The sequence below is a fragment of the Pan paniscus genome, chromosome 20 (genome assembly GCF_029289425.2).
Source record: "Pan paniscus chromosome 20, NHGRI_mPanPan1-v2.0_pri, whole genome shotgun sequence".
NCBI lineage: Eukaryota > Metazoa > Chordata > Mammalia > Primates > Hominidae > Pan > Pan paniscus.
Genome location: NC_073269.2, coordinates 57,491,666 through 57,634,161, shown reverse-complemented (window position 1 = coordinate 57,634,161; position 142,496 = coordinate 57,491,666). Strand labels below are relative to the sequence as shown.

General features: G+C 45.7%; 6 protein-coding genes across 9 annotated transcripts in view; 4 read left to right on the top strand and 2 right to left on the bottom strand.

Annotated features, from left to right (window-relative positions):
* Nucleotides 1–18,874, bottom strand: part of ZNF175 (zinc finger protein 175) — an 18,908-nt gene extending 34 nt beyond the window's left edge. The window contains exons 1-6 of one of the 3 annotated variants that reach the window (XM_055104453.2): nt 18,316–18,874; nt 16,966–17,030; nt 16,315–16,566; nt 8,188–8,314; nt 7,823–7,918; nt 1–3,079 (exon numbers count right to left, since the gene is read on the bottom strand). The exon at nt 1–3,079 is cut by the window's left edge and continues 34 nt beyond it. In XM_055104453.2, coding sequence (XP_054960428.1) covers nt 1,239–3,079; nt 7,823–7,918; nt 8,188–8,314; nt 16,315–16,386 — 2,136 coding nt within the window. In that variant the 5' untranslated portion in view covers nt 16,387–16,566; nt 16,966–17,030; nt 18,316–18,874 and the 3' untranslated portion in view covers nt 1–1,238. Of the gene's footprint in view, nt 3,080–7,822; nt 7,919–8,187; nt 8,315–16,314; nt 16,567–16,965; nt 17,031–18,241 lie in introns of all 3 variants that reach the window. The other 2 variants (XM_063600552.1, XM_034946808.3) reach the window with 2 other exon arrangements.
* Nucleotides 18,875–43,332: 24,458 nt separating this feature from the next.
* LOC106634123 (myeloid cell surface antigen CD33-like) lies at nt 43,333–46,465 on the top strand. The gene is made up of 3 exons (XM_034945402.3): nt 43,333–44,813; nt 45,043–45,091; nt 46,261–46,465. Exons 1-3 carry the CDS (start codon nt 44,654–44,656, stop codon nt 46,355–46,357), a joined length of 306 nt encoding a protein of 101 aa, XP_034801293.1. The 5' UTR covers nt 43,333–44,653; the 3' UTR covers nt 46,358–46,465.
* Nucleotides 46,466–57,478: 11,013 nt separating this feature from the next.
* SIGLEC6 (sialic acid binding Ig like lectin 6) lies at nt 57,479–69,785 on the top strand. The gene is made up of 7 exons (XM_008966212.5): nt 57,479–58,163; nt 58,226–58,585; nt 58,786–59,064; nt 59,764–60,021; nt 61,492–61,585; nt 61,917–61,998; nt 69,495–69,785. The coding sequence occupies exons 1-7, from the start codon at nt 58,097–58,099 to the stop codon at nt 69,666–69,668; spliced, it is 1,314 nt and encodes a 437-aa protein (XP_008964460.1). The 5' UTR covers nt 57,479–58,096; the 3' UTR covers nt 69,669–69,785.
* Nucleotides 69,786–87,928: 18,143 nt separating this feature from the next.
* Nucleotides 87,929–98,935, top strand: SIGLEC12 (sialic acid binding Ig like lectin 12). Its single transcript, XM_003813662.6, has 8 exons — nt 87,929–88,428; nt 89,439–89,819; nt 90,023–90,301; nt 90,522–90,569; nt 91,474–91,743; nt 92,316–92,412; nt 92,785–92,881; nt 97,820–98,935. The coding sequence occupies exons 1-8, from the start codon at nt 87,996–87,998 to the stop codon at nt 98,006–98,008; spliced, it is 1,794 nt and encodes a 597-aa protein (XP_003813710.3). The 5' UTR covers nt 87,929–87,995; the 3' UTR covers nt 98,009–98,935.
* Nucleotides 98,936–98,995: 60 nt separating this feature from the next.
* Nucleotides 98,996–130,824, bottom strand: CEACAM18 (CEA cell adhesion molecule 18). The gene is given in 10 exon segments (XM_063599705.1): nt 98,996–99,061; nt 104,502–104,637; nt 106,384–106,663; nt 108,014–108,286; nt 108,998–109,345; nt 110,975–111,041; nt 114,874–114,998; nt 125,442–125,720; nt 128,768–128,881; nt 130,806–130,824. Coding segments are annotated over 10 exon segments (1,707 nt in total).
* Nucleotides 130,825–131,170: 346 nt separating this feature from the next.
* LOC103785254 (sialic acid-binding Ig-like lectin 8) lies at nt 131,171–138,648 on the top strand. Of its 2 annotated transcripts, XM_008966208.4 has the most exons (7): nt 131,175–131,705; nt 131,900–132,178; nt 132,408–132,455; nt 133,962–134,231; nt 134,869–134,965; nt 135,334–135,430; nt 137,011–138,648. In XM_008966208.4, exons 1-7 carry the CDS (start codon nt 131,252–131,254, stop codon nt 137,263–137,265), a joined length of 1,500 nt encoding a protein of 499 aa, XP_008964456.1. In that variant the 5' UTR covers nt 131,175–131,251; the 3' UTR covers nt 137,266–138,648. The 2 variants fall into 2 exon arrangements, with proteins under 2 accessions (XP_034800996.1, XP_008964456.1); XM_034945105.3 differs by lacking the exon at nt 131,900–132,178 and having other exon boundaries at nt 131,171–131,705.
* The last annotated feature ends 3,848 nt before the right edge of the window (nt 138,649–142,496 follow it).

Genomic DNA, 142,496 nt, shown 5'->3' with positions numbered 1-142,496 from the left:
TTGGGAGGCCATATTTGGCCAATGGCCACAGTTCGTTGACTCCTGGTGTGTATGTTTAGGGGCCTGTGTAAAAATATGAACGAGACTAATGGTTGGCACTAATTATGGAGAGGCTCACTATAGATGGTGGAGATGGAAAGGGGGGGCAAGCTGAGCTAATCCTAAAAGAAGAGAAAATCTGTAATATAAAGATCAGTAAACATTATAGAATCTCATTTATGCATTTACCAAAAATGCACATTCATGTGTATGTATAATAAAGGAGTTAATCATTGTTGATACAACCTCATTATATAAATATTCAATAGGGAATAATTTTTATAAAAACAATTAGTTTAGATTCTCTTAAAAAATAACTCATCTACTTACATCTCCTGCTATGCAGTGAATTCTGCAGCAAACCCCACTGCACTGAGGGCATACATACATACATACGCATACATACACATATGCTGACCAGACCATATACGTATGTCTGCATATGCATATATATACAAACATAGATACAGAAATATACGTACATACAGGTTGGGTATTCCTAATCTGAAAACCCAAAATCTGAAACTTTTTTGAACTCTAACATGACGCTCAAAGGAAATGCTAATTGGAGCATTTAATCTTGGATTTTCAGATTAGGGATGCTCAACCAATAAATATAATGCAAATATTCCAAAATCTGTAAGTATCTGAAATCCAAAACACTTCTGATCCCAGGCATTTTGGAGAAGGGATACTCAACCTGTATATAATAATATGCTTATATATTATATATATGCTTATATACATAAGGCACACACACACAGATAAAATATTGTCCTATCATGACTGTGTTGGCACTTTAAAAATATTGATATCCCACAATAAACAGGGTTATCATTGATATAATTTCCCACACATTTTACTATAAATAATCGAGTAACAACCTGTCTTGTACCATTCTTTACAGAAAGGCTTTTCTCAATGCATTAGTCAGGGTTTCTTCCCGGGGAGAAAATTTATAATCCTTAATGAGGCCAGTACTCAGAAGGACATTTCTGCTTACTCTTTTCTCTGTAATTGCCCTCACTAAAATAAAGCATGACTTTTTTGTCATGTGTTCACACATGCAGTGCATCCCTAGAGTTTTTCTGAAGCATGAATTCAATAACCTATAATTAGACCTGACTCTGAGAAGATTTTCTCTTCTTCAAGAAACTCGGAGTATATTTCATTTATGAATATGCTGATGCACTAGGAATTCATTGCTTGGTAAAGCCTTTCACAGAATAACTGCATTTGTAAGATTTGTCTCTGGTATGAGTTGTTTGGTGTTTATTGAAGTTTGACCTGTTGTTGAAGGCCTTTCCACATGCAGAACACACATAAGGTCTTTCTCCTGTGTGAATTCGCTGATGCACCTTGAGTTGTGGTTTCTTACTGAACGATTTCCCACAGTCAAGGCATTCATAGGGTTTCTCTCCCATGTGAGTTCTTTGATGGGTAATCAACTCTGATTTCTGGACAAAAGCCTTCCCACATTTGTAACAGACAAAAGGCCTCTCTCTAGTGTGAGTTATTTGATGTTTATGGAAATTTGACCTGCCGTTGAAGGCCTTCCCACATTCAGTGCACACATAGGGTTTCTCACCCGTGTGAATTCGCTGATGCTCTTTGAATTGAGACTTAGAAGTGAAGGCTTTCCCACATTCACTGCATTTGTAAGGCTTCTCTCCGGTGTGAATTCTCTGATGCATGCTGAGTATTGACTTCTGGTTGAAGGCTTTCCCACATTCACTGCATACATGGTGTCTTTCTCCAGTATGAATTTTCTGGTGTATATTCAGGTGTGACTTTTGGGTGAAGGTTTTTCCACAGTCACTGCATTCATAAGGTTTCTCCCCTGTATGAATTCGATGATGTATATCAAGCTGTGACTTGGAAATGAAGGATTTCCCACAGTTGTGGCACTGATAAGGTTTTTCTCCTGTGTGGCTTCTTTGATGGACAATCAGGTGTGCCTTCTGGATGAAGGCCTGCCCGCATTCAATACACACATAGGACTTCTGCCCTGAGTGGATTCTCTGGTGCAAGCTGAGTGTTGACTTCTGGGTAAAGGCTTTCCCACATTCACTGCATGCATACTGTCTCTCACCAGTATGAATTTTCTGATGTATAATGAGGGTTGAGTTTTGGGAGAAGCCTTTGCCACATTCACTGCATTCATAGAGTTTTTCTCTACTGTGAGTTCGCTGATGTCTGAAGAGAGATAACATCTGGAAAAAGGCTTTTCCACAGTCATGGCATTTATAGGGCTTCTTTCTAGTGTGTGTTTTCTGGTGCGTAACCAATTCTGATCTCCGAATAAAGACCTTCCCACATTCCTTGCATATACAGGGTATATCACCTGTATGATCTGTCAGATATACACTGAGTTTTAGTTGTGGCATGAAGGCTTTTCCACATTTGCCACATTCATGGAGGTTTCCTACACTATGAATTCTCTGTTGGGCAAAGAGGTGTGACTTCTGGGTGAAGTTCCCCCCACATTCAGAACATCCATCTGGTTTCTTCTGAGTATGAATTTGATGTTGCGTGAGTGACTGTTTATGGCCACAGACTTTTCTACACTGGTTACTTTTGCAAAATGTCTCTCCTGTATGAATATTCTTGCTGCAGGCATCGGAAGAGCTATGGCTGAATAGCTGACCAGACCCAACAACGTCATCAAGCTGTTCTGTGTCATTGCTTTCATTCTGACCGTTCACTTCTAGGTTCAGCTTCAAACTTTTTGTAAATAAGCAACATTTCTGAGGTTGTTTCTGTGAAGAAGCAAAGTGGGGCCTCCTGTGAATCATTTCCCCAGGGTCCTTATATTCACAATTGCTTTCTGTGTTCAATGTTTTCTTGTTGAAGAAAGCACTGTGACTCATGGGTTGAATTTGATTTTGCTCATCTTTCTTTGTGCGGTCAGCATCCAGCCTCAGTTCTTCTAAAATGGAACACCACGAACCATCTCTTGTGAACTCACCTACCATATCCTTTTGAAATGAAGCTTTCTTAGAAATCTCCTTTTGTGGGATTTCAAGCCCAAACTCCCTTTCTAAAAGGAGAAAGAGAAGATGAAATAGACACAATGAACAGGAAAGAGGAGAAACTGTATGAAGCTGATTGACACTGAACACAAGGAAATTGCTGAGTCATGTAATAATGGTGCTAATGATGCTGACAATGAGCAGAAACACAGAGCCCCTATCATATGATGAGCACTTATCTACATAGCACTTAGCACGTGCCAGGCAGTGGCCTACATGGTGCACACATACTCTAATCTGCATAATAACCTCAGGAGGTAGCGATGATGGGTGTTCCTGTTTTACAAAGAAAAGGAAGCACATAATGGTTATGTAATTGGCCAAGATCACTTTGCTAATCTGTGGGGATTAGATTTCAACAACCTGAGGACACTTATGCAAGTGGTCTAGACACCCAGATCTAGTAGGATGAGTAGGGGATAAAACAGACAAGTGTTGCAGGACAACATCTGTGGGCAGTCAAGGCTTGAAGGAGGGGGCTCAGTGTGTAGGTCTTCATTAACTTTCAGAGATGAATCCTCACCAATCTGCCTGCTTTATCTTACTTGTTAGAAACAATGCCAAGTCCATCAGCCCTGTATATCCTTCTGAAAACTATTAAAGCTTCACCTATCTTGACATGGCCAACCAGTGAAAGAATGACTATGCCTCAACTCTTCTATGCCTCAACTCTCCATGAAGCTACAATTTTTTTTTCTTGAACTTAGGAATATACCCATATCCCCAGAAATATATTCTAAAAGACTGGACAAGCAAGCTGTTCCCCAGAATTTGTTTCACCCTTGTTCCATTGAAATTAATTGTTCTTTGTTAGAACTTTTGGCTTTATGCTATCAAATATGCCTTTTTTAGTTTAGATTTTTGTTTTATTTTGTTTTTTTGCCAAGAATAAGAGTCCCTGATCATCTTGTGCACTTTACTAGTATACTGCACAAAACACAGCAGGTTCTCAATAAAAATAATAGTTACTAAATTTTACTATTACTTTTTCTACCAGATTTTAATACTGAGTATGAACATCACATGTAGTTTCTTTTTGCTTTCAGTCACTTAAACTGTATCCCAGACTCTTGTCCTATCAAAAAAACTCAATCATCTTTCATTCTTTTTTTTAAAAAAGGACACTTTTAATCTTTATTGTTAACTTTTTCTTATTGTAGCAAAAGTGCATAATATTACATTTACCATCTTGCCCATTTTGTATTGTACAGTTCAGTCGTGCTACCTGTATTCACCCTGTTGTGCAGTGGATCTCCAAAACTTTTACATCTTGCAAAACTGAAATGCTGTGTCCATTAAACAATTTCCCTTTTCCCCCGTCCCTCATTCTCTGGCAGCCACAATCTTATTCTGTCTCTATGAATTGACTACTTAAAGTACCTCATATAGGTAGAATGATACATTTGGATTTTTTGTGTCTGGCTTATTCACTTAGCATCATGATAAGATTCATCCGCACTGCAACATGTTTCATAATTCCTCTTCCTTTTTAAGGCTGAATAATATTTCATTGTATGTATAGACCACATTTTGTTTACCAATTCATTGGTCAATGGACAATTCCACTTTTTGGATATTGTGAATAGTGCTGCTATGAACAAGAGTGTACAAACAGCTGTTTGGGTCCTTGCTTTCAATTCTTGTGGGTATCTACCCAGAAGTGGAGTTGCTGGATCATATGGTAATTTTATGTTTAATTTTTGAGAAATCATCATCCTGTTTTCCACAGGACTACACCATTTTACATTCCCACTAGTAATACACAAGGATTCCAGTTTCTCTATATCCTTGCCAACACTTGTTATTCTGTTTTTTTAATCGTAGCCATTCTAATGGATGTAAAGGGATATCACCCAGTGGTTTTGATTTGCATTTCCCACATAATTAGTGAAGTTGAGCATTTTTTCCTATTATTGGCCACTTGTATATCATCTTTGAAGACATGTCTATTCACATCCTTTTCCCACTTATTAAAACAGGTTGTTTTCTATTTCATTTTTCACTCTTAAATAGCAATTTTACCCATATACAGGTGGTCATTTATTCTGGCAATCTTCCACTGTGTCCCCAGGCAGCGATCTGAAACATTTTTAACTTCTCACTTTATTCAGGTCATAAAAATCTTGCTGAACCTGGTAACACTTAAATTACTGCCCAAAATGTTCAATGTAAACTGTCAGAACTGTACTGAAAAGCTTTTCCACAACTCTCCAACACAGCCTAACAATGTCGATTGCAAAAAAGAAGTCCAATTTATTCTCAAATCCAAGCACACTCTCATGTCCTCTATTCCCATTAAGCTTGCTTCATCTGCTTCTTTGTTTCAATTCAAAATGGCTTCTTGAACCAGTTATAGGTACTGTGCCCTTAAAATTAATTCCCAATGTCACTCCACCTCTAGGCTGACATCATTTTTTCTGAACTTCACCAGCATTTGCTATCCATGCTTCCCATGTTGATACACTTACTTTTTGAGTAGCCTTCCATGAAATAGACATGATTGATGCACAAAGGCTAATACTTTTAACATTTAATGCCATTGTCCTCTCCATCCAAATACAATCTCCGTTCTTTTGAATTTATCTCAGCAAATATTTAAAGCATCCTTTTAAAATACTGTAAAATATTCTTTTCTGCCCATTTTCAGAAAATCAGTAATTTCTGTATCCTAAATACAAAAATCCTAATCCTATATCTTAAATACAATGGTTTCCTCATGCTAAACATTGATATAATGAAGATTAAGAAAGTACAAAGTAATCAGCAGACTGTATGCAAAGTGAATCATTCTATGGAGTAGACATTAAACAACATACAAAAACAATGGAGCAGAGCATGAGTGATGAAAACTATTCAGGTATATTTTTAAATTGGAAATATGTGGCCATGAGGACAATGTCACTGAAAAGAATTTGTTAATCCTACACAGTAGGAAATAACTGCCTGTTTTTATCATATCTACTGAGGAAAAAAGAAACAAAATAGCCATGTTTGGGGCCATAAAATCTGTCAGTATCTTGACTAAACTCAAAAACCTGAAATCAACATATCTCACTGGGAACAAAATTGTCTAAATATGAGAAATGGGGATCTAGTTTGTTGTAATACCACTGGGATTAAGAAAAAGGGTCACCTTTTTCTTAATTAAAAAAAAGAAAAACTGGTAAGAATTCCAAAGTAATAAATTAAATTAGAGGACTGTGTTTCTGAGCCCAGAAACAGAAAAATCTCACAAAATTTATCAGGTGAGAATTCCTTATTTGGATGATGATGATTCCAATTTCTGATCTCCCAAAATTAAGGAAGTGAGTCATCTCATGGGAACTGTCCTCCATGGAGCTAAGTAAGGTAGCAGAACACAGTTTAAGCACAGGGACTAGAGGTATTGATATATAAATCGTTAGAATAAAAATATGAGGACTAAGAGTTCAGAATGGATGGGTCCTTTAAGTCAATTCCTATGTGAAAAGATGCCCATAGCCGGGCACGGTGGCTCACGCCTGTAATCTCAGCACTTTGGGAGGCCAAGCCAGGCAGAACACCTGAGGTCGGGAGTTCGAGACCAGCCTGACCAACAAGGAGAAACCCCGTCTCTACTAGAAATACAAAATTAGCCGGGCATGGTGGTGCATGCCTGTAATCCCAGCTACTTGGGAGGCTGAGGCAGGAGAATCGCTCAAACCCGGGAAGCGGAGGTTGCGGTGAGCCAAGATCGTGCCATTGCACTCCAGCCTGGGCAACAAGAGTGAAACTCTGCCTCAAAAAAAAGAAAAGATGCCCATATGGAAGAACAGGGCCCCAAGCTAGAGGTGCCACAACTGGGAGGAAAAGAAGACAGCAGATCCAGCAAAGAAAAGAAAATAAATAAAATTAGGGGCAAAAAAACAGGAAAAAAAAGGCAGAAAACTCCATGGACGTAAAAAGATAAGCGATAAGAAAATGCAACAGACAAATGAAAAAGCCAATCAGATAAAAGATAAGATGAGAGGCTCTCACCATTCAGTTATTAGAAAAATAACACTTAAGCAATGAAACAGGCCGGGCGCGGTGGCTCACGTCTATAATTCCAGCACTTTGGGAGGCCGAGGTGGGCAGATCACAAGGTCAGGAGATCGAGACCATCCTGGCTAACACGGTGAAACCCTGTCTCTACTAAAAATACAAAAAATTAGTCGAGTGTGGTGGCGGGTGCCTGTAGTCCCAGCTACTCGGGAGGCTGAGGCAGGAGAATCACTTGAACCCAGGAGGCAGAGGTTGCAGTGAGCCAAGATCGTGCCACTGCACCCCAGCCTAGGTGACAGAGTGAGACTCTGTCTCAAAAAAACCAAAACCAAAAATAAAAAAAAATGAAACAGCCCTTTCACCCATCAGTAGGGCTATAAATTCACCAATTTTGTTAATGCCAAGTGTTAGCAAGCAAGATGTGCAAATGCAAATCCTTGTGCACTGCACATGGGGAGTGTGAACTGGTGCAGCCCATCAGAAGAGCAATATGGTTGATTTAGTCAAGTATACTTATCCCCAGGACCAGGCAATCCCATTCCTGAGGATTCACCAATGGAAAATTCTTAAGGCAGTCCCTATAGGACATTTGGAATTTATAGCACATTTACAGTGTTTGATGTAGAAACTGGGAGTAGGAGGCAATCTATGGGCCATCACTGGGGGAATGGAGGGAATAGAAAAGTATGGTAGACTGGTAATGGTTCCCTGCAAAGATATCTACATTTGCCCGGGTACAACTTACTCACCTTGACACCTCTGATATGAGACTTCAGCCTCCTCCACACGTGGCTCCTTTTCTTTTAGCATTCTGAAGATGACCTCTGGGTTGGGAATGTGATACCCTGTTAATTAGAAAGGATACTGGATTTGGGTGTAGCTTCTTCAGTTTTAGAGGCCATTCAATGAAGCTTTACACTGGCTCATTAGAAAAGTCAACATTTTCCACTGGGCACAAAATAATACTAGAAGGTGCCCAAAAGAAACAAACAATCCAGGACAAACCGATAAAAGAGTCATGACATACTTTGATATCCCAGTGCGTTCTGCAATGAGGAGGAAGGAAATCTCCTCAATAGGATCCAGCCAAGATTCCCAGGTCAGTTGTGCTCACCCACTGAGAAGAGGTGGCTATAGAGCTCCAGCATCACATCCCGGTACAGGCATCTCTGGGCAGGGTCCAGTTGCTGCCACTCCTCCCTGCTGAAGTCCACGGTCACGTCCTCAAATGACACTGATGCCTGTAACAGTGTACCCCAGCTCACTGTGAATTAGGTCATCATTGGCGAGTGGGGATGGCACATATAGGAGGAACACGCTTTTAATGATTTTCACCACGATCCATCACAGAGGCTTCCCACCAAACACCTATTTCACATTTTTAGGGATTTAAAAAAAATTAAGAGAAATATCCTCCATCCACTGTACACCTACATTCATTCATTCATTTTTTTTTTTCAAAAATAAGGCCAGAAATGGGTTCCCTCTAAGTCCTCTAGCTAATTTAGGAATAACCAGCATGATGTTGACGAAGCAACTACATGTGAGGCTGTAGTTGAGCTGGGTTCTGGTGCTCAACACAGAATTACATAAGCTTCTACTCTTGCAGCAACTCAGAGACTTGGAAGACATGTAAATACAAAAGCTCAACTACAGGGTTAAAAAGGGAACACGGTAGAAATATATGCAGAGGACACTGTTGGGGAAGGGCAAATTAGGGAAAGGCAAATTCTACCTATGAGTAGAAGGTAATGCTACTTAGAGTTGGTGAAGCTTACACTGGAAGTAAGAACTTTGATGCAGGATGTGTGAAGGAAATCATTTTCCAGAAAAGAGCATGAATAAAACTAGAGAGGTAGGAAAACACTGTGAATTCAGGGAGAAGCAGACAGCTCTGTGTAAGATAAGAGGCGACTATGTCATGTTTGGAAGGTGGTTACCATCCAAGCTCCAAAGAAGTGGGCTGGTGCCTGAATATATAATGGGTATGGATTATTTATTTTAATGAACAGACTGCCATTTCAGGATTTTAAGTGCAGGGAAGAGATATGATCATATAATATTTCAACAAGATGATCTCTCCTGTAAGAACCAATATTAGGTTAATGAAAGGACTGATGATGGAAAGATCTTCCTTACAGAAGTACTGCAGATGATAAATGCAGCCTGAAGGACAAAACAAAAATGTCACTGTTACTGATCACCAACGACTGCTAAAACCATATGAAAGACTGAGGGGGTCTTTATAATGGAGGAGTAGGCTGACAATATCTGAACCCAATCATCAATTTTATCACAAGGAGAGAGATAACCAGATATTAAAGTGCACCTAATATGATGCAAAATAAAAAAATAAAAGTAGAGAGGTAGGAAAATACGTGGTGTGCAAACTATTAAGTATCATTTCCAAAAACAAAGAAATCCAAGTGGACTCTGATCAAGCCTCTAGAGGAGAGCCATGCAATGGAAATAAAACATGAACCGTGAATGTGAGCCACACATATAACTTAAAATTGTCTAGTAGCCATGTTTAAAAGACAGATAAAATCAATTTAATGATATTTTTACTTAATCCATTATATTCAAAACATTATCATTTCTATATGTAATATTTTAATATTACATATATTAAAATATTCTATATTCTATATATTGAATAGTCTATATTCAATATTTTAAAAATCATCGAGATGAGATGCTTTACATTCTGTTTTCATACTAAGTTTTCAGAAGTCAGCATATATTTTATACTTCAAGCACATCTCAGGGTGAACCAGCCGCATTCAAGTGCTCAATAGCTACATGTGGTGAGTGGCCACCATACTGGACAGCACAGGTCTACATTTAAATACCAGTTCAGAACAGATGTTGGGCATATACCCAGGGGTGGAATTCTGGGTCATGGGAAAAACATGCTCGCCTTTAGTAGAAAATTAGAAATCATTTTCCAAATTGGTTGTACCAATTTATATGCTCACCAGCAGCACACAAAATCCTTCTGGTTGCTCTGTATCCTCACCTACATTTGGTATTATCAGTGTTGGTAACTGTATGCATTTTGGTACAGGCATGGGAGTTACACTGGCAATTCCCAGATGACTAATGAAGCTGAGCATCTTCCCATGTTTACCAGCCTATTCAAGCAAGTCTCTTCTTCAGTTTTCTACTGGGTTAAAAAACACTTTTCCTCAAAAAAAAATTTTTTTTTTGGGGAGATAGAATCTCACTCTGTTGCCCAAGCTGGATTGCAGTGGCATGAGCATGGCTCACTGCAGCCTCTGCCTCTCAGACTCAAGCGATCCTCCTGCCTCAGCTTCCCAAGTAGCTGGGACCACAGGCGTGCACTACCATGTCCAGCTATTTTTTTTTTTTTTTTTGAGATGGAGTCTACTCTGTCACTAAGGCTGGAGTGCACTGGCACGCTCTCGGCTCACTGCAGCCTCTGACTCCTGGGTTCAAGCGATTCTCCTGCCTCAGCCTCCCAAGTAGCTGGGATTACAGGTGCCTGCCAACACGCCTGGCTAATTTTTGTATTTTCAGTAGACACGGGGTTTCATTATATTGGCCAGGCTGGTCTTAAACTCCTGGCCTCAAGTGATCGGCCCATCTCTGCCTCCCAAAGTTCTGAGATTACAGGTGTGAGTCACCACACCCAGCCTTAATTTTTGTATTTTTTGTAGAGATGGGGTTTCACCATGTTGCCCATGCTGGTCTCAAACTCATGAGCTCACACGATCCACCCACCTTGGCCTCCCAAAGTTTTGGGATTACAGGTGTTAGCCACTGCACGTGGCCATTTCTGTGTTTCTGAAGGAGTATCTCATTGTCCTGTAAACCTCTCAGGTCTTTTGTTTTTGTTTTTGTTTTTTGAGACAGGATGTCACTCTGTCACCCAGGATGGAATGCAGTGGTGCAATCACAGCTCACTGCAGCCTCGACCTCCGGGCTCAAGTGATTCTCCCATGTCAGCCTCCTGAGTAGCTGGGATCACAGGCACACACCACCACACCTAGCTAATTTTTCTATTTTTTGTAAAGATGGGGTCTCCCTATGATGCTCAGGATCGTCTCAAACTCCTGGGCTCAAGCAATCCTCCCATCTTGGCCTCCCAATGTGCTGGGGTTATAGGCATAAGCCACCACGCCCAGCCGTCCTCAACGTTTTATAGGAACCTTTTGTCAGCTGTATGTGTAACAAGAATCTTTTCCCATTCTGGGGCTTGCTTCTCTTTTTTTTTGAGATGGAGTTTCACTCTTGTTGCCCAGGCTGGAATGCAATGGCATGATCTTGGATCACTGCAACCTCCACCTCCCGGGTTCAGGCGATTCTCCTGCCTCAGCCTCCCAAGTAGCTGGAATTACAGGCACCCGCCACCATGCCTGGCTAATTTTTTGTATTTTTTTAGTAGAGATGGGGTTGCACCATGTTGGCCAGGCTGGTCTCAAACTCCTGACCTCGTGATCAGCCCGCCTCGGCCTCCCAAAGTGCTGGGATTACAGGCGTGAGCCACTGCATCCGGCCTCGTTTTTTAAAATGAAGTAATTAACTTAAAAGTGACGAAAGTAGTTAACTTTGGAAGAAAGTGGTAGTGTTTGGGAGGTAAAGGCAGATGACTAACTATAATTACCTATGTGGAAGAAACCTGGACAAATCAGGGACGAAAGAGAGAGGGGTATGCCAGGTGCGGTGGCTCACGCCTGTAATCCCAGCACTTTGGGAGGCCAAGGCGGGCGGATCACGAGGTCGGGAGATTGAGACCATCCTGGCTAACACGGTGAAACCCCATCTCTACTAAAAATACAAAAAATTAGCTTGGTGTGGTGGCGGGCGCCTGTAGTCCCAGCTACTCGGGAGGCTGAAGCAGGAGAATGGCGTGAACCCAGGAGGCGGAGCTTGCAGTGAGCCGAGATCGCGCCACTGCACTCCAGCCTGGGCGACAGAGCGAGACTCCGTCTCAAAAAAAAAAAAAAAAAAAAAAAAAAGAGAGAGAGAAAGGAGTATTTTGTAAAAAAATTACTTTTCATGATGTTTTAATTTGTGAATGCTGTGTATTATCTATTCATAAAATTACATTTTAAAATATCTCAAATATCCTTAGGTAAGATAGTTCAATCATTAAAAACATCATGTCATTAAAAGGAGTATTCATATCTAAAAGCTCTTAAAAATTTTTTAAGGCAGTAATGATTATTGGAGGGTTAGAAAATAAAGTTGAGAAATTCTTCCAGAAAGAAGGTCCAAAACCAAAGAAATAGAAAATGACAGAGCAGAAAAACCCTTTTAAATGGAGACTAACAGCTTAAAAATAAGAGTTTCAGGATTTGAGAGCTCAGAGACTATATGTGTGTGGTAAGGAAGTAGTATATGGGGTGTTTTAGGAAGAACAAAATGATTTCCAACCTATGAACCCAGGCAAAGATCAACTTAGTGTGAGAGTAAATCAAGTCATTTTCCGTGACATCTTTCTATTAAATATGCAAATATATGATCTTTGCTTTTTGGCATGACATTTTCATATCATTCATTTTCATATCATTTCACTTTCATGTCACACTCATATATGTAAACCTCTCAGGTCTTTTGTTTTCGTTTTTGTTTTTTGAGACAGGATGTCACTCTGTCACCCAGGATGGAGTGCAGTGGTGCCATCACAGCTCACTGCAGCCTCAACCTCCTGGGTCAAGTGATTCTCCTATTCTTAAGGTTAGTCTCCATTATCTGAACAGACATATTCAGATAAGTTCTCACAGGATTTACTGCCGTGTACCGTCTCCAAGAACTCCTAGGGGATGCACTTTCACGAAATGAGAGTAATGGTAAACCGTGGAAGAGAAAGCCAAAGGATTCAAGACACAAGGAACTGGACACTTGACAGAGAAAAACAGAATTCCCAGGTGACGGTGAACACAGCCACCATGAGAAGACAGCGTGAGGCACCAGGAGAACAGCCAGGTCCAATCGCATCAAGACAAAAAAGCAATAGGAAAGGTTTCCTCAAGGAGATGGCATTGACAGCCCCAACCCTCAAGCAAACTGCCTGCCTTCAATCCCAGGCTGGCTGCTTGCTGACTATGTAAACTTGAGCCACTTATTTCATTCTGTGCCTCAGTCTTCTTGTCTGTAAAGTGGGGATAATGGCAGCAGTACCTCACAAAGTTATGAGGATTAAAACTGTTCCTGAAGGCCGGGTGTGGTGGCTCATGCCTGTAATCCCAGCACTTTGGGAGGCCGAGGCTGGCGGATCACCTGAAGTCAGGAGTTTGAGACCAGCCTGCCCAACATGGTGAAACCCTGTTTCTACTAAAAATATAAAAATTAGCCAGGCGTGGTGGCAAGTGCCTGTAATCCCAGCTACTCAGGAGAGTGAGGCAGGAGAATCGCTTGAACCCAGGAGGCGGAGGTTGCAGTGAGCCAAGATCGCACCATTGCACTCCAGCCTGGGAGACAAGAGCGAAACTCTGTCTCAAAAAAAAAAAAAAAAAAAAAAAAAAAAACTGTCCCTGAAATAGCGAGGGTCTGCAATTACCTAGTAACAAATTCAATTTATGAAGACAGTGTGTACACACTTGGAGAAAATGGTATAATACATTAACATGTATATAGGCAAGTAAATAATCCATAAAATTGTGTGCTCCAGGGAAAAACCATAAGTTATGCAGGCAAAGAGTTATCACGGTGTCTATACAGGCAGCTCTGAATATAGTTTACATAGTCATAATCACAAACAAGGAAGATTGACCTGATCAGAATCTGAACCAGTTCTAGAAAAGGATGGGCAAGGAAAGCAGGTTTTGGGGGTGAAAGTATGAGGAAGCGGGTAAAAGCAAACCTTTTAATGACATGTTTCTTAATTAATTAACGTGTTAATCAGCAATCCAAGAGGCAGCAATATAAGCATGTCACTAAAAGATTAGGAGGTAAATGCCAAAATAATTAGCTAAAAATGTAAAATGTGATTGCCTGGGAGGAGCTGGAACTTTGGTAAAAATATAGCAAGTGACAGCCCTTTTAAAAGGTTACAGGCTTCACAAAACCATCTGATCCTCTTTCCTATGTTCAAATAAAACTAAAACCTACTTTCAAAGGAAAAAGTAACAAAAAGTATTTACAAACATATGCAAAAAGTACCTTAGGTTATTACTGTGTAAGAACTCTCTTGGGACACTGAGGCGGGCGGATCACGAGGTCAGGAGATCAAGACCATCTTGGCTAACATGGTGAAACCTCATCTCTACTAAAAATACAAAAAAATTAGCCAGCGGTGCTGTCGGGTGCCTGTAGTCCCAGCTATTCAGGAGGCTAAGGCAGGAGAACGGCGTTAACCCAGGAGGTGCAGCTTGCAGTGAGCAGAGATTGCGCCACTGCACTCCAGCCTGCGCTTCAGAGAGAGACTCTGTCTCAAAAAAAAAAAAAAAAAAAAAACAAAAAACTCTAAAAATCCAGAGGCTAAACCAAACCAAAATATAAATCAAAAGGTAAGAAAAAGTAACTCACTAAAGACAAGTAATTGACCAATAAAATTATGAAAAAAAATCCTGTTTGTAAACAAAGTAATGCAAATTAAAACACTATACTATCTTACATTAGAAAAGATAAAAATAACAAAATAAAAATAGTACTGTCCAGAGCAGAGGGAAATACACACCACAAAGAGAAGATAATGTGCATGGTACTGGGATATACTCTGACATGAATTCAGACACTGATGGAAAATCTGAATTAGTGACAGCAGTATTGATTCAAATGATAAACTGGAAATCAGGTCAAGCAGAAAAAAAATTTCATTGTTAAAAAAGGAAAAAAGCTTATATTGAACATGTGTCCCAAAACGCTAAACTTGAAGATGTTCTGAACACGCAAGTTGACCAACATCAATGCAAATGAGAGAAACGTTTGTGCATCTGCACTGCTGTCACAAAGACTTAGACAATTTCATGTTTTAAACTTGTTTTGTTTTGAGACAGGGTCTCACTCTATTGCCCAGGCTGGAGTGTAGTGTCATGATTGCAGCTCACTGCAACCTTGACCTCCTCAAGCTCAGGTGATCCTCCCACGTCAACGTACTCAGTAGCTGGGACTACAGGTGCAAGCCACCACACCTGGCTAATTTTTGTATTTTTGTAGAGTCTCGCCATGTTGCCCAGGCTGGTCTCCAACTCCTGGGCTCAAGTGATCCGCCTGCCTCGGCCTCCCAAAGTGCTTGGATTATAGGCATGAGCCACTGTACCCCACCTAAACTTGTATGTTTCAATTTTTCTTTTAAGAACGACTTTTAAATATTTGGGGTATTTACAATTTTGAAAATGATTTATATGTGCAATTTATTTTGTGTTAATGTTCCCTTCTTTTAATACTTTCTATTATCAAATGTTTCTAGCAGGTTGAGATGATTTTAACAGGTTACTGAAATATATAATCTTCTCACAATATATTGGTTCAGGATAGTAACACACATATTTATTATACTTTTTTTTAAAAAACAGAACATCTCTGTAAATTTGATTATAAACCCATCACAGAACAATAGTGCACTGTTTACTATTATAGTCACATACTATTTAAAGACTTGTAAATAAAGCATCAAGAGATACACAGAATAATTTAGGATTTCAGGAAATCTTGACTATACCAAGAATTCTGATTTCTTGTTACCAAATCCTGACTATTTCTATCTGTGGGCAATCTGGAAACACTGTTTTCCAGCATTTTTTATTCACCTTTTTAAACAGGAAAAAGTGTTTAAAAGCCTCTTCACATGGTCCTTAAAAGCCTCTTCTCACTCTACCTCTCTGTGACTATTTAAATTACAAAGGAAGGAGATTTTGCCGCACCTTATGAGAACAGAGGAAAAACGGGCCAATCCCCATGGACCAAGCAAGGAATTTGGTGGGGGGGACCACTTGAAATTCTTCAAAGACCCAATGGTGGATGAAGGAGCAGAACCAGTGCTTAGCAGGAAAGAGTCAGCTTTTCCATCCTATGACTGGGGCTTCTGATCAGACCAGGGACTACAGTTTCTTCTTTCTTGACCCAAGGCCAACCCTCTACTATCCTCTTTTATCAGCCAGTTCATGGTTTCCTCTAGAACACAGATAGCCTATGAATGTGGAAACATCAGCCTCTGTGGTCCTTGCTTGACAGGAGGCTCAAGACTGACTCAGGAGCAGGGAGCCCAGACCTGCTGCATCCTGTGTCTGCCCTCACGTTCTGGAGAACTGTCCCCAGGGCTGCCCCTGCTTACCTCGCAAGATCCATCCTGCTTCTCTGGACCCAGGACCTGAGGCTTCTGGGATAAATTCACATCAGCAGGCATCTCCACTGCGGGCTTCTACTCTTGGTCTCTCTTGCTGACAACTCCACTTTTCCCAGGAGCCAGAAGCTGGATAGGTGTTTGGATTTTCCAACCAGGGACACTGCGGAGAGTCGTGCTGGGCTATGAAGAGAGATCCTGCAGCCTCAATGATGTGGCCTGACCTGGGGGTTCTGCAGAAGCCTTGGAAAAGCAATGAGTACATGGTCACTCATTCAACATTCACTCCACAAATATTTCCTGAGGGCACTGAGGTGAAGTCACTGTGTCAGACATTGGAGTAGACAAAGTTCAGAAAGCCCAATTATAGTTATTAGTCAGGGTTAAAAATAAAGACTGAGTCTGGACTAAATGATGAATTCATTGCAGCTTTGCCACCTTTTCACTGTGAGAATATGAAAATATTACTTTAGTTGTAGTTTCCAAAATGAAAATGCAGGTATTTATCACAAGTGTTGGGAAACTTAACCAAGATGAAGCTTGTCAAGTCCTCAGTGCCTGCCTGGCACGTGATAAATATGAATTAAAAAAAAGAAAGTTGTCAATTTAATTGTCAGCTAAATATCATGGGCATTATCATACCCATTTTGAGGATGAGGATAATGAGGCTGTGTGCTGTTACATAATTTGCCTGAAGGTTACTCAGTCTGTAAATGGAAAAACAGGGAATCAGCCCCACATCTGCCTTGTTCTAAACTGTACACTGTCTCCACTATCTCATGTACCCATACGTGGCCAGCTTCCAGAAACACCATTTCCTCTTCCTGTTGCCTTCATAGAACTCAGGCCGGGAGGTGGCTCTGTCTGGTGTACCTATTCTGAGCTTCTGGACTTTTCAGTCCCCATCCATAATACACCACACACAGACCAGCCTCTTCTGACTAGCGCTAAAACTTAAAATCACTGTCCCAATCCCCACCTTGACACAGAAAATTTGCAGACATGCATCAGGGCCTCCAGTTACCATTTCTTGCCTGTCCACAATAAGTTGCCCCCACCGCACCTGAATGCAATCACTGACAGGACTGACTTTCAGAAATCCCCAATGAGTGGACTACAGGGCTGCCAGAAAGTTCCAAAATGCCTCCCAGCCACTGACATGGCACAGGCTTCTGAAATCATTACTGCCCTGATAGCCAAGAAATGTTTCCCAGCGAGCACAATTTTCTGGTTTCCATAAAACGACAAATAATCCCCAACATAGGGGTCCAAATGAAATGCCCCAATAGGAAACCATCATCGATGTGCTCAACTGTCAATTACTGATCCTTACCATGTCCAAGGGACCCAAGAAGAGGCCGACACTGACCCACCCACCAATCCCTGAAGGACCCCAACACTCACTGCCTAGAAAGCAATGCAGTCACCCTCACAAATCCCCATCATTGACCCCCTACGCCTCCAGTCAACTGGCTGCCATAGGCTACCTCTGGCAACCCCACTCTACTGATTCCTATAGGTTGCCCATCACTGGGCCCCTGAGAGTGTTACAGTGTGATCCTCAAAGTCCTCCAACCTCTGAAGCTCTTGGCTGCCAATCAATCACTGACTCCCCTAGTCCCACGGACAGTGAATCCCTTCCCTGAAGGTCCTCCAGCACCATCCGCAAAGGCGCTCTTAAGATGCACGTTCACTGTCCTCAAGTTAGCAAGTTTCGTGGACCAATATAAAATCCGATATTAAAGTACACTTGGAATTTAAGTCACAAAAATACTACAAGCAGAAAATAAGCAAGAAAAGAGGGAAAATTAACCGGCTAATTATCCAACTAAAATTAGCAAACGCCACTTACCCTACAGCACCCATCACCCACCCCAGAAACCCCCCATCGCTCAGCCAAAACAAGCCCGTCACTCACCCCACAGCCTCGTCTTCAGCCGAGAAATCCCTTTATCACGCACCCCCACCCCCAACAAGCCCCTCATCACTCACCCAAAGCCAGCCGCCCCTTCCTGACCCTACAGAACCCCCACTGCTAATATTCCCAATCACTTCAGCGTCCAGTAAGCGACATAGGCTTAGATCCACTTAACAACAGAAGCTAAATGGCCGCTCTAGGCCACTTCCGGTTTGGGTTACATTCCCGTTAGGATTTCTGTAGGCGCTGTTGAACCGCGCGCATGCCCACTAACACTTTTGAAGCTACACTCCGCCAACAGTTATCATGGCGTATAACGGCGTACCTTTATTCCGTGGTTCATTCAACTTCAGAAACTTGGTCGGGAGGACGGCATGGCCGCACCCATACGGATTATGATATCGGAGGCCGCCATCGTCAAAGGGCTTTTATTCCGTACAGCCAAGGACAAATGGAATGTCACAGAGTAAAAGTCTTGGGTCCTACATTAGCAGGGGACCTATTCAATACTTGTGTATATATATTTCTAGGAGAAACTGACATGTATTCTGAAAAATACTTTTTCTCTATATTTTCCCCTCTGATTTAAAGACTTTTTTTCCCTGAATTGCTGAACAACTCACTGTCTTTAACAGCACTTTTGAAAATGTTATCTTTCTGAGAAATTGTATCTTTGTTATCCTTACACCATTGCTCTCTATACCTGGATGAACCTATTGATGAAGTAACCTACCAAGCGGCCACCTGAAGAGAGAATTTAGGGCTCTTGGGACACTTCGTTTAAAGAGAGGCGAATGAAAAAAATATAATCAAGTTAAAGGAAAAAAACACAATTACTGAGATCAATGTCAGCCAGCCCAACTGGGCAGAATTTTCAGGAAGAGGTTGTTCAATCAAATAAACAAAAATATATTCTAGAAGGTGAGTAATAGCAATCATAAAATTAAAAAAATGGCTGATTATGGGAAATAGGAGGCAGGGCTGAGTGAGGATCTGAAGGTGAAGATCTGAAATGATCCTTCTTTTTTAAAAAATAGTAATTTAAATATATTGCTTTTGTAGTTTGTGCCATTTTGTAGTTATCGATTTTACATTCTGTGTTCACAGCTTCTGCCACCCCATCTCTGCACTTAAAGCCACCATATTACTTTTAGTTACTTTATACCTCATTTTTAGTCAATTTGAATAATAAACTAAGACTGCTTAGCCAATGAAGCATTTTTTTGAACATGGTTTCCCAGGAATAATTGAGTTTTCACATTAGTATCTGAACCTAACTTTGTTACATGAAGCATGAAACCTGCTTTTATTTTAAAACATCAATTATATATTTACTGTAAGCAAATAGTGTAAAATCAATGAAAACACTTCTCTTTACTATATGAGAAAGTGTGACATTTTGTTTGAGTTACTAAGAAATTCCCCGGACTTAGAACTTTTGAATTTTCTCCACTTATAAATCTGAGACTATTCTTTACTGTGTCATAGGTTTTACCCTACGGCTTTGGTACATTTTATTTAAAAAAAGGAAAACGCAGAGAGTGAAAATTGAGATAGAAGTAGGAGACTTCAAGTACAACAGCGCCGCATGTGTATGTTCAGGGCAAGTGAAGGCATCCCTCCACTGGGACATCTGTATATCTGTAGGATGAGGGGTAACTGCACCCTCATACTCTTAGTGGGGCAGGCATACCCTAAGGTGACACCTACTGAGTCACACCTTGTACAAATCCATCCCTTTGAGTGCAAACGGAACCTGAGATTTGCTTCTTACCAACAGAATATGGCAAAAGTTATGGGACTTATCTCTATTATTAGATTATGATATTAAAATCCATGGGAACTTGAACATCATCTGCAAATACTGGAAATATTTCTCAGTTTCTAATTTTTACATTTCTTGCTTATTTTTCTGGTTTTACCTTGTTGGCTATAACCTCTTTAATAATGTCAAGTAACAGTGGTGACAGTGGGCGTCCTTGTCTTGTTCCTGATTCAAATGAGAATGCTCCTGAATTTTCCTTATTTAGGGTGAGAGTTGGTGTTTTAATAGTTATCTTTTATCATATGCATGGTAAGTCTAGTTGCTCCACTGCCTTATCAATACTTAGTATTGTTAGTCTTTTTAATTTAATATGTTTTAGTGAGTATCTCATAGTGGTATCTCATAGTAATTTTAATTTGCATTTCCCAGATCAAGCATTTTTTCAAGTGCTGAATGGCCACTCATTTATCCTCTTTGCTGAAGCAACTCTTCAAATCTTCCACCCATTTTTCATTGTGTTTTAAAATTATTGTGTTTTGAAAATTTTTTATATATTCTAAAAATAAGTCTTTTAGAGATATACATATCACAAACATTTTTCTTCCAGTCTGTGGTTGCTTTTTTATTTCATCTATTCTAATCTTTAGAAGTTTAAAAATTTGATTATGACATTCTAGAAGAGTTTTTTAAGATTGGAGTTGGCTATTCCTCAAGAAGACAGACAAAACTTTCTGACTATGAATCTTCATATATCTTGTGTAGATGAAAGTCAAAAAAGAAAAATAAAAAGAAAGAGAATTCTGGCTCTTGAAACTTAAATAAAGAGCTTCAAAATTAAAAGCCTTCAAAAAATAAAGACACTAAGTCTTGTGCAGATGAAAGTCAAAAAAGGAAAAGAAAAACAATTCTGGTTCTTGAAACTTAAATAAAAGTGCTTCAAAATTAAAGTGCTTCAAAAAATAAAGACAACTGTTTGCAACTTATGAGGACTTCAGAATTTCAAATGCTTTGCTTTAAACTATGCCAAGAACTCTCATCCTGGCCAACTTCAAACCAGTCTACTGCCTTCATGACTCAACGCCTTATTAAATAATGATCTCAACAAGATGCCTGCCCTCAAAATATCTGATAGCAATTGTGCCTGTTTTTTTTTTCCCTGGAAATCAAAGAAAGTAAACAACCAAGAGCATTAAAAGAAACTTTACCCAAAAAATTTAGTACTGAACAGACCATTCTATATACAGAAATGAAACTGTTTATCACCTTTATTTATAGCTAAGGACAAACGCTCGCCCACTGACTAAAATGACCCTTTTCTTTCATATATCTCATTTTAAGCAAACCTATTCTAAGACCTGTGGTAAAAAGAGACTTCATCACTCTGAGATATAGGATTCGAAAACAAAATACAAATTAACAGTTGTGATTCGCATCACAAGAAATTGTATGCTAAGGAAGTGTGCTGAAGTTTTCCCAAAGTTCAATTACTGATCTGTTCAAATGGATCCAATATTAAGATTCTAAGAACATCATTCTGATTCATTCATATTCTGATATTGCACCTTCCACAGAAGTAAAGGAAGAGGAGCCCTTGGAAATTGCATGTGGCCTGAAGACAAACTTTGGGCAAGCCTATGAAAATGAGATTCTTAGTCTGCTTAGGGTTTATGTGGGAAAATGGCTGAGGGCTTTGGCTGGAGGAATGAAGGTCGCTGACAGGTTTTAATCAGGAGTGTGATCTCCTTTATTCTTGGTCTAGAATGACTATCCAAACTGCCAATTAACAAAACTGGAAAAATTAATAATTCCTGAAATGAGAGAGGCAATGGTTACTCTCATTCACGGTTGGGGAAAAGGACACTGTTTCAGCCGTTTTCTCAAACTCCTGGCCTCAAGCAATCCTTCCATCTTGGCCTCCCAAAGTGCTAGGATTACAGGTGTGAGCCACTGTGCATGGCCTGTTACAGCCATTTTTGAAAGCAGTTTGTAAATACTCATCATTGTCTTGCAAACATATTACTTTCCCTTGAAAAGGTGATCCAGTTTCTGCTAAAAATCTCTTCTAAGGAAATAATCAGAAATTATATTTTTACACGAGTCACATTTGTAGCTTGAAGTCAGTCATGACAGAAGTGTTTACACTGCAGAAATTGGCAAATACTATCCATCAAGTCTTGATTTATCATTTTATTGATTGTCTACACTTGATATAGTGATGAATAAAATGTTAATAATGCAACTTAAAAGATGTTAATATCTGCAGTCATTACACTGTAAATAGCACAAAAATTCAGAAAATATTCTTCTAGTGTAGATATTCCAAAACTTACCTGATTCAGCAAAGAGTTTACTCCTGTCATTGACAGAAGAATAAAATCCCACCATACATCTCATTATTTCTGTTTCATCTTACTCCTTAAAGTAAATGAAAATATCAACCAACATTCATAACTACACAGTGTACTGTTCATCAATTGCCATTATAAGTTAGCTAAAGTTGCAAAAGTTCAGAAAAATCAGTGAAAACATTCTGTGAGAATCAGTTGATTATGTAGAATTTACAATAAAAAGTATAGTACATTTTATTATTATTTAAAAGTTACGTGCTGCAGGGAGATGAAGGCCCGTGGGACGTGACCAACTCAGCATTCCACTGGAGGCTATATGATCAAACAGCAAACTGTTTATCATGAATGCAGGATGTGGGCAAACTCACAATTACTCCCACTGCCAGAAGGTTTGCTGAGGGCCATTGCTTCCTGGCGCCGAGCTCCTTGAAGTTATCTACTGGGACATCTAGAGAATGCAGTCCTGCAAGCCTACTCTGGACCAAGCAGCTGACCTCTTCTTCCACCCCACTTCTCGCTATCTCTTTTGCCTAATGAATACAGAGGGCTGTGTAAAGCTCAGGGCCCTTGTCCACTAGAGGCAAGGTGCCCCCTGACCCCTTCTTCCAAACATGCTCTTTTGTCTCTTGTCTTTTATGCCTACGTTCACCCCCCTTTGTTCAGTTCCCCTAGGTCCATGGGGTTACATAGTGGCACCCCGAACAGCGACAAATTGGGTGCTCAACAGTGTGCTACAAATACTTTATATCAGTAAAATTTATTATGAGTATGTATTTTTTGGAAATCCAGTTGTTAAATATTTCTCAGCACACTTCTGCCCCAATTTCATGTCTCTCTTGAATAAAGAATAGTCTTCATGGGTGGAGGAAGGAGTGGGGAGGAGAAAGGCTATTCTACTGGGATCTTTCTCACTCACCCCCACACCAGGTATTATCCACCAGCATAGGCTGAGGGGTGCTCCTGGGAACATCAGCTCCATGGGACTCCTAGTCTGCCCCTATGCTGGTTGAGTGTGGAATGCCAAGTTGCATATGTTCACAGCGAAGAGTTAATTTGCACATATGGGAATAGTACATACCAATTATATTATGAGTGGGGAATTAATATTTTCTATGGTTTTTAACTTCCTGAGCCCCAAATATCAGAAGTGCCAGTCAGACTCCTCAGGGGTTGAGGGAGGAATCTGCACCTGCACCCCTTAGGGCCAGCCCCTTTACTGGATCCTGTTATAGCAGCCGGGAAACCCCTTCATCTACTCTCGTCCTGGAAACCATAGCTCCACTATCAGTAGCAGAATTGGTTCTCTGTCATCCCGTGTCTTCTTGTGTAGGAGGGTCTTGATGTGGTCATTTTTCTTTGTCCTTGATGCCATTTCTGAGACAGGTCAATGTGATGCCTGCCACTTCTGGGGCAGGTCAAAGGTGCTCAATACCTGTCAAACGGATGGGTAGCTGACATCCAGACTCAGATAGGAGAGGCCAGATGAGGGTGTTAGATTGAAACTCATTTAGGATCAAGCTAAACACACATTATCTGGCCCAGGACGATCGTGTGCTCATAACCACAAGTGGACTCTAGCTTCATGTAACCACAAGCCAGGTAGTTTTCAGGAAGGCAGCCCATAGGCCAGATGTCTGCTGGGAGGAGACAGGATGAGGAAGGGAGATGCTGCGGTCTTAGTGGATGTGGGGACAGATGAAGTACTGGGTAAAGCATGAAGGAGGGGCATCAGGACCTGCTGCAAGAGCCTGCAAAGAGAAAGAAATCCAAGGGGTAGGCAGAGCAGGGGTTCAGGGCAGGCGTTCAGGGCAGTGAGAGCAGTAAATGGCAATGCTTCCTGGGTTCTTTCTGGAAGAAAAAAAGCCCCACAGCAAAGGCAGAGCTCACACAGAAACCCAAGAAAGGTCTGTGAGGCAAGTCCAGGCTCCTCCCTGAACCCAAACAAGCATCAGAAAGCAACAAATATCCCACATAAGTCAGGGGCTCCATTCATGGCCCCCAGGCTTCAACCCTAGCACCACGGGTTTCCCTGCTCAGAGAACTTCGAGAGCTCAGCCAGGGCTTCCCAAGGCTCCCGACGTGCCCAGATCTGAAGAGGAGCATGGAATAGGAGGATTCAGTCCCAGGTGGGACCCAGCTTCCAGCATCTCCTTCCCTGCATGGTGGGAGAATGACCCCAAATCCACAGCTCTCCTGAGGGAAGGTGAAGAATTGGCTTCAGGGGGCATAATCTGAAGTCTGAGTGGGGAAGCGAAAGGAACAAAGTTCCCTGCTAGGGAGTCCTTGGCCCTGCGGTGAATTGGGCTAAGCCTTCACTTCCCCAAAAGTGGTTTGGGTGTTTCTGTTGGAGGGAAGAGTTTGAGGCAAAAACTCAAAATAGATACCAGGTGTCTGCTGGGAAGGGCTCCTCAGATGGTCTGAAAGGGGCTCTAAACAGCCCTTCCAGTCTCAGAGATGCCATCTCTGCTGCCACTGCTGTCACTGCTGTGGGGAGGTGAGGGGGCTGGGCAGAGGCGGGAGGGTTGGCGGAAGCTCAATGTCACAAGCCTAAATGCTGGGCTCTCCGTAGTGTCCCTGGAGTACCACGCGGGGTATGAGCTGCAGATTCCAGAGCTGGTGATGGTGCAGGAGGGCCTGTATGTCCTGGTGCCCTGCTCCTTCTCCTTCCCCATGACGGATGGAGTCACTCAGACCCACCGTACGTCTTCTGGTTCCGGAAAGGGGACAATGAACACTGGGATCCTCCCATGGCCACAAACAAACCCAGCTAGAAGCTGCAAAAGAGAAGCCAGGACCATTTCCAATTTCCTTGGGGACCCCCAGACTGACATCTGTTCCCTGAGCATCAGAGACACCAGGAGGAAAGATGGCAGAGCGTATTTATTTCGGTTGGAGAGGGGTCCTGTCGTGAAATTCAGCTTCAAGCAAAAGACACTGTCTTTGAACGTGACAGGTAGGAGTGCTGTGTCCAGCAGCCTAGGGCTCAGATGGGGGAGCCATTCCTGGGGCTGGGACAGAGGCCGCTTCTGAGTTCACACCCTGGAAGTCCCCTCTCTGTGTCCCAGGTCTTTGCCTCTCTCCTTCCCAGCCCTCACCCAGACACCTGACATCCAAGTCCCAGCAACTCTGGAATCTGGCCATCCTGCGAACCTGCTACGTGTCAGCAGCCTGGAAAAGCAGAAAGTCACTCATCTTTTCTTGGACATGGGGAACTGTCATCTCCCTGGGCCCTGGGACCCCTCACTTCTCAGAGATCACCATCATCCCACTTCCCTGGAGCCACAGCTCCAATATCACCTGCCAAGTGACTTTCCCAAGGTTTCATGTGACCACAGAGATGACCATCCAACTCAATGTCTCCTGTGAGTCTGAGTTATTTTGGGCAGTGACTGTGGGAAGAGAGCCAGGGTATGGGATACTTGGAGTGGGGTCCTGGATTCTGGGCAGGGGAAGGGACCAAAAGGATGCTCCCCTAACCCTCAAAACTGAAGAGGGATGTGTCATCTTTTGAATTCAGATGCTCCACAGAACCTGACCATCAGTGTCTTCCATGGAAATAAAACAGGTAGGAGGCAAGCCCTCCTTTCCAAGGTTGTGATTAGGGTGGGAGGGCACCTTTGAGAGAATCTAAGAACACCTCACAATAGAGTCTAAGTCTCAGAGCTTGCACAATAGGAGGGTTGAGATCAGGAATTCCAGCACAGGTGCCAGAAGACTTCCTAAATCTAAATGCTCTGTCCCCTATTTCAGCCCCAGGGAACACTCCCTAATCTCACCACCATGACAAAGACTTTCTTATTGTCAAATCTTTTTTTTTTTTTTTTTTTAGATGGAGTCTCGCTCTGTCACCAGGCTGGAGTGCAGTGGTGCCATCTCAGCTCACTGCAACCTTCGCCTCCAGGGTTCAAGCAATTCTGCCTAAGCCTCCCAAGTAGCTGGGACTACAGGCATGCACCACCATGCCCAACTAATTTTTGTATTTTTTGTAGAGACGGGGTTTCACCATGTTGGCCAGGATGGTCTCAATCTCTTGACCCCGTGTTCTGCCTGCCTTGACCTCCCAAAGTGCTGGGATTACAGGTGTAAGCCACCAGGCCTGGCCTCTTATTGTCAAATCTTATAGACACTTTCCTGGACCTCACTTACCTAGACCTCTCTGGGGGATTTGTTTTGTTTTGTTTTGTCCGATGACTTTTTTTTTTTTTTTTGAGTCAGTGTCTCACTCTGTCTCCCAGGCTGGAGTGCAGTGGCACCATCTCGGCTCACTGCAGCCTCTGCTTCTCAAGCTCAAGCAATTCTCCTACCTCAGCCTCCTGAGTAGCTGGGACTACTGGTGCGAGCCACCAACGCTTGGCTAATTTTTGTATTTTTTTGTAGAGACAGGGAATCACCATGTTGCCCGGGCTGGTCTCAAACTCCTGAGCTCAAAGCGATCTGCTGGCCTCAGCCTCCCAAAGTGATGGGATTAGAAATGTGAGTCACTGTGCCTGGCCTGGCAGCTTTCTGGAACTTCTCAGCTCTTTCCCCAACACTAACAGAACCAAATCTGAGAATCAGATGTTGCCTTCCTGCCTCTTCATTCAGCCTCTCCTCTCTACTTTTCAACAATTTTAATTTAAGATTTTTTCCCAGGCATTTTATTCACATGATCTCATAAAGAAAAGATATAAGTGGGCATGTATAGAATGCACCTGTCTCACCTCTGTCCTCCAGATTCCTAGTTTGCTTCCTCTGAGGCCTCCATTGTAAACTGTTTTGGATACATTCATCCAGAGATGCCTTATGCATGTGTATCTTCATCTACAAGTAAATATAAAAATTTCATGTGAGCATGCTTTTTTACACGCAAAACATCCTTGATACACTGTTCTGCACCCTATTTTTTTTTTTTTGAGATGGAGTCTCACTGTGACACCCAGGCTGGAGTGCAATGGCACTGTCTCAGCTCACTGCAACCTCCGCCTCCCGGGTTCAAGTGATTCTCCTGCCTCAGCCTCCCAAGCAGCTGGGATTACAGGCACCCGCGACTACACCTGGATAATTTCTGTATTTTTAGTAGAGATGGGGTTTCATCATATTGGCCAGGCTCGTCTTGAACTCCTGACCTCAGGTGATACACCCGACTCGGCCTCCCAAAGTGCTAGGATTACAGGCATGAGCCACCGTGCCTGGCCTATTTTTTTTAAATTTAATAATTTTTGGAGATCTTTTTATGCCAGTAAATAAAGAACTTCATTCTTTTTCACAGCTACAAAATATTCCATTGCATATATGTCATTTGCTACTTATAAACACTGCTACAATAAATAATACTTACATATATTTTGCAAGGAAGCTAATATGTCTGTATAAATTTGAATTATTTGATCAAAGGGCACATGCATTACCAATTCTGAGAGGTGTGGCCACGTGGCTTTTCCCGTGGTTGTACCATTTTGCAATCCCCACGTCCTCCCCAGCCCATGCAATGTGTTAGTTTTTGCCTCACTCCGACCTCGACAACCAAATACGTTAGCAATGATTTTGATTTTTCCATGACTACTGATAAAAAATGTACCCCACCATAGCTTTAATTGCATTTCTCTAGCTGGGCATGAAGGTAAGGTTTAATTGACATTAACATTGTCCGTTCTGTTGTGTTCTGCCATGCTATGAACTGTCTGTTCATACAATTTCCTATTGTCATTAGCTTGTGCTTATTTTCTTCATGATTTGGATGTTATTTTTATATTAGGAAATGCAACCACTAATCCATAATATAATTGCAAATGTCTTTTCCAGTATTTTTGTCATTGGTCAGAAAAGTTTGTCAATTTCATCATTCTCCCCTGATTTCATTTAGCTTGGATGTGCCATGGAAGTTTTGCTTTATGTAGTTGAGTTTGTAAGTCTTTGCTTGTAAATCTTTGTTTATCATTCTGGCACTCCCGCCTCTGAGATTATATATAATGTACATAGTATACATAATGTATATGTATGTATACACAAACACATATTTATATTTATGTTTATATTTAATTTACATTTATATTTATATATAATCTTGCCAAAGGTTCCTCTTTTCACCCTGTTTTCCACATGATTATGCACATTTCTATCCTCTTCCCTTACAGGATTAATTTCCATTCCCTGAAACTCCAAGGCCATTTCTATTCACAGTTGTCTTTGCACTGCTCTTCCTTTCTCCCAGCATGGTCTTCTGCTCCAATATTGTCCACTGTCTGTTTCCACTTGTCCATCTCACTCTTCTTAAGCCCCTCCTCCTCCAGGGAGACCTCCCTGACTTTCTGTCTTATTGTGTTGCTCACCCTCCTTCACCTGAGTCACTCCATCACATCACCTGTCATATTGCAGAGTGAAGATCTAGTCCTGGGCCTCTTATAACCATTAGACTGTGACACCCTCAGGAGCTGATACCCTCTCGGTAGTACCTCATTTAAACAAGGATCAGTAAAGGGCTGCAGATTGAATAAATAAATGATTAGACTTTAGGGTAACTGGAGATGTTGGTAAATATAGCAGGAAAGAGGGTGTGGGAACTAGGGGGTGGCCAGGAGATCTTGACTGGGATTCTCATCAAGGACAAAATCCTTTCCTCTATTCCTGTACCTCACGGGGTCTGCATCTAAACTAACAGAATAACTGAGAAGGGGAAGAGACCAAACTGCATCATGAAGGGGAAGGGGGACCCCTCTGTACATCTGAACCCAAGGCCTGCATGTGCCTCTCTTGGTATCTCTCTTGCTGAGTTTCTCTTCTCCCCTCTATTCCCAGCACCTGTAGCCTTGGAGAATGCCACCTCCCTGTCAGTCCTGAAGAACCAATCCCTGCGTTTTGTTTATGTGACTGACAGCAACCCACCTGCCAGGCTGAGCTGGACCTGGGAAGGCCAAGCCCTGAATCTCTCCCAGTCCTCAGAATCAGCCATCCTGGAGCTGCCCCCAGTGGAGTCTGGTGATGGAGGGGAATTTGTCTGCCAAGCTCAGCACCCTTTGGGCTCCCAGCATGTCTCCATTAGCCTCTCTGTGCAGAGTGAGTCATTGGTGGGAAGAACAGACAGGGCACCTGGATTCTAGGATGGGACTGTGAGTGGGATGAGGTCTAGGAGAAACACTTTATTCCTCTCCTCCCCTTCAGGTGACTCCGTTATCTCCATAGAAGAAGGTGTTTTACAGACCCTGGGTTTCACACTGGTTAGGGGAATCCTCATGGGGACCAGCTGGTCCCCATGAACATTCATCTGTGGATTCACCTGGATCTGCTGCACTAGATGAGCAGTGCCTTGCACAGATGACCCAGTCTCTGAGCCCCCAGATTCCAAGGAAAAGTGGCCTGGTCTGTCTTCCCCAGGGTGAGCTCTCTGCAGCCCTAACTGCTAACCTCCTCTTACATTTTCTCACAGGATCAGAGGGTCCCAGAGGAGCATGGCTGGGAGAGTGGACTGAACTGATCTCTCTCCTCTGGACATGGTGAGAAGATGGACATTGAAGTCCAGCGGAACAGAGCCCCTGTATCTCTTACTAAAGCCCACCTCTCTGCATCTTGAATCACTTGCTGACTTGGTTCATCCAGAAATAATCTCTGTCCAGTTTCATATCCTATCTCCTGAACTGCACTGCTGGGCGAGATGGATGGATGGATGGATGGATGGATAGATGGATGGATGAATGAATGAATGGTTGGATGGATGGATGAGTGGCTGGCTGGCTGGCTGGCTGGCTGGATAGATGATGGTTGGATGGACCGTCCATGACTGCTCTGCTCTCAGACCCTTTCCTTGCACCTCCTCTACATTGCTATGTACTCCAGATACTTCCTCTGCCAGACCACATTTATCAGGCATCTTTATTAGCCAGCTTCCATCTAGGTTCAGATAATGAGAGGCTAATGTTGGAGATTAAAATACAGGAAGAAAATGGAGAAGTAGCAGCATTTATTTTTTCCCTTCTCTCTGAATTGTGCAACCTCTTTGGTAGTGGCAGCATCCTCTCTGAGCCTCCAGCACTCAGACTCAGAGGGAGTCCTCAGCACTCAGCCTCTGGGTGCCCCTGATTACTGGGCTCTGGTGCACTGCCCTTTCCCTCTGTCCTCTAGCCTAGAAGTGGTGGTGGTTTCCTGCTGTTGTTCATTTCTAGGTTGCCTGATTGTCCTCTGTTTAATTTTTCATCCCTAACATCAACTGCGTAATCAATTTCTGCCATTAAACGTCCTCTGTTTTAAATATTTATGTGATTTCTTTTTTAGTAATTGGACTTTAACTGATACATATGGACACATGAATGGATGGATAAATGGAAACATGGACACACGGATGGATGGATGGATGGATGGGTTAATAAATAGGTGGGTGGGAATTCTGCTCAATGAATGTAACCCTCTTACCAGCCTTGGGATTTTACCCCAGACTTTTTCATTCCTGGTCCATTTCCTAAGCATCATCATTCTCTCTTAGTCTTAAACATGTTTACTTGTGCAATCAGGAATTTGTAGGTCAAACTTATTTCAGTGTTATTTTGTGGGATATTCCTGCTCCTTCCAATTCCAATCTAACTCTTGTCCTTCCTATGAGCATTAAAAGCTTTTATTTTATCATGAAGAAGGAGTTCGTCTCAGATCCACACTTTTGTGTTCCCACCTTTCTATTTCCCCATAACCAGCCCAATTGTTTACTTTATGGCCACCATTGCCCACAATCTTAGATATACTTCTGCCTATTTGATGACTGAAAAATCTCATCCTGAAAATTCTGTCCCTTTAGGCTGGCTGGGTGTAGTCCTGAGTAATTGTGTTTTCTCCATTAACTTGACTGCATTTTCTTTATTCACCTCCCTTTAAATAAAATATTGCAGGATCCCTAAATTATCTCACAGTTTGTCTCTTAATGGATAATTTCATCAATGGGTTCATCCAGGTATACAGAGAAACTGTGCAAGGATACCAAAGATAAAATTTTTTTAGAACACTATGGGAGAGGATGAATTATTTAAAAATATAATTTGGAAGAGAGATTTTCTTCTTGACAGTCACTTTTCAGTTTTGCCAATTCTATTTTATTTTTTAAAGATAATGTACAATTCTATATGGAAAATTCCAAAATAATGTAAAAACAAATTATAACAGAAACTTTAGCAAATGAATGAATACAGATATATTTAATAATTGTATCATTATATACCAGTAACTGTTGATAGAAAATGTAATAAAAAGATACCACTTGAAGTATTAACAAAAATAAGGAACTATAAGAGATGTGTTACATCTAAATGTAGCACTTTATAAAACTGTGTTGGAAGATATCAAACACCTAAATAAATTGATCCATATGCTGTATTAATGAATAGAATGTCCCAGTTACATAAAGATGCCAATCATTTATGAATCAATAATTTCAATACCCTTTCATTCAAAATCCCATTTAGGGTAGAGAGGAATGGAACATGTGAAAGTGCAGACTAAGAATAAGACACTTTGAAGGAGAAGATTAAAATGGTGAGGCTTGTCCTAGTATATATCAAAGGTTATTATAAAGCAATATAAATAATAAAATACCAGTGGGTGTGAACAGCCAATGGAAGCCAAAAGGCTGATATAGTATAGAATTCTAACATGTGTGAGGGCAAGTAGAAGATCACTGGGGAAAAGGTGAACCTAGCCAGCGCAACAGGTCTGTGGGAAAGGATAAATTACTTAATCAATGGTGCTGGAACTTTGGTTTAAATTTTATTTTTTAAGTTTCTTTTCTCCCCCACCTCCTCTCTTTTTTAACGTTTATTTTAGGTTCGGAGGTACATGTTCAGGTTTGTTACATAGGTAAACTTATGTCACGAGGTGGTTGTACAGATCATTTCATCACTCAGGTACTAAGCCTAGTACCCAATAGTTATTTTTTCTGCTCCTTTCCCTCCTCTCACCTTCCATCCTCAACTAGATCCTCATATCTGTTCCCCTCTTCGTGTGCATGAGTTCTCATCATTTAGATCTTACTTATAAGTGAGAACATGCAGTATTTGGTTTTCATTTATTTTTCTTTATTTTAATTTTTAAAATTTATTTTCATTGTCTATATTTAATATGTACAACGTGATATTCAGATAGACATGTACACAGTGAAATGATTAATACAGTCAAGCAAATTAACATATCCATCACCGTCCATACTTACTTATTTCTGTGGTAAGAGCACCTAAAAGCTACTCACTTAGCAAAATTTGAGTATACAATATTATTAACTTTATTCTCCATACTGTACATTTTATCTCTAGACTTCTTTATCCTTCATAACTGTAAGTTTGTACCCTCTAACATTCTCCCCATCTCCTCCCACTCCCTGCCCCATTCTACTCTGTTTCTATGTATTCACCTTTCCTTGTTATTCTACATGTAAGTGAGATCGTGCAGAATTTTTCTTTCTGTGTCTGGTTTATTTCACTTAGCAAAATGTCCTTCAGTTTTATCTGTGCTGTGGTTAATGGCAGCATCTCCTTATTTTTAAGGCTAGTAGCATTTCATTGTGTGTGTGTGTGTGCACACGTACACACACAGTGATTTGTTTCTCCATTCATCTGTTGATAGGAGTTTAGGTGGTTCCATATCTTAGCTATTGTGAATCATGCTGCAATGAACATGGGGGTGCAGGTATCTCTATGAGATGCTGATTTCATTTCCTTAAGGTATATACCCAACAGAGAGATTTTTGGGTCATATTGAGTTCCCTTTAACTCTTTGAGGAGTCTCCAAACTCTTGTCCATAACAATTGTATCAATGTACATTTCCACCAACAGGGCACAAGCATTCCATTTTCTCCCCACCCTGCACAACACACTTGTTGTCTTTTATCTTTTTGTGAACAGCCATTCTAATAAGTGTGAGGCAGTATCTCATTGTAGTTTTGTCCATTCATATTGAGCAGCTTTTCATATACCTGTTGGTCATTTTCATGTCTCTACAGAAAAGTGTCAATTCAAGTCCCTTGCCCAATTTGAAGTTGGGTTTTTGTTTGTTTGTTTGTTTGTTTGCTATTAGGTTGTATACATTCTTCATATATTTTGGATATCAACTTTTTATCAGATATTTGGTTTGCAAATATTTCCTCCCAACCTATCAGCTGCATGTTCATTTTGTTGATTGTCTCCTTTGATGTGCAGAAGCTGTTTAGTTTCAGGCAATCTCACTTGTTTAGTTTTGCTCTTGCTACCTGAACTTTTGGTGTAATATCCAAAAAATTATCATCAATGTCAATATCAGGTAGATTTGCCCCCATGTTTTCTTGTAGGAGTCTTACTATTTCTGGTCTCATGTTTAGATCTTTACTCCATTTTCAGTTGATATTTGCGTAGGATGTAAGATGAGAGAGTCCAGTTTCATTTTTTTGCTTGTGGATATCCACTTTTTCCAACACCATTTATTGAAGAGATTACCCTTTTGACATTGTGTCTTAAAATCCTAACAACCCCACAAAACTATTAGAATGAATAAATGAATTCCATAAAGTAATAGGATGCAAAATCAACATACAAAAACCAGTTGCATTTCTTTACACCAAGAATAATCCATCCAAAAAGGAAATCAAGAAAGTAATCCCACTTGTAATAGCACCAAAAAGAATAAAATACTTAGGAATAAATTTTAACCAAAGAAGTGAAAGATCTGTACAGTGAAAAACTACAAAATATTAATGGAAGAAATTGAAGAAGACACAAATAAATGAAAAATATCCACATTTGTGGATTAGAAGAATTAATATTGTTAAAATATCCATACTACCCAAAGTGATATATGGATTTAGTGTAATCTCTATCAAAATTCCAATGGCATTGTTCACAGAAAAAAATAATTGCCAAATTCTTATGGAATTGCAAAAGACTCTGAATAGCCAAACAATTTTAAGCAAGAAAAACAAAGTTGGAGGAATCACATTCCTGATTTCAAATTACATTACAAAGCTACAGTAATCAAAGCCGTATGGTGCTAGCTATATTCCAAAAGACATATGGACCAGTTAGACCAATGGAACAGACTAGAGAGCCCAGAAGTAAACCTAAGCACATGCAGTTTGTTAATTTTCAAGAAGACATTGAATTCTTTAGTAGAAGGGGGAAAAAAACCCTTCAAATAAGTGTAAAAATATAAAAGAGTTATTTTTCAGAATATGTAATGTCAGTCATACACGTATCTGCGTAGATATATACACAACAGGGTCCCTGCCAGTATGGCACAGCTCCAAGACCTTGCTGTGTGAGACCCCAAGGCCTTCCCTGGCTGTATGGAATGGCCATCTTTTGAAGATGGCGTCCTCCAATGACCAACTCTATCTGGGCACGACCATGTTGTTCTCCTGACAAAGCCACTGAAGAAAAGTTTACAATGGAAATAACGGACACGCCCTCCACCGTGTTACACCATGATAACTATCTGCAGAGCATAGCTCCAAAAGTGATATTGAACATGCGCGTCAATGAGCATGCTGAAGAAATCACGCCTGGACGCCAATGTGAACTGGAAGTTGCCCAGAGAGGCCTTCACTGATGTCGCCACCAGTTCCTATGTAAAGCCTGAGGGAAGCTGAGGTGATTTGGGGTAATTGGGATAGGGGTGTTAAAGCTCGAAAATTCTGAGTTTAACCAACCAGAAAAAAAAAAAGACCAATTTGTAGGACACATTTGGTTGCATCCAAACTCTGGTTTTCCATCAAATCAAGGACAAATCAGACTACTTTCATTGAGAAATGACAGAATGAGCGAAATCATTTGTTTCACCTAAAGCTCACAAGGACTTTTGAACTAGAATGTGTAAGAAACTCCCACAAACCAATGAGAAAAAGGAAAACAAGCCAAAGTAAAAGTATGCAAAGCACATGAATATTAATCTACTAGTATGGAAGCATGAGTGGAAAACAAGTCCACGTTGAGATGCGCAGCCTCACTGGTAGTTGAAAAAAAAATCAAATTAAACAGAAATGAGATACTTCTTTACACTCATTCAGAAAATCAAGAAGGCAAATAACAGCGAGTGTGGCAAAGATATGAGTAAATCGGGACCTTTGTGTTCTGATGGTGGGAGTGCAGTTTGTTGAGGCATTTTCAGAGCTGGCAATACCTATTTTGTGAGCTGAATGTGCTCGCTGTGTGATAAATCATTAAGCTGTACACTTAATGATTTGCATCCCTTCTGCATGACAGTAAAAAATTCTTAAGCTATTATTGTGTGAAGTAGCTAGGAAAAATGCATACAATATGATGCAATTTACATAAATGCCAAAAACAGTAAAACCTAAACTTTGATATTTAGGGATGCATATTTTGTTGGTTAAAAAAATTGTATTATTCTCCAAGGTAAATAATAGGAGAAGACTAATATCTTCACAAAAAGCTTAGACACATTGTTAAGGAAAACCCCAAAGCCCCTCTGCATAAACTCTTTAAATAAATAATTCACAGAGATTAATTTAAAAATTGGATCAACAAGGCTGTTTATAATCACATCTTTGAAAAGTAAGGAAGGGAGATTATATTATTTATCTAATCTTGAATTACCAAAAGTGAAAAAAAGTCTGTCATATTGGGCACTATCATGCATGGTCAGGAGATTTAAAGGAGTATGGCACTTTTGGAAAATATCCTGTTGGCTTCAAATGGAATTGGGGTAATCTTCACCCCTCCGTATTGTATCAACGAGAAATGCACTTTACTGTGAGTCTGTTGATTTTCAGGGGCTTTAACAAATAAGATTTTTTTTTCATGCAACAAGAGGTCTACAGATGGGCTGCTGCTGGCTTTGACCCAAAACATTCCCGGGGTAAAGAAGGAGCCGGGAGGGGCACAGAGGGAAGTCCAGCCCATACAGACCCACAGTCGGCCCCTCCTTAACTTCCTCCCTCTTGGGCGGCCCAATCCTGTGACTCAGCTGTTTTGCCGGCTGGAGACCCCGATCTGGATCCTATCTAGTCAGACTCCTCTGCATAGCCCAGTCATTCCTAAACCAGGGACACAGTCCTGCTTCAGCACCAGGGACAGCGCCACTCTCCCTGATGCCTGTGGCTCGCCAGGACCAAAACGTGTCTGGATGTGCAGCGAGAGCCACCCGCCTCTTTGGGCGGGCCCTGATGGTAGACATGGGAGAGGACGGCGCAGGATAGGAAAACCTCCCAGTCTGTGTCTGCCCTTCTCGGGCTCTCGGTCACGCCCAGGAGATGGGCCCTTAGATCACTCAGAGAGGGAATCTGCACATATCCCTGGTTTCTTGCCTCTCAGGACAGACTCCACCCCCGGGGCCTTCAGGAATCCCTGTCTAATTGTGATAAACTCCCTTCGCCTCCCCCTCTCCCTCCTCCTCCTTCTCTTCCCCCTCCTCTTCCTCCCCTCCCCCTCCTCCTCCTTCTCCTCCCCCTCCTCCTCTTCCTCCTGCTCATCTTTCTCTGTCTCTCTCCCTCTCTCCTACCCCTTTCTCTCTCTCTTCCCTGCTTCTTCGTCTATCTCAGTCTATGTCTCTTTTCACCTTCTTCCCCTTTCCCCTCTTCTGTCTCTCTCTCCCTGTCTCCCTTTTTCCTGCCTCTCTCCCTTTCTTTCTGTCTCAGTCTGTTTCTAGTCTCTTTCTTTCCCCCTTTGCCTTGTCTGAGGGCAAAGGGAATGTTCCTGTTGAAGGAAAACTTTCTCTCTCTCTGTCTGTCTGTCTGTCTCTCTCTTTCTCTATCTCTTTCCCCTCTCCCTCTCTTCCTCTTCTCTCTTTTTCTCTCTCCCTCTCTCTCTCTCTGTCTCAATCTGTGTCTCTTCCCCTCTCCCTCTTCTTCCCTACTCCTCTCACCTCTGTACTACCTCCAACTGGTACTCGTACCCAATTGGAGCTCTGGAGGACAAAGAACAAGACTCATGGTCCTTTTCAGTCTTTAGCTTTGTGCCCAATCCTAAAAGATTACATATATATATATGTCATATATCATATATATAATATATATATTATGTATATATGCTTCAGGATCTGTAGGCTAAATGGAGGAACAGAATATCAGGCAGCTGATGGAAGCATGGTCTTTGGAAGTGATGGAAGACATTCAAAGTGTTTAGGCACACAAGGGATCTTACTTAGATTGAAAAAAGCGTCCCGTGAGCTCAGAGATGGGGAGCTGTCCATGGGAGACCTAGCAGGCTATTCATTTCAAGAGAGAGAGAGGCCAGGAGAGGAAGATTTGCTGGTCACTCCACAGAGGGGAGGAGTTGTAGAGGCTGGAAAACTGTGGAAAAGCCAAAGTGAAGAGACTGTGTATGTGTATGTGCAGGCAGGGCCCACAGGAAGTGAGAGTAGGAGGAGAGACACAGGACAAGCTCTGTCTGCCTCACCCTGAACCCAAAGAGCTCACCTAAGTCTGGAGCCAGAGCTGGAGCCACGGCTGGAGCTGAGGACAGAGAGGGTTCCATTTTAGGAGAGTCTCAGTCTCACTCTCCTATGACCCTATGCAAGGGGCTCCAAGAAAAGCAACTGGGGAAACAGACCCAGAAACTCCACATCTCTCTTGAGGGAAGTGGGGGTTGGTCTTCAGGTGGTGAGGAAGAGGAGGAAGGAAGGTCCCACCCTGCTGTGGTCAGGGGAGAGGAGAGCTCAGCTTTCATTTCCCCTGTAGTGGTCTGAGGGCAAAGGTAGCGTTCCTGCTGAAGGCAGAAATTTGGGAGAGGAACCATACATTCAATCCAGGAAGAGAATCTATCACTCCAAGGTTGTGCCCACTTCCAAGTGGGAGAGGCTAATCAGTGTAGACAGCCTAGTTCTCTCACTGTTTGGGGTGCTACTTGTAGACTGCCCAATCCTGTCACTGTTCGGGGCACCGCTTGTAACCTGCACGGACCTTGGGGGACTGAACAAAGGGGGACGAACGCGGGAACAAAGACAAGAGAACAAAAGAATGTGTTTGGAAGAAGGGGTCAGGGGGCACCTTGCCTCTAGTGGACAAGGGCCCTGAACTTTACACAGCCCTCCGTATTTATTAGGCAAAAGAGATAGCGAGAAGGAGGGGTGGAAGAAGAGGTCAGCTGCTCAGTCTAGAGTAGGCTTGCAAGACTGTATTCCTTGAACAGTAGGCCCTAGATGTCCCAGAAGATAACTTCAAGGAGCCGGCGCCAGGGAGTGACCGCCCTCAGCAAACCTTCTGGTGGCAGGTGCAGTCGTGAGTTTGCTCACATCCTGTATTCATGATAAACAGTTTGCTGTTCGATCATATAGCCTCCAGTGGAATGCTGAGTTGGTCACGATCTCTTTGGCCTTTTCGGCTCCCAACAAATCAGATGGTGTCAGCGGAATGTAGAACATCCTTTTCCGCTGCTGCCATTGCCCCAGCTGTGAGGGCAGCAGAGGCCTGAGGAAGAGGTTGCTCAGTCGGGCTGCAGCCACAGCTTGCTTCCCGGCAGCAGTCCCATGAGAATCAGCCGGCTGTGCTCTCACCTTTCAGTCAGTGACGGTGAAGAGGGAACCTTTGCATTCTGTGCCCAGCTTCATTCTCCAGTCCAATCCGTGGGTTTTCTGGACTGACTTTAATCCAGTTCACACCCACCTTTGGATCCCAGAGGGGGCCCACGACACCATAATCCCCCTGTGGCCACAAACAAGCCCTGTCAAAACTTGGAAGAAGGCTGGGCGCAGTGGCTCATGCCTGTAATCCTAGCACTTTGGGAGGCCGAGGTGGGTGGATCACCTGAGGTCAGCAGTTCTAGACCAGCCTGGCCAACATGGTGAAACTCCATCTCTACTAAAAATACAAAAATTAGCCAGGTGTAGAGGCAGGTGCCTGTAATCCCAGCTACTAGGGAGGCCAAGGCAGGAGAATCGCTTGAACCTGGGAGGTGGAAGTTGCAGTGAGCCAAGATTGTGCCACTGCACCCCAGCCTGGGTGACAGAGCGAGACTCCATCTCAAAAAAAAAAAAAGAAAGAAAAGAAAAGAAAAGAAAAACCTGGAAGAGAGGACCTGGGGCAAAGCTAACCTCCTCAGAGACCCAAGGACCCACAGTTGCTCTCAGAGCATCAGATGTTCCAGATGCAGGAAAGTAGGAACACATCTCTAGGTCAGAGATATCACATGAAATATAGCTCCCAATGAATGACACTGCCTCTGACTGTGACCAGTAGAGAAGGGTCCCCAGGAGAGAGCCCCAGAGGCAGGAACATACCTGTTTCTTATCTGGAGAGTAAGGGAGAGGTGCAGGATCCTAGGGCTGAGGGCAGGGGAGGCCAACCCCAGGCTGACACTCTGGGGTCTCCCCTCTGAGTTTCTCCTCCTCTCTAGCTTGTATCAGATACCCATAATTTATATCATTTTAAGCTTAAAGCCAGCCATCTTGGAGTCTAAACAGCACCATGCCAGGGGCTTGTGAAGGAAGATGCACCTCTCTTCCTGGGGTTCTGAAGCCCCCCCGCTCAAGTCCTCAGTGTACCCCTGTATCCTAGGGTCCAAGATCGTGGCATCAGGCCTCCATGCCAGGTGACCTTCCTAGGAAGCGGTAGATCCATGGGTAGAACTATCTGAGGAGTCCAGCACATGGTTAAAAACCTAGGTGTGGCTTTTCAGGTTCGATCACAGGCAGTTGCAAAGGCTTTTCCTGGCAGCCCTCACTGGGAGACTCCACCCTCTTCACACTTGGTTGTGGTCAAGGACCCCACCTTTCTGGCCAGTCATGCGCTATGCATATTTGCATTTCTATCCCAGTTACATTTATTTCTAGGCCTCGTTTTCTGAGGCCTTGGACAGAGGTCTTCCACAGATGCCTCTGCTGAGACCACCTTGCGGGGGGCAGGAGGAGGAACCTTGAAGACATGTTTCCCCACTCTGACTCAGTACTCAGTTCTTTTCCACTCCTAGCCCTTCTCATGCCCCCACCATTCCCAGGGTCTGTGGAACTGCCTGAGCCTTTTGTTCAGGGCTCCCTCCTCAGTGAGAGGACCCCGACCCCTATGTCTGTGTTGATCCATGAGCCACCTGACCCTCCAGCAGTGTGCACTGTTCCAGAGGGGAGGCAGGAAATGAAACAAGAAGAATTGGTGCATTCTCTGGTTTAGACTCTTGCCTCTATCACTGCTGTCTGTGATTAAAGGCTTGATTCATTCTTTCAGTTTGGTCTATCGTTGCTTTAATCGGTGATCCTGCCACCTTGAAGCTCAGATCTCTCTCACAGCCCAGCTGAGCTCCTCATACCACCAGGCTCAGCATCCCCCTTGGATGTTGGCCAGGACACCTGGGTGGCTGAGGGCTGCCAGGATGGACAGGAAGGGTTCAGGGCCTGAGAGATTCAACGCCTGGTCAGGAGCTCGACTGGAGAAGGGAGGAGAAATCACAGCAGTCCCCACCTCAGCAGCTTTCCATGGATTTAGCCAAAGAGGCAGAGCAGCCATACTCCTCCGCATGGTGGTAGAAAATGGTGCCTTTCTCCATTCCAGATGCCAGACGCCAGATTCTCCACAGAATCTGGCTATTGGCCCCACCCAAGGAAATGGTACAGGTAGGAAAAAAACCTTCCCTCTGGGGTCGTGATGAAGGTGGGCTTCCTGCTTGCTCAGGACAGAAGTGGAGGCCCAGAGCTCCGACAGGAGAGGACTGAAGACATCCCAATGAGTCCCACTCCCCCTCACCCCGCTGCCCCCTGCAGTCTGCCCCTTCCACCCATCCCTGATAAAATTCTCACCACTGCTGTCACCAATGTGCAGCTCCTTCTCCTCCTACCTCCCTGGCCAGGCCATCTCAGCCATTCCCCAGCCCACAATTAAGCTTAAGATTGTGTGTTCCCCACCCCTCCCACTGGGGCCTTCTGTTTCCCCTTGGTGAACACATCCACCTCCCCTGAGTACAACTCCAACAGGCTTTGTGAAACTCCCTACCCCTCCCTCTCCAGCCCAGACCTGCCCCCAAGCCCTGATGGTTCATCTCACCAGCTCTCTGCCATGACACCCCCAAGCCCCTGCTGCTTGAGTCAGGGCTCTGGGAGCCACTGCAGATGCTCCCCTCTCTCACGCATTATAAGAATTTAAGAAAGAAGAAGGAAACACAAAAAACAGCTTAACAGTTAAAGATAGGTTTATTTTGGAGACTAAACCTGAGAGGGGCTTCTGGCTGAGTTAGGTCAGAGGCACTTTCTTTTACAGACTAAGAGTTTTTAAGGATTCAGGGTGTGACAGCTTATCACAGGCTCAGAATGTTTCTGTGTCTCTTTGTCTTGCTTACTTGGGAGGGAGAATTTTGTGTCTAATCCCATACATCTTCCTGCAGCTGCAGGCATACCCCCTGAGTCTGCTTTTAGCTTCCCTATCTTAGTGTACCTAAAGGGGAAGGAATGTGTTTATTAGGGCCCACTGTTTTACTGGGGCCCATTGTATGAGTGTGAAGTTTGGTGGTTACCCAGGAGACTTTTCCCCCTCAGACATCCCTTTATGCCTGAGCTGTCTTATCTGTGTTTCACTGTCTGCTCTTTCCGGCTGCTTGTTGTTAGAAGAGAAGTGATTTCCTTGAAATGCACGAGGCTAGAAAGGGAGCTGGAACTTAAAGTGGCAGTGTTAGTCTGAGATGATGGTGCTCCTGCTCTGTCATGCACCACCACCAACCCTGCAAAGTCCACTTTCTGAAAATGTCTCAAATTGCTTCTTTCTTCAATCACCAAGGTGACTTGTTTTGAGAGTCCCCAGCTAAACTGGGGCTTCAGTGCCAGAGTGGCTGATGACCCTGCCCTAATGGGAAATGAAGGAGAGCTGGACGTGGTGTCTACAGCGTACATTTCACAGGATCTTTCTCTTACGTGGAGGATAATCTAATGCCTGGTTGTCTGACCCATGACCATGGGTGCCTCACATGGGCAACTTGTTTAAGCTACAGATGCCCTTGTGGTTCTTTTCTGACCCGTGTTCACTTTATGCCTGCCTGATCATTTCCCTGGCACTGGAAGTCCACCCTTGTACCCTCCCAGGTGTCCTGGGGGGAAACCCAGCCTAGAGTAGCCACAGTTCTTCAGGTGGAGGGTGCAAGTTCAATGCACCATCAAGCTAGGAAATATGTTTAAAGATTTTTACTTATAAACTCCAGGCAATGAGGGTGTAATGAGTGGAGGGGGGGCAGTAATTAGTGGGGGGACCCAGTCCATCCCTGGGTCACCCGAGTCAGGAATGAGGAGTCAGGCAGAGAGAGAAAGAAAAGCACATGGCAACTGGCAGTACCTCTCAGGGAATCGGGTGTGGTTACTTTAAGTTCATGGGCAAATATCTGGATGGTTCCCTTAAAGGTAGCAGCAGAAAAAGCAGGAAGGCCAGTCTGCTTTTACAGGAGAGATGCCGCTGGTTCTTTTATTTACCTATTGTTTTTTGTAGAGATGAGGTCCCTCTATATTACCCAGGCTGTCTTGAACTCCACTCAAGGGATCGACCCGCTCAGCCTCCCAAAGTGCTGGGGTTGGTTGAAGGGCATGAGTCACTGTGCCTGTCTAAGTTCTTATCTCTGGCCACCAGCTTGAGCCATTTGAGTGTGGTTTAAAACTGGGAGTTGTTAAGGATGACTGAGCCCCGCTTCTGGTATTTCAAAAGGACACTGAGGTCGCATGCAATTCTAAGAATTCACTACATTACTCTCTCCTTGAAGGCATGGTTCTTCCTTACTGAACAATCGCAACAGCTTTCTCTCTAGGCCCTTAGCCTGCAGTCTGGCCTTGGAGGGATCTCTCTGACATGTATATATTATGGTGACCCTTTCCTACACGAGAACCTTCCATGACTCCCTATTGTCCTTGGAGAAAGCTCAAGCCCATCATTGTTTCTGTCTTCCAGGACTACTTGAGTTAGTTGAGCGTCAGGAATGATGCAAATCTGTCTCTTTTACTTTTGTTTGAGAATGAATGCACACATGGAATGAATGAAGTGTTGCTGCTCTTACCTCACCTGGACCCTTTCACGCCTCTGGTGCTGATCCCTAGGAGACTGACCTCTGTGGGGGTCCCACGCCTGTGATTCATGGGGAACTGGCCAGGTGGCACCTGTTTCTCCAGTCACTTGTGCACAAGTCCAGGAGGCAGGACTTGGGGACTCCGGTCCTTCATTGCTGCCTTACTTAGGGCAAGCCTCTTGCCTTGTCTGAGCAACATGCAGAAATGGAACTCAGTTTTCTTAAAGAGTTAATTACAATGGACTCATTGTGTGTCTGAAGTTCCCTTTACTGGGCTGGTCACCTCTTGTTCTCACCACAAGCTTCCTCAGCTGTCCCACACCTGTAGCTTTCCCTTCCCTTCCAGAGAGGTCTGCCCCTGGGTATGAGGCAGAGATGCCACTGCTGCTGACCCTGCATAGGCTGCGGGGACAGCAGCCCCCACTCAGGAGGCTCCAGAGCCCAACGCTTAGTCTTTTCCTCTCTCTAGGGCTCCTGGCTTAGGTTCTGGGATTCCAGCTGCAGTTCCAGGAACCTGTGATGGTGCAGAAGGGCCTGTGTGTCCTCGGGCTGCACAAATTTCCCTACTCCTGGCCTTACTATGGAACCCTCTACCTGTGCTGGTTCCAGAAAGGGGTGGATGTAGACCACAATCCTCCAGTGACCAGGACAAATGCTTCATGGCAGGACCCAGGACCAATTCCTCCTGCCCAGGGACCTCAAGACCAGCAACTTCTCCCTGAGCATCAGAGGCACACACAGGGACTCTTTTTTTTTTTTTTTCTTCTTTTCTTTTTTTTGAGATGGAGTCTCACTTTATCACCAGGCTGGAGTGCAGTTGCGCAATCTTGGCTCACTGCAACCTCCGTCTCCCGGGTTCAAGAGATTCTCCTGCCTCAGCCTCCCAAGCAGCTGGGATTATAGGCACCCGCCACCATGCCCTGCTAATTTTTGTATTTTTAGTAGCGACAGGGTTTCACCATGTTGGCCAGGACAGTCTCAATCTCTTGACCTCATGATCTGCCCGCCTCGGCCTCCCAAAGTGCTGGGATTGCAGGGATAAGCCACTGCGTCCAGCCCACAGGGACTCTTCAGAAAGGAGAAACCATTCAGGAAACATTCATATCTTGTAGGATGCTCTCTTGGAATATGACAAGTATGTTAAAAGCCCAGACACCAGAAATAAAGCAATGAAGGTTCTGCTCCTTCTAGAGGTGGTGGCATGCCGACAGCGTGAAAGGACCCTGGGGTGGGCTGATAACACTCAGAGGGTCCCCAAGCTCCTCTCTCTCCTCACCAGCCCTGACCCACAAGCCCAACATTTTCATCCCAGGGATTCTGGGGTACCAGTCACACCAGGAACCTTACCTGCTATGTGTTCTGGGCCTGTGAATGGGAGGAGCCCCCTCCACATTCTTCTGAATGGAGGTCTCCCTGTTGCATCTGGGCTCCAGGACCTTCGGCTCCTCAGTGCTCACGATCACCCCACGGCCCCAGGACCACAGCACCAACCTCACCTGGCAGGTGAAGTTCCCTGGAGCTGGTGTGACTACAGAGAGAACCATCCAGCTCAGTGTCTCCTGTGAGTGCTGGGGCCAGGATGCCTGGGTTCCTGAGGGTGTAGGGGGCAGAGGAGGGTCAGGGCAGGGGACACTTTGTGGCTATGTCCTGGAGGCCTGGCTGAGCAGGGGAACTAGAAGGACACAAGCTCTGCCTTTTGACCTTCCTGTGGCTTCTGGGGTAGGGGGGGAGTACCTACTTTTACCTCATTTCCACCCCAACGAAAGGGAAATTCTCTCTTCCTGTTCTAGATGCTCTAAGGAACCCAAGGATTGGTGTCTCTCTAGGAGACGGCACAGGTAGGACAGAGCCACCTCCCTGGGGCTGGGGGAGCAGGGCCTGCAGCTTGGGGCAGGGCTGGGCTACTGCTTCTTCCTGGACTCACCTTGGTAACCTGAGACCCTCTTGTAAGTGAAACAGAGGTCTTCCCCATCGTTAGTCTCCAAGGCCACCTGAGCACCTGTCCCCATCCTCCCCTCACTCCCCTTGGCCTCTTCCACACACAACTCCCACTGGCCCCATAACAAGGGCAGGGTGCCATTCACATAGCAGATCCAGGCTTTGAGTCCCCACCTGCTGAATACTCCTCTTCCCTCATCTTCTTATTCTCCCCAGTAGTCCTGATCTAAGTTCTTCTGAACAGATGATATAGTCACATGGGTGAGAATTCAGAATGCACAGTAGAATCTACCCTCAGACACCCGTTCCCTTCCCCAGAATCCACCAGTGTCTGTCCTGGCTGCGCTGAGCCTTGATTTGCTTGCCAGAAGGATCTCAGTGATGGTTTAACATCAGTAGTGACATCAGAGTGACATTACTCTCCTCCAGTACTGTGGGTGATTCCACTGTGTAGATGGACTCCAATTTCGTGGCATCAAAAATGTGGACTCTGATTTTGTGCCTAATGGAATATCATGGCACTAATTTTATCTTACCAACAGTAACACTGCAATAAATAATCTTGTATCTACTGCCACAAGTGTACATCTATGCCTGTGAAATCAGTTCTTAAATGCAAAATAGTTGGGTCATATGTTCTTTCTAATTTTGAAAAAATATGGCCATGGAGAACCCATGAAGGTGAACAAGGTTACACGCTCAACAGGGAGGGGTAAAAGTGTATGTATTCACCTACCCAGTGTGGGGTAAAACTTTTTTTTTTATTTTTTGAGATACAGTCTCACTCTGTTGCCCAGGCTGGAGTGCAGTGGTGTGATCTTGGCTCACTGCAACCTCTGCCTCCCAGGTTCAAGCAATTCTTGTGCCTCAGCCTCCCTAGCAGCTGGGATTACAGGCATGTGCCACCACACCCAGGTAATTTCTTTTGTATTTTTAGTAGAGACAGGGTTTTGCTATGTTGGCCAAGCTGGTCTTGAACTCCTGGCCTCAAGTGATCTGCCCACCTCAGCATCCCAAAGTGCCGGGATTACAGGTGTGAGCCACTGCTCCCAGCCGGGGCAATACTTTTTGAAATCAGGGCCCGTGGTGGAGGTGGTCTTGGTGGCTGTCGGGGAGGCGGCTGTGAAGATCCTGCCTATCTGCCTCTGCTTCCTCTTCCTCAGCTGAGCGCTGCCCCAGGGACCAAGGAGAGATGTGGGGAGTACAGGGGACATGGTGCTGAATCCCAGGTCCCAGTGCTGGAGGAATCTGAAGGCTCAAGAGGGCCAGGCAGTAGGCTGCATTGTGGTGAGAATTCCACATGGACCAATTGTTGTCTGTCCTCGGCTTTCACTGAATGTCCAGGCTGGGGAGGTTCCTGCTCTCATTAGGGAGGTTCTGGGGGCTACGCCTGCTCTCTCTGCCCCAGTCCCCTCCTGCCCCTTAGCAGGGCACGGGGAGATGAGTCTGCTGCCCTCTGCACCCCGATCCGGCCACACTGGCAGGCCTTTGTCTTTTCACTTAGTGTCAGTTTCTGCAAGAAGGAAGGGCAGCAGCAGGCGTGGAGGCTGCAGACCCTGTCACGGGCTAATCTCTCAGGGATTGTGGGCATCTCATCCTCAACATCCCGCTGGACACCTCCCCCTCAATGGCCTCCAGGATTGCTCTGCTCAGTATGGCTTAAGTTGAGCTGCCCATCTTCTTCCCCCAACCCACTTCTCCTGGGATCCCCATCCTACTGATGACATAGTGGCTCCCATTTCTAAAGTCAGAACCAGGATATGGGTCTTCACCTTCACCTCCCTCCCTCCTCCAGATCCCACAAATCACTAATTCTTGTCCCTCCTTCTAAGCAGGGTTCATCCTGGGGCCCTTTTCTCCATCTTGGCCCTGGTCATGCCTGGGGCCTCGCCTCCTCCCTGAACACTGAGCCCTCCTCACCTCCTGCCTCCATCTCTCCCAACACAGACTCCAGACTCGGTTTCCAGATGCCTCCTCATCCGGTTCCTCCACAGTCTGAGCAGCCGTGTTTCCTCTCTGGTGCTGGAGAACAAGGGGAAAATGCCACAGCCTGGAATGGAGGCCACACAGTCTGTTCCTGGCCAGACTCTCCTCCTGATCCCTCCTCTCCCTGCATCACCCAAAGTCTCTGCAGGCCAAGCCCTCTGTGGCTCTGAGACTTTGCGTGTGTAATTCCTTCTCCTGAAATGCCCTTCCCTCCCATTCCTGCCAATCTAGGTCCCAATTGTCCTTCAGGCTCAGTCTTAATGTCACTCAGAGGTGTGTGTGTGCTGTGTGCGTGTGTGTGTGTATGTGTGTGTGTGTAATTCTTATTTGGTTCTGAGTGGAGCAGAGGCATTATTGGTGATAGACACGAAGCGACTAACTTCAATGACTCTACTGAGCAACCATTATGTGTCAGCATTATTATTGGCACCAGGGGTTCATCAGTAGACACAGCATGAAAAAAATCTCTGTCTTCAAGAAGCTATCATTCTAGAGACAGGAAAAGTACAAATGAAAAGAAATAATAAATAAAATAAGAGCATGTGGGGTGGAGATCTGTGTTTGGAGAAAAAGCACGCAGGGAAAGAAACATAAGATAGACTGGGGAACCGTTTCTTATCTGATAATGAGGGGAGGTGGTGTGTGAGCAAAGGCATGAAGGTGCTGAGCAGGGAGGCTCTGTGTCTGAATAAGAGACAAGCATCCCAGCAAGAGGGAAGGGGAGCAGTGAGTGCATTGCTCAGAGGCAGCAGCAGGCCTGGGCATTGCAGACACAGCCAGAGCCCCGAGTCTGAGAGCAGAAGGAGGCAGAGGAGGGAGCAGCGGGGATGACGGGGCAGCCCGCGTGGGGCCCTGAGGCTACGCAGGAACCTGGAGCCTTTGGAGAGAGCAGAGGCTTGACTGAACTCTCACTCTAACAGGACCCTCAGCTGCTCTGGTCAGAGCAGACCCGCGTGGGTCACGGCAGCCAAGGAGGCTGGGAAGGCGCTGCTGGGTCATCCAGGAGGAGGGATGGGGCTGAGCCAGGGAGGCAGGATGGGGTGAGGATGTGTTTTTGGATGTGAGTGGAAGGTCAGGCTCACAGAATTTTCTAATGAGTGTTGTCAGGGAGGGGAAGGGAAGAGCAAGGATGGGGCCAGAATGTTCCTCTGAGCAGCTGGAAGGAAGGAGCTGTGTCCATTGGAGGACTGCAGACGGGTGGCTTTCAGGGGTGATGATAATTCTGAGAATCCCCCTGACATCTGAATGGGGACAGGAGGGAGACAGCTGGATGCAAATGTCTGGAGCTCAGGAGAGGGGTCCAGGATGGAGATGTTTCAATGCACAGCTGGAGTAAAGTGATGACCACAGATGAGGAGAGACAGGGGTGAGGACAGACGGAGAAGTGGCCACCTTTGTCATTCATGATCTTTGCAACAGCAGGTTTTTTTGTTTATTAATTCCAAAAATTTATTTGGATTCCATCCGGAGTTCTAAAATTTTATTTGTTTATTATATTTTTTAGAAGGTTCTCACTTTGTTGCCCAGGTGGGAGTGTGGTGGCTTTTCATAGGTATGATTGTCATAGCCCACTGTAGCCTGGAATTCCTGGGCTCAAGCTATCCTCCTTCACAGCCGCCTCTTGAATAGTGGGAACAGCAGGTACCCGCCATCGTGCCTGGTGCCTTTGGATTTTTCAAACCAATATTTCCAGCCTTATTGAGGTGTAATTAAAAATAAATATTGTATTTATTTACAGCATACAATGTGATGTTTTGTGGACATTTCCTTTGTGTTTTATCATTATTCTATTTTAATAGACAAATAAAATTGTGTATATTTATGATATGTAACATAATGCTTTAAAATATGTGTACATTGTGTAATGAAGAAATAAGCTAATATATGCATTGCCATCTCACACTTATCAACCCCTTTGCACTTTAAAGTAACACCTTATACTCATCAAAAGGATTGCTTTGTATCCAGCAATATTTGTTTTGTTTTGTGATGAGAACATTGGAAATTTACTATCTTAGCAGTATTGAAATATATGATACAGTATTATTAGCTATAGTCACCATGCAGTACAGGAGATTTCCAGATTCCTCTTGTCTACCTGAAACTTTGTACCCTCTGACTAACATCTCTTCGTTGTCTCCAACCCCCACCCCTGATCACCAGGGTTCTAGCCTCTGCTTTTATGAAATTGACTTCTACAGATTCCTCATATAAGCAGAATCGAAGTATTTGCCTTTCCGTGCCTGGCTTATTTCACTTGGCATATTGTCCTCCAGGTTCATCCATGTTGTTGCAAGTGACAAAATTTTCTTTCTTTTCAAAGCTGAATAATATTCTCTTGCCTATACATGCCACATTTTCTTTATCCATTCACCCATTGATGGACACTTAGGTTGATTCCATATCTTGACTATCGTGGATAGTACTTTGGTAAACATGGGAGTACAAATGTCTCTTTTGTTTTCTTTCAATAGATACCCATAAATGGGATTTCTGGATCATATGGTAGTTCTATTTTTAATTTTGGGAGGACAAACCTCCTGCTTTCCATAATGGCTGTGCTAACGTACAGTCCCATTAATAGTGTACAAAGTGACCCAAAGTGTTTTTAATGAAATTATGAGATTTACTAGCCTGCTGGCACAAGAACCTGTTTTTCTGTTAACAATGCACACTTTTCCTTAAATAAGAGAATAAATGGAAAGTCTGAGCACATGAAATGACTTTTGTATATTGTTGAAATCTCAGTAATTCAGTTTCTGAGTATATGCAGCCTATCTTTGTATGTTGGACAAACACTGGTTGGCAAACTGGCATAGGTCAGAAAAAGTGCCCAGATGCAACATTAAATATTCACGTAGGGTCTGTCTCCTGCTCTAAACTAAAACCCAGTTGAAGGCAGTGTCTTAACCCATTAAATTATTTTTATTAAACTGAGCAATTTAGATAAAGATATAAATTAGAAATTAAAATTAAGCTGATAGATCTAATAATAATAATATGTATACCTGCCTTTCCTTTTATTGATAGTTATTGGAAGGAATAAGGAAATATCTTTAGGTATATTAAAAATATGTGTTGCTAATTTTAAAAATTCACATCTCTAGTACAGAGATAATGCACACAAAACTTTGTTGAGGAGATTGAACATGGATCAAAGTTATGACTAAGAGTTTTGTTTGTTTTCCTCATGAAAACGACCTAATTTATTCTTGATGAGAAATCTCTAGTAGAAATGATGCTTCTTACAGGCTGGGCAAGCTTATGATACAAACATCCAAAAATTTTAATTTTAAGGTATGAGGATTTTGTTTTCACCGTTATGTCAAAATGTTTCTCTCACTGGAACTCTTTTAGGCAAAATAAATTCCAAATTAAACTATAAAATTATACCTAATAAAGTTCATTAAAGAAACATAATGAGAAATCACAACTTCATATTTAACCTTCCAGTCTACGAGCATGATATAACTTTATTTACTATTAAAACAAATTTCGTTGAATTTTCTATTATGTGCCACATTTTTACTTAAAAGATAATCTAGGACAGGTATTATACTTATTGGTGGCTCAATTACTTATATATCAAATAAAGGTAAAACTAGCTCTCTTATTTTAGTAAGGATGAATGAACATTTATCTAGATACTACTGTGTTTAAAAATTGTTCAAACAAGGGTAGTGTAGTTCAAGACGACTAACTAGAAGCATTTCATGCCTGCCTCCTCCACTTAGAAGAACCAGAGTAACATATAGACAGTCACAGTCGAATTACATTATCCAAGGGAAAATCCTGGAATCCACCAGAGAAGTGGCAGAGGACACCAAAAACAGGGAAGGAGAAGGAAAATAGGCAGCCTCCCTGGCTGGGATTGGCTGGGAGCTGGGAGTGACTTCCCATGCACAAAGGACTGAGTTAGGGACTTCCAGTCGTCCACATCTCCATGGCAGAATTCAGCAATCCTGGCCAAGGGAGAAGCCCTCAACCCTATGAAACTAACATAGAGAGTCAGGACACCATTGGACAGAACTACTCCAGGAAGGGAACTCCTGCTGGGTTCCACACCTTTCTGACACTTAAGCATTTTCAAGCTTGTCCTCTGGAAATTGTATGCTGTTCAAGGACCCAGAGACACTGAAACTGGGGCATTACAGAAACTCAAGCTATTGGTGCTGGGACAGGAGATTGAACCAGGAGTGCTCCTGCAGGTGGGGCTAGAAAGTGAGCAAGGTTTGGTCAGCTGTGGCTGTGAAGCAAGCACTGCCAGGATCTAAGACAAGGATGCAAGAGGGGCACAAATTGCCATTGGAACTTGTTTGCAAGCCAGATGGGAGCTCCAGCAACCAGGGTGAGGGGGGGTGTCGAGCCCCTCCAGGACTGGAGTGTGAAAGGGACATATGTTCTTTCGCCACCTTCAACTGACCCAGGCTGTGACCACTCAAGATGGCCCTACCCTCTTCAGTAATCCTCTGCCTGGGACCCGATGATTGCTCTGACCCTGCCCACAATGGCGAGTGCCTGCTCTCAACATTGAGGACCTGAGCACAAACCCATCTAGCTCAGCTTCACCTCACCTCTCCCGCTCTGAGACAGAGCACATAGCCCAGGGTCCTGCGGATTGCTCGACCCAATTCACTACCTTGGGCACCTGAACACTTCTTCTGGGGGCTTGAGGTTGGATCTAAACTTCTGGCTGCTACCACCTTGCCTGGCGCCTACCTGCAAGTGCCACCTGTGGGTCCAAAGGCTGTCTTGTCCAGCCCATTGCAGCCAGCACCAACATTAATGCACATCACTTGGGACTCATAGAATCATCTTGCCCATGCTATTGCTATTGTCAATGCCATGCTGGCTGCCCAGGGGCCTGAAAACCCACACAATTGCTTGATCCATTGGTGCTACTATGAGCATCCAAATGAGCAACCTGAAGGCCCAAGAATCAACCCACTGGTAACTGCCAACAGAGAAGCCAGCATATACCACCCTGGGGCAAAAAGATAGATGCTCAGCCCACTGATGCCAAAGCTGGGGACCTGAAGACTCCCCCACTCAGCATCCCTGTCCCTAGCACAACTTTACCATATTCTCCGCTAATAACCATGCTACAACTAGCCAAAGAAATCACACATATCACTAACGCTGCTTACAGTCAAAGAAATATACAGAAAGTACACTACTACACATACACAGAATCAAAGCCAAAGCACCCCACCAAACAAGCAACGTAGATACATTTTCAAGAAATGTCTTCTATTCGGGACTGGCTCATACCTTTTTATCTAACTAGATGTCAGATCTTGAAATCCGTATTCTCGAAGCAATTCTGCCACTTGATCGTATTCTCAAGGGCCCTGATAGGCTCCTTTATAAGGACCAATTCTGTTCCTAGAGCTTAACTAGAATTAATTGTTCACTGAAAAAAAAAGTTAATTAAGAAAGCATTTCTTTCCTAATCTCACTCAAATCTGCAGAATTATTTGTAATTAATAATACAAAAGCTGGCCAAAAGGAGACTTGTAAATAGTGTAAAGTGGTGTCTTATACTAAATGGTGGAATGTTTAGGCAGAGAAGCTCTTTGAAATTGTCAGATGGGCTGGGCTCACAAGCCTGATTCAAACAGGCTGTCAGTCTCCTCTCTCCCCTTAATACTGTGCAGCCCAAACCCCTGGGATCCTTGAACATCTGAGCAGTTTTGTGCTTTGAGCCACTTTTTGACAAAAAAAAGTCTCAATTTTTCCACATCGTGATTTTCTTAAAGTAGTTCAATGTTTTATAGTCTCATAGTAGTAGTGTTGCTTTCTAAGCTATAACAGTTGATTTTATTCTTCTACTCTGAAAAATCTTGACTTCTTTGAGTGTATATTATATATAAAGGGAGCCTTAATGGATTGGTTTTCATAATTTAATATTTTTTGTATTTGCTGTTGTATAATTGTTTTTAACAGAAAGCATTAAAGAATTGAGAGTGGAATTCTTAGAACCAAAGTTATTCTTAATAAAAATCACCAGATACTTGGACCATGAAAAAAAAAGAAATGTCCTCTATGAAAGTAAATTAAAAAATAGGAAGAAGCTACTGTTATACTAGATGCACAGATTTTAACATAAGGACACAGGAAACATGAAACAGCAAGGAAAGGAACACAAGAATTCTGCAGAAATAGATCTTAATCACAAAGAAATTTTTGAAATTCCAGACAAAGAATTCAAAATATTGATGTTAAAGAAGCTCAGTGAGACACAACAGAATTCTGAAAATCAATACTATGGAAACCAGAAAAACAATTCAGGGTATAAACGAGAAATTGATCAAAGAGATATATATTTTTTAAAATAACCAAATATAAATTCTGGAACTGAATAGTTAATTGAAGGAAATGCAAAACACATTTGAAAAGTTCAATAATAGACTAAATCTGGCAGAAGAATCTCGGAACTTGAAGACAGGTTTTTTGAAATACTCTAGTCAGACAAAAATAAAGGGAAAAGTACAAAAAATAATGAGCATAGCCTTAATAACATTTAGGACAACATAAAGCAATGGAATTTATAAATTACTGGTATCTCTAAGGGTGAAAAAACAAAGAAATATTGGAAAACCTACTCAGCAAAATAATACATGAAAACATCCCAAGTCTAACAAAAGATTTAGGTATAGAGATGCAGAAGGCCCAATGATCCCCAGGCAGATCCCCAATGCAAAAGGTCTTCTCCTTGGCACATTATAGTCAGACTGTGTGAAGTCAAAGTTAAAGAGCAAATTCTACAAATAGCAAGAGAAAAGCATCTAGCTACCTCTAAAGGAAATTCCATTTGACTAAGAGCAGATTTCTCAGTAGAAACCTTACACGCCAGAAAAGAAGGAACTGATATATTCTAAGTGCTAAAAGAAAAAATAACTGCCACCACAGAACATGCAAAGAAACTATTCTTCATAAATAAAATAGAAATAGATTCATCCCAAGACAAACAAATGCTGATGGAATTTATTACCACTAGACCAGCCCTGGAAAAAATACTCAAAGGAGTCCTAAACCTGGAAGCAAAAGGATGATTTTATCATCACGAAAACATATGAAAGTAAAAAATTCACTGGTAAAGCAATCATGCAAATGAGAACTAGAAAGGACTCAAATGGTACCACTATAGAAATCCACCACATCACAAGGACAAACAATAAGATAAAAGGAAAGAAACAACGAATGTTTAAAACAAGAAAATGTTTAATAACCTGACAGAAAGAAAGCCTCACAAATCAATAATAACCATGTATGTAAATGGATTAAAGTATCCTCTTAAAAGGTATAGAATGGCTGAATGGATTTTAAAAATGACTCAACAGTGTGCAGCTTAAAGAAACACACCTTAAGGAAAGACACATATAGACCAAAAGTAAAAGGATGGAGAAAGATATTCCACACAAATGGAAACCAATAGTAAGCAGCAGTAACTATACTTAGATAAAACAGAACTTAGGTCAAGAGCAGTAGAAAAAGACAAAGAAGGTCATTATATAATGATGAAGGGATCAACCCAGCAAGAGGATATAACAATTCTAAATATATATGCACCCAGCAATGGAGCAGCCATATCTATAAAGCAAATATTACTAGATCTAAAGACAGAGATAGAATGCAATACAATAATGGTGGGAAGGTTCACCACCCTATTCTCAGTAAGACAGATCATCTAGACAGAAAATCAACAAACAAACATCACATTTAAACTAGACTATAGACCAAATGGAACTAACAGACTTTTACAGAACTTCTACCCAACAACTGCAGAATACATATTCTTTTCATCAGTACATGAAACATTCTCCAGGATACACCATATATTCGGCTACGAAATAAGTCTCTATAAATTAAAAAAAATCAATATTATACTCAATGTATACTCAGACCACAATGGAACAAAACAACAAGTCAGCATCAAGAGGAACTCTGGAAACAAGACAAATGTATGGAAATTAAACAATATGCTCTTAATGACCTACCAGGTGAAAATCTATAGAGGAAAAACTAAAAAACACTGATGAAAGAAATTGAAGATGACACAAACAAATGGAAAAACATCCCATACTCATGACTGGAAGAATTAAGATAGTTAAGAAGACCACACCGGTCTATAGCAATCTAAAGATTTAATGTAATCCATATGAAAATACCAATGTCAGTCTTCACAGAATTGTAAAAAACAATTATAAAATTCATATGGATCCAAAAAGAACCTGAATAGCCAAAGCTATCCTGAGCAAAAAGAACAAAGCTGGTGGCATCACATTACCTGACTTCAAAGTATATTACAAGGCTATAATAACCAAAACAGCATGATATTGGTATAGAAATAGATACATAGACCAATGGAATATAACCCAGAAATAAGGCCACATGTATACAGCCAATTGATTGTCAACAAAACTGACAAGAACTTATATTGAGGAAAGGACACCTTCTTCAATAAATGGTGCTGGGAAAATTGTATACCCACACACAAAAGAATGAAACTGGATTCTTCTCTCTCACCATATTAAAAAAAACTCAAAATGAATCATACACTTAAATGTAAGACCCAAAACTATATTAAAAAAAAAAAACAGCTACAAGAAAACCTAGGGAAAACTCTTTTGAACATTGGTCAGAAGAGTCAGAAATTATGACTAAGTTCTGAAAAGCACAGGCAACAAAAACAAAAATAAACAAATGGGACTTAATAAACAAAAAGCTTCTGCCAGCAAAAGAAATAGAGTGAAGAAACAACCTGTTGAATCGGAGAAAATATTCGCAAACTATTCTTCTGACAGGAGACTAATATCCAGACTATACAAGGAACTCAAACAACTCAACAGGAAAAAGCAAATAATCCAAGTAAAAAGTGGGCAAAGGACAGGAATAGACAGTTCTCAAAGAATACATGAGAACAGCCAATATGACAAAATGGTCAGCATCACTAATCATCAGAGAAGTGCACATCTAAACCAAAATGAGATACTGTCTTACCCAGTCAGAATGACTATTACTAAAAAAACAAAAAATAACAGATTTTGGCAAGGATGAGGAGAAAGATAACTCTTCTGTACCGTTGGTGGGAATTTAAACTAGTACAGCCACTTTGGAAAACACTATGGACATTTCTCAGGAACTAAAAATAGAATTACTATTCGATCACACAAGCAATCCCACTACTGGGTATCTACCCGAAGGGAAAGAAAGAAATACATCAAAGAGATACCTGCATTCACCTGATTTTTGCTGCACTATTCACAATATCAGAGATATGGAACCAACCTAAGTGTCAATTAACAGATGAATGGATAAAGAAAATATAGTATACATGCTATTTGGCCATAAAAAAGAATGAAATCGTGTCATTTGCAGCAACATGGATGGGACTAGAATTCATTATCTAAATTGAAATAAGTCAGACACAAAAAGACAAATGTTGCATGTTCTCACTTACATGTGGGAGCTAAAAAAATATTATCACATGGAGGTGGACAGTAGAAAGATAGACAACAGGGACTGGAAAGGGTCAGATAGGGGGAGGACAGAAGATGAAGAGAAGTGAGTGGAGTGCTACAAACATACAGTTAAAAGGAATAAATTCAGCGTTAGAGAGCAGAATAGTGTGATTTTAGTTAACGAGAATGTATTGCACTCACGTGACGGACACTCTAAATATCCTGACATAATCATTACGCATTATATACATGCAAAAAAATTTTACATCTACTCCTTAAGTTTGTAGAAATAAAAAATTTTACAAATATATGGTGGCAAATTCTAATACCTCATAGGTATTAGAGATTTGCCAGATGCATACTGCACAGAGGAAAATGGAAAACCATGTGAGCTGGACCTAAAATTTTTAATTTTGTCAGGATATTCTGCTCATGTTGTCCAGAAATATGTCTTTTGTGCCACATTTAACTGTGAGAAGCAGATTTTTCACAGGAAAGAAATTGCTAATCTCTATCATGAGGACCTAAAAAAAAATCTCTCCAGTCCACACTGCACTGAGTGGCAACATTAATTCAAAAGAAGTTTCTTCTGCACTGCAGTTCATAAAATATGTGTCCTTTTTGATTTACATGAAGATGTTGCATGGTTCTTATTTTGGAGAGGTCGTTGAAATTTTGTAAATCAGTGTACTAGCTGTCAAGGAAAAAGCTCCATACTCATGGTTTAAAAAATATCTGGCATTCTACTGTGTCACTTGGCAAACTCACCAGTGTCCACAGCTCTAAAGCTAGATAGAGTGGGTGTGTGCTGAGGATGGGAAGCTATGGATGGGGATCATCTCAAGGGTAGGGACAGGTCCCTGGCATCTCTTCTCCAGCCCGACCTACATACAGATGCTCACTACGTGTTTGGTGAATGAATGAATGAATGAATGAGTGAATGAATGAGTGGCTATCACCCACACTGCACCTGGGACCCTTCTTCCTTTCACTGTCCCAGACACTCCCACAGACCCTACAGAATCCTATATCCTGCAGGACTGACTTTCTCATGGCGTGGGATGAGGCTGTGACTCGCTGGGGCCAGGAGTGACCAGCTCCCAGGTGTAAACAGTGGTGCACAGAAAAGCACCTCAGGTGGGCAGGGCCTTGGACACAGGTGTCGCATTCCTCAGATGCCCCGGGAGGCCCTGGTCCGGGCTCTGTTGCTCACAGGAAGCCCCGAGGTGGGAGGCGGGACACAGTCTCTTCTCCTCTGCTCTTCTTTGGGCAGGTCTCTGGGTCGCAAAGTTTCCGTCTGCTCTGTGCAGAGGGAGTGGAGCTCCGAGGGCTTGTGGCTTCGCAGTTCCTCTTCTGTGAACAGCCGAGATCACGCGCTCCTCCCCAGCCACCCGTTCCTCCCCGCAGTCCTTCCCCTCCACTCCCTTCCCCTCCACTCCCTTCCCCTTCTCTGCTCATGCAGGAAGCCCAGGAAGCCTCCGCCTCAGAGATGCTACCGCTGCTGCTGCCCCTGCTGTGGGCAGGTGAGTGGGCCAGGGGAGAGGTGCCGTGGGGCTGGGCCGAGCTGACCCTCATGTCTCCATAGGGGCCCTGGCTCAGGAGCGGAGATTCCAGCTGGAGGGGCCAGAGTCACTGACGGTGCAGGAGGGTCTGTGCGTCCTCGTACCCTGCAGATTGCCCACTACCCTTCCAGCCTCGTACTATGGTTATGGCTACTGGTTCCTGGAAGGGGCTGATGTTCCAGTGGCCACAAACGACCCAGACGAAGAAGTGCAGGAGGAGACCCGGGGCCGATTCCACCTCCTCTGGGATCCCAGAAGGAAGAACTGCTCCCTGAGCATCAGAGATGCCCGGAGGAGGGACAATGCTGCATACTTCTTTCGGTTGAAGTACAAACGGATGAAATACGGTTATACATCTTCCAAGCTCTCTGTGCGTGTGATGGGTAAGGAACCAGCTCCAGGACTAGCCACAGGGGAAGGTCATGGGGGCCGTAGGGCAGGGCTGGGACGGGAGCCCCGTCTTGGGAGGCGGGTACAATTAAGCATGTTGGGCTCAGAGAAGGAGCTGGACCAGAGACTGGGCTTCCCCCTGGGTGAAACCTCAGACCTCCATCCTGATCCCGCCTCCCCATCTCCCCACCAGCCCTGACCCACAGGCCCAACATCTCCATCCCAGGGACCCTGGAGTCTGGCCATCCCAGCAATCTGACCTGCTCTGTGCCCTGGGTCTGTGAGCAGGGGACACCCCCCATCTTCTCCTGGATGTCAGCTGCCCCCACCTCCCTGGGCCCCAGGACCACCCAGTCCTCAGTGCTCACGATCACCCCACGGCCCCAGGACCACAGCACCAACCTCACCTGTCAGGTGACGTTCCCTGGAGCCGGTGTGACCGTGGAGAGAACCATCCAGCTCAATGTCTCCTGTGAGTGCTGGGCCAGGATGCCCGGGTCCCTGAGGGTGTGGGGGGACAGGGCAGGGCTGAGCCAGAGCTTAAAGTTGGGGACCTGGTTGCCAAAGAGGAGAGCCCCCTTCCCTGTTTTCATGGCTCCTGAGGGGAAGGCCCCATGCCTACCATCCCTCCTCAGGGATGTTGAGGCGGCCACCTCTTTCCACCCCAGATGCTCCACAGAAAGTGGCCATCAGCATCTTCCAAGGAAACAGCGCAGGTAGGAACCAGCCAGTCCTGTTCTCTCCAGGGCCAGATGGAAGCAGAGTGGGGACTAACGGGGATCAATATGAGAAGCCAGGACTAAGGCCTCCATAGACTTCAAAGACCTGAACTGAGTCTTTGCTCACCCCCAGCCTTTGTCGCCTCATCGGCAGGAGCTGCCACACCCCTCGCACTCCCTCTTCTCTCTTGCTTGTTTTCCTACTGCCTCAGGCGTCTCCATGGTCCAGGAATGGCACTTGTCTGCCACGACGCTGTCCGCAGCCCTTGCTCCACTCTCTGCAGGACAGCCTGGGCAGCTCCAGGGAAATGGTCTGGGCTTTTCTGAAGACCTGAGGCCCCCACTTTACTAGTCTCCTCCTCAGAGCTAGTGTGGACCCCACAGGAGGAGAGGGACACCAGTGCCTTGCCCCTACACCCCATCTCTAACTCTCTACACCTCTCTCCCCAAAGCCTTCAAAATCCTGCAAAACACCTCGTCCCTCCCTGTCCTGGAGGGCCAGGCTCTGCGGCTGCTCTGTGATGCTGACGGCAACCCCCCTGCACACCTGAGCTGGTTCCAGGGCTTCCCTGCCCTGAACGCCACCCCCATCTCCAATACTGGGGTCCTGGAGCTGCCTCAAGTAGGGTCTGCAGAAGAAGGAGATTTCACCTGCCATGCTCAGCATCCTCTGGGCTCCCTGCAAATCTCTCTGAGTCTCTTTGTGCATTGTGAGTGTAGGGGGAGGTGCGCGAGAGTGTGGGCAGCTGGGCGAGAGCTCCATAGTATTCAGAGAAGAGGCCCCTGCTAAGTCCTGTCCTCCCTCCCCAGACCCCTCACAACTGCTGGGACCCTCCTACCTCTGGGAGGCTTAGAGTCCACACTGCAGTGGCTCCTCCCTGCACTGGCAGCTTGGGGAGGGGATGCTGGAGGGATGGGAACAGCAGCCATGGCTCCTTCACAGTCACCCCCAGCCAGCCAGACCCTTGGTCAACAGCTCCCTGAGCCCCTGCCAGGGATTCAGCTCAAGTCTCAGGCTCAGCTTTGTGGCCCAGAACATCCCAGAGCAGCTCTGTCCCAGCTGCTGCCAGGTCAGGAGTCTGCTAAGAGGTGACAACTGGGGGAAGAGAAGCCTGGGTCCTTGTATGAGTTTGCTAGGGCTGCCATAACAAAGTACTTCAAAGTGCATGACTTAAACAATAGGGATTTATTGTCTCACGGTTCTCAAGGTCAGAAGTCCAAGATCATGTATGGTGTTAGAGTTGGTTCCTTTTGAGGCTGTGAGGGAGAATCTCTTCCATGCTCCTTCCCTGGCTTCTGGTGGTTTCCTGGGAGTCTTTGGCGTTCCTAGGCTTGAAGAAGCATTGCCTTGACCTCTGACTTAATCTTCACATGGTGGTGTCTGTGTCCACATGTGCGTCTGTGTCCACATTTTCCCTTTTTTTTTTTTTTTTGAGAGAGGGTCTCACTATGTTGCCAGGCTGGAATGCAATGGTGCGATCTTGGCTCACTGCAACATGGTAATCTGACATATGCAACCTCCACCTCCCGGGTTCAAGATATTCTCCTGCCTCAGCCTCCCGAGTAGCTGGCACTACAGGCGCCACCACCATGCCCAGCTAATTTTTATATTTTGAGTAGAGACGGGGTTTCACCATGTTGGCCAGGATGGTCTCGATCTCCTGACCTCGTGATCTGCTAGCCTTGGCCTCCCAAAATGATGGGATTACAGGTGTGAACCACCGCACCCGACCCACATTTTCCCCTTTTTATAAGGACAACAGTCATATTGGATTAGGGCTCACCCTGATCCAGGAACACCTCATTATAACTAATTACATCAGCTATGACCCTTCTCCAAATCAGGTCATGCTCTGAGGTGCTGGGGGTTAGGACTTCAAAATAGGAATTGTGGGGAGACATAATCCAACCCCTAACTGCTCCAGAGAAATGAAGCTTGGAGAAGATGTTTCCAAGGCCCAGACAAGAGTGGCTGGGGGCACAACGTCCTCAGTCTTGCAGTTGGGGGAAGGGGGAGTCATGGAGAGAGAAGAGGCTGGTTCCGGGTTCACAGGGCAGTGAAATGGTGAGTGACTGAGTCCTGGATGGGGGTGGTCACATTAGTGGAAGGTGGAGAGGAATGGCTGTTGGGAGGATGTCCTGGAATTGGAACTGGAGTTCACTCAAAATTCAAATTATAGGGAAACCAGAAGGCAGGGCTGGTGGTGTCCTGGGAGCAGTCTGGGGAGCTAGCATCACAGCCCTGGTTTTCCTCTGTGTTTGCTTCATCTTCAGGTGAGAGTGGGCTCCAGGGAGGCACAGAAAGACTTCATGTGGGAAGGGCACGCAGGTGGCAGAATCTCAGAAAACCTGAGTGGAGGAAAATGGGGTGCTTGGGAAAGTCGAGAGTGAGGAAAGGGAGGGTAGTGGTGGTGTGAATTACCCCGTTGACCAGCTGAACCAAGCAAGGGGTCTCTTTGAAACTGTGGTCCAACTCTTGGGCTCATGTGAGCACCTGGACCTCTTAATTACTTCTGTACTCTCCATAGGGAGTGGGGAGATGGTTTTCTTTTGGGGAAAGAGGCTCCAAATAACTGGGCTGAAAGGCTTAGGGCTGTTCCCTCAGAGTGAAGACTAGAAGGAAGAAAGCAGCCCAGCCAGTGCAAAACACGGATGATGTGAACCCCGTCATGGTCTCAGGCTCCAGGGTGAGTGACAGAGACCTTAATTTCCATTCAGCATTATCCCTTTTGAATGCTGCCCTAAGTAAGGACCCTGAGGCATTTCTTCATTAACACCTGACATTCCCTGCGGTTCCACATGTGACATTTTAAATTTTTGACTCAGTAATAACTTAAAAAGTATTGATTTCAATAATTTAAAATAGTAACATGTGGAACTGAATCTAATAGTTCTGATGAAATATGTAGTCCAGTTAATTTGTTGGGGGTATTTATGCTCCTCATATGTCAGATTATCATATATCCTGGAATATTAGCCTTTTCTTATGGCATTGATTATTGAGAAAAAGAAATGAACAAAACTTAGTCTGTGTCAGGTGCATTAAGTACAAGGAACGTGGTAGACACAAGCCCTAGAGTAGACAGCCCAAATCAACCCAAAGTCATTACTGCTCATCACTATTAAAATATTACAGGCATCTCTAGCTGCCTGTAATATTTTTTCTTTGGCATTGACCTTGGAGAACCTGATGACTGTGTGTCTTGGGAATGGTTGTCTTATATATTATCTTACCAAGGTTCTCTGAATTTCCTGAATCTGCATGCTGACCTCTCTAGAGAGGTTGGGGACATTTTTGTGGACAATATCCTCCGATATGTTGTTCAAGTTGCTTGCTCTCTCTCCTTCTCTTTCAGGGATGCCAATGAGTTGTAGATTTGGTCTCTTTACATAATCCCACGGTTTTTGGAGGTTTTGTTCATTTTTAAAATTCTTTGTTCTTTTGTCTGCCTGAGTTAATTTGAAGAACCAGTCTTTGGGCTCTGATATTCTTTCCTCAGCTTGGTTTATTCTGCTGTTAATACTTCTGATTGTGTTATGAAATTTTTATAGTGAGTTATTCAGCTCTATCAGCTCAGTTTGGTTCTTTCTTAAGATGGCTACTTCATCTTTCATCTCTTCAATTGTTTTACTGGATTCCTTTGATTCCCTGGAATGGGTTTCTACTTTCTCCTGAATCTCAATAATCTTGATTGTCATCCAGATTCTGAATTTTTCGTCTGTTATTTTATCCATTTCATTCTGGTTAAGAACTTTTGCTGGGGAACTAGTGTGGTCATTATGAGGTAAGAAGACACTCTGGCTTTTAGATTTGCCAGAGTTCTTGCACTGGTTCTTTCTCATTTATGTGGACTCATGTTCCCTTACTTGTGCTGTCATTTGAGTATAGTCAGTTGGCTTTGTTTCTGGACGTTTTCAGAAGGCCAACGCTTTGTGCATGATCTTAATTTATTGCTAAATTCTTGTGCTTAGTTTCACAGTGGGGTATATTAGCAAAGTATTTTTGGTGTTGAAGTTTGGATGTGATCCAGTAGATGGTGCTTAAGCATAATGGCTGGCAGGTAGGCTCTTGTTCAGCCACATGAATCCTCTGTAGTTCCTCACATTTGCAGCCATGCTCCCTCCTAGTGCTCTGAGAGTGTGGGCTCCTCTCTCACTCAAGTGCTGGCTACAGATCTTGACTTGGCACTCAGGCTGCACACTACAGCCCTGCGGTGAGCCCAGGCATTTTGTTTCCTCCCCAGCTTGGAGCAGCAGGGGCAGGGACCTTGGAAGTGCCAGTGGTAGAGGGCTTTTTCCTTGTCTGTTGGGGCTTCATCCTAGAGGAATGCAGAGCTGCTGCCAATTGGAATAATCACCCTGGGTTGAGGCAGCTGTGCTGTGGGCCCAAGCAGGGGGACTTACCTGGTGAAAAGTAATGGTTGGAGGCTCACAGGGAAGAGAGACTGGGCTCCTCTCTGTAGTGCAGCTGTGGCATGCTGGAGGTTCCACCAAATAAATCAGGCTCTTTGTTCCTTCCCTAGCCTGAGGGCAGCAAGGGCAGCATGGCTGCAGCAGCAATGGCAGAGGGGCTGCCAGCTGCTCTGAGAGCTCCACCCCAGAAAGTCACAGAGCCACTGCCAATGGGAACGTTCATCTAGGGGTGGGGCCGCTGTGCTGCAGGCCCCAGCCAGGGGCCCTGCCTGGTGAAGAGCAGGGAGTAGGGGGCCCACAGGGAAGCGAGACTGGGCTCCTTTCCGTATGGTGCTTGTAGTGTGTTGGAGGGGCCAGCAAAGTGATCAAGGTCTTTATTCTTTTCCCAGCCTGAAGGCATCAAGGGCAGTACCACTGCAGTGGCAATGGCAAAGAGCCTGTGGGTTGACCCTGGGATATCCTCCTCAGAGAAACACAGAACTGCCACCAACTCAGGTGGGGGCAGGGCAGCTGTGCTGGGGGCCCGGGTCAGGATGTCCTTCTCAGTCAGGAGTAACAGGGGCAGGGACCCACACTGATACGATCTGGCTGTTTTCCATAAAGCAGTTCCGGTGTGTTGGAGGCCAGTGATAGTCCTTATGCTCTTTTCTCCTTCTCCAGGCTCGGGCGAGTAGGAGTGGGAGCTGTGGCAGCAGAAAAAATGGCAGACTTGTCTGTTACCTCTGGGAGCCCTGTCCCAGAGAAGTCGAGAGCTGCTACTGGCCCAAGTGCTCAGGCAGGGGTGAGGTGGCTATACTGGGGTCCCAGGCCAGTGGGCTTTCTCTGGCGAGCTGTAGCAGAGGTGAGGTATGCAATCTGTCAGCTCCTCAGCACCATAAATGTGGTCCCTACCCTGAGAGCATGTGAGAGAACCTGGCCTCTCTTGTTGGTGAAGCTATGACACCTGGTGCCCAGCTGCTCATAGGTCCAAGGCCCTTGGGGCTCCACATGGGCCTGAGCAGTGGCCCTGCCCAGACTCCGCACAGCTCTCCATGTCAGTCTGGAGGCTTCAGGGGATCTCTCATGCCCAGGATTGCAAAGGTCCATGGCAGAAGTGTGGGTCCTTGGGGGCTGTCACTTGCTCACTGTTTCCCCATCATGGGGAGCCTCCCTTGGCTCCATGCCAATCCTGGGGAGCTTCCTTGTCTCATTCTTCTCTGCTCTCCGGGTCATGTTGCTTCCCTGATGAATGTCAACGTGTCCTCCTGGATGGTCTAGTTGGCGAGCTAATGTTTATTTGCCACTCTATCTCCTCTCCATTAGAGTGGCGCACACTCCATAGTCGATTTTTTAAAAACTCTTATCTCAGTAACTGGTAGTATAAGTACATGAAAAATCAGTCTACCATGGTGAATGTTACATGTGCAATTGCAAAGAATGTGTTTTCTGAAGATACTGGATGTAGTGTTTTATAAATGTCAATTAGGTCAAGTTATTTTACACTAGTGTTCAATCCTTCTATATCCTTAGTGATTCTCTGTCTGCTTATTTTTACAATTTATTTTGTTAAATCATGCTCTGTGATTGGTTGCATATGCACTTAGGATTTTTATATCTTTTAATGAATTGACTTGTTTATCATTATGAAATGTCTTTTTTTCTGGTAATATTTCTTTTCCTAAAATACACTGTCTGACTTAATATTGCCACTCTAGTGTTCTTAATATTAGTGCTTGTTTGTTATGCATTTTCCCTCCTCTTACTTTTAACACATGTGTGCCTTCATATGTATTGTGTCTGTCTTACAGATATCACATTTATTCTACCTATTTTATCAAGTCTGCCAATATCTTCCTTTTAATTGGAGTGTTTAGACCATTTATATTTAATGTAATTATTGATTTGGCTCAGTTCAATTCTACCAGATTGCTCTGCTTTATATTTATATTTGTCCTTTTATATTTATCTCCCTTTTTTGCCTTTTTGATAGTTTTTAAATATTACTACTTTTTTTTTTGAGATGGAGTCTCACTCTGTCACCCAGGCTGGAGTGCAGTGGCACGATCTCAGCTCACGGCAAGCTCCGCTTCCTGGGTTCACGCCATTCTCCTGCCTCAGCCTCCCGAGTGGCTGGGATTACAGGTGCCCGCCACCGCACCCAGCTAATTTTTTTTTGTACTTTTAGTACAGATGGGATTTCACCATGTTAGCCAGGATGGTCTCCATCTCCTGACCTCATGATCCACCTGCCTCGGCCGCCCAAAGTGCTGGGATTCCAGGCGTGAGCCACTGTGCCCAGCCGACCCTTACTTTTAATCTGTAACTCTTCTTGAGTCCTAACGGAAGGTTTGGGGTGTTTACTGGGCCTGTCCTTATCAGACCTGGAACATCAAATTTGGTTTACCCAGTTCCATCAGACTGCTGAGAGGAGAGTTACTACTTTTATCCTCTAGCAGGGGTGTCCAATCGTCTGGCTTCCCTAGGGCACATTTCTTTTCCTTGTTGGTTTTCAGCAATAGGATTATGACATGCCTAGGTGTGGTTTTCTTTGTTTTTATCTTTCTTGGTATTTGCAGATATTCTTGGATATATGACTTGGTATTGTGAAAACATTTTAATCATTGTTTTTTCCATAATTTTTTTACTCCCTTCCCCTTTCTGGGATCCCAGTTGCACCTGTGTCAGAATGCTTGATATTGTCCCACAGGCCAATGAAGCTGTGCTTATTTATTTTTTGTTTTTGTGTTTTCTTTGTGCTTCAGTTTGGAAAGTTTTTATTGCTATGTTTTTTAGTTCATTGCTATTTTCTTCTGCCGTACCTAATCTGCTATTAGCTTTTCTTTTTAGATATTGCCATTTTTCATCTCTAGAAATTCAATTCAGTTTATTTTTTTTTTTCCTGAGACAGGATCTCACTCTGTCGCCCAGGCTGGAGTGCAGTGGCATGAACATGGCTCACTGCAGTTTCGACCTCCTAGGCTCAAGTGATCCTCCTGCCTCAGCCTTCCAAATAGCTATGACTACAGGCATGCACCACTGTGCCTGGCTAATTTTTTAAACAAATTTTTGTAAAGACAGGGTCTCACCATGTTGCCCAGGCTGGTCTCAAACTCATGGGCTCAAGCAATACTCCTGCCTCGGCTTCCCAAATTGCTGGACTTACAGGTGTGAGCCACCACACCCAGCCCAGTTCTTTATAGTTTTCATTTCCTTATTATGTTCTGTTTTCCTTTAAGTTTTTGTTGTTATTGTTGAGAGAGGGTTTCACTCTTTTGCCCAGGGTGGAGTGCAATGGCATGTTCTCAGCTCACTGCAACCTCCACTTCCTGGGCTCAAGCAATTCTCCAGCCTCAGACTCCCAAGTAGTCGGGACTACAGGCGTGAGCCACCATATCTGGCTAATTTTTTTGTGGGTTAGGGATTAGAGATGGGATTTCACCATGTTGCCCAGGCTGGTCTCGAACTCCTGAGCTCAAATCAATCTGCCCACCTCAGCCTCCCAAAGTTCTGGGATTACAGGCATGAACAACCATACCTGGCCTAAATCTTTGAATATGTGTATTTATAGCCGTTTCTAATCTTCTTTTCTGCTAATTCCATCATTTGGTGATATGTTTCTGTTTACTGATATACTTTTCATTGCTTACATTCCACAGCTTCTTCGCATAGGTAGTGATTTTGGTGGCATACTGGACATCGTGTTACATTGTTGATTATCCGGATATTTTAATCTTCCTTTAAAAATTGTTGAGCTTTGTTCTCGAATGCAGTTAATTTATTAGTGGATTGTCTTGACCATTCAAAGATTTTTACAAAAGCTTTGGTAGGGTGAGTTTATATTTGCCTTCATTCCAGCTTTCTCATTGCTGTTCCTTCTCCAGCAGCACGTACCCAGGCTTTCAGCCTTTCACTCTGTGCATACAGCTTAGTATTCAGCCAAAGATTCAAGGGGACCTCTATGCATATTTTTTGGAGTTCTTTCTCTGTGTAGTTTTTTCTCTGTACTCTGCTCTACAAATTCCACCCACATCATTCCCACTTGAACTGCAGTTGCTGCCTCCACAGTTTCATAAGACTCTTGTGTTCCGCTTGGATTTATCCTCCACGTACTGCAGTTTGGAAATTGTCATTTGATCATGAGACTCACCTCATTGGTTTCCTTTCTTTCAGATGTCACAGTCCTGGGCTGCCTGTTTTCCTTGTGAAACACATATTTTACATACTATGTATAGTTTTCTAATTATGCTGGGAGGGTGCCAGTTACTCTACCATAGCCTGAATGAGAACTGACCAAGAATAATTCAAGTCATGATTCCTGTTGTTCAGACCCTCAGGAAAAATTGGTGCTGGGGGAGGTAATACCTAGACTGTCTTCCAAAAGTCTGGGATGTGTGGATGGGGGAAGGTGGCCAGGGGAAGCCCAGGGAGAGGCAATTTCCACCTGTTATTTTCTTCATTCAGTAGGGCTTTTGTGCTGATCTGTCATTTCTCCTGCAGAAATTCACACCTTTAGTCTCGGACTTTGCCACTGATTTGTGTAGCAAGAATGCAGGCAGGAATATATTATCCCAATGATGGAGGAAAGACATGAGCGGAACATAAATCTCATTTCTGTAGCCATTCACGCACTGTCACCAATGCCTCCCTGAACACACACACACACATACACACACACACACACACACACACTCCAGTATAAAATATTTTGTTTCCCCAGAGATTTCCCACTTTTTCTTATTTGCTCATTCCATAATTTCTTGTATTGCCTCTTGGTTTATTTGGAGATATAACACACTTAGTGTGTGTTAAATCCCCACTTCGTTGGGAATCATTACATAATTTCTTTACCATGCTTTACTTTCAAGTTTTCAGGGGTGTTGGAAAGAGAAGGTACAGGAGAGGGCGTCCGGTGGCCTGTACTACAGGACCCGGTCTCTGTTCTGTCCTCTAGTACCTGTCTAGGAATCAGATATGCCACTCCTGCCCCTGCTTTATATTTCAAAATATCTGCTATCATGAATTAAAAATGTGATTTTGTTTCCTGTTTTTAACTAACTGCATCTCATAGAAAACCACACTGCCTGCTATCTGGGACTGTGTCTGCTTTCTTCATGGCTTAACATCTAGCACATGTCACATGACCTACACAACAATAAGCTGGTTCTGAGTCCTTCTCAGTGGTGCATTTATATAGATGTGTGTCTTTAGGCAACATGTGGAGCCTCTCTTAGCCTTAGTGTTCCTGTTTGTAAGAGGAATGTAATCATGGAATCCACTGCAAAGCATTTTTTGAGAATAGAATGTGACTGATTAATGTAAACACTCACTAAGGGCTTGCCAATCTTAATTATTAAATATTTTAAAATAAATGAATACGGTGGATGTGGTGGCTCATGCTTGTAATCCCAGCACTTTAGGAAGCCAAGGTGGGTGGATTCCTTGAGCCCAGGGGTTCAAGACCAGCCTGGGCAACATAGTAGAACTCCATCTCTACAAAAATTAGCCAGGTGGGGTGCATGCCTGTAGTCCCAGCTACACAGGAGGCTGAAGCAGAAGGATCATTCGAACCCAGGTGTTCAAGGCTGCCTGAGCCGTGATCATGCCGCTGCACTCCAGCCTGGACAACAGAGCGAGACCCCATCTTTAAAATAAAATAAAATGAAATAAAATAAAATAATAAATGAATGGATAAATAATAAAGTTCCATCAGTTCTACTCCCTTTCTGATCCTCGGCTGCTTTCTTTGAGAACCTATTGTCCAGCCCTGAATCTTTTCTTTTCTTCCATTCAGGGTCATCAGCCCCAGTTCCAGACAGGCATAGTTTCAGACCACCCTGCTGAGGCTGGCCCCATCTCAGAAGGTGAGCAGGAGCTCCACTACGCTGTCCTACACTTCCACAAGGTGCAACCTCAGGAACCAAAGGTCACCGACACTGAGTACTCAGAAATCAAGATACACAAGTGAGGAATTGTCCAAAGCCATAACCTTGATTGGAGAGAACATGGTACCTCTCAGTGTATTGGTTACTAGGGCTGCCACAGCAACGTACCACAAACCGAGTGACGTAAACACAGAACTTTATTTTCGGATAGTTTCAGATGTTAGAGGTCTGAGAACAAGGTGTTATCAGGGTTGGTCCCTTCTAAGGCCTCTCTTGTTGGCTTGTAGCTGGCTGTCTCCTCCTTGTGTCTTCACATGGTCTTTCCTCTGAGTGTGTTTGTGTCCTAATCTTCTCTTCTTATAAAGACACTAGTCATATTGGATTAGGGCCTCCCCATGACCTAATTTAAATAAATTAACTATTTAAAGACCCTCCAAATACAGTAACCTTCTGAGATATTGAGATTTAGGACTTCCAACATATGAATTTTAGAAGGGAACAATTTAGCCCATAACACTGTGTCCAATTCTTTTAAAATTAATGTTTTTGTTGTCAATGGACTATATAAATACCTTCGTATATATGGCAGACCACAGGACTTCTGTCCAAGAGAACTGAGTTCAACTCCATCTATGCCAGCTATTGAGCAAGTCACTTTATGTCCCTGCTCTGTAAGGCAGGGAAATAATTTCCATCTAACCAGATTATTGTGAAAGGTCAAAGAAAGCATACAGCTAACATACAGCTTTGTTAGCTGTAAAACAGCTAACAAAGGCCCTGACACAAAGGTTTTCATAAAGTCTGTATATTATTGTAAATGAATGCCTTGTATCTGGATTTGGCTAGCTTTTTTTTTTTTTTCTTTTTTTTCTGAGATGGAGTCCTGCTGTATCTCCCAGGCTGGAGGGCAGTGGTGCGATCTTGGCTCACTGCAAGCTTCGCCCCCTGAGTTCACACCATTCTCCTGCCTCAGCCTCCCAAGTAGCTGGGACTACAGGCACCCACCACCACATCCGGCTAATTTTTTTGTATTTTTAGTAGAGATGGGGTTTCACCATGTTAGCCAGGATGGTCTTGATCTCCTGACCTCGTGATCCGCCCTCCTCGGCCTCCCAAAGTGCTGAGATTACAGGCATGAGCCACCGCACCTGGCTTTGATTAGCTGTTTTAACAGACAGTTTCTGCTGGCAATTTCTTCTAAGGCTAAAAAGGAGTAGGCCCAGAGGCCACAGCACCAGGTGTCTGTGTCACCCCCTGTTCAGAACTCTTCACGACTCCCCAAAATAAGGTTTCCATCCATCATCTTTCTGCTCAAGGCTCTCTACGTGATCTTGTCCATCCAGATTTCCCCAAATCAGTTCCTCACCAGTCACCAATACCCCATGTCCATTTCCACAGCTTCCTCTTACAAATCCCAGTCTCCACTCTTTCAGTGAAATTGAAGAAAGCATTTAATGAAGACCAACTATTAAGGAAAATTCTTAAGAGTAGCCACGAAAAATAAAAAGACAGATTACACTTAAAAGACCACAGTTAGCAGTCGCTCACGCCTGTAATCCCAGCACTTTGGGAGGCTGAGGTGGGTGGATCACTGGAGGTCAGGAGTTCGAGACTAGTCTGGCCAACATGGTGAAACCCCATCTCTACTAAAATACAAAAATTAGCTCGGTGTGGTGGCGCTTGCCTGTAATCCCAGGTACTTCTGCAGGTTGAAGCAGGAGAATTGCTTGAACCTGGGAGGTGGAGGTTGAAGTGAGCTGAGATTGCATCACTGCACTCCAGCCTGGGCGACAGAGTGAGACTCCAACTCAGAAAAAGCAAAACAAAACAAACAAACAAGCAAAAAACCACAATTAGACTGACAGCTGACTTTTTTAGGAGCAATATTGGAAGGCTAAATGCAATAGAAAGATGTCTTTGATGCCTTAAGAGGAATAAATGTTGTTTTAGAAAGCCTACTCAATGAAAACACATTTTAAGACTGAAAGTGAAATATAGATATTTTAAGGAAAACCAAAATATGTGAGTGTTAATAAAGAAAAGATTTCTCAAATAAATTCTAAAACATATAATTCAGGTATTAGGAAAGTGATCCCAGATTAGATTTTTGAGATCCAAAAAAAACGAAAACCTAGGAAAGTAGCAAATATGTGAGCAAAATGAAACAAATACTTGTTGTAAAAATGATGGTTTGTAGAGGGGTCAAACATCAAATGTAATATTGAAATACCAATATTATATAGCCCAGAAACTATAATAACATAAAGTTCAGAAGAGTGTAAATAGAATTTATATTACATAAAGTCTTTATATTTTTCCAGAGAAAATTAAATGTTATGATGAATGTTACATTTGGATAATTTATTATTGTAATCTCGAGGAAATTTACTTAAAGAATCGAAGCCAAGTTTATCACCTGTGAACTAGAGGAAGTATAAAAGGTGATAGAAACATTATTCAGTCAAACCAGAGAAGACAAGAAATAAGAGATTAAACAAAAAAAGGATGGATAGAACATGTAGAATACAAGTATAAGATTCTGTATTTAGACTCAAATACAGTCTAAGAATCACATTAAGCACAAGTGAATTAAATGCTACAGTTAAAATACCAGCATAGTAAGACTGGGGGAAAATGTAGCTATACGTTGTTTATAAGAGATCTACATAAAAGATAAATATAGGGGAGGTTGTGTGTAGAAGGATGAAAAAAGACATACCATGAAAACCGTAACCAAAAGAAACTGATGTAGTCAGTCAAGTTTCCACTGGAAAAAACAAGTCTGTAGGATGTATGTATTGAAAGATTCAACTATTCACAATAGCAAAGACATGGAATCAACCTAAATGCCCATCAATGATAGAGTAGGTAAAGAAAATATGGTACATATACTCAATGAACTACTATGCAGCCATAAAAAAGAATGAGATCATGTCCTTTGCAGGGACATGAATGGAGCTGGAGGCCATTATCCTTAGCAAACTGACACAGGAACAGAAAACCACATACCACATGTTGACACTTCTGAGAGGGAGCTAAATGATGAGAACACATGGACACATAGAGGGGAACAACACACACTAGGGCATTTTGGAGGGTAGGAGGGTGGGAGGAGGGAGAATATCAGGAAAAAATAATGGGTACTAGGCTTAATACCTGGGTGACGAAACAATCTGTACAACAAACCCTCGTGACACAAATTTACCTATGTAACAAACCTATACTTGTACCCCTGAACTTAAAATAAAAGTTTAAAAAAAGGAACTTCAAAAAAAAGAAAGAAAGACTCATTGCAAGAAAATGGCGTATGCTTTTGTGGGAGCTGGCTAGGCAAGCCCGAGATCTATAGGGAGGGTCATCTGGAAGTCCAAGCTAGGACTTCGTCATGAGCTCAAGCTGCAATCCACAGGGAGAATTTCTTCTTTCTCAGAGAAGCCTCAGTTCTGCACTGAAGGTCTTTCCACGGATTGAATCAGGCTTACCCAGAGTATGAAGCATAATCTTCCTTAAACTGATTATAAATCTTACTCATGTGTACAAAGCATCTTCACAGCAATACCTAGATTAATGTTTCATTGAATATCCTGGAGACTGTTACCTAGACACATTGACACATAAAACTGAATATATCAATATCAGAAAATATGTCTATTACAAAAAGAAGTATTAACGGAGGTAAAAGGGACCACTTCGTAGGGATTAAAGATTCAATCTACTAGGAAGATACATTTGAAATGTACCTGCACATGATAAAATAGCTTCAGAATACATAAGGCAAGAATAGGCAAAGTGAAAACAAAATAGCCTAATCCACATTTATGGAGGGCAATTTTTAACACATATTTTACAATAACTGATGGTACACACAAACAAGAGAATTGCTAAGGATATGCAATATAGTATACATAAATAACATGATTAACAAACTTGGTCTATGGCCATAGGTAGAAACTGCTCCAAACAACTGCAGAAAACATATTCTATTTGAGCACACATGGAGTATTAAAAAATTTTTTTTTACCATATACTGGGCCAAAAGTATATTTCAACATATGTCAGAGAAGTGAAACCATACAGAATATGTTAATTGATTTCAATGTTATTAAGCTCAAAATAAGTAATAAAACGTAATTATATACCAATGTCTATGTAACTGTACATAATTAGTGGAAACTTAGAAAATCCCTTAAAATAAGTCATAGATTAAATAATCAAAACATACGGCCAGGCGTGGCAGCTCCTGCCTGTAATCCCAACACTTTGGGAGGCCGAGGTGGGCAGATCACTTGAGGTCAGGATTTCAAGACTAGCCTGGGCAACACGGCGAAACCCTGTCTCTACTAAAAAAAAAAAGTACAAAACTTAGCTGGGTGTGGTGGCATGTGCCTGTAATCCCAGCTACTCAGCAGGCTGAAGCAGGAGAATTGCTTGGATCTGGGAGGCACTGCACTCCAGCCTGGGCAACAGTGAGACTCCATCTTAAAAAAAATTGTCATCATTATCATCATAACACAAATAAGAAATTATTTAAAACTGGATACTGAAAATACTATAAAACTTTTAGAGTAAAACTAAAGCATTTATTAGAGGAACTATATATAACCTTAAATGTATATGCTAGAGTGGGAAAAGCTAAAATTTAATAAACTAAGCTTTAATTTCAAGAACTTAGAAAAAGAACAACAAAACCAAAAGGAATTGGAGAGAAGGAAATATCAAATGATAAGAGCACACAGCATAGAAAACATATTCAGTAGAAAGGAACAACATCACGAACGGCTAGTTCTTTGATACAAATAATAAAATGGGCAAACCTCAGTTGCAATTAGTCCAGAAATATAGAAGGCAAAAATAACTAGTATGCAGGAATATAAGGGAGAAAACATTACTTAATCTAATGCAAAATAAGCAGAAAGTAGTAAGCTGTATGAAAAGTTTTGAATATTTATATAAAATGGACAAATTTCTAGGAAAAAATGTGTTACCTGACGCTGTAGGCATGGTTCAGTTTGTATCTGTCCTTCTGACCTCTCAGTCTCAAAATGAAAAGCCAAATGTATTTATGAAATTCTGCCACTAGGGGGAGTTCCTTCAGCCCCGCTCTCAGGTTCACTGTGGTTGAGTTTGTCATGATGCAAAAGTCCACTCCTTGCTGTGCCAGCTGATTGAGCAGAACCACTTGAAAACCAAGATGAAATGTTTTCCTCCTCAAGCAATGGCCATAAAGAACTGCCCATGAGGTCACACATGTGATTTCATGAAAAAATAAGGCAATATCCCAGGAGGAGTTGTAGGAATCTGGGTCACCTGCTCATGTCACTTGGTTGTGATTTCTGGACTTCTTGAAGCCCATCTTGAAGTCAGTTGTATCATATCCAAATTCACTTCATAATGGATTATTGCTTCACATGGCCAACTTTTTAGCTTGATGTGTCACAGAGCACCTACTTCATGATGGGCAGTTTGTATTATATATTCATTTCATATCTCATAGTAAGGGTATCAGTCTCTACCAAGGCCTGGTAATAAGTCAGAAGCTCTTTCTCAAGAGATCCATCATGTTCTCAAAAACAGAGCATGGCTTTGCAACAAAAGTCCTAGGGGTCTTCACTCTGGGGCACACCGACATTCTTAATTATTCCAGATAATTCAAGTATAATTTAATCTTGAGTTATAAACCTCAAGTTGTAAAGCTTCTTATACTACAGCCTGGACATGCTGCAGAGCCTTTCCTTGAACTGAGAACAACTCCAAACTGGAAGTCTTAAGATTTACATAGTAAGTGGGTTAGAGCATCCAATCATAGTTGTACATTTCCTCCAAAATCCAAAGGTGACTATCAAGAATTGAGCTTCTTTGGTAGGGGTAGGATGACCTCCCATTTTATCTCTGATCCTCTTTAAAGCTAATGTGCTCAACTTATCTCTAGAGATTAAGTAATGACGCATTGCCTTTGACAATTCCATCATCCTGATTGAAAGCAGTGTGATTATATCCATTGCAGTATTTCTTTCTGTCATCCCCAATAAACTGATAATAAATCTTAATCCTGTGTACAAAGCACCTTCACAGCAACACCTAGATTAATGTTTCATTGAATGTTCTGGGGACTATAACCTAGAAACATTGGCACATAAAACTGACCATCATAAGTATGTCAATATCAGAAAATATATCTTTTACCAAACAAAGTGTTAATGGAGATAAAAGGGCCAATTTTATAAGGATTAAATATTCAATATACTAGGAAGATACATTAGAAATTTACCTGCACATGATAAAATAGCTTCAGAATATGTAAGGCAAAAGTAGGCAAAGAATGGCTTCAGAATATATAAGGTGAAAAAAAATAGGCTGAACCAGGTTAGTCTTCACAGAGCTTTTCATGGACACTTGTGCTGTCTTTACCAGTATACTACTTGAGGGGTAAGAGCAGGGGAGATGAGGGTACAGGTTGAACTTTTGTCATTTTTTACTTTCCAACATTTTTAACTCTCTAAACCTTTGGGTTATTTTTTCTCCATTATGCCAAGAAAGTTCTGACATCATCCTCGTTAAATTTGGGTCATTGTTGAGTCCATTTTCATTGGAATATAGTGATAATATTGTTTCAATCAAACATAAAGCAAATTCCTTCATCCACCTGAGAGCTTCTTGAGCCAAAACATTGTATCTGTAATCTTTTGTTAGTACACCCATATCAATACATTTGGCTAAGCCAGTGTAATATTTTATCTTTGTTGGTCTAAGATTCCTAGTGTCCACTTTAACATATATTTTTCAGGTGTCTGCTGATATAAATCAGAGAATCCAATAATTCCTTTAGAATGTAAGATCTTCTCAAGAGTCGGGCATTGCATTTACCCCATGGAAGAGACTTGCATTTTATTCTTGGTCTGGAATGAATAGTGATTGGGATGAGTTTTGAAGAGACTCAGCACCTTCCTGTGCTTGGGCAATCTCTCCAAGCAGAATTATTCGAGTCTTCCAGTAAGGAAAGACTAATCTCTCCAGACCAAGGAAATCAGGCTATATTCTGGTATCAAGAGAGTTTCAAAAAGTCTTGGGGCAAGCGGGGTGAAGATTTTCAACTTTATCCAAAGACCATGCATAGGGGTCATCCACATGTTCTTGGGTACTTGATCTTCATACAAGACCCCTTTCCAAGTCCAAGCCCCTCAGTCCTTTCCAATAACTGCCCTAAATTTCCTATAAGAAGCGCAGACAAATCTTTAAATTCAAATTATGTCGTAATTCTTCAATAAATACAATTAAATTTGGGGCCTGATTTTTTTTTTGCAAGATTGTCCCCATAGTCAAATGACATGAAATTGTTTGAAGTCATAAGGCATTTCTGTAGTTTACAACCATAACTTGACCTACGAGGTAAGACCTGAGCTTGGCACTTGCCCTTTGCAGGTTTTCCAGCAGAGTTAGGAGCAGAGAGTTTACCACACAGTCTTTGTGGTCATTAATGCTCACACAGCAGTGAATAGCATCGCCATTCGATCCTTCAAGGCATTTGCTTAATAGCCACTCAATCATAGGTAATTAATTAATCATGATGGCACTGTATGTGGAATTCTACGAAACATTTAAAGGAGAAATAATATCAAACTTTCCCAGACTCCCTCAGTAAATAGAGAAGGAGAAAACACTCATTTCCTGAGGCAAAATTCAAACCTGATACCAAAGCTTCATGAGGACGTTACAAGAAAAGAAAATTGCAGACCACTGCACCTCATGAACATAGAAAAGTCTTCATTTAAATATAAGTAAATCCAATCCAACAAATAAAATTGACATAATACATGATGACCAAGTGGGGTTTCACATCCAAAAATAAATGTAATTCACCACGCTAACAGAATAAAAGAGAAACATCAAATGTGCCTCTTGATTACTCCAGAAATAATGCTGGGCAGAATTTAAAACACATTTATAATTTAAAACTATCTCAACAAATTAGGACTAGAAGAGAAAAACTTCGATTTGATTAAGAGCATCTAAAAACCTGCAATTAGCATCATACGTAATAAAGAAATATTGAACACTTTTTCCCCTAAGATTGGGAGAAAGGAAGGAATATCTGCCCTATTATTTCTATTCGACATTGTAGTATAGATCCTAGCCAGTGAAATTAACTAAGAAATAAAAAATACAAGGCCAGGCACGGTGGCTCCTGCCTGTAATCCCAGCGCTTTGGGAGGCTGAGGCGGGTGGATCACAAGGTCAGGAGTTGGAGACCAGCCTGACCAACACGGTGAAACCCTGTCTCTACTAAAAATACAAAATTAGCCAGGCGTGCCAGCACATGCCTGTAATCCCAGCTACTAGGTAGACTGAGGCATGAGAATCGCTTGAACCCGGGAGGCAGAGGTTGCAATGAGCTGAAATCACACCACTACACTCCAGCCTGGGCAACAAGAGCAAAACTCCATCTAAAAAAAAAAAGTTTAACTGACAGGCCGTGTGGATAGATTGCATATGGGAATTGGAAATCAGGATGACACTGGGATGCAGGCAGATGCAAACAGATACCACTTGATACTGATGCTCAGACATCCCAAAGGGCCAGAGGGAACGCCCCCTGCAGGAAGTTTGAGGAGAGAAACACTGAGTGCTGCCTGGAACATGTGAGGCTGGAGATGCCCACTTCATTTCCTGGAGTAGATGCCACAGAGACAGGAAATGATCAGGGTTTGTTTGGCATCCAACTTTACCAGTCATCAGCGAGTCTCTTGGTTGTCATTATCATGTGCCTTCATGGTCGTTTTTTGTTTTTTTGTTTTATTTTTGATTTGGAAACAACTACAGATTCATAGGAAGTTGCAAAGAAATGTACAGGGAGGACCCACACACCCTCCCCTCAGCCTCCCTCACTATCATCATAGGATATGAGAATATGATGATCTGAAAATCAAAGAATTGACATTGGTAGCTTGTGTTTTTAAAACAGTATATGAAATAGGACCCTTTTCATATTTCGCATTTCAAATAGGACATGTTGGAATAGGATGGATTCCAACAGTTAGGTGTCAGGAACAGAGAAGGAACCCTTAGAAAGATAAGGAAGATGGTTAGGAAGGTAGAAGGAGGCATGAAGTTTCTAGTATGTTACATATAGTTTGATCCAGGCAGGTGACTTAGGAGTATGTGTGTGTTGCCCACAACTGGTGCAAGGTGGCAGCTCTAGGTGGCCCAGAAGCCAATCTATGAAGTGTTTTAAACAGGAATGAGTGACTGAGCCTAATGCTACTGAGAGAGAGGCATCCAAGTGAGATGAGAATAGAAATTGTGCAGGTGGTTCAGCACTTTGGAGGTCGTTAGTAATCCTGACCAGAACCGTTTGAATGATGTGGTAGGGACAGAGCAAGATGAAATAGGGTGGAGAGGAAATGAAGGAAGACATTTCCTCAGAGAAATCCTCCTGTGAAGAGAAGAGGGAACCCACAAGTTTGCAGGGAGACAGGCACAGGGGCTGATGGGCTCAGAAACTTTTCCAGGACCCTCTTGGCAGCACCTCCCAGGAGCGAGAAGGATCAACCCACAGCAGAGCCACTGAAGGCCCCTGACCCCCTCTCTCCCTTTCTCTTCCTATCAAACCCAGCTCTGCTTCAATTCAGCTGTGCACACAGATGCTGCCTGACCCCACACTGTCCTCCCCTCGTGCTGAAGTCCATAGATCCTCATTCTCACCACGGGGATCAGCTCTAAGGTTAAAAGGGAGATCTAACCCAAGGGGGGCCACACTCTCAGTGGAGATGGTGAGGCCTCTGAATCCACTGGGGAGTCCCAGATTGTCACCTTTCAGCCTCAAGGTGGCAGGGGGTCCTCTCTCCCTTCTCTGGCCCATGGGCAACTGAGAACAATGGCATAGAAAAATCCACAGGAGGACGGAGACGTTACCACTTTCCTGGTTCCTGTCAGCTGGTTCCATATGGGTATGAAATGCCCAAAGGCAGAAGTGGGGCTGGGCCTAGGATTGCAGGACTTCAGGGGTCATCACACCCACACCCTCCTCCGTTTACACCTTCCTGTGAGAGGCCTTTTTTCTGAGCTCTGTGGATGGAGGGGAGGGTGTGATATTTCCCAACATGAGCGTTCCCAGGAAAAAGATAACTTTTTTTTTTTTGGAGAATACACATGTTGGTGGCTCATGGGGAACCAGAGATCAGAGAAAAGGGGAGGGTCAATATTAGGGTCTGAATTGTGTTCCTCTCCCCAACCAAATTTATCTGTTGAAATCCAACGTCCAGTACCTAAGGATGTGACTGTATTTGGAAACACATCTTTAAAGAGATACGTCTGTCCCTTGGTATTAGTGGGGGAGTGAACCCCCCTTGGATACCAAAACCCATGATGCTCAAGTCTCTGATAGAAAATGAAAGAGTATTTGCATATAACATAAGCACATCCTCTTCTATACTTGATATAGTTTGAATGTTTGTCCCCTTCAAATCTCATGCTGAGGCTGGGTGCAGTGGCTCATGCCTGTAATCCCAGCAATTTGGGAGGCCGAGGTGGGAGGATCCCTTGAGCTCAGGAGTTTGAGACCAGCCTGGCCAAATGGCGAAACCCCATCTCTACTAAAAATACAAAAATCAGCTGGACGTGGTGGTGGGTGACTCTGAGGGCTGGGGACACTGGCCCTCTCTCCCCAGGAGCCATATAAATGGAAAAGGTGGAGCCAGCATCCTCCAGACCCCTGACCCCCAGCCCAGACACGGGGACCCAGATCCCTGTGTCCAACCCTGACCCGCATCCCACTGCCCTCAGGGAATCCCAGTCAGGGGCCTGGGCGTCCTGGCCCAACACTCACAGAACACATTGAGTTGGATGTTCCTGTTCGTGGTCACACCAGCCCTCGGTAAAGTCACCTGACAGGTGAGGCTGGCGTTGTGGTCCTGGACTGTGGAGGGCACCGAGGTGGAGCCCAGTGGGAACATGGAGGCCCCATCCAGGTAATTGTCAGAGGCATCCCCTGCTCACAGGCCCAAGGCACAGAGCAGGTAGATTGCTGGGGCAGCTGACTCCAGGGTTATTGGGATGAAGATGTCGGGCCTGTGGGTTGGACCTGTGGGTCAGGGCTGGTGAGGAGAAGGGGACAAGCAGGATTAGGACGGGGATCCAAGGTGCCACCCAGGGGGAAGCTCAGGCTCTGGTCCAGTTCTTCTCCTGAGCCCATCAACACCATGCCATCCCAGGATGGAGATCCAGTCCCGGCCCTGCCCTGCCGCCACAGCACCTTTGCTTATGGCCTCTCCTGGAGCCCATGCCTTACGCATCACATGCATGGACAACTGGTTAATTTTGTATCTCCATTTCATATTCCCTCCCTCCATGTGAAAGAAGTATGACCCCTCAGGGAGCAGTCATTGATCTGTCGGTCCCTGGAGAGTTGCAACTGTCCCTGGGTCTCCTCCTGCACTTTTCTATCTGGGTTGTTTGTGGCCACTGGAGCATCTGAGGCTGGAAGGGCCACTTCCCCTAACCAATAGCTGTGAAGTGGGTCAGAGTCAGTCCAGCTGTCTTGGGGGTAGCAGAAGGAGCAGGGCACATGGACAACACCAAGGGTGGAAGGACTCCTTTCCCTTCCTCCCCAGTCCCCAGCCCACCTTGCCACTTGTCCTCTGGGTCTCCTGGGGGCTGCCTGGCCTCGGGTTTGCTGAGCTGGTCCTTCCAGAGCCCCCTCCAGGGAAGAGAAGAGGGAGAGCTGTGTCTGTTCTGGGGGCATGGCTATGGGTGCAGAGAGGTTTGGGGGCTCTCCTTCTGGCCCCCAATTTAGAGGTCATTGAGGAAACAGCAATGAAAGTCCACAGGGAACTCCCCTTATCTGGGCTACCAGCAGTGGTGGTGATGGATGCAGGGGAGGAACAGTTGCTGGAGGGGGCTGGTCATCTCAGATAAAATACAGGATGCCTGCTTGAAATGGACTTTCAGATAGAGAATAAATAATATATTTTTTAGCATAAGTATGTTCCAAATATTGCATGAGGCATGCTTACGCTAAAAAAAAAAAAAAGGTTTTATCTGAAATTCAAATTCAACCACATATGTTGCATGGTTTTTGTTTTTTGTTTTGATAAATCTGTCCACCTTAGGCTGGTGTCAGCCCCACGCCTTCATGCTTCCTGGTGAACTCACTGACCTTTGGTCTCCCAGAAGTACCCTCCCACCCCCACTAGGCCTTAGTCCACTTCCCAGTCTCCCTTCCTCCTCTGTCATTCAATTGGGCAATGCTTGCAACAGCTTTTGAGATCTGAACACTTGTACTCAAAGGTAACACTGAAGGCGAGAGTTTCAGGCAACATGAAGGGCTTGGGGTATGTGGGGTGAGTGGAGTAAACTCGGCAAGATATTGTCCCCTCACTTGGCACTTCCTGAAATGACTCTGTTTTGGTCACGGAGAGACAAGGAGCTCATCCCTCAACCTCCATGCACCGGGAGTACCAAACAGATGCTGAGTTAAAGAGGATAGATGGAGGTGAATCTTACATGGCATATGAGCTCCAGGGACCCCAAGTTGGTAAATGAAGACTCTTAAAAATAGAAAAGCACTGGGGGTCTCCTAAGTGACCCAGATGCTGGAGAGATATTCAGGACAGGTCCTGGGAAGGGAGTGGTCAGCTCTTTGTAATGGAGGAAAGTCAGGAGAGGCCTTCTGGAGGAGGTGACCCCTAGCTGTTCCTGTCTCCGCCTTGTCCTTGTTCTCTTATCCACTTTGTTAGTCACTCAAGCTCTCATAGCAACGTGCCACAGGCAGAGAGGCTGAAACAACAGTTTTTTTTTTCTCACGGTTCTTGTGCTGAACATGTCAGCAGAGTTGGTTCCTTCTGGAACTCTCTGCTTGGCTTGTAGCTGCTGACTTCTCTCTGTGTCCTCACATGGTTTGTGTGTCTCTGTGTCCTAATCTTCTCTCCTAGATGGACAGAAGTTATATTGAATTAGGACCCATACAAGTGGCCTCATTTCAAATGGATACAGTGCACCCTCCATATCCACCCATTCCATATCCTTGGATTCAGCCATCTGGGGATCAAAGATATTCAAAAAAACAAAAACCAATAAGAACAACAACACAATCATGAAAAATAATACAATTAAAATACATTATAACAACTAGCTGCATAGCATTGACATTGTATTAGGTATTATCAATAATCTGGAGAGGACTTAAAGTATTGTGTTAGTCCGTTTTGCATTGCCGTAAAGGAATACCTGAGACTGAGTAATTTAGAATGAATAGAGGTTTATTTGGTTCACATTTCTGCAGGATGTACAAGTAAGGAATCAGCATCTGCTCAGCTTTTAGTGAAGCCTCTGAAAACTTCTAATCATAGCAGAAGGTGAAAGGGGAGCAGGCATGCCACATGGTGAGAGAAGGAGCAAGAAGAGACACCAGGCTCTTTTCAACAACCAGCTCTTCTGTGAACTAATGGAGTGAGAATTCATTGTCATGGGAGGGCACCATGACCCAAACACCTCCTACCAGGCTCCACCTCCAACATAAGAGATTACATATCAACATGAGATTTGGAGGGGACAAATATCAAGACTGCATCAGTCTGCCTTGGCTCCTCAAATCTCATCTCTTTCTCACATTGCAAAATACAATAATCTCTTCCCAGCAGTCCCCCAACATCTGAACTCTTTCCAGCATCAACTGAAAGTGCAAAGTCTCATCTGAGACTCAAGGCAAGTTCTTCCCACCTATGACCCTGTGAAATAGGAAACAAGTTATTTAATTCCAAGATACATTGGTGGTTCAGGCATTGGGGAAATATTCCCATTCCAAAAAGGAGAACTTGCCCCAAAGAAAGTGGCAACAGGCTCCATGTAAATCCAAATTCCTGCAGGCAGACATTAAACCTTAGAGCTTAATAATAATCTTTGACTTTGTGTCCCACATCCTGGGCACATTGGTGCAAGGGGTGAGCTCCCAAGGCCGTGGGCAGTTCTGCCTGTGGCTTTGACAGGTGTAGGCCACGTGGCTGCTCTCATAGGTTGGAGATGAGTGCCTGTAGCTTTTCCATGTTGAGGTTGCAAGCTGCTGATGACTCTACACTTCCCTATCACTCCCCTAAGACTCTTCCGCACACACACCCCTCAGCCCCACAGCAAAGGCAGGGGGAGATTCACAACGCAGGCTTTGAGGCCTGTTTTCTTCCATCTCCTGAAAACACAACCTACCTCATCTTTCCTTTTCCCCAATAGTTTTGAGCTACGTTCTTTTGGATACATGTTATGGTCACATGGGTGAAAATTCAAAATGCATAGCAGAGTCTGTCCCCAGAATCGCCCAGCGTCCATCTAGGCTGCCCTGGGCCTTGGTTTGCTCACCTGGAGGATCTCAGAGGTGCACCAATATCAGTAGTGAGACTGCCCACACCCTCCTCTAGGGCTGTGTGTGATTCCACTGCATGGATGGACTCTGATTGTGTAGCATCTCCCAATGGAAGATCATGGCACTAATTTTATCATACTGCAGAAACACTGTAATGAATAATCATAAATCTACTTCCACAAGCAATATCTGAGTGTATAGGACAGTTCCTAAAAGCAAAATATAGCAGTGTTATATGTTCTTTCTAATTTTAATAAAGTGAAGTTGTTCTCAACTAAAAGTGGGCAAGTTTACATTCCCAACAGTGAGCAGAGAAGGTGTGTATGTCCCTGCACTTCAGCCTGTATCAGTGTCTGTTCCATCCACCAGTCTCTTTCTGTATCGTTCCTCCTTGTCTTGATCACTGTCTCTCTGACCCTCTGTCTCTTTCTCTACAGTATCCACCACCTTGGGGAATGGCTCAGCCCTTCCAGTCCTGGAAAGCCAGTCCCTGCACCTGGTCTGTGCTGTTGACAGCAATCCCCCTGCCAGGCTGAGCTGGACCTGGGGGAGCCCAACCCTGAGCCTCTCACAGCCCTTGAATCCTGGGCTGCTGGAACTGCCTCAAGTGTATCTGAGGGATGAAGGGGAATTCACCTGTAGAGCTCAGAACCCTCCGGGAGTGATGCTGCAGGCGGTCGGGGGAGCTGAAGCCCCAGCCCTGGTCTTCCTGTGCTTTTGTGTCATCTTCATCTTGTGAGCATTGACCCTGGAGAGGAAGGGAGAGCCCTGGGGGAGGGTGGCCTGGGAGCAGAATCCCTGAAGCCGGAGCTGGAAGGACCTGGCTGAGTCAGGAGTGTGAAGCAAGGGAGAGAATGAGCATGGGTGCATGGTGAGAATTTCATGAGTGCCCTTGTTTGTGGGGCCACATGTCTGTGACAAACCTTGGGCCCCACTGTCCAGGAAAAAAGAGCCTCTGTTTTCAATGTTGGGGTTTCTGGGACTACAGCCTGCTTGAATTCCTGCCCTGAAAATGGGCTTTTCTTTTCTACCACTTGGCCAGGCTGCAAATTATCCAAACTTTTACACTCTGCTTCCCTTTTAAATACAATTTCCAGCTTTCAGTGATTTCTTTCTTTGCTCACACATGAGCATATGCTGTTAGAAGCAGCCAGGCCATGTCTTCAATGCTTTGCTTCTTAGACATTTCTTCCACGAGATACTGAAAATCTTCACTCTCGTGCTCAAAGCTCCACAGATTCCTAGGGCAGGGGCACAATGCAGCCAAGTTCTTTGCTAAGGCATAACAAAATGGACCATCGCTCTGGTTTCCAATAAGTTCCTCATTTCCGTCTGAGACCTCTTCAGCTTGGCCTTCACTGTCCATATCACTACCAATATTTCAGTCATAACTATTCAACCAGTCTCTAGGAAGTTTCAAACTTTCCTTCATCTTTCTGTCTTTTTGTGAGCTCTCCACACTCTTCCAACTTTTGCCTGTTAACCAGTTCCAAAGTTGTTTTCAACTTTTCAGGTGTCTTTGTAGCAATGCCCCACTCCTCTGTACCAATTTTCTGTATTAGTTCATTCTTCCATTGATATAAAGAAATACCTGTGACTGGGTAACTTATAAAGACAAGAGGAATAATTGGCTCATTGTTCTGCAGGCTGTACAGGAAGCAGGATGTTGGCATCTGCTTGGCTTCTGGGGAGTTCCTCAGGAAACTTACAATCATGGCAAAAAACAAAGGGGAAGCCAGCATGTCACATGGCCAGAGTAGCAGGATAGAGCAAATGGGGAGATGCTGCACACAGACAACAAGCAGATCTTGTTAGAACTCACCCACTCTCACAAGAACAGCACCAAGAAGATGGTGCTAAGCCATTCATGAGAAATCCACCTCCATGATCCAACCACCTCCCACTACACCCCACCTTCAATATTGAGGCCTACAATTCTGCATGAGATTTGGTGGGGACACAGATCCAAACCATATCAGGCTCTAATCCTATTAGGCTAATCCAAACCACCTATCTAAACACCATGGCTTCTAATACTATCACATGGGGGTTCAAAGGTCAACAAATGAATTTTGAGGAGAGACATGTAGCTGTAGCACTTGTCACTCTGGTCCTTAATATCTTCCTCTCCAAATTGTGGAAGTGGGTCTAGAGGGCCCATCAGCTCCTCTGAGTCATATGTGGTTCAAACGTTCTTCCTTTGCAGATTCTGTGTGGCTTCCTCATGTCTCTCCTTCCCATTTCTCTGCTTTTCTTTGCCAACTGGGGACTGTGGGAAAGAGATGGGCCATGGTCGAGCCCTTCTTCTCACTGAGATGCTGCAACTGTCCTTACGGGAAGAAAGTGACATGGCAAGGATGGGGGCCCAGGAGCAGATTGGTCTGCAGGATGAGATACAAGCTGCAAATGCAGGAATTAGTGGTGTCAGGGAGAGGAGCAGCTATGCATGCCCCAATCCTGCACATTTCCTTTTCAATTATCACAGCCGACTGACTCTACTCCGGGTTATGGGCAATTGGGGACAACATGGGGATGGGAAGATCCATGGAGCTGAGTAAAATAAAACAGATTGTGGTTTTTATGTAAAAATAGTCTTTAGAAAAACCTATGCAAAGCCATAGTATTGAAGGCAGTGCGCTCAGATGATAAAACTACATAGAAAAGCAAGGAGACCAATATCATTAAAGTGAGGCTGGGGCCTCTTCAGGAGGAAGTGCATGTGGCCTATAGGAAGGGGAAACACAGGGCTGAATAAATGAATGCAATTTCTTTCTTCATCTCATGGGAGAAATTTGGCAATTATCTTGTGATGTTCTATTTCTTGAACAGTGATAATTTGGTGAAAATCACTGAGTCATTTTTTTAGGTGGCACTTTTATTTACTTGTATTACATTTCCCCAAAAATCACTGTTTCAAGAAAAGCTGACATGGGTGTAAGGAGGGCGAATCTTGTAGGATTTTCCCCACCTTCCTCCCAGCACATAGCATACAGTTTCAAAAAATCTTCTGCTGAATTCAGGTGCATTTCTTCTCCCATGAAATCCTGTCCATCATTGAGCGTGGACACGCCAGGGCTGGTGTCCTCGCTCCACGTCTCCTGTTCACCTGAAACCCTGGGAGCAGAGCCTGCAGAAACAAAGGGCCAGCAGACCCCTCATGCTCTGGAGTAAGGAGGACTTGTGAGAGAGCAGTGGTGAAGGATCCCATCCTGATCCCAGGGAGCCATGGCCGAGAAAGAAACACCTGCCGCTTTAGAAATCTGTCCCTTCCCATCCAGCATTCCTCCCTTCCAGAACTCACTGTACAACAGTCACAGCCTTAGTTTCTCAGGCCTCCTGTGAACTGGGCTCTTCTCTGTGTCTTTGGTGTGTATCAACACACGGAATCCTCACCTCCACGACCCTGTGTCTCTCTGCTCAGTCCTCCCGAGACTGATTCCCCAACATAGGGGAGAGCGACCACACCCTGCCTGGTACCCCCACTGAAGCTCCTGCCATGGAGAGCTCAGATATCAGGAGCCTCAGTGTCTCCCCACTACACAGTGACTCTTTGGGGACAGTGTCTAGCTCTGCTGTGTTGAACTCCACCTCATGGCCGCTGAGGGAGGAAGGAGAGGTTGCCTGCTCATCCCACCTGCACCCCCATCTCTTATATCCTAGTGTCACCTCTGACCTATAGAGAGACATCCACAGCCTGTACTTCACAGGTCTGGCCATATGGGACTCATTTTCACCTTATGGAAAATATCACCCAAGGGGAAGGGCACTGAGAGGGAGGCAGTGGGCGGGGTGGGCCCTGCATGGGGTGGGAATCTGGGTGAGTCTTTCATCCTCTCTGGCCTCAGGGTCCCCAGGAGTGGACGGGGTAGTGGACGGTGGATCTTCCAGGGGTGACCCGGCCCTGACAGTGTCTGTGTGTGAAGTTCCTCCTGTGAGGTCACCGTTCAGACCTCACCCCCAACTTCCTGTGCGGCTTCCTCGAAATCTTGAGTTCTCAGTTCCTGAGAGAAGAACCCTGAGGAACAGACTTACCTCAGCAACCCTGGCACCTCCAACCCGACACATGCTACTGCTGCTGCTACTGCTACTGCTGCCACCCCTGCTCTGTGGGAGAGTGGGGGCTAAGGAACAGAAGGATTACCTGCTGACAATGCAGAAGTCCGTGACGGTGCAGGAGGGCCTGTGTGTCTCTGTGCTTTGCTCCTTCTCCTACCCCCAAAATGGCTGGACTGACTCCGATCCAGTTCATGGCTACTGGTTCCGGGCAGGGGACCATGTAAGCCGGAACGTTCCAGTGGCCACAAACAACCCAGCTCGAGCAGTGCAGGAGGAGACTCGGGACCGATTCCACCTCCTTGGGGACCCACAGAACAAGGATTGTACCCTGAGCATCAGAGACACCAGAGAGAGTGATGCAGGGACATACGTCTTTCGTGTAGAGAGAGGAAATATGAAATGGAATTATAAATACGACCAGCTCTCTGTGAACGTGACAGGTAAGGCACGGGCTCCAAGAGAGGCCAAAGGCAAATGTGATGGGAGCCTTAGGGCATGGCTGGGATGGGACACATGTCCTGGGAGGGGGCCGGGGGTGATGGACTCAGGAGAGGAGCTGGACCAGAGCCTGAGCTTCCCCAGGACCGCACCTTGGATGCCCCTCCTGATCTTGCAAGCCCCTCCCCTCACCAGCCCTGACCCACAGGCCTGACATCCTCATCCTGCTCGATGCTGGCATTGTGGCATGTGGGGCCTTATGACTCCTTGTTTTGGGGCCTGTCCTAGGCATGGCCGGGGTTTAGCAGCATCCCAGGCCTCTCCCCACCAGATGCCAGAAGCGCCCACCCCACCCATGCAGTGAGACAATAACAATTATCTCCACACATTGTCAAACGTCCTGGGGGGTTAAGTCCTCCCCAGTTGAGAGCCTTAGGTCTACACAACCCCGTGACTCTCTCAGGCCAGGCCAGGGAGGAAGCACTTCCTGGCGCAAACCAAGGGCAGCAGAGGCACCTGAGCCTGGACAGGGAGACTCAGCACACGGCCCCTCCATCTCTCATGCCCTGAGGTCCTCAGAGATCCACATTTAGATGCTCAAAAGACAGGAGGGACCTCCACGATGGTCCAGAGGCCGGGAGGGCAGGACCCACGTGTCTGGTGCAGGCCCTGGTGCTTCAGGGAAGCCCGGAGGTAGGAGGTGGGACACGGTCTCTGCTTCTCCCTGGGTGGGTCTCTAGGGTCTCTGAGCTTCAGGGTTTCCTTCACTCTGTGCAGAGGGAACGAGTTCCTATAGCGTGTGGGTTTGCAGTTTCTCTTCCATGCAGGGCTGAGGTCTCCAGCTCCTCTCCAGCCCCCTGTGGGTCCCACAGCCCTGCCCCTCCTCTCCCTCCCCCTTCTCTGCTCACACAGGGAGCCCAGGGAGCCTCTGCCTCAGAGATGCTGCTGCCCCTGCTATGGGCAAATGAAGAGAGGGACAGTGGGGGCTGGGCTGACCCTCGTTTCTCCACAGCGTCCCAGGACCTACTGTCAAGATACAGGCTGGAGGTGCCAGAGTCGGTGACTGTGCAGGAGGGTCTGTGTGTCTCTGTGCCCTGCAGTGTCCTTTACCCCCATTACAACTGGACTGCCTCTAGCCCTGTTTATGGATCCTGGTTCAAGGAAGGGGCCGATATACCATGCGATATTCCAGTGGCCACAAACACCCCAAGTGGAAAAGTGCAAGAGGATACCCAGGGTCGATTCCTCCTCCTTGGGGACCCACAGACCAACAACTGCTCCCTGAGCATCAGAGATGCCAGGAAGGGGGATTCAGGGAAGTACTACTTCCTGGTGGAGAGAGGAAGCAGGAAATGGAACTACATATATGACAAGCTCTCTGTGCATGTGACAGGTAAATCTCTGGCTCTAGGACCAGCCAGAGGGGAAGGCCTGAGGGCCACAGAGTAGGGCTGAGATGGGACCCCCATCCTGGGAGGGAGTTGGAGGTGAAGCATGTCTGGCTCAGGGGAGGAGTAAGACCAGAGCCTGAGCCTCCTCAGCACCACAGTTCAGACCCCAACACCCTCATTTTGCCTGTCTCCCTTTCATCACCAGCCCTGACTCACATGCCCACCTTCTCCATCCCGGGGACCCTGGAGTCTGGCCACCCCAGGAACCTGACCTGCTCTGTGCCCTGGGCCTGTGAACAGGGGACGCCCCCCACAATCACCTGGATGGGGGCCTCCGTGTCCTCCCTGGACCCCACTATCTCCCGCTCCTCGATGCTCAGCCTCATCCCAAAGCCCCAGGACCATGGCACCAGCCTCACCTGTCAGGTGACCTTGCCTGGGGCCGGCGTGACCACGAACAGGGCTGTCCGACTCAACATATCCTGTGAGTTCTGGGCCAGGACGTCTGGGTCTTTGATCGGGATTCCCTGAGGCCAGTTGGATGTGGGACCCAGACTCAAGGATCTGGGTCCTGGAATCTTGGCTGGGAGTTGGGGGTCAGGAGGATGCTGGCTCCACCTTCCCCATTTATGGGGCTCCTGGGGAGACAGGGTCAGTGTCCCCAGTCCTCAAAGTGATGGGATCTCCTTGTCTTTCTGTTCCAGATCCTCCTCAGAACTTGACCATGACTGTCTTCCAAGGAGATAGCACAGGTAAGATGGAGTCCTCTCCCTGGGGCTGGAGGAGCAGAGCCTTCAACTCAGGGGAGAGCCAGGTCCCTCCTCATCCTGGACTCACCCTGGTGACCTGAGACCCCTTTGTGGGTGAGACCCGGGCCCCCCTCCCTCATCCTCAGCCTTGTGGCCACCTGAGCACCTTCTCATCACCCCCTCACTCCCCTTGAACTCCTCCACACACACACCTATTTTGGCCCCACAGCAAGGGCAGAGGGACATTCACACAGCAGCTCAAGGATTTGAGGCCTCTTATCTTCCAGCTCCTGAATATTGCCTCCTACCTCATCTTTTTATTTTCACCAATAGTTCTGAGCTATATTCTTTTGGATACATGCTATAGTCACATGGGCAAAAATTTATAATGCACAGCAGAGTCTGTCCCCAGAATCGACCAGGGTCTGTCCAGGCTGTCCTGAGCCTTGGTTTGTGCACCTGGAGGATCTCAGAGGTCGTTTGATGTCAGCAGTGAGACTGTTTGCACCTTCCTCTAGGGCTGTGTGTCATTCCACTGTCTGAATAGTCTCTAATTTTGTGGCATCTTCTAATGGAAGATCACGGCACTAATTTTATCCTACAGCACAAACACTGCAATGAATAATGTTGTATCTACTCCCACAAGGAATATCTAAGTGTATGGAATAAAGTCCTAAAAGCAAAATATAGCAGTGTCATATGCCTTTCTGATTATGAAAGGTACAGTGAAATTGTTCTAATTAAAGATGGACAAGTTTACATCCCCAACAGTGAGCAGTGAACGTGCATATGTCCCTACAATTCAGCATGTATCAGTGTCTGTTCCATTCACCACTCTCTTTCTGTATCCTTCCTCCCTGCCTCGATCACTTTGTCTCTCTCTGCCCCTCTGTCTCTTTCTCTACAGCATCCACAACCTTGAGGAATGGCTCAGCCCTTTCAGTCCTGGAGGGCCAGTCCCTGCACCTTGTCTGTGCTGTCGACAGCAATCCCCCTGCCAGGCTGAGCTGGACCTGGGGGAGCCTGACCCTGAGCCCCTCACAGTCCTCGAACCTTGGGGTGCTGGAGCTGCCTCGAGTGCATGTGAAGGATGAAGGGGAATTCACCTGCCGAGCTCAGAACCCTCTAGGCTCCCAGCACATTTCCCTGAGCCTCTCCCTGCAAAACGAGTACACAGGTGGGTAGGGGAGGGTCTGGAGGAGGAGAACACACATGTCCCACCCTCAGGGTCCAGCTGGGAGACCTGGAATTTCCCTGCAACCCACAGCATCACAGTCCTCTTCCTGCCAAGCAGTGAGTGCGGGGTGGGGAGAGGGGAGGAGTTGATCTTGGAGGGGAGGAGCTGGGGCCTGGACAAGTGTGTTTGGAGATACAAGGGCCTTGCTTTCCAGTGCCTGGACTAGTGTGAGGCAAGTGAGGCACTCACTTTGGGCACACAATTTAAGAACCAAAAATAAAACAACTCAGCAAGCAAGAGAAATAATCTTGCCATGTGATTATCTTTTCGAAAATTAAAAATTATTGTAAAATAATTCCATGGTGAACACTAATCAAAATTTTAAATAAAGGCAGACTGCACCCAGCACTCTCATGCCTCAGTGACCTCAGGAGAAGTTCCCTTCCGTCCTTGTTCTTTCTGTCCGGGAAGCGGAACTGGGGTACCCAAGTCTGGGGCCCTACAGGCAGTGGGAGGAGAAGAGGCCCAGTTCTTGGAGGGTAAACCCCAAAACAACTCCAATCCATCCTCAGGCAAAATGAGGCCTATATCAGGAGTGACGCTAGGGGCGGTCGGGGGAGCTGGAGCCACAGCCCTGGTCTTCCTGTCCTTCTGCATCATCTTCGTTGTGTGAGCATTGACCCTGGGGAGGAAGAGCCTTGGGGGAGGGCAGGCTGGGAACAAAATCCCTGAAGCCAGACCTGGAAGGACCTGGATGGGTCAAGAGCTTGAAGCAAGGGCCAGAATGAGGTCATGGGTGCATGGTAAGAATTTCATGAGCGCCCCTGTTTGTGGAGCTCCATGTCTGTGGCAAACCTCAGACCCTACTGCCCAGGAAAAAAGAGCTTCTGTTTTCGACATTGGGGTCTCTGGAATGGGACCACTCCCCACCCGCCTCAGTTACCCCTCCAGCTCCCCAGTAGGAAATACAGGGCAGGGGTTGGTCTGCCCACTGCACCCCGATCTGACCACACTGAAAGGCTCTCTGGTCTCTTCACTCAGAGTGAGGTCCTGCAGGAAGAAATCGGCAAGGCCAGCAGTGGGCGTGGGGGATACAGGCATGGAGGATGCAAACACTGTCAGGGGCTCAGCCTCTCAGGTGAGTGAGCATTGAATCACAGCCCTTCTCCCCTGCTTTCTCCCAGGCCAGGCATGGTAGGGCATTATTTCCTCACTGTCCTTCCTTTCTTCCCCTACAGCCGAAAAATCACGTCCTGTCCACTTTTTCCTCAAAAGAACAGCTTTCATTGCCCTCCCCATCCCATCCTGACCCCTCTCACTGCAGAAGCCTCTGGATCTCTGTCTGGGACCTCCTCACCTCCCTGCCTCTTGCCTCCCCTTCCCGGCCTGGAGGGACAGTTCCACAGCCATCACTGTCTGCTTCCTCTGCATGTTGAATAGCTTTTGCTTCAAGTTCCATTTGGCTCAGCAGAGCACTGTCACTAATCTGGGTTTATTTAAATCTTTGTTCTCCAGGAATTTTTTGTTTTTATTTTTATTTATTTATTTATTTTGAGACAGAGTTTTGATCTTGTTGCCCAGGCTGAAGTGCGGTGGTGCGATCTCAGCTCACCACCACCTCCACCTCCCGGGTTCAAGTAATTCTGCCTCAGCCTCTCGAGTAGCTGGGATTACATACACGAGCCACCATGCCCGGCTAATTTTGTATTTTTAGTAGAGACGGAGTTTCTCCATGTTGGTCAGGCTGGTCTCAAACTCCCAACCTCAGGTGATCGCCTGCCTCAGCTTCCCAAAGTGCTGGGATTATAGGCGTGAGCCACCGCGCCCAGGCTTTCCATGGACTTTTTATATTAATTTTGATTTTTAAAATATTGTGTTAAAATTGTATTCATCTTCATTGCTGAGATTTGGGGCACCCTTTTAATTTTGTGCTCTGGGTAAGGGCCTCCCTGGCTTTGCTCCAATCCCAGCCCCGCTCCAGCCACTCCTGCCTCTGCTCCATGCTCTATCAACGCTGGACTCCAGTGTCATCACCAACAAGGTTATTTGTGTCTCTACGTCTTCACATTGGCTGTTCCTCCTCCTCAGATGCTTTTTTTCTCCCCACTCCCTGATTCCTATTCATCCTTCATGCCCTGATATAAATATTACACTCATCATTTATTGATTGTATTGAATGTGACTGGAAGCCTGTGGAAGGTTTCGAGTAGCAGAGTAACATCCATCCCTTCATTCATTAATTCATTCAGGAAAAGTTATAGAGCATCTCCTAAGAGAAGATGCCAGCGACCCATCTGTGGAAAACATTTAAAAGTCTTGGGCTCATCGAAGTTTAATTCTATACAGAGTGATATGGCCAAACCAATCAACTAATCAAAACTAATAAAACAACAAATGAATAAAATATAAAGATAGATATATACTTTAGGGAAAATGCAATGTAGAAGAAATAGGAAGTTCCAAGGAGAAGGCTTGTGGGTTTATTTTTGTTTATTCATCCAACCATTTATCCATCATCCATCCTTCCGTCTGTCCATCCGTCCATCCATCCAACCACCCACCCACCCGTCAGTCCATCCATCCACCCACCCACCCGTCCGTCCATCCATTCATCCATCCATCCATCCATCCATCCATCCACCCACCCACCCACCCACCCGTCCATCCATCCATCCATCCATCCATCCATCCATCCATCCACCCACCCACCCGTCCGTCCGTCCATCCATCCATCCATCCATCCACCCACCCACCCGTCCATCCATCCATCCACCCATCCATCCATCCAACCATCTACGGTGGAAAACAACACATAACATAAAATTTACCACCTAAACTTTATTAAGTTTATGGTTGTGCTAGATCTCTAGAACCCTTTTATCTTGCAAAACTGAAACTCCACATTCGTTGAACAATAACTCCGCCCTTTCCCTCCCATCCTCTTCATCCTCCTGCAGCCACTGGAAACCACCAATTTTACTTTATTTTCCTATGAATTTGACTATTCTAGATACCTCATATAAGTGAAATCATACAGTATTGCTCATCTTGTGACTGGACGATTTACTTAACAAATATCCTCAAGGTTCACCCACATTGTAAGGTGTGACAAGATTTCCTTCTTTTTAAAGGGTAATTAATATTGCATTGTGTGTATGTTTACCGCATTTTCTTTATCCATTTATCTGTTGATGTACACTTGGGTTGCTTCCACCTCTTGGTTATTGTGAATAATGCTGCCGTGAGCATGGGCAGGCAGATATCTTTTCAATATCCTGCTTTTAATTCTTTTGGGTGTATATCCACAAGTAGGGTTTCTGGACTCTAAGATTATTCTGTTTTTTAATATCTTAAGGAACTGCCATACTGTTTTCCACAGTGGCTACACTATTTTACATTCCCACAAATGTCACACAAGGGTTCCCATTTCTCCACGTCCTCACCAACGCTTGTTACTTTTTGGTTTTCGTTTGTTTTTGACAGTGGCCATCCTAATGCGTGTGAGGTGATATCTCATTAAGGCTTTGATTTGCATTTTCTAATCATTAGTGATGTTTTCATATGCTTCTTTTGATTTGTATATCACCTTTAGAGAAAGTCTATCAGAGTTTAAGCCTATTTTTGAAACTGTTTTGTTTCTCTGCTGTTGAGTTCTAAGAGTTTTTTTTATATATTCTGGATATTAAAACTTTTTTCAGATGTATGGCTTGAAAATATTTTCTACCATTCTGTAGGATGACTTGTGTTTCTGTCAGTGATGTTTGAGCACAGGAATGAAGGAGGCTCAGATCTGACACTGACTGTGAGAAAGAGCATTCCAGACAGAGGGAAGAACAGGGTGAGGCTCAGGCACAGGAGGGACCAGTGAGAGGATCCACAAGGACGTCTGTGTGATTAGACAGAGGGAAGCAAGGCCAAGAACAGGAAATGACTTTGGAGAAGTTGAGCCTGTGTGTGAATCGTGTCTGGCTGCACAGGGCACTGTGAGCATTTGGAGAGTTTTGTGCAAGAGACCATGATTAACTTTCATTTTCATGGGATCCCTCTGGCCGTTGTGTGCAGAAGAGACTGTGTGGTAGAGGAAAGACAGAGCAGAGAAGATAGAGAGGAGGCTGGTGAACATCTCAGGCAGGAAGTGGTGCTGGCTGGAACCAAGATGGCAGTGGTGGTGGACATGGCTGTCTTATGGGTAAATTCTGAAGTTAGACTTATGAGAATTGCCAATAGATTGGGTGTACAATGTGAATGACAGAGAGGGAGCAAGAAGACTTCCAGATTTTTGCCCCAAGCCATGGGTAGAATGGAGGGGTCAGTCATTGAGGCAGAAAAGATTGTGCAAAAAAAGAGATCTGGGGGAAAAAAGGAGGGGTTCAGATAGAATAGGTTGCATTTTGTGTGCCTTTCGACAAGAATATGTGGGTTTGAAGTATACTATTGGATCAAGGACTATAGTCAGCAGAGGGGAGAGGGCTGGGTGTAAATTTGGAAGTCGTCAGCCTATTGAAGGCATGAAGACAACACAGTGGATGAGATTGCAAAGCAAAAGTAAAGAAGAGCTCAGGGCTGCTCTGATATTTAGGGTCAGGGAGATGTGGAGCATCTAGCAAAAGGGCTGCCAAGAAGGTGAGATGGAGCCAGAAAGCACGATGTCCTGTAGTTAAGTCAAGAAGGGCTTCTGTGTAGGGAAGGTGAGCAGCTGGGTCCTCGGCTGCTGCGAAGTCCAAGAAGGAGAAGACTGCAAGACGGACATTTGGACTCAGCCAAGCAGTGGTCATGGTGACCTTGATAACAGCAGTGCTGAGATGTGGTGTGTGTGTGTGTGAATGTTAATTTGAGTAATCAAGACAGAATGGGGGAGTGAGATCACAAACAGTTCCATGGAGCATCTGCTGTGCAGGGGAGTAGCAGGGAAGTTCAGAGATGAAGGAGGAGCCTCCCAGGCAGCCTCTGTCACTCTCCACCGTGTGAGTCTGTATTAGTTTCCTGTGGCTGCTGTGACACACATTTCCTGGCTTCAAACAACATACATGGATTAACTTAAAGTTCTGAAGGTCACAAGCCCAAAATGGGTGTCTCTGGGCTAAAATCAAGGCATTGGCAGGCAGGGCCAGTTCCTTCTGGAAGATCCAGGGGAGGATGCGCTTTCTCACCTTTTCCAGCTTCTAGAGGCACCTGCATTCCTTGGCTCAGGACCCTCCCTCTGCCTGCAAGTCAAGCAGCCTGGCATCTTCCAATCTATCTATGCCCTCCTCCTTTCACTACTTGTAAGGACCCCTGTGATTCCACTGGGCCCACCCAAGTAATCCAGGATAATTTCCCCATCTCAGTATCCTTAACCTAATCCCATCTGTAAAGCCCCTTTAGCCATGTAAGGTAACAGATCAACAGGTTCCAGGGGATTAGGGCATGGACATTTTGGAGGGGTCATTATTCTTCCTACAAGAGGGATATAATTTATTTTATTGACTTGTCTTCCCCACACCACCAAACTGTGAGCTTCTCAAGGGCAGGTGCCATGTCTGAATCAAGGCCCTGTAATTCTCTCTCACTTGCCCTCTTCCTGCCCATCTTATCATAATTCACACATAGATATTCATTTGTTTGGCAGTCATTTATTGCCATCTCCTTCAGTTAAAGAGTGAGATGCAGGGGGTCAGAGCCTATGCCTACCATGTCCACCACAGTCCATCCAGCACTCAGCCCAGGAACTCACACACAGGAGGCCTCAGCAGGACTCCAGGCTTTGGGGTCAGAAGGAACTGACTGGATTGGGTCCCAGTATAAGAGGGAGTTTGCGCAGGGTACTTAACCACTTCTACCTCAGTTTTCAAATTTATAAAATGGAGACAATAATAATATCTTACTATGGAATTGTTGTTGGAAGTTAATGAGATTAGTAAACACCAAATAAGGTGATAATTGAGTATTAAACATTAGAGGAACGTATTAAAGAGATTTCAGCAAAGTGCACATGGGATGAATGGAGGAAGGAACTCCTGGGCTTCCTTCCTGGACGCTCTCTGGTGCATGCTGGCCCCACTGCTCTGCACTGACTCCCTTCTCTTCCTCCATTCAGGGACCTCTGATTGAATCCCCGGCAGATGACAGCCCCCCACACCATGCTCCGCCAGCCCTGGCCACCCCCTTCCCAGAGGAAGGAGAGATCCAGTATGCATCCCTCAGCTTCCACAAAGCGAGGCCTCAGTACCCACAGGAACAGGAGGCCATCGGCTATGAGTACTCCGAGATCAACATCCTCAAGTGAGAAACTGCAGAGACTCAGGCCTGTTTGAGGGCTCACGACCCCTCCAGCAAAGAAGCCCGAGGCTGATTCCTTTAGAATTAACAGCCCTCCATGCTGTGCAACAGGACATCAGAACTTTATTGCTCCTGTCTAACTGAAAATGCATGCCTGATGACCAAACTCTCCCTTTCTCCATCCAATCAGTCCACACTCCCCGCCCCGGCCTCTGGTACCCACCATTCTCTTCTCTACTTCTCTGAGGTCGACTATTTTAGGTTCCAAATATAGTGAGATCGTAGAGTGTTTGTCTCTGTACCTGGCTTATTTCAACTCAGTGTTCTCTAGGTTCATCCGTGTTGTTCCAAATAACAGAATAATGTGTTGAATATTTCAAAATGGCTAAAAGAGAGGAGTTTAAATGTTGTCACCAAAAAAAAAAAAAAAAAAAATTAAATATTTGAGCTGACGGATGTACTAATCATGCTGACGATGGTTCCACGGTGCATCCAGGTGAGGGAGCCTCACTGGGGCTGAGTTCAGGTCGCTCAGATACTCAGGGCAGGGCTGAAATTTAATCCCTGCCTGATTCTAAGGTCTCTTCTCTCATCCGGCACTGAGTGGAACCACCACTGATTGGCACCCCTTGGCCATAAGTTTACAGCATCGCTGTTGATTCCACGGGTGAAGAAATCTGAGAAGCTGGAAGCGCCGGAGCTGAGGGAGGAGGCGCTTGGAATTAGAGCCCAGCTTTGCGCATGGCCCGCCCCGACCTGCAACCCATTGACCAGCTCTGATTGGCAGATGAAGCGCCCAATGGCCACGCTACCCACGACATCATCTTCAGGTCCCGAGTGGGGTCTGCAGACCTCCTACTGGAGCCTCCATCTCCAGGCTTCCGTGTGACTGGGCTGGGTCCCTCTCTTGCCAGTACCCTCCAAAGAGACCCTGGACCCTTTTCAGCCTCGCTGGCCCTATGGGGACCCCCAGCCCTTCTCCATCACCCTCTCCTCACCTGCTTGCCCTTCTGGTCTTGTCCTCAGGTCTGGGGTGGACACTCATGGAGCCCGATTTGTCCTATGGGGAGAAATCAGGGAAGAAGCCACATCTCAGGTCCCTAAGAAACATGGGAGAGTCCTGGGTAGAGAGAGGTGAAGGGGCCCGACTTCCCACCAAGTCCGAGCCTAAGTCCTCCTCACATGGGACCCTATGGAGGAGATGGTCTGAGGGCTTCACCTCTGCACCGACAGTCCTCAACATCGCCATGCTTTTAAAGATTTCCGAGGGCACTGGAGGAAGATGCCGTTGTGTGGGGGGAAAGAGGCCGGGTGAAGCTGAGGAAGGAGTTGGCACTGCTGGCCTAATTATGAGGGATCACAACGATGGAGGTAATAACAGTAATTTACTTCATACCAATTATATGCCAGGCACTATAGCTTATGACAGGGTTATCTTTAACCCTCCCAACAGCCAAGCAAGACAGATACTTTAACCCATTTGCAGATGAAGAAATGAGGGTCCAGAGAGGTGATGTTACTTGCCCCGGGTCACACAGCCAGAACATAACAGAGGCCAATATTCCCAAACTGGCTTCTCTGATTCCAGACCCCTGCTCTCATATCGGAGGGGAGGCCCCAGACCATGGACACCATGGCGCCTTTGAAAGGAATGGGACAGTGGCGTGGAGGTGGTTCTGCCAGGCCAGGGGGGTTCTTCCAGGTGGTGGAAGATGAGGTGATTCAGATACACTCTTTGAAATACCCTTGAACTTTCTTGAGTTTATCACAATCAGTTTAGAATTGCACATTGAATAATATGATGGCATTAATAATAATATCTGAGATTTTATGAAGTGCTTACTGTGTACCAACCCTTCTTCCAAGGTGTTTACTACTAAGAGCTTACTTTATCCCCATAGGAGATATCCCTGTGAGGTTTGGACCAGTGTTAGTCCCATTTTACACATGGCAAGTAAAGCACAGTCAGGCCGATTGCCTGCTATCTCACTGTATGGCCGACGTTGTAGGCTCCTTGGTGAAGGGACCATATAATAATCATAAATAGGCTCAGTATCTAAATATTAAGATAATTTAAGATGTATCTTCTAAAATCTTTAGCTAACATAGTGAAAACGCATACACGTATGCTGTGTGTCTCCTCAGCTCCCTCTTGCCCCACCATTTATTCTAGGAAATACCACTCCTGTGCCTTTTGGGTGGTATCCAGATCCAATCATGATTAAAATATGAGTAACTCCAGGGTGATCTTTGGGGGAGGGAGAAGGGGAGCTGAAAGGAGGGGGCTGGATCGTGGTAGCTGTGATATTACTGGGGGCAGGGAAAGCAGTTTGTTCATCTTTTGTTCATCAGAGGCCCAAGAATAAAGCCAGGAGCTTGGTGAAATGTGGGGGGACCGAGAAACTGAATGAGAGACAAATGAATGAGTCACTGAGGTTGACTTAATGTCAACCTCATCATCCAAAATTTCACTTTGGATGATGAGGTTGACATTAAGTCAACCTCAGTGACTCATTCATTTGTCCCTCGTTCAGTCTCCATCAATGGCTTTGAACACAAGGATAGAAACCCCTGGAAACTTTTCGTCTGAAGAAATTCGAGTGGAAGCAGGATCATTATGGACAGAGGCACTAAGGCCCATTATACTTTTAGGGATCACAAAAATGTTTCAATTTCTTCTAAAATCAGAAGAAAAAAACTGAATACAACCCACCCTATATTTTATACATATTTATATCAAGAGAGTCGTAAAATATAATTTTTAATATTTTTCTAGAGGAGGGCCCACAAAAGCAAAAATGCACCCCTGGATGGAATCCATTCCGTAAAACAAAAATGGCCCTGCTCTTAGGGGAATGAGGAGGGATTCTGGAGCCCTGTCCACATGAGTTCCCTGCCCCACTCCAAACTCTGGCACCTTCTGCAGCCCTTCTGAAGAAAGTGGTTCCAGGTCCAGGAGGGGCCTGCCCCCAGGGCGGAGCCCACCCTAAGGCAGGGGCCCACCCCTTCTCAGCTGAATTCTCTGAGACCTTTTGTCTTGAGACCTGTCTTGAAGACTAGCCAACAACCGGGCATTTCCAAGACCTCGCTGACCTCCCAGGCGAGGTCTTGTATTTAGATATTGAGCCTATTTATGATTATTACATGGTCCCTTAGCAAAGGAGCCTACAACATTGACCATACAGTGAGAAAGCAGGGAGTCAGCCTGTCTGTGCTTTACTTGCCATGTGTAAAATGGAACTAATACTGGTCCCAACCTCACAGGGATATCTCCTATGGGGATAAAGTAAGCTCTTACTAGTAAATACCTTGGAACAAGGGTTGGTACACAGTAAGCACATCATAAAATCTCAGAGATTATTATTAATACCATCATATCATCCTGTTTCTGCCCTTGACCTGAGCCCCTCCCCACTATGTCATGGCCACTCTCTCCATCTGCTTTTGCAATCCCCTTTTCTCTGCTCTTTCCTGAATATGAGAATTCTGTTTCCACCTCGAGCTCTCTTCTCTTCCCATGCAGCATAGTTCCTGGGGTTGGGGTGAGAGACAGAGGAGGGACTAGTGGTTGTCTCTTTCTACTTTTTCTGGTTTTGTTTGGTTTTGTTTTTACTCTTTAAGAACATTCTACATAATTGGTTTACAGCAGTGCTGTCCGGTAGAACTTTTGGCAATGACGAAATGGTCTATATTGGCACCGTCCAATCTCATAGCCACGAGCTGGTGTGACTGAGGAGCTGGATTTTTTACTTATTTAATTTTAATTCATTTTAAACTTAGTCACGTATGACTAGTGGCTACCATATTGGTTAATTCATGTTACAGGCCTTTCCTTCACAGATTATTTACTTATTTATTTTTGAGACGGAGTCTCGCACTGTCGCCCAGGCTGGAGTGCCACGGTGTGATCTCGACTCACTGCAACCTGCATCTCCCAGGTTCAAGTGATTCTCCTGCCTCAGCCTCCCAAGTAACTGGGATTACAGGTGACTACCACCACACTTGGCTAATTTTTTGTATTTTTAGTAGAGACGGGATTTCACTATGTTGGCCAGGCTGGTCTCGAACTCCTGACCTCATGATCCGCCCGCCTTGGCCTCCCAACATGCTGGGATTACAGGCGTGAGCCACTGTGCCTGGCCTATTTATTTATTTTTTATACAGGGTGTCTGTTGCCCAGGCTGGAGTGCAGTGGCATGATCTTGGCTCACTGAGCCTCTGCCTCTTGGGCTCAAGAGATCCTCCCACCTCAGCCTCCTGAGTAGCTGGAACTCCAGAAGCACTCCACCACTCCAGGCTAACTTTTGTATTTTTTGTAGAGATGAGGTTTCACCATGTTGCCCAGGCTGGTCTTGAACTCCTGGGCTCAAGTAATCTGCTTGACTCAGCCTCCCAAAATGTTGGGATTACAGGCATGAGCTACCATGCCTGGCCATTTCTTCACAGTTTAAATTCAATTTAATATTAAATGAAACAGGTACTAAATCTTACTTAATGTTTAATCTTTCAATTAGATGAACTTTCAATATAATTTTGATCTCACAGTTTATATTTCAATTACATTTTCATTTAGTTTAAAATTTTAGATGAAAATTAGCTCAATAAGGCCAGGCGTGGTGACTCACGCCTGTAATCCCAGCACTTTGGGATGCTGAGGCGGGCGGATCACGAGGTCAGGAGATCAAGACCATCCTGGCTAACACGGTGAAACCCCGTCTCTACTAAAAAAAATACAAAAAAATTAGCCAGGTGTGTTGGCGGGCGCCTGTAGTCCTGGCTACTTGGGAGGCTGAGGCAGGAGAACCGCATGAACCTGGGAGGCGGAGCTTGCAGTGAGCTGAGATCGCGCCACTGCACTCCAGCCTGGGCGACAGAGCGAGACTCCATATAAAAAAAAAAAGAAAGAAAGAAAGAAAGAAAAAGAAAAAAGAAAATTAGCTCAATAAACAAAAGTTTTGTTCTGCAGGACACCTAGGCATATGTGAGAGTCCTTGAGGACTGAGCTGTCACTAGGCATGTTGATCTCAGGTGAAGGAGACTGGCCCCAAGAGATGAGGGCTCTCCTTCCTACCAGGGGGCTCAAGTAGTTCCATCTGCTGCTCCTACTGCAGTCTTAGTAGGAAGGAGATGCGGTCCCTGACCCTGGAAAATCCCCTAAGAAACAGCTTCCTCCGGGCACAATGATGCAACCTGCTGACCCAGCTGCACCCTTGGTCTAGGATTGTTTTTAAGGCTCAGAGGCCTGCCTGTCACCCCAGAGCTCACAGAAAAATATAGGCATTGTGCTTCATCATAATCATCACCATCAGCACTGCATTTGCTACCGTCATCATTAGCACCACCATCACCAACATCATCACCATAATACTATTGTCACCATTATGGCCATCATCATCACCATTGTCATCATCATCATCACTACCAACGTCACCATCACTAGCAACACTAGCATCATCTTTGTCATCATCATCATCACCACTATCACCACCACCACTATTACTATCATCACTATCATCACCATCACAATAATGCCATTTCCACTGTTAATCTATACCATCATTGCCATTCCTACTATAATCACCACCATCATCATTGGTACCATTATCTCCATCATTAACGTCACCATCCTCCCAAGCATCACTGCACTTTCTAACATCTACTCCACTGACTCTCAACCAGGGCAAAGTTGCCTCCCATGTGATCTTCATAGTGTCTAGAGACATTTTTGGTTTTCTGAACTGGGGTGGTGGTGGTTGTTACTACCAGCATCTAATGGAAAAAGGCCAGTTATGCGGCTAAATGTCCCACAATGCACAGGACAGCCTTACTACCTCCTCTTCCCCATCAGAGAATTATGGTCCCAATGCTGATAGTGCTGAGGTTGAGAAACTCTGGTCTACTCTATGCTGAGAATGCTGCAAGTCCCCTTTTCCTCCAAGACGTGTATCTAATCCCCACATCACCCTTCAGGCAGGAGTTGCTCCGTTCATTCTTCAGCTGCGCTGAGGATGAGCTATGAGGAGAAGTGACCTACCCAAGGTAACCTAGCCTACAGGTAGCAGAGCTGGGGTTTGAACCCAGACCTTAACCATCCCACCGCCCAATCTCTTCTCCCTGCATAGTTCACCGCTGATACCTGTTTCCCCAACTTCACTTGGTAGCAAAGGATGACTATGTACCAGGAATTGACATGCAGACCTCTCATTTTTTTACCTGTGCCTCTAGGTAAACCTTAATATCCCTTATAAACACAAAGAGAAGGGAAGTTGCTAGAAGAAACCCCACAGCTATTTAGAACCATGGCTGACTCTAAACCCTCTCTTGCTCCCATCAGCTTCAGGTCCTGGGGGCTGATCTGTCTGCCCCAGATGATCCCTGACAACCCAGTTCCTGGCTTATCCCTCCCCCTCTGGCTCTGTTTCCCCTCTGGAGGGAGGGCTGGCTCCTGAGTCCCAGCCCCCAGACAACATCCCACCCTTGTCCCAGAGCAATGAGGGCACCTGATTGAGTAGTGGTTGATCAGAGCATGGATCAGGACTCCACAGAGGTAGACGCCACCCAGCACTGTCAGCATGATGAGGAACATCACCATGGATCCTGAGATGGAGAAATCTCTGTGGACAACAGGTAAGATCCCTGAAGGAAGAGGACACCTGGGGGTCAGGACCACGACTGACCCATTCATGCATTCACTCATCTCTTCACCCACCCACATATCCGTTCTTCAAAGATTTGTCAACATCTATTATCAGCAAAGCACTGTTCCAGGTATGAGGGATTCAGCAGCCAACAAAACAAACTCCTTGTACCCATGGGCCTGACATTCTAGCTGGGAAGTGGACAGTGGACAATTAGGCAAAGAGATGTCTCACACTGCAAGCAACCATAAGTGAATAGAGAAGAATAAACCCTCATAAGGGGAGAGACAGTGACTGGAAGGGGGGTGTGCGACACAGGGTCATTAACTCATCCATAAGGGGAGAGACAGTGACTGGGAGAGGGGTGTGTGACACAGGGTCATTAACTCATTGCATAAATGTTCACTGAGCACCAACTATGTGCTACACACTGTGCCAAGCACTGAGGACAAATGGAAAACAGAAAGCTTGCCCAGGGTGGATCACCTGAGGTCAAGAGTTCAAGACCAGCCTGGGCAACATGGTGAAACCCCATCTCTACTCTATTTTGTAAAAATACAAAAATTAGCTGGGCACAGTGGCGTGTGCCTGTAATCCCAGCTACTCAAGAGGCTGAGGCAGGAGAATCACTTGAGTCCGGGAGGTGCAGGTTGCAGTGAGCAGAGATTGCACCACTGCATCCAGCCTGGGCAACAGAGCGAGACTCTGTTAAAAAAAAAAAAAAAAGCTTCCCCAGCTTCTGCCCTCCTGAAGCTTGTAGTCCAGGGGAAGAGAAAAACGTGAATCAATGACTTGGAGGGCTGCATGCACACATCGTGTCTGGTGCATAGTAGGTGCTTAGGAAGTAGTGTGGCTGAAGTAAAGTCTGCAGACCACATCCTGTAATGTCTCCTGTACTTTCTTGCACAGTTATTCTCACAGCACCCTTTCCCTGCAGGGATTCTTATCCTTTCATTACAGGTGAGGAAACTGAGTCTCGGAACGATGGAGCTGCTTGTCCCAGGTTCATGGAGATAGGCAGCAGCAGAATGGGGATTTGGACCCAGAACCTTGGGCTGTAGAGCCCCTGCATTTACCTGCCACACTCCTCTGCTGTCTCCCTGAGCACGTCAGTCTCTCTCCTTGATGCAGAAGATTGGACGCATGGTTGCTAAGAAGATGCTTTCCCCATTTACAAATTCACTCCCAAGCCAAGTTTCTGACGCCATGGCCATGCCAAATCTCTACTCCCCCTCCACCCGTCCCGTCCCTGCGTCTTTCTAATTCCTCATCTTGAAGCAGCTGAGGAGAGCAGTTGAGGGCGTAGGCTATGCCTGCCTGGGCTTGAATTCCACCTCTTCCATGGGTTATGGAGCAATAGAGCCTTGAATAAGCACTCAAACTCCATGGGGCTCAGTTTTCTCCCCTGTCAAATGGAGATGATGCTAATCCCACTCACTTACTCCATAGAGAAATGGTGAGAGTCACACAGGTTAGAACAAAGGCAGGCACATAGTAAGTGCTCAGCCAATGTCTGCTACTCTTATCCCCCTGGGAGTCACCCTGACTCTGATCTGAGGACTCCAGAGGATTCACAGAGGAGGCAGCTTTGGACCCAGACCTCAGAGAACTGGGAGATTTCACCCAGAGGTTGCGAGCATGTCATGGCAGGGTGGAGGTGGCACTCCTGAGGGTGGGCACTGCCTAGCAGGGCATGGAGGCAGGGAGATGTGCAGAGCATGAGCCTGGACAGGAGCTGCTGCACTCATGGGGGGCCTGGATCCTGACGTCCATGTACATGATCAGCTGTGTCACAGGGTTCTCCACAGTGCATTGCTAACGGCCCATCTACTCCCAGGCAAGACTCGAGAGGTTCATCTTTGCATCTGAGAAGTTCAGGAGGGAGCCATTGTGGATCCAGTGGTACTTGAGATCCAGGAAGGAATAGCAGATACACTCCATTTCCACTTGGGAGCCGATCTCAGCTGTCACAATGCCGCTGAAATCATCAGGATTGCTCCTCAGCAGCACATAGTCGGGCCCATCTGTAGAGACAGGGTAGGAGGCCCAGGCTATGTTTCTGACCCCTCGGCGTCCCGTCTCACGAAGTCCTCCCCCAGCCAAGAGGTTCCCCACTGTGCGCCTCGGGCTAACCCCTAGACCTGCCCCAGGCAAGGCAGCTGTGTCAACAACAATAACCATGAGAGCATCTTCTATGATTAAGGAACTACTAGAGGCCAGGCCCATGGTGCCATTTACATGGTAATAAAATTGGTGGAGTAAAAGCCAACACATGGGGCCTGCTGTGTGCCAGGCACTGTTCTAAGCTCTGTGCCTGTCCCCACATTTGTGGAATTCCCAGAACAACCCATGTGACTGGTTCCACCATTGATCCATTTTATAGATGGAAAACAATGAGGTTTGGAGGAGAGGATTAGGACTTTATGACTCCAACTGACACAGGAGGATTGAGCCAGTCTCAGGGCCTGGGAGCAACTGCCCTGAGCAGCTGCAGCCTCTGGATCCTGGGTCTTGGTTCCAAGCCTCTGACCTGTAAACAGCTGTATGGAGGTCAGAAATTGCTCACCCCTCAACCCCACCTTCTACAGGATGGGTGCCGTAGCCTGTGCTTAGGAAATCTGACAGACCGCTGGAGTAGTTCCAGGAGACGTGAAAGTGATTTTAGATGTGTGATTATGTTTTTCAGTTGGAAGATGTGGAAGAGTTTATTAAACTCTGTGAGCAGTCCTGGAATACTAGGGAAAAATCTAAGTGTTAATGTATTTATGAGTTCAGCGTATTCAATTTCCAAGAGCTGTCTGAGAATTTGTGGAGGTCTTCCTGGGTGGTGAACTTGCCCCGGTAGGCAGCTAAAGGGCTATAAAGAAAAAAGAATGTATGGAATGCATAATTGAGTCTTTAAATAAAGCTCTCTGTTTAAGGGAGCATAGCCTGTTCAGTTTCAGTGAAAGAGAGTGACAGGGACTATACTAAATTTAGTAGAAAAGAAGAAAGAAATTAATGAGCAGAATTTCAAGGCTCAAGGGGCTTGAAAACTTAATAATTGAACATCAATTTAAGAAACAATGGTATTAAGTAGTCCCCTCTTTACACAAAAGCAGACCTCAACAAAGGCACACTGACCATTTCTAATCTGAGAAGTGGGGACTGGCGTCTTCATTTCAAACTCGAGTGTACCACGTTTCTGAGTGGCAGGGGCAGCTCCCAAGTTCACAGGGCTCAGGAGCCTGAGCTGATTCCAATCCAGAGTGAGCTGGCTGCAGGCTGGCCCAGGATGCCCCCTCTCTCCAGCTCAGCCTGTCCTAACATATTCCTAACCCTAGAAAGCCCTGAGACCAGCCCTGGCTTCAGTCCCAGGAGCCCAGACCACTCACAGGCCACAGTCAGAGAGATGCATTCACTTCTCTGAAAGATCTCTGGGAAACTCTCTATCATGCACTGAATTGTTCTGTCATAGCGGCTGACCCTGAGGATGACGAGGGTCTTGCCGTCCGGGGAAATTGTCATCCGGTCACTACTAGAGGTAGGCACGTCGTTCACATACCACGTGATGTTGGTGACATTTGTGTGGCAGTCAGCAGCCACAGAATCCATGTTCTCCACCAGGGAGCTGGCATTGATGGAGATACCCGGATTGCTTCCCAACTCTGGGTGAAGCAGGAAAGAGAAAAAAATTACAAGTGGGGTCTGCTTCCCCAAGCACTGCTCCTCTCCAGGGGACTTCTGGGCATGTTGGAGAGAAGCCAAGAGCTGTAAGATAAGATCTGGCATCCTGGCAAGGGAGCCGAGAAGGGCAGAGGAGTAGGCACAGGGCAATGAGGCTGCCGAGGTGTGGGCCTTGCCTGAGCCACTGCCGTGCTGTCTGCTGCCATAATGGTGAGCTCTTGGCATAAACATGTGGCCTAATCATTGTTTCTGATCCCCCAAACCAGGACCCTCATCCAGGAGACATGAGAGGTTCTGAGTGAGAGGTGGCATTTGGCTACACAATACTACTCCATTATTTGAGTCCCATTCACTTTACGAATACTCCCTCCAACGCTACGACAAACCACAATGGTGGGTTCCTCCCCACTCTACAGATGAGGAAACTGAAGAACACAAAAGGAACACAAATGGGCCAGGGTCCTGCAGTATGTATTTGCAGCCACTGTCAAATACAGGACTGCTTGTCTTCCAACTCCGCCCTCTCCTCCACCAGCCCTCAGATCCCCCAGGAGCTGTCCATGGTACACAAGATTCCAGGGCGGCTCCGTGATTTCCACTCCCGGTGTCATGCTCTGTATACTGTCCTTCTCTCAAATGTGTCACATCTAGCTCTCCTTGGGGGTTGGGAAACAGAGCACCTGCTAACCCACCTAGAACCTCCAGCCAGCCGGTTGCTCTTTGGGTCTCATTGCCTGCAACCACCCGAACAGTGTAGTTTCCCGTGTCATTTAATGCAGTCGGCCTGATCAACAGGCTGCCTTCTCTGTTCACTCTCTCCCTGCCAGTGTACATGGGCCCAGGCTGCTGGGCACTGGGCGGTTTGTGGCTGATAATCATGTTTCCTGCGCTGTCGTTTGCACCCCAGTACCAGCTGTATTCCTGAACATCCCCAGGGACGTTATCCAGGGCCAGGACAGTCCGATATCCCTTGATCCCCAGGGTTTGGGCGATGAAGATTTGGCCAGAGGCCTGGCAGATCCCACAGGCCAGCAGACTGGCTGAAGAAGACAAGGAAAAAAGACACAGAGAAGTTCACAAAGAGATTCAGACTGGCTGAGAAGACAAGGAAAAAAGACACCATCCGGGAACGATTCCCAGAAACGCTGGTGAACCAGGCAAGAGTTTCTGGCTCCTGGTAGAGTCCCCAGCTTGTCCCCTCCTGTGCCTCCCCTCAACCCCTGCCGTGGTCCATTTTACCCTTATCTTCTCCCAGGCCCTCCTCGCTAGCCACACAGCCTCCAATCCATCCTCACATCACAGCTATGTAAATGTTAATAAGCCCAAGTTGCGACCCTGTTCTCCTCTGCTCAAACACCTTCTATGGCTCCCCAGTGCTCTTAGGATAAAGCCCAAACTCTTAGGTGGGTATATGAAACACTCTCAGCCAGAGCTGGTGTTTGTGACTCATCGAGCCTCCTTGTGGAGCACACCTACCCCATCCTGTCCCCATATGCACCTTTTACTCATTTATTCCTGTAGTTATTTATCAGAAGACATGACTGCCACGCTGTATGCCCCAGGCCTCTACATAGCTCTCTTGGTGCACCACACCTTCTCCTAACTCCAGGCTTCGCACACGCTGTTCCCCATTCCCGGCAGGGACTCCTTCTCCCTCCTCTCCATCTGCACCCTTCTTGCTGACTCACTTCTATTCATCACTCAGGTCTCAGCTTGGATGTCTCCTCCACCCCAGCCTGGGTCAGGTGTCCCCTCTGGGCTCCCCCAGCTCCTCCTGGACTCCCCCCATCCCAGCCATGACTTCTGGGGTTCCTCAGAGTCTGGTCACATATCTATATCTTGCCCTGGACTGTGGGCTCCAGGAGGGCAGGACTGCCCTGTCTCAGTCACCACTGAGTCCCCAGCACCCCCGAGCACAGGCTGGACACAGGGGGAGTTCAGTAATGATTGTCTGGGTGAGAAATACTCCCCCGAGAATTTCTACATGTCTTTGATTTTGCATCTAAATTCACTGGAGTGGGTGTGAATGGAGGTGGCAGCCTGTTACCACATATGACATGGGCAGTTGTCCACTGCCCTGTGAACCCCAAGCCTGGGCTATGTGGAGGAGGCAGAGATGCCTGAGACCCCGGCTCTAGGCCTCACGTATGGACACACTGGACCTGTTCAAGGACAGTACACGTGGTAAAGCAGGACAGTTGTGCTTGTAGGGGGCACAGAAGGTCCTGGGCAAAGGTGAGGGGCTGGGAAGGAATCTGGCCTGAGAGGTGGGGGAGGGGATGGGGCAGATGGGGGCACCCAGTGGGAGGTGAGTGCAGGGAGGTGAGGGTGAAGGTCCAAGCTCCTGATTCCTGGGCGTAGATAGAAATACAGTTTCTCTCTCTCTCTCTCTCTCTCTCTGTGTGCGCGTGTGTGTGTGTGTGTGTGTGTGTAACACCACATGTGTGGGTCTGTGCAGGGGTGTGTCTAGGGGCAAAGTGTGCCCACGTGTGTGAGCTCATGAAAGTTGTGCTGAGGGTCCTGCCCCTTCTCCTCTCCCCGACCCCTGCTCTGGGAGTTTCTTGATGTGCCCGTGGATGGGGATGGTCCCAGCCCCCTCCCCGCCGCTTTGCTCCTAGCTGCCCTTCCCTCAGTCCTGGGAAGCTCATCCAGCATCCAGCATCTCTTACCCATGAGGAAGACCCTCCTCCACAGGCTCCATCTGGGTCTGGAAAGGTCCACGAGCTGCCTGGGATCCTCCAGGAGGAGGGGTCCCTCCAGAGACACAGCCACCTCCTCTGCTCCCTCCAAGACCTGTGTCTCCTGGCACAGAGGCTGCCGGCCTCATCTCCCAGCCTTCAGGGCGGCCTTTCCTCCCCAGGGTGGACTCTGACCAGCAGGGGTGGGGCCTGGGGAAGACGGCTCTTGAGAGCCCGACCTTATCTTTATGGCTTTATGTTGCCTTTAGTTCATTATTTATTTACTTATTTTTATAATAATTTACATTTTTTTCTCTGGTCATGAAAAAACGGAAAAACACAGGCTCACTGTTGGGAAAACAAGGAAAACCAGAAAATACAGCCAAGTGCCTCAAAGATAGGACATCAAACTCCTCAACTGTATGTCCTGTTTCCATTTGGTTTGGTTTTCCTATGCAGGGCCCAGCTTTTTTTTTGTTTTCACAGAGTCTCGCTCTGTCACCAGGCTGGAGTGCAATGGCATGATCTTGGCTCACTGCAACCTCGTCTTCCGGGTCCAAGTGATTCACCTGCCTCAGCCTCCCGAGTAGCTGGGACTACAGGCTCGTGCCACCACACCCAGCTAATTTTTGTGTTTTTAGTAGAGACGGGGTTTCATCATGCTGGCCAGGATGGTCTTGATCTCTTGACCTCGTGATCCGCCCACCTCGGCCTCCCAAAGTGCTGGGATTACAGGTGTGAGCCACCGTGCCCGGTGCAGGGCCCAACTTTTAGACTGCCTGGGGCTGTTTTACAACTGGCTGCTTTCCTCCTCAACAGTGGACTATTTCTCTATGTCACTAAATATTCCTCCCATGACCATTGTGAATGGCTGCAGGGAATGCTCTTCTAGACCTGAACTAGTGTGTGCATAACCAGGTCCCTTTGTGAAAGTTCTCACAAGCCAAAAAATCCCTGAGAAATACAGTGGGGAAGGCTGTGAAGCGAGGGCTCTCTGACAACAAAAATTTTCACAGAAGACGCTGCAGAAACCATAGCCTTGCACAAAAGCCATCGCAACCTTCCACCAAAAAAAATACTTCTGTGACAAGTATTTGGACAGCAACCTCCGGTCCAAACTTGGACTGACGTCACCCTCGTTAGGGATCCTTGTAGCCTAGGATAATTTTCTCAAAACATTTATGGGGTCCTCCTCATTTTTCCATTGAAAACCCTTTGTGTTCTTTTACCTCCCTAAACGTGCACGTAGTTTACTATAGCACCTGGATTCCCATTGCAATGCCCCATTCCTGAATACATATCATTTTCTTTTAGAGAGCTTCTCTCTGTTTGTTATTTAGGTTGACACTTTTGTTGTTGGAGGGTCAGGCTGTTTCTAAAAACAGGGATCCAGGACAGGGGAGTTGTGCACAGAAGTAATGAGGTATGGGCGCCTTGAAACCTGACAGAGAGACAGACAGACAGGGACGTAAAAAAAAAATGCAGGCAGAGTGAGATACAGAGGGAAGACACAGAAACAGAGAGAGAGAGAGAGAGAGAGAGAGAGAGAGAGAAAGAACAACTCAGAAATGTCCAATTGACAAGGTCTTTCTAACCGTACTTGGGAATGTGTTTGTCTTTCATTTTGATAAGACACCCTACTTTTTAAATTATAAAAGGAGTGAATTTGAATTTGTTATAAAAATTTTTGATTTACATACTTACATATTTATGTAATATTATTATTTAACATTTACATATTTATATTTGTATTTACATATTTTATATGTATAACTATGTAAGTATGTAAAATAAATATAAAATTATTTATTGTCATTTAACGAATACCATTTTTTAAAACCACCCAGAGATACAACCAGCTGTTTTCTATGTGTCTTTTCAGTTTGGGTATGTTATAGCTGGCATACGCATGCACATATGAATCTCTTTTATTAGAGCAGAATTATATCATTAAATTTTTGTTTTTATTAGGGCTTTTCAAATGTTAAACCCAAGTTTTGTCAGAGTAAGGTGAATATGCACCTCTGGATGTCTACTGGTTTATAAAATATCTTTGAAGTCTTCTTCTGTGCCCTGAAAACCCATATGAATATTTGCAGCCTACAGCCAAACACCTCCATGTTAGTTTTAATAGGAAAATAACGCATTTGTTACCACTGATGTTAGTTAATTGGCCTGCCCCAGTATGACAGTGTAAATGGTGCCTCTGAAATATATACAAAGTGGATCTTCTGGCTTTAGCTCCCTTGAAGCACTCCCCACATTCTGCCTCAGGTCCTGGACTCCCACGGGAGAAACATGGCTTTGCACCATCACTGTTCATTATTCATGGCTGCGTAGTATTCCACTGGATTGGATATGGGTTGAGTTATTCAACCAATCCTCTATTTGCAATCATTTATGTCCTTTCAGTTTTGTTTTTTTTTTTTTTCCAGACAGAGTGTCACTCTGTCCTCCAGGCTGGAGGTCAGTGGTGTGATCCAGGCTCACTGCAACCTCTGCCTCCTGAGTTCAAGTGATTCTCATGCCTCAGCCTCCAGAGTAGCTGGGATTACAGGCATGTGCCATCACATCGGGCTAATATTTTTTGTATTTTTAGTAGAGACGGGATTTTGCCATGTTGGCCAGGCTGGTCTTCAACTCCTGGGTTCAAGTGATCCATCCCCCTCGGCATCTCAAGTGTTGGGATTACAGGCATGAGCCACTGGGCCAGGCCGGGTTCTTTCAATTAAAAAACACGATATTTTAGAGCAGTTTTAGGTTTACAGCAAAATTCAGCAGAAGGTACAGAGGTTTTTCATATATTACCTGCCCTCCCGCATGCACAGCCACCCCCATTATCAACAGCCCCACCAGAGTGGTACATTCATTGCATTTGATGAGCTCACGTTGACGCAATATTAGCACCCAAAGCCCATAGTTTATATTAGAGTTCTTTTTTTTTTTTTTTTTTGAGACAGAGTCTTGCTCTGTCGCCAGGCTGGAGTGCAGTGGCACAATCTCAGCTCACTCAACCTCCACCTCCCAGGTTCAAGCGATTCCCCTGTCTCAGCCTCCCAAGTAGCTGGGACTACAGGCACACACCACCACGCCTGGCTAATTCTTTGTGTTTTAGTAGAGACGGGGTTTCACCATGTTGTTCAGAATGGTCTCAACCTCTGACCTTGTGATCCACCCACCTTGGCCTCCCAAAGTGCTGGGATTACAGGCGTGAGCCACCATGCCTGGCCCACTTTTTTTTGTACACAGCAGCATGAACAGCTTTTGCCTAGTCCCATTTGTAGATCCGTGATTAATCCCAGAGGTGAACTTGCACAGGAAAGAACTCAACCCTACTTAAATAGAGGTCTGGCCTTTGCTCTCAGCTACTGGGAGGGAACTCTAAGCCCCTGGAATATCTCACCTGATAGGAATGTCTTTATTTACCTTAGCGCCTTGCCCAATAATATGACTAATATTCATAATAATATGACCAAATAGTTATATTCGTCTAATAATATGACCACCAAATAGTCTAATAATATGACTAATGGTAGGGACTTTGGGTCACTGTTGTCAGCTCTATCTCTAGAGCAGCTGAAGCTAAGATCAGCCATGTGAACAGCCATCCATATCTACATGGCAAAGCCACAATAAAAACCCTGGGCATCAAGGCTTGGGTGAGTGTCCCTGGTTGGTGACACTCTATGCATGTTGTCACACGTCATGTAAGGAGGAATTACTGCTGTCTGTGATTGTACTGGGAGGGGACAACTGGAAACTACACATTTGGAATTCACTGGACCCTGCCCCATGCTCTTCTCCCCTTGGCTGACTTTAATCTGTATCCTTTTGCTGTAATGAGACATAACATGAGAATAACAGCTTTCAGTGAGTTCTGTGAGTCCTACTTGTGAACTGTCGAAACTGAAGGTGATCAGGGGACCCCTGAGTGTGAAGCTGGAGTTAGAAGTGAGGATGGTCTTGTGCACTGCCCCCAAATTACTGAGGACTGCTGGGTCAAAGGCTGTACAGGCTGTTTGAGGAAAGACCATGGTTAAGACGGGGGATTCCTGGTCACACTGCCTGGTTTGAACCTAATGCTGCCACTTACCTGCCACATGATCTCAGTTAAGTTTCCTATCTCCCCTAAACTTCGCTTTCTACACCTGTAAACTGGGGACATTACCTTAGAAAATTAACACAGAAACAGAAAACCAATGCCACATGTTCTCACTTATAAGTGGCAGTTAAAAGATGAGAACACTTGGACACATAGAGGGGAACATCAGACACCGGGGCCTCCTTGAGGGTGGACAGTAAGAGGAGGGAGAGGAGCAGAAAAAATAGCTATTGGGTACTAGGCATAGTACCTGGGTAATGAAATAATCTGTACAAAAAACCTCCATGACACAAGTTTACCTATATAACAAATCTGCACGTGTACCCAAAACCTAAAATAAAGGTTAAGAAATAAAAAATTTAAATAAATTTAAAAGAATCTTAGGGTCTACAACTACTATGTACCCACAAAAATTAAAAAGAAAAAGAAATTGTTTTTAATTGGGATATAAAATGTTTCCTCTTCATAGGGCTGTTCAGAAAAAACTACAGAAGAAAGTGTAGAATGTAGAATCCTTCTTAGCTGGGCTCTCATGTCTGAGGTCCTTATTACTAAGGAAAAAGAGAGAGTGGATACTGAGAGGAGACCAGCAACCACAGCCACAGAGAGCGTCCCATCAGCTCCATTTGGCTGCACCAACATGAAGCATTCCTTTTAGACACAGCATTGTGCCATGTCCCTGAAGAAACATGTCCCTCCCTCCATCTAGCCTGTGCATGGTCAGTGATGCCTAGTCTGAACAATCAGGATGAAGATGGCAGAACTGGTTTAATTCAGAGCCCATGGCATGACCCTGACTGTCTCATGCAATGAGACCCTGCTGTTAGGAGAGGAGTGCAGGTTTGGAGGGTGTCTTGAGTTTCAAAGACTCACTCTCATTCCTTTAAGCAGACCCCAGAGCTAAACCTGACCCATCCCATCCGGGATCCCCCATAACTTGGAGAATTTCTTCTGAAACCCTGTCTCTCCAGTCAGGAGTGGCAGCATCCACTGCTCACCTATGGACAGGAAGCAGCCTGGGGAGCAGACCCAAGAGGCCCCTCAGTCTGTTTCTGGAGCCCAGCTTTGTACCTTTTTATTAAGAGAGCAGAACGTCATAGTCCCTCCCAGGGCAAAGTTCTGCCTGGCACAGCCAGAGTGAATGCTAATAAACAGCCACTCCTTCCTGTCTATCTATCTTGGAGATCACAAAAAATGTTAAGTTGGGATCTCTGAGGCGCTGTACAAAAGGTGGGTTTCTCACAGCCCCCTACTCTGGTTTTTGCCACAGGAGGTAGCTGTTATAACTTAATGTTATTAGTAATGTTATTGTTATTGTTAATGTCATTCTTGTTATTTTCCATCTCACTCCCATCTTTGGAAGCTCACTGGAGGCTCCTGCCTCTCACCCTCTCTATCCACTTCTTACCCCTATCCCCAGGAGGTTGTACAAAGATTAGGGTGGATGCATCGCACAACTCTATGGCTCCCCCTGGTGGTGAGATGCATTTGAGGTGATGGGTTTGCCCAGACACCGCCGCCTTCTGTGTACATCAAATCTCCATCTGTTCCTCTCCCAGCAAGACACTTCTGATTGGATTTAAGGATCAACTCGATAATTCAGGATGAGCTACACTGGTCAAAAGCCTCTATATTATATACATACAATGAAATACTATTAAACCTTAAAAAGAAGGAGATTCTGACACGTGTTGCAACTTAGATGAAGCTTGGAGACACTATGCCACATGAAATTAGCCAGTCACAAAAGTTACCAATACTGTATGATTCCACTTATAGGAGGTATCTAGAATAGGCAAATTCATAGACAGAAAGTAGAAAGTTGGCTGCCGTGGGCTGGGAGCAGGACGGAATAGGGAGTTATCTTTCAGTGGGTACAGAGTTTCAATTTGGCAAGATGAAGAAATTTCTGGAGATCAATGGTTGATAATTGCATAAGAGTGTGAATGTACTTAATGCCACTTACCTGTGCACTGAAAAATGATTAAAATGGTAATTTTTGTTATGTGTATTTTAAGACGAATTTTAAAAAGCACTAAAGATTTCATCAGCCTCCTCATCAAAGAAGAAAAACTCACGGCAAATAATCACATGAATGGAAACATTCCCAGTGCCATTTGCTGTTACGAAATCGCAGATTAGAACCAGAATGAGGTGACAGTACATACCTATTAGAATGGCTACAAAACCAAACCAAAAGAAAAATAAATTTTACACATTCCTGATAATACCAAATATTAATGAGAATGTAGAGCAACCAGCACTCACATGTTTTGCTGGTGGGGATATAAAGTGGCACTCACACTTTGGAGAACAGTTTGGCAATTTCTTTTTCTTTTTTTTTTTTTTTAGACAGAGTCTCACTGTGTCATCCAGGCTGAAGTGCAGTGGCACGATCTCGGCTCACTGCAGCCTCCGTCTCCCAGTTTCAAGCGATTCTCCTGCCTCAGTCTCCTGAGTAGCTGGGATAGCAGGCACCCACCACACCTAGCTAATTTTTGTATTTTTAGTAGAGATGGGGTCTCGCCATGTTGGCCAGGCTGGTCTTGAACTCCTGACCTCAAATGATCCACCCGCCTCAGCCTCCCAAAATTCTGGGATTACAGGCGTGAGCCACCGTGCCCAGCTGCGATTTCTTATAACTTACACATGTGACTAAGCACCCAACTCCTAGGTATTTATGCAAGAGAAAAAAAAACTAGTGTCCACACACAGAAATCTGCATGGGAATATTTGTACTAGCTTTATATTATATTCACCAAAACCTGGAAACATTCTGAGTATCTGTCAAACAGTGAATATATACAAAATGGGGTATCTGTGGGAAACAATGAAGTATGAGTCAGCAATTTAAAAACAAAAACAAATTATTCATATATATACCCAATCACATAGCTGAGTCTCAAATGCATTACACCGAGTGAATGAATCCAAGCCACATTCTTAACTTTAAAATAACTTACAAGAAGGTATTATATTACTTATTAAAACCTCAATTATTTATATAGTAAGTGAGGATACAAATAGCTCTCCATGTTAATAAGGACAAATGAACATTTATCTAGATAATACTGTAATAAATATTTTACCAATATATGGTGCCAAATAGTATTATGTCCTAGATTTCAAGAGTTCGTTGGATGTATACGATACAGAGTGAGATGGAAAATCGTGTAGCTGAACCTAAAATTGTTTTTTATCCATTAAGTTTTTTATTTTGATTTTTATTTATTTATTTATTTTGAAACTCAAGGGAATTGGCCAGGGCATTTAACTGTGTGACTGTCAGGAAGGTCACACCTGGGTATAGTCAGATATGTGTCATATGATTTAGCGAGGCAAATTTCCAAATCCTCAGATAAGAGAACAGCATGGCCACATTGTCTGAGACTCTTCATAGACAAGAGGGAGGAAGAGGATTAGGAAACATCAGAAAAACTAAATTCCAACAAGACAATTATAAATGCATGTCAATGCCCAAACAAGCAACTCATGAAAGAAAAATAGAGACCGGACGCGGTGGCTCACGCCTGTAGTCCCAGCACTTTGGGAGGCCGAGGTGGGCAGATCACCTGAGGTCGGGAGTTCGAGACCAGCCTGACCAACATGGAGAAACCCTGTCTCTACTAAAAATACAAAATTAGCCAGGCATGGTGGCGCATGCTTGTAATCCCAGCTACTCAGGAGGCTGAGGCAGGAGAATCGCTTGAACCTGGGATGCAGAGGTTGTGGTGAGCCGAGATCATGCCATTGCACTCCAGCCTGGGCAACAAGAGCAAAACTTCATCTCAAAAAAAAAAAAAAAAAAAAAAAAAGTAAAGAAAAAAGAAAAGAGAAATACAAATAGCCATAAACATGAAAAATGGAACCTAAAATTTTAATTTTGTCTGTATACTCATGTTGTCTGAAAATATTATGTCTTATGAGCCTCATTTAACTGTGAGCAGCATATTTTTACATGAAAGGAAATGCTAATCTCTATGAAGAGGACCTTAAATAAATCACTTCTGTCCACACTACACAGAATGGCAACATCCATGGAAAAGAAGTTTCTTCTGCACTGCAGTCCATAGAATATGTGTCCTTCCTTTTGGTTTACAAGAAGATCCTGCATGGTTCTTATTCTGAAGATGTCATTCAAATTTTGTAAATCAGCATACCAGTTGTCAGGGAAAAAAAATTCAGTACTCAAGTTTTTAAAAAATACCTAGTATTGGCTGGGCGCGGTGGCTCATGCCTGTGGTCCCAGCACTTTGGTAGGCTGAGGCAGGTGGATCATGAGGTCAGGAGTTCGAGACCAGCCTGACCAACATAGTGAAACCCCATTTCTACTTAAAAAAAATACAAAAATTAGCCGGGTGTGGTGGCAGACACCTGTAATCCCAGCTACTCAGGAGGCTGAGGCAGGAGAATCACTTGAACCCAGGAGGCAGAGGTTGCAGTGAGCTAAGATTGCGCCACTGCACTCCAGCATGAGCGACAGAGCGAGACTCAGTCTCAAAAAAAAACACCTAGAATTCTACCATGACGTACGGCAAATTCACCAGTGTCCACAGCTCTAAAGCCAGTGTGTGTGTGTGTGTGTGTGTGTGTGTGTGTGTGTGTGTGTGTGTATGGTGAGGACATGAGGCTATGGGCGGGGACCATCTCAAGGGTAGGAACCAGGTCCCTGGCATCTTTTCTCCAGCCCCACTGACACACAGATGCTCACTGTGTGTTTGGTGAATGAATGAATGTATGAATGAGTGAATGGCTACCACCCACACTGCACCCAGGACCCTTCTTCTTTTCACTGTCCCAGACACTCCCACAGACCCTACAGAATCCTCCATCCTGCAGGACTGACTTCCTCATGACTCTAGATGAGGTTGTGACTCTCTGGGACCAGACCAGGAGTGACATGTTCCCAGGTATAAACAGTGGTGCACAAAAAAGCACCTCAGGGTGGGAGAACCTTAGACCCTCATGGGCGTCCCGTGCCTCAGATGTCCCCAGAGATCCTAGTCCAGGCTCTGGTGGTGGAGGGAAGCTCTCAGATGAGAGGAAATATAAGATCTCTGCTCCTTATTTGCTCCCCTCTGGGGAGGTCTCTGGAGTCTCCCTCTGCTCTGTGCAGAGGGGATGAGCTCTGACCACGTGTAGGTCTGAGGTTTTTCTTCTGTGAACCGCCAAGTCCTCCTGCTTCTCCTCAGCCTCCAATGGGCCCTCAAACCTTCCCCTCCAATCCCTTCCCCTTCTCTCATTACACAGGGAGTCCAGGAACCCTCTGCCTAAGAGACGCTGCTGCCCCTGCAGTGGATAGGTGAGTGGTCCATGGGGAGAGGGACTCTGGGGCTGAACTGAGCTGACCCTCATTTCTCCACTGGAGCCCTGGCTCAGGATGCAGTTTTCTAGCTGGAAGTGCAGGAGTCTATGACTGTACAGGAGTGTCTGTGCACCCTCATGCCTTGCTCGTTCTCCTATCTCCACCCTACTACATGAATAACTCTGTTCATGACTACTGGTTCCGGGAAGGAGGCAAGGAATTCTGGGACACTTCAGAGCCCACAAACAACCCAAATTGAAAAATGAAGGAGGAGACCCTGGGCCTTTTCTGCCTCTTCAGGAATCCCCAGAGGAACAACTGCTCCCAGAGTATCATAGATGCCAGAAGGAGGTGAACAATGGTTCACATTCTTTCAGGTGGAGCGAGGAAGTACCAAATACAGGTTAAAATCTCCCCAGTTCTCTTTGTGTGTGACCAGTAAGAAACCAGCTCCAGGACTGACCACAGGGGAAAGTCAAAGGGGCTGCAGGGCAGGATAGGGCTGGGATGGGGTCCCTGTCCTGGGAGGGAGTTGGGCATAAAGCATGCCGGGGGTTTGGGGGAGGAGCTAGACCAGAGCCTGAGCTTCCCCCAGGGCTTCACCTTGGACCTACCCTTTTGATCCTGCATGCCCCCCATCTCCTCACTAACCCTGACTCATATACCCAACATTCTCATCCTGGAGACCCTAGAGTCCAGCCACCTCTGAAGCCTGACCTGATCTGTGTGCTGGGCCTATAAGCAGGAGACACCCCCTTATCATTTCCTGGATGTCAGCTGCCCCCACTTCTCTGAGCCCCAGGACCACCCATTCCTTGGTGTTCACAATCACCTCAAGGCTCCAGGACCATGGCACCAACCTGACCTGTCAGGTGAAGTTTCTCAGAGCTGGTGTGACTGCAGAGAGAACCATCCAGCTCAATGTCTCCTATGAGTGCTGGGCCAGGATGCCTGGGTTCCTGAGGGTGTGGTGGGGACAGGACAGCTGGAGCTGAGGACACTTGATATCCTGGAGGACTGGCTGAGCAGGGGAACAGGAAGGACACAAGCCCTGTCCCTTCTGCATGCCTTCGGCTTCTAGGAGGAGTAGGAGGAAATCTTACCCTTATCTCCTCCCCACCTCCAACTGAAGGAAGTCCTCTCTTCCTGTCCAAGAGTTTCCACAAAACCTGACAACTAGTGTCTCCCTAGGAGATAGATCAGATAGGAGGGCACCTCTCTACATGCAGCTGTTACTGGATTGTTTGTAGGGGGGGTTTGGCTGTTGAGGTGTTTGAGTTCCTTGTATAGTTTGGATATTAATCCCCTGACAGATGAATAGTTTGCAAATATTTTCTCCCACTTTGTAGGTTGCCTTTTCACTCCGTTGACTGATTCCTTCTCTGTGCAGAAGTGTTGTAGTTTGACAGAATGTCATTTGTTTATTTTTGCTATTGTTACCTGTGCTTTTGCGGTCTTATTTATAAAATCTTTTCCTAGACAAATGACCTGAAGCATTGCCCCTGTGTTTTCTTACAGTAGTTTTAGAGTTTGGGTTCTTTAATTTAGCTATTTGATCCATTATGAGCTGATTTGTATATAGGGTGAAAGGTAGAGATGTAGTTTCATTCTTTTGCATATGGGTAATTTTCCCAGCACCATATTGAAGAAACCGTCCTTTCCCTAATGAGTGTTCTTGGCATTTTTGTAAAAATCGGTTGGCAGTGGATAACATGAATTAATTTATGGGTTCTCTATTATGTTCCATTTGCCTATGTACTGGTTTTTATGCCAGTACCATGCGTCTGGGTTGCCACAGCTTTGTGGTATATTTTGAAGTCTGATCGTGTGATGCCTCCAGCTTTGTTCTTTTTGCTCAGGATTGCTTTGGCTATTCAGGTCTTTTGCAGTTCCATACAAATTTTAAGACTTTTTTCTATTTCTGTGAAGAATGTCATTGATATTTTCATAGAGATCACATTGAATCTGTAGATTACTTTGAATGGCATGGTTATTTTAACAATATTAATTCTACTCCATTTGTTTGTATCCTGCTCAGTTTCTTCCATCAGTGTTTTGTAGCTTTCCTTGCAGAGCTCGTTCACCTCTTTGATTAAACATATTCCTAAGTATTTCATTGCTTATAGGTATTGTAAATGGGATGCTTTCTTGATTTCTTTCTTAGCTAATTTTTTGTTGGCGTATAGCAACACTACTCATTTTTGTATGTTGATTTTGTATCCTGCAAATTTGCTGAATTCGTTTATCAATGCTAAGAGTTTTTTGGTAGTCTTTAGGTTTTTCTATAGGTAAGATCATGTTTATCTGCAAACAGAGACAATTTGACTTCCTCCTTCCAAATCCGGATGATCTTTGTTTTTTTGGTTTTTGTTTTTCCTCTTGTGTAATTGCACTGGCTGGAACTTTCAGTACTATGTTGAATAAGAGTGGTGAGAGTGGATATATTTGTCTTGTTCCACTTCTTAGAGGAAAAGCTTCCTACACTACTCCATTTACTATGATGTTAGCTATGGGTTTTTCTATGTGGTCTTTTTGGGGTTGAGTTACTTTACTTTCACAACTAATTTATTGAGAGATTTTATCATGAAAGAATGTTGAATTTTATCAAACCCATTTTCTACAACAATTGAGATGATCTTATAGGTTTCGTCCTTCATTCTGTTGACATAATGTATCATGTTTATTGATTTACATATGTTGAACCATCCTTAACATTCCTGGGATAAATCCCATTTGATTACGGTACATTATCTTTTTGGTGTTTTGCTGGATTTGGTTTGTTAGTATTTTTTTGGAGATTTCTATGTCTATATTTATCAGGGTTATTTGCCCGTAGTTTTTCTTTTGTGTTGTGTCCTTGTCTGTTTTTGGTATCAGGGTTATGCTGGCCTCACAGTAGGATATAGGACAAGTTCCCTCTGCTTCAATTTTTCTTGAACATTTTGAGAAGAATTTATGTTAATTCTTTAAATGTTCACTAGAAATCAGCAGGGAAGCCAGCTAGTCCTGTTCTTTCTTTGTTGGGAGGTTTATTACTGATTCAATCTTGTTGCATGTCATTGATATGTTCAGGTTTTCTGTTTCTTCCTGTTTCAATCTTAGCAGATTCTATATGTCGAGGAATTTATCAGTTTCTTCTAGGTCTTCAGATTTATTGGCATATAGCTCATATATTCTTCCATGATCTTTTGTATTTCTGTGGTATCTGTTGTGACATCTTTTTCATTTCTGATTTTATTTATTTTCGTCTTCCCTCTTTTTTTCCTAGTTACTCTAGCTGATGGCTTGTTGGTTTTGTTTATCTTTTAAAAAATCCAACTTTGTGTTTTGTTGATCTTTTGTATTATTTTGTCTCAATTTGATTTGTGCTCTGTTCTTTATTATTTCTTTCTTTCTTTTCTTTTTTTTTTTTTTGAGACAGAGTTTTGCTCTTGTTGCCCAGGCTAAAGTGTCATGGTGCAATCTTGGCTCACCGCAACCTCTGCCTCCTGGGTTTAAGCAATTCTCCTGCCTCAGTCTCCCGAGTAGTTGGGATTACAGGTATGCGCCACCACACCCAGCTAATTCTGTATTTTTAGTAGAGGTGGGGTTTCTCCAAGTTGGTCAGGCTGGTCTCAAACTCCCGACCTCAGGTGATCTACCCTCCTCAGCCTCCCAAAGTGCTAGGATTACAGGCATGAGCCACCGCGCCCGGCCCTATTATTTCTTTTTTTCTACTAATTTTGGGTTTGCTTTGTTCTTGCTTTTCTAGTTTCTTGAGATGCATTGCTGTTTATTTGAAATCTTTCTAGTCTTTCCTGTAAACATTTATTGCTATAAACTTACCTCTTAATACTTAATTTTCTCTGTCCTATAGTTTTTGGCATGTTCTGTTTCTATTTTAATTTGTTCAATGAATTTTTAAATTTCAATTTTAGCTTTGTCCTTCACTCATTGGTTGTTCAGAAGCATGTCGTTTAATTTTAATATATTTGTGTAGTTTCTAATGTTCCTCTTGTTACTGGTTTTGAGTTGTTTTCAACTATAGTCAGGTAAGATACTTGACATTTTGATAAACGATGCTCTGTTATTGGGTGCATATACATTTAACGTATTCACGTCTTTAACAAACTGATAGAAGCCAGATACATAAATATTGTGTGAGTCCATTTATATGAAGCTCCAGAATAGAAAAAACTAATAGATAGTGATGGGAATCATGTAAGTGATGGCTGCAAGTGAAACACTGACTGGGATAGAAAAGAAGAAAGCGCCAGGCGCTATGGCTCACGCCTGTAATCCCAGCACTTTGGGAGGCCGAGGCGGGTGGATCACGAGGTTAGGAGATCGAGACCATCCTGGCTAACAAGGTGAAACCCCGTCTCTACTAGAAAATGCAAAAATTAGCCAGGCGTGGTGGCGGGCGCCTGTAGTCCCAGCTACTCGGGAGGCTGAGGCAGGAGAATGGCATGAACCCGGGAGGCAGAGCTGGCAGTGAGCCAAGATCGCGCCACCGCACTCCAGCCTGGGCGACAGAGCGAGACTCCGTCTCAAAAAAAAAAAAAAAAAAAAAAAAAAAGAAAATAAGAAAGCTTGGAGGGATGAAAAAAAGATTCCCTATCTTGATTGAGGACATAGTTACAGGGTGTTTACAGTTGCCAAAACTAATTTAACTGTATGCTTACAATGGGTGCTTTTTATTATACGTAAGGTATGTCTTCATAAAGTTTATATTAAGTTAACGCTGTAGTAGATGGGAAAAATGCAATATAATAGTGATGAAGAGTAATGACTTCGGGTTGATATGGGCGCTCTCTCTCTGTCTCTCTTTTTCTCGATGAAATCTGCTTTATTTTCTCACACTTTACCCACTGCACACTTTCGAAACACTTCTTGCTACTCAACAATATTTTTGTGACCGCCGCACTAGGATACAGGCTCACTGCAAGCAGAGTTTTTGCCTTTTTTTCTCACCGCTGTTGCCCCCACGGCCTTTGGCTGTGCCCTGCTCGCTGCTCTGGGATGAACTTGCCTTTCAGGCAGCCCTGCCCGTCTCTCACCTCCCAGCTCACCTGTCCCACCTGCCCGCGGATCCTCGCCCTCTCCGCTGGGCTCCCACAGGCCCGTCCTCCCCGCTGGCTCAGCCCGGACCCCGCCAGGCTGTGCCCGCCTCTGTCTCCCCTGCCCGTGGCCGGTGCCCCTCCAGGCTCCGCCTCGCCCAGCCCAGACGCCCAGGCTCCGCCCCATAGATGGGAGGCAACTGCCCAGGGTGCAGGGGCAGCGAGGGGCTGCGCCTGAGAGCCCTGCCCGGTCCTGGGGAGGGAGGGTGAGTGTGGGTGGAGGGGGCAGCCCTGCAGATGTCAGAGACAGGGCGGCAGCAGCACAGGTTTCCTCTGGTGAGGAGCCCTTCCCTTCCCTTTTCTCCTTCCATCCTCTGAGCATCCCATGTTACAGGCTGTCCCAGACCCCTGTGGGACTCTGCATCTACCGCGGTCCACACCCGGCTGTGCTCACAGGAACACATCGAAACCTCTCGACCACTCCACGGACTCTCTTGCCAGGGCGGCCTTGAGAAAGGAACACAGACCGAGTGGCTTCAACAACGCCTTTGTTTTCCCACCCTTCTGGAGGCTGGAAGTCTGAGACCAAGCTGTGGTCAGCGTTGCTTCCTTCTGAGGCCTCTCGGTGGCTTGCGGGTGGCATCTTCTCTCTGTGTCCCACGTGGTCTTTCTCCCGAGTATGTCGCTGTCCTAATCACACCTTCTTTTTTTTTTTTTTTTTTTTCTGAGACAGAGCCTCACTCTGTTGCCCAGGCTGGAGTGCAGTGGCACCATCTTGGCTCACGGCAGCCACCGTCTCCCGGGTTCAAGCAATTCTTCCGCCTCAGCATCTGGAGTAGCTGGGATTACAGGCACATGCCACCACGTCTGGATAATTTTTGTATTTTTAGTAAAGACGGGGTTTCACCATGCTGGCCAAGCTGGTCTCCAACTCCTGACCTCAAGTCATCTGCCCGTGTCGGCCTCCGGAAGTGCTGGGATTACAGGCCTGAGCCACCACACTCCACCCCTAATCACCCCTTCTCATAAAGACACAGCTCATGTAGGATGAGAGCTAACAACTTCATTTTAACTTAGTCACCTTTTTATAAGTCCTCGTCTCCAAATATGGTCACATTCTGAGGTGCTGGGGGTTAGGACTTCAGCATAGGAATTTGTAGGGTACACAGTTCATCCCTGACACCCCGTAAGTGCGGACATCCGACGATGCACAGTGCAGGTAAGCCCCCTCCCAAGACAGCACCGTGGGTTTTACAGAGCCCAGCTCAAGCCAGCAGCCATCCAGCTACAGAGCCTGTACCCCTGAACTCTCTCTGCGAGGCCTCAGCTGAGGAAGCCTCACAGCAGTGTGGACCACCAGGAGCCCCTTACTGAGGGCAGGACTCCGAGTGACCCCTAAGAATGGTTAGGGCCAGACACGTGGATGCTTAGGGCCTGCCCAGGGACACAGAGCATGTTGGCCATGCCTGAGTCTGCAGAGAACGTCGCCTCCTCAAGCTGGGTTCTCTCTCAGGCTGAGGGGTGGGTGCTGTGATCCCTCCAGGGGACAGATGAGGAGACTGAGACTTGGAGGGAGAGGGCCCAGGACCCTCACACTCCAGAGCCAGGGCCTCCCCTAGCATCTTGGGCTCAGCCTTGCTCCCCATGCTGGGCTCACAGGGCCTCGGCTGTGCAGTCACCACCAGGCATGCTGGGCAGGGAGCACTGAGAAGGTTAGGAAGGCTGGGGACCACCTGTGGGGCCACATGCTCACAGCACCTCAGAGTCCTGGTCCCATCCACTCTGCCCGAGTATACCTGAGACCGCACCTTCTAGCTGCACAGGGCCCTCGGGGTTCCACAAGCCCTGCCTGTGTTTCAAGCATCACAGCCCTTACTAACAGGAGCTGGGGTGGCCCAGGGCTCCTCTGCCCCCTCGTTCATTAGGGAACTTCCCATGGAAGGAGACAGAGTCTGTCACACTCTCCCCTTTGCCTCCACCCCCCTGAAAGGAGGAGATGCTCCTGATGTGGTGGTTGTGCTCATTCATTAAACATCACCTCTCCCGCCTCGGGGGACCCCTCCCCATCTCTCATGCCTCGTGGTTCCTCCGCCAGCCCCTCCTGAGTCCCAGCTCTGGCAGGACTTACCCTCCCGAGCACCTAGAAGCTGTAATGGACAGGCAGTGCCTGCTTCCCTGGTGTGGACAGTGCTGCGGGAGGGAAAGGCTGTGGGCAGAGAGCCTGCAGCTGTGGGTCGGGGCCTCCCTGCTGTGTGTGGCCCACACTGAAGACCCGTCCGGAAAGTAGAAATGGCCACTCCCCAGGAGCCCTGACAGCTCTGGCAGTGTCGGGGCCAAGGTCCTCTTTTGTGGTCAGTTATTTTTCTGATCTTACCCCCAGGCTTCCTGTGGGGCCCTTCTAGGGCCCTGCGACACCAAGGCTCACCCTAAAGAAGCTCACGCTGCAATAGCTGCTGCCCCTGCTGTGGGCAGGAGAATGGGCCTCAGGGAGAGGAACCATGGGGCTGGGCTGGGCTGACCCTCATTTCCCCACAGGGGATCTGGCTCAGGATATGAGATCCCGGCGGGAAGCCCCAGAGTTGGTGCAGGTGCAGGAGGGTTTCTGTGACTACGCACTGCTCCATCTTCCACCCCTGTATGACTCCAGCCCTGTCCAAGGCTACTGTCCCAGAAAGGGGACATTTCCATCAGGATCCTCAAGTGGCTGGAGGCAATCTAGTTGGAAAAGAGCAGGAGGAGACCCAGAGCCAATTCCACCTGCTTCAGACTCCAGGCCAGCACCTGCTTTCTGGACGTCAGAGACACACAGAGGCGAGATGCAGGGACAGACCTCTTTAGGGAGAAAAGAGAGATCTATGTGAATGTAATTACAGAAATGCTCTATGTGCATGTGAAGGGTAAGGAATGAGGTTAAGAAAGGACACACGAATGGGGGTTCCCAGGGCAGTGAAGCTGACACATCAAATTAACTGTCACACTGCCCAAGGAGGCAGTGCTCAGCTCATACACAGAAACACACAGGTACACACAGACACTCCCTCTCCCTCACACACAGGGTCTCTCTCTCTCTCTGTCTCTCTCTCTCTCTCAATCACACACACACACACATACACACACACCCAAGCATTGGGCATTCTGGGTACTGAGATGCGCTATGTCCTTCCCTTTGCCCTGGGAAGCTGGGTCTCCCCTGAAAAGGTGAATGGCGCTAGTTGTCAGGTCAAAGAGACCCTGGGACATCGTCTTAGGATGAGAGAACTATTTGGGATGCCATTTTATGGATCCCTTGCCTGTCACTGTATGTGTCTCTCTGGGCCACCTGTGTCCATGTGGGTCACCAATCCCCATGTCAGGATTCAATGATTCTCTGCTCCCTGAGGCATAGCCCGTGGTGTCCCACACGCCCTCCTTGCCGTCCAGCAGGTGAACAAGTGAGCGGCTATCGTGTCTCCCTATGAGATGGGCCAGTGGTCAGCGTCAATATGTGAGAGCTGCAACAGCTCCTGCCCCTACACGGACCCCTCAGGGCTGCTGCTCCAACTTCCCCCTTCCCTTGTGGTGAACTTTCTCTAGGAAGCAAACAGGGAAGGGGATTCTGGGAATTGTAGTTCCAGCCCGGCTAAGTTGCTGGAGAGCAAGGCCTGCACAGGAGTCTTCACTGAAGGCTTCAGTTACCACTTGGGGACCATGGAAAAGACCTGTGCCATGGCTCGGCCCTTCTGACTATTGAGATACTGCAGCTGTCTCTACTGGGCAAGGATAGGAGGCCCAGGAGGGGGAAGTGGCTGCAGGATGAGATACCAGCTACAAATGCAAGCATTGGTGATGGGGGTGGGAGTCGGCTATGCACACCCAAGCCCTGCACCTTCCCTTCTCAATTATCACAGCCGAATGATCTACTCCAGGTTTTAAGTAATGAGGGGAAGATAGGAGACGGGCAGATCCATGAAGCTGAGTGGAAGAAAGTCGAGTTTGATTTTCTGTGTATACAAAGTCTTCAGAAAAACGTGCAAAAGCTTAGTAAATGCAGCCTGCTCAGATAATAAAACTACATAGAAAAGCATTGAGGCAATTTGCACCAAAGTGAGGCTAGGGGATTGTTTGGGAGGGAGTGGGGTGTGACCAATAAGAAGGAGAAACAAATGAGCAGCGCTGGGGACTTTGTCAATGTGCCATTTCTAGGAGGGGGCTCGTTGTATGTAAATCACTGAGGTCTTCTTTGGGGGTTGTTTTTATCTATATTTCTTATATTTACCCCCCAAAAAATGTTTCAAGAAAATTGACCTGAGTCTAAGGAGGCTCCGCCTCCCAGGATCCCCCTTAACTTCTTCCCAGCCCCCAGCCACACAGTTTAAAATAATCTGTTGAGGCCAGGCACGGTGGCTCACACCTGTAATCCCAGCACTTTGGGAGGCTGAGGTGGGTGGATCATGAGGTCAGGAGATCCAGACCATCCTGGTCAACATGGTGAAACCCCGGCTCTACTAAAAATACAAAAATTAGCTGGACGTGGTGGCGTATGCCTGTAATCCTAGCTACTTGGGAGGCTGAGGCAGGAGAATCGCTTGAACCAGGGAGTCAGAGGTTGCAGTGAGCCGGGATCGCGCCACTGCACTCCAGCCTGGCGACAGAGAGAGACTCTGTCTCAAATAATAATAATAATAATAATAATAATAATCATCATCATCATCATCATCATCATCATCTGTTGAATTCAGGTGCACATTTCTTCTCTCAAGAAATCCTGCCCATCGCTGAAGGTGCACACCCCAGGGCTGGTGTCCTCGTTCCATGACACCTGTTCACCTGGACCCCTGGAAGCAGAGCCTGCAGGAGCAAAGCCCCAGGGCCGACAGACCCCGCCTGCTGTGCAGTAACCAGGGGAAGTGTGGCTGAGTAAGATATGGGTGGTGAAGAAACCCATTCTGATACCCAGATAGCTGCAACAAAGGGAGAAGTGTGTGCCCTTTTCAAATTGACCCTTTCCCTTCTGACATTTCTCCCTTCCAAACCCCACAGTACAACAGTTACAGCCTCAGTTTCCCAGGCCCCCTGCGAGCCAGGCTTCCCCCCGCCCCCCGTCCTTCATGTGTATCAACATGCAGAATCCTCACCTCCACAGCCCCGTGTCCCTCTGCTCAGGCCTCCTGAGACTGAACCCCTGACCTAGGGGAGAACGACCCCACCTTGCCTGTGCCCCCCACTGAAGCTCCCGTCCTGGGGAGCTCAGACGTCAGGAGCCTCCGTGTCTCCCCTCTGCACAGTGACTCCTTGAGGACAGTGTCTGGCTCTGCTCTGTTGACCTCGTTGTGTAAAGAGGAGGTGCCCACTTCGTTGCTGCTGAGAGAGGGAGGAGAGGCTGCCTGCTCACCTCACCTGCACCCCAGTCTCTCATGGCCCTGAGTTCCACCTTTGGCTGGTATGACCTCCACAAACAGTGACAGCCCCAGGGGTGATTCAGGGGTCTGGCCAGATGGGACCCAATTTCACCTTGCAGAAAATGTTACCCAAATGGAAGGGCAAGTCCGGGAAGCAAGAAAGAGGTTGGGCCCTGCATAGGGTGGGAATCTGGATGAGTTTCTCACCCTCTCTGGCCTCAGGGTTCCCAGGAGTGGAAATGGGGTGGTGGACAGTGGATCTCCCAGGACTGACCCGGCCCTGACAGTGTCTGTGTGTGAAGTTCCTCCTCTGAGGAGGTCACTTTTCTGACTTCACCCCCACCTCCTGCAGGACCTCCCCTAAGTCTTGAGACCTCAGTTTCTGAGAGAAGAACCCTGAGGAACAGACGTTCCCTGGCGGCCCTGGCGCCTCCAAACCCAGACATGCTGCTGCTGCTGCTGCTGCTGCCCCTGCTCTGGGGGACAAAGGGGATGGAGGGAGACAGACAATATGGGGATGGTTACTTGCTGCAAGTGCAGGAGCTGGTGACGGTGCAGGAGGGCCTGTGTGTCCATGTGCCCTGCTTCTTCTCCTACCCCCAGGATGGCTGGACTGACTCTGACCCAGTTCATGGCTACTGGTTCCGGGCAGGAGACAGACCATACCAAGACGCTCCAGTGGCCACAAACAACCCAGACAGAGAAGTGCAGGCAGAGACCCAGGGCCGATTCCAACTCCTTGGGGACATTTGGAGCAACGACTGCTCCCTGAGCATCAGAGACGCCAGGAAGAGGGATAAGGGGTCATATTTCTTTCGGCTAGAGAGAGGAAGCATGAAATGGAGTTACAAATCACAGTTGAATTACAAAGCTAAGCAGCTGTCTGTGTTTGTGACAGGTAAGGCACGGGCTCCAGGACAGGCCACAGGGGAAGGTCGTGGGGGGCTGAAAGGCAGGGCTGGGATGGGGCCTGGGAGGGGGTTGGGATTGAAATAAGTCGGTCTCCGGGGAGGAGCTGGACCAGAGCTTGAGGTTCCTCCAGGGCTGCACCTGAAATACCTCCTCCTGATCCTGTGTCCCCATCTTCACCAGCCCTGACCCATAGGCCTGACATCCTCATCCGAGGGACCCTAGAGTCTGGCCACCCCAGGAACCTGACCTGCTCTGTGCCCTGGGCCTGTAAGCAGGGGACGCCCCCCATGATCTCCTGGATTGGGGCCTCCGTGTCCTCCCCGGGCCCCACTACTGCCCGCTCCTCAGTGCTCACCCTTATCCCAAAGCCCCAGGACCACGGCACCAGCCTCGCCTGTCAGGTGACCTTGCCTGGGACAGGTGTGACCACGACCAGTACCGTCCGCCTCAATGTGTCCTGTGAGTGCTGGACCAAGAAGCCCAGGTCCCTCATGGGTTGGGAGGTGTTCCTGAGGGCAGGGGATGGGGTTCAAGCCTGGACGCTGGGTTCTGGGTCCCAGAATCTGGGCTGGGAGTGGGGTCAGGAGAATGCCGACTCCATTTTCCCTGTATTTGCAGCTCCTGGGAAGACAGGGCCAATGTCCCCAGTCCTTATAGTAATGTGGGTCTTCATGTCTTTCTGTCCCAGACCCTCCTTGGAACTTGACCATGACTGTCTTCCAAGGAGATGCCACAGGTAGGACAGAGCCCCCTCCCTGGGGTTGGGGGAGCAGGACCTTCAGCTCAGGATGGGGCTGGGTCTCTCCTCATCCTGGACTCACTTTGGGAAACAGAGCTGCCACTGTGCGTGAGCCCAGGGCACAAGAGCCCACATCTCCAGCCCGCGTGACCATCTGAGCCCCTGTCCCCATCCTGTCCCTGCTCCCCTTAGACTCCTCCACACACCCCCTCCTTGGCCCCACAGCAAGGACAGGGTGACATTCACACAGCTGGATAAGAACCCAATTTTCTTGGTTTTTGTTCGTTTTTATTTTGGGACCAGACTTTCAAGTTTCTTGTCAGGCATCTCCTGAATACTTCCTCTGTCTGATCTTTCTGTTTTCCCAGTAGTTTCGATCTAAGTACTTCTGCACAGATGATACAGTCACATGGGCAGAAATTCAAAATGCACAGCAAAGTCTGTCCTCCAGTGCCCATCCCCCTCCACGGAATTGACCAGCGTCCGTCCAGGCTGCCCTGAGTCTTGGTTTGTGCACCTGGAGGATCTCAGAGGTGGTTTGACATCGTAGTGAGACTGTCCGCCCCATCCTCTAGGACTGTGTGTGATTTCACTGCACAGATGGACTCTGACTTTGTGGCATCCCTTAAGGAAAATCATGGCACAAATATCCTTCTGCAGAAACTGTGCAGTGGATAGTCTTGTATCTACTTCCACAGGAATATCTAAGTGTATGGGATAAATTCCTAAAAGCAAAATATACCAGTGTCGTATGTTGTTTCTAATTTTGAAAGATGCAGTGAAGTTGTTCTCAATTAAAAGTGGACAAGTTTACATTCCCAGCACTGAGTGTGCATTTTCCTGCACTTCAGTCTATGTCTGTGTGTCAGTCCCTCTCACTAGTCTCTTTCTGTGTCCTTCCTCTTTCTCTGGATCCATTTGTCTCTCTGACCCTCTGTCTCCTTTTATTATTATTATTATTATTATTATACTTTAAGTTTTAGGATACATGTGCACAATGTGCAGGTTTGTTACATATGTATACATGTGCCATGTTGGTGTGCTGCACCCAGTAACTTGTCATTTAGCATTAGGTATATCTCCTAATGCTATCCCTCCCCCCTCCCCCCACCCCACAACAGTCCCCAGTGTGTGATGTTCCCCTTCCTGTGTCCATGTGTTCTCATTGTTCAGTTCCCACTTATGAGTGAGAACATGCGGTGTTTGTTTTTTTGTCCTTGCAATAGTTTGCTGAGAATGATGGTTTCCAGCTTCATCCATGTCCCTACAAAGGACATGAACTCATCTATTTTTTGTGGCTGCATAGTATTCCATGGTGTATATGTGCCACATTTTCTTAATCCAGTCTATCATTGTTGGACATTTGGGTTGGTTCCAAGTCTTTGCTATTGTAAATAGTGCCACAATAAGCATACATGTGCATGTGTCTTTATAGCAGCATGATTTATAGTCCTTTGGGTATATACCCAGTAATGGGATGACCCTCTGTCTCTTTCTCTGCAGCATCCACAGCCCTGGGAAATGGCTCATCTCTTTCAGTCCTGGAGGGCCAGTCTCTGCGCCTGATCTGTGCTGTCAACAGCAATCCCCCTGCCAGGCTGAGCTGGACCCGGGGGAGCCTGACCCTGTGCCCCTCACGGTCCTCAAACCCTGGGCTGCTGGAGCTGCCTCCAGTGCATGTGAGGGATGAAGGGGAATTCACCTGCCGAGCTCAGAACGCTCAGGGCTCCCAGCACATTTCCCTGAGCCTCTCCCTGCAGAATGAGGGCACAGGTGGGTAAGGGAGGGGCTGGAGGAGGAGAACACACCTGCCCCACCCTCATGGACCACCCACTGCCCCTGAGCTTCAAGGGGGAGCTCAGCTCTGGTCTGTGCTCAGCTGTGAGGCCTGGAACTTCCCTGCGACCCAGAGCATCACTGTCCTCTCCCTGCCAGGAAAGGGGTGCGGGATGGGGAGAGGGGAGGAGTGGGTCTTGGAGGGGAGGAGCTGGGGCCCGGACAGGTGTGTTTGGAGGGACAAGCGCCTTGCTTTGCAGTGCTTAGACTAGGATGAGGCACATGAGGCACTTGCCTTGGCACCAAATTTAAGAAGCCAAAGAAAAACCCAACTCAGAAAGCAAGTAAAGTAATATTGCAATGCCATGATCTTTTGAAAAAAATAAAATTGAATGCAAAATGATTCCACAAGAACACAATATCAAAATTGTAAATAAAGGCAAGACAAGCTGCATCCAGCACTCTCATGCCTCACTGGCCTCAGAAGTAGTCTCCTTTCCTCCCTCCCATTCGTATTCTGTGTCTGGGAAGGAGAAGAGGGGAATGGAAGTCTAGGGCCCTGCAGAGAGTGGGAGGGGAAGAGACCCACTTCTCCGTGATATAAATCCCCAAAGCAACTCCAATCCATCTGCAGGCACCTCAAGACCTGTATCACAAGTGACACTGGCAGCAGTCGGGGGAGCTGGAGCCACAGCCCTGGCCTTCCTGTCCTTCTGCATCATCTTCATCATGTGAGCATTGACCCTGGGGAGGGAGAGAGAGACCTGGGGCAGGGCAGGCTGGGAACAGAATCCCTGAAGCCAGAGCTGGAAGGACCTGGATGGGTCCAGAGCTTGGGGCAAGAATGAGCTCACGGGTGCACGGTGAGCATTTCACGAGCGTCCTTGTTTGTGGGGCTCCACATCTGTAGCAACCTCGGGCCCCACCATCCAGGAGGCAGGAGCCTCTATTTTCACCGTTGGGGTCTCTGGAACTGGACCACCGCCGTTGCACCTCGGTCACCCCTCAAGCCCCCAGTAGGAAATACAGGGCAGGGGTTGGTCTGCCCACTGCACCCCGATCTGACCACACTGAAAGGCTCTCTGGTCTCTTCACTCAGAGTGAGGTCCTGCGGGAAGAAATCGGCAAGGCCAGCAGCGGGCGTGGGGGATACAGGCATGGAAGATGCAAAGGCCATCAGGGGCTCGGCCTCTCAGGTGAGTGATGTGGGCGTCTCCACACCGAGCATCCAGCCTGGACACCTCCCACAGGATGGCCCCCAGGATTGCTCTCTTTGGTATGGCCAAAGTCACTTCCTCGTCTCCTCTTCCTTCCCACAGGCCGGCTTCTACAGGACTCCCCCATCTTGCTGACAGCATGGCAGTCCCTACCCCCAATTTTTCCCAGGCCAGGCACTGAGTAGGAGTTATCTCCTCTCTCTCCTCCTTTTCTTCTCTATAGCCCTGATTCACCATCTCTCCTCCATTTTTCCTCCCCAAGAATAGCTGGCATCTCTTCTCCCTGGCCCCAGCCATCCTGACCCCTCTCATTATTTTTCCTATTGGCGGGACCTGATTTCTTTGACCGGCTTGTCGTCCTTACGCCACTAACCTGTGAGCTTCCCCAGGGCAGGTATCATGTCTCAATCAAGGCCCTGTAATTCTCTCTCATTTACTCTCGTTTTGCCCGTTGTATCATAATTTACATGTAGATACTCATTTCTAATTTTTATTTTTTTCTTGAGGCAGAATCTTGCTCTGTCACCTAGGCTGGAGTGCAGTGGGGCAATCTCGGCTCACTGCAACCTCTGCCTCCCAGGTTCAAGCAATTATCCTGCCTCAGCCTCCCAAGTAGCCAGGATTACAGGCACGCGCCACCAAGCCAGGCTAATTTTTGTATTTTTAGTAGAGACGGGGTTTCACCATGTTGGCCAGCTGGTCTCGAACTCCTGACCTTGTGATCCGCCCGTCTCAGCCTCCCAAAGTGTTAGGATTAGGGGCATGAGCCACCGCACCCAAGCTGATATTCATTTCTTTAACAGTCATTTGTTGCCACCTCCCTCAATTAAAGACTGAGCTGCCACTTTGGGAGGCCAAGGTAGGAGGATCGCTTGAGCCCAGGAGTTTGAGACCAGCCTGGGCAACATAATGAGATCCCATCTCTACAAAAAAATGCAAAACTTAACCAGGCATGGTGGTGAGTTCCTGCAGTCCCAGCTACTTGGGGGGCTGAGATGGAATGATCCCTTGAGCCCAGGAGGTGGAGGTGCAGTGAGCTGGGATTGCACCACTGCACTCCAGCCTGGGCAACAGAGCCAGACTCTGTCTCAAAAAAACAAAAAACAAAACACAACAAAACAAAAACTGAGCTGCAGGAGGTCAGGGCCCACACCTACCATGTCCATCACAGTTTATCCAGCACTGGCTCAGGTCCTCACACACGGGGGCCTCAGCAGGACTCCAGGCTTTGGGGTCAGAAGGAACAGATGGATTGGGTCCTGCTGCAACAGGGACTTTGGGCGCAGTGCTGACTGTTTCGACCTCAGTTTTCATATTTATAAAGTGGAGATAATAATAATATCTCACTATGGAGTTGTTGCGGGAAGTTAATGAGATTAGTAAACACCAAACAGGTGCTCAGTAAGTGTTAAATGTTGGAGGAAAGCATGAAAGACACTTCAACAAAAATGCAGGTGGGATGAATGGAGGACGGACCTCCTGGGCCTCCTTCCTGGACTCTCCCTGCCTCATCCTGGCCCCACTGCTCTGTTCTGACTCCCTTCTCTCTCTCTGTGCAGGGACCTCTGACTGAATCCTGGAAAGATGGCAACCCCCCGAAGAAGCCTCCCCCAGCTGTTGCCCCCTCGTCAGGGGAGGAAGGAGAGCTCCATTATGCAACCCTCAGCTTCCATAAAGTGAAGCCTCAGGACCCGCAGGGACAGGAGGCCACTGACAGTGAATACTCGGAGATCAAGATCCACAAGCGAGAAACTGCAGAGACTCAGGCCTGTTTGAGGAATCACAACCCCTCCAGCAAAGAAGTCAGAGGCTGATTCTCATAGAACAAGAACCCTCTAGAGCCCCATGCTATGCAGTAGGTCACCAGGGCTCCCTCCTCCTGTCTAACCAAAACTTGGACCAATGTCTCCCCTTTCCCCGGCTACCAGGGACCCATCCCTGCCTCTAGCTTCTACTACCCACCATTCTCCTCTCGACCTCTCTGAGATTGACTATTTTAGATTCCACATAGAGATGAGGTCATGTGGTACTTGCCTCTCTGTGCCTGGCTCATTTCACACAAAAAAAATATCCCCTAGGTTCATCCATGTTCTCTCAAATGACAGAATCATGCACTGAATATTTTTTTTTCTTTGAGAGATGGAGTTTCGCTCTGTTGCCCAGGCTGGAGTGCAGTGGTTCGATCTCTGCTCACTGCAACCTCCACCTCCCGGGTTCAAACGATTCTCCTGCCTCAGCTTCCCAAGTAGCTGGGACTACAGGCGTGTGCCACCACGCCCAGCTAATTTTTGTAGTTTTTAGTAGAGACGGGGTTTCACTATAAGTGGGCCAGGCTAGTCTCAAACTCCTGACCTCAAGTGATCTGCCTGCCTTGGCCTCCCAAAGTGCTGGGATTTCAGGCATGAGCCACCGCACCCAGCTTGCATTGAATATTTTCAAGGAGCTAAAAGATTTTAAATGGTCTCACAAAGACAGATAAATATTTGCGCAGATGGGTGTGCTAATCATTGTGACTTGATGGTTCCATGATGGATCCGGGTGTGGAAATCTCACTGGGTCTCTCTCAAGGCCACTCAACTACTCAGGGCACGGCTGGAATTTAAAGCCTGTCCGATTCTGAGGTCTCTTCTCTCATCTAGCACTGAGTCAAGCAATCAGCAGGCTGGGCACCCCTTAGCCATAAGTTTTCAGGAAATAAATTCCTTGAGGGCATTGACTTTTACAAAAGAGGGAGCAGCAATGGCCTAGAGTCTCGGGAACAAGACAGGTGCACTGAGGAGATGAAGGCCGGGACCCCCTGCCCAACCTGTATGGCGGGTCTGTACTTATTTTGTTTACCCCCAATTTAAAACATTTTTTTTTATTGCAGGTTGTTTGTTTGATATGGTTTGGCTGTGTCCCCACCCAAATCTTATCTAGAACTGTAATCAGAATTATAATCCCCATGTGTTGGGGGAGGGACCTGGTGGGAGGTGATAGGATCATGAGGGTGGTTCCCCCATGCTGTTCTCCTGATAGTGAGTGAGTTATCACGAGATCTGATGGTTTTGTAAGTGGTGGTTTCCCCTGCTCTTCTCTCTTGCCTGCCACCATGTAAGATGTGCCTGGTTCCCCTTCCGCCATGATTGTAAGTTTCCTGGGGCCTCCCTCGCCATGTGGAACTGTGAGTCAATTACACCTCTTTTATTTATAAATTACTCAGTCTTGGGTATTTCTTAATAGCAGGTGAAAACAGGCTAACACATTGTTCTTTGAAATTTAAAAATAGCGTTAGCTTTTCAGTTGAATCACGCAGCTCTTACATGTGCCATGCCATGAGTGTTGCCAAGCATGCACCCCTGTGTAACCACCTCCTCAATCAAGGATAGAGAAACTTTCCTTCACTCCAGAAAGATCCTGGTGTCCTTCCCAGTCAATCCCTAGCCCTGAGAGCCTCCACTTTCTGATTCCTATCACCAGATATTATTTTCCATGTCCCTTGAACTTCATATAATTGGCAACACCCAGTGTGTATTCTTGTGTCTTTTGTTTTTCACTCAGTGTTGCGTTGTTGTTGTTGTTGTTGTTGAAGACAGAGGTTCACTCTGTCTCCCAGGCTGGAGTGCAGTGGCGTGATCTCGGCTCACTGCAGCCTCCACCTCCCGAGTTCAAGTGATTCTCCTGCCTCAGCCTCCTGAGTAGCTGGAACTACAGGCACACGCCACCACACCCAGCTAATTTTTGTATTTTTGGTAGAGACATGGTTTCACCATGTTGGCCAGGATAGTCTCGATCTCCTGACCTTGTGATCCACCCACCTCAGCCTCCCAAAGTGCTGGGATTACAGGCATGAGCCACTGCACCCGGCCGCGTTGCATGTTTTGAGATTCATCCATGCTGTGTGTGTCAGCATCTTTTCCTCTTTATTGCTGAGTAGGACACCATTGCATTGTAGGAGCAAATCACAATTCATTCCCTTATTTTTTCCTATTCATTGATACTGTTTTGGTTGTGGCAATTATCAAGACAGCTGCTGTGAACATATTTGTATGATAGTGTATTGAGGTGTTTCCATTTCTCTCTAGGATTTGGGGCAGGGCTGAGATAGGAACAATGAGGTTGGATTCCCATGCTGGCCTTTCGAGAGTATCCAGGATGTCCTGTGGAGATGACATTCAGCAGCTCAGGAGGGACAGAGGGAGGGGCTGGAGATGGACACAGGAAACATCAGAGGGTCTCATCATCCTGATAATGGAGTTGTTGTGGGTTGAATCTTGTCCCCCAGAGAGATATGTTCAAGTCCTAACCCCCAGTATCTATGTCTGTGGCTTTATTTGGAAATAGTCTTTGCAGATGTAGCAAAGTTAATAGGAGGTCATACTGGATGAGGTGGGCCCTAAGTGCCATGACTGGTGTCCTAACGCAATGAGGGAAATTGAACACAAGACACACATAGGGAGAAAGGCCACGTGACAGCGGAGGCAGAGGTTGGGGTTTTGCTGCCACAGCCCCCAGAAGCTAGAAGACGCCAGGAAGAGTCTTCCCAGCACTTTCCGAGGGAGACAGCCCAATGACACCATGACTTGGGACATTTGGCCTTCATAACGTCAAAGAATAAATTTCTGTGGCTTTAAGTCACCAAGTTTGTGGGAATTTGATATGGAAGCCCTAAGAAGCCAACACACCTGACACCAACACACCTGCTGGCACCTGCTGTGCACTGGGAACTGGACCCATCCTGTCTCTGCAGGCCTCAGAGTGACTCTCAAGAGGGCCGGCTCTACCCAGGCCACAGAGAAGCCCGGGTGAGCTGCTCAGCACCACACAGGCCAGCAAGTAGAGGGTCCAGGTCAAATCCAGGCAGCTGCCCCAAGGCACAAAGGGCGCCTTAATCAGGGGAACAGAGGCACCTCTCACCCAGCACTCACTTTATGTTTCCTTTAGTTTATTATTTATTTATTTTTATATTTGCTTACATTGTTTTGACCTGGTTATAAAACAAGCAAGAAAACAAACAAAAACACAAAAATCAAAGCTCACTGTTGGGAAAATTGGGAAACACAGAAAAGCACAGCAAAGCCTTAGATTTCCAGGTGCCCTGTTTCCACTTTTTTCATTTGGTTTTCCCGCTCAGGACCTAATTTTTATTTTGTTTTATTTTTTTGAGAACTGTCATATTGGTTACTTCTATTTCCTATAAAAGTGACATTAAAGGAAGAAGTTGAAGAGTCATGTGTACTGGATTCTCACATACTTGCCAAGTCACAGGATTCAACCACTTTGATAACTTTTTTTACTGATAAACAGGACATGCATATCACGAGCCTCACATTGAAGCCTGAAACACAAGTCCAACCCCGACAACAGTGTGCAAATGAATGCACAAAACAATCTCTGGGAACTCACGTCTCCTGGATCACCTACAACACGAGCTTTGTGCCCCTGGCTGTGACACAGTTCATCCCCTAATAGTGCACACGCTTTTGCAGAGACTGAGTCCATTTCCAAACCTCCTGCAGGTTTGCTCTCTTGGCCAGGATGGCGCCTCAAGCAGGTCCCTTTGTGGTTTTCACCGGCAGTGGTAGAAGCCTTGATTCAGAGGGAGTACAGAGCAATTAAAAACAAAACCAAAACAGTTCACAGATAAAGAGAAATTCACAACAGTTCCCAGAAGGGAAACACCGACTTTTCTTCGCGTGGGAGGCAGGTTGAAAGGAAGACCCTCAGACTTGTCACAGATTGCTTCTTCACGTGTCCGGCCAGAAACGTACAAACCAGGCAAGTTTAAGACAAGTCCCCAAGGAGGAGAACTGCTAGCTTTCTGGCATAATTTTAAGTTCCGCACCAAGGATCCTATTTTATCACTTGGGTGGTGAGTACAGAGACAAACATAAATGCCAACAAAAAATCCAATAAGCTGGTGCCATCCTGACCATTCCCGGCATGAGTGCTGCCTGCACCGCACCACGGCACACACAGTCTCCCCTGCCAGGGGCTGGCTGCCTCGTGTTCCCTGCGCTTTCCCAGAGGTGCCCAAGGGCCAGGCCCTCCTCTCCTATCTTGTGATTGGTATCCCCTCTCTTCCCACACACCACCATCAGCATCAAGCTGCCCAAAGTATCAGGCTACCAAGATGCTGCTCGTCTCTTACCCAGGTGCTATTTTTACATGGCTAATTTGGCTGGATCAACAACAATAAATCAGTACCAAGACCCTGACGCACCCAAGAGTTTCAAAATAAAATTAAAACAGGAGAGCAACAAAGTGAGAAGTGAAGCGAGCCGGACTTCCTGGGTCCAGTAGGGACTTGGAGAACTTTTCTGTCTAGCTAAAGGTTTGTAAACGCACCAATCAGCACTCTGTAAAAATGCACCAATCAGCACTCTGTCTCTAGCTAAAGGTTTGTAAACACACCAATCAGCACTCTGTAAAAATGCACCAGTCAGCACTCTGTAAAAACGCACCAATCAGTGCTCTGTGTCTAGCTAAAGGTTTGTAAATGCACCAATCAGCACTCTGTAAAAACAGACCACTAAGCACTCTGTAAAATGGACCAATCAGCACTCTGTAAAATGGACCAATCAGCACTCTGTAAAATGGACCAATCAGCAGGATGTGGGTGGGGCCAAATAAAGGAATAAACACTGGCCACCCTAGTCAGTAGCAGGAACCCGCTCAGGTCCCCTTCCATGTTGTGGAATCCTTGTTCTTTCACTGTTCAGAATAAATCTTACAGCTGCTCGCTGTTTGGGTCCGCACTACCTTTATGAGCTGTAACACCGCGGAGGTCTGCAGCTTCACTCCTGAAGCCAGCGAGACCAGGAACCCACTGTGAGGAACAAGGAATTCCAGACGTGCCATCTTTAAGAGCTGTAACACTCACTGCAAAGTCTGCGGATTCACTCCTGAAGTCAGCGAGACCACGAACCCACTGGAAGAAAGAAACTCCGGACACATCTGAACATCTGAAGGAACAAACTCTGGACACACCATCTTTAAGAACTATAACACTCACCGCGAGGGTCTGCAGCTTCATTCTTGAAGTCAGCGAGACCAAGAACCCACC

Excerpts from the sequence above, each read along its gene's own strand:
- LOC106634123 (XM_034945402.3), top strand. The coding sequence starts at position 44,654 with ATGGAGGTCTCCCTGTTGCATCTGGGCTCCAGGACCTTCGGCTCCTCA. Across the intron at positions 44,814-45,042 it reads CATCCAGCTCAGTGTCTCCT|ATGCTCTAAGGAACCCAAGG; the intron begins GTGAGTGCTGGG and ends TTCCTGTTCTAG. Across the intron at positions 45,092-46,260 it reads TCTCTAGGAGACGGCACAGG|GAAATCAGGGCCCGTGGTGG; the intron begins TAGGACAGAGCC and ends GCAATACTTTTT.
- SIGLEC6 (XM_008966212.5), top strand. The coding sequence starts at position 58,097 with ATGCAGGAAGCCCAGGAAGCCTCCGCCTCAGAGATGCTACCGCTGCTG. Across the intron at positions 58,586-58,785 it reads GCTCTCTGTGCGTGTGATGG|CCCTGACCCACAGGCCCAAC; the intron begins GTAAGGAACCAG and ends TCTCCCCACCAG. Across the intron at positions 59,065-59,763 it reads CATCCAGCTCAATGTCTCCT|CCTTCAAAATCCTGCAAAAC; the intron begins GTGAGTGCTGGG and ends CTCTCCCCAAAG.
- SIGLEC12 (XM_003813662.6), top strand. The coding sequence starts at position 87,996 with ATGCTACTGCTGCTGCTACTGCTACTGCTGCCACCCCTGCTCTGTGGG. Across the intron at positions 88,429-89,438 it reads GCTCTCTGTGAACGTGACAG|CGTCCCAGGACCTACTGTCA; the intron begins GTAAGGCACGGG and ends GTTTCTCCACAG. Across the intron at positions 92,413-92,784 it reads TTCTGCATCATCTTCGTTGT|AGTGAGGTCCTGCAGGAAGA; the intron begins GTGAGCATTGAC and ends CTCTTCACTCAG.
- LOC103785254 (XM_008966208.4), top strand. The coding sequence starts at position 131,252 with ATGCTGCTGCTGCTGCTGCTGCTGCCCCTGCTCTGGGGGACAAAGGGG. Across the intron at positions 132,456-133,961 it reads CTTCCAAGGAGATGCCACAG|CATCCACAGCCCTGGGAAAT; the intron begins GTAGGACAGAGC and ends CTTTCTCTGCAG. Across the intron at positions 135,431-137,010 it reads TCAGGGGCTCGGCCTCTCAG|GGACCTCTGACTGAATCCTG; the intron begins GTGAGTGATGTG and ends CTCTCTGTGCAG.